General features: G+C 35.2%; 1 protein-coding gene across 3 annotated transcripts; it reads right to left on the bottom strand.

The window, feature by feature from the left end:
• Positions 1-61955: 61955 nt before the first annotated feature.
• Positions 61956-119339, bottom strand: LOC131067706 (cytochrome P450 720B2). 3 transcript variants are annotated; one of them, XM_058002828.1, is made up of 9 exons: positions 119107-119333; positions 118085-118412; positions 117842-117991; positions 117344-117580; positions 117112-117201; positions 116554-116632; positions 116155-116273; positions 115941-116059; positions 61956-62075 (listed from the first exon to the last, which is right to left on the bottom strand). In XM_058002828.1, the coding sequence occupies exons 1-9, from the start codon at positions 119331-119333 to the stop codon at positions 61979-61981; spliced, it is 1446 nt and encodes a 481-aa protein (XP_057858811.1). In that variant the 3' UTR covers positions 61956-61978. The 3 variants fall into 3 exon arrangements, with proteins under 3 accessions (XP_057858811.1, XP_057858812.1, XP_057858810.1); XM_058002829.2 differs by lacking the exon at positions 61956-62075 and adding an exon at positions 110774-111261 and having other exon boundaries at positions 119107-119339; XM_058002827.1 differs by lacking the exon at positions 61956-62075 and adding an exon at positions 115640-115836 and having other exon boundaries at positions 119107-119339.
• Between the last annotated feature and the right edge of the window lie 24840 nt (positions 119340-144179).

Here is a 144179-nt window from a genome sequence, read left to right as displayed (position 1 = left end):
CTCTTCCTCCCTCCCTCTTTCTCTCCCTCCCAACAAAAGATGTTGAGTGTAGATGCTAAATGGCATCAACAAAACTGCCCTCATCATGGCATCTAAAAAAATACTTAAGGAGGCAAACAGTTGGAGTGAGATGATTATAAGTACCATCAATTGTGCATTCAAATTATTCTGAGTGCAGTCAACTTAAGTGAATCAGGCAGATTCATTGAGGACAACTCATTCAGCAGTCAAATTTGCATCTATTGGATTAGGTACTGAACGGAGGGCTTCACATTAGACTTGAATTAGTGACTGTGATTAGTCACCAATTAGATAAGTATATCTGATATCTTCTCATGCAATTCGAATATTATATTGAAAGCTTTGATCTGAACTTAATGTTGGGTTTTTCCTCCAATCTGGATGTTTTCCCAGGGTAATCTATGTGTGTTGTCTTGTGTTTTTGCTTGTATTGTTTAGTTTTGAGTTCTATTATTACTTCTGATCACTAAAATTAACACATTCTATATAAGTGAGAGGGTGCCTTAAGGTGTTCATAGTGATCCTTGAGAATGGAATGAAATCATAATTTTAGTAATTCACTATGTTACAAGTAAACAAAATTACTTGGAGAAGTGAGGACAAGTTTGAACTTTATAAGGTGTCTAGAGTTTCTTCCTAGAGGGGATCTTACTAGTATATTGATGATAATAGATTATTTATTAGATTTTTTTCCTAATTCAATTTTCCACAAGGTAAATCACTTGCATTATGTCCTTCTCATGTGGTGTTTCCTTTATATCTAGTATGTAATTGCTAACTAAATTTTCAATTTGAATAAAGGGCCTTTTCACCTTCCCAATTTATTTGATTCAAGTCCTCCTGAGGTAAATACCATGATATTGGACAAAATGAAAAATAATTAGAACCCAGGTTCCTAGCAAAATGAGTAAACAATTTCATCCCATGACAGGCACAGTCCACTTTTATAAACTACAAGTTTACCAAAAATCAAGGGGGAAAATGCTTCAAATTGTATGATAAACATTTGAAATTATTAAACCAAATTGACGGTTTGTTGACACGGCCAACTCCATGCTAGAAGAATCCATGGTAGTAGGCAATAGATGGTTGAGGAACTCTGGAGAAACCCTACAAATGGTTGATACTCTTCACAGACATATTCAATGCCCAAAACAACACCAAAACACGGGAACAAACAAAAGATGATCTCACGGAAGCAAACTTAAAAAGTGTTACACCACAAATACCCTCTATGTAAAATGTAGAGAGTAGCTACCAAAATCATGCAATGTAGGAATACATATAACCATTAGTAAGTGTAAGATTGCAAACAATGTCACATTCCAAGTTACCATGAAAATCTTAAGTGCCCTGAAAATGCAAACATGAACAACCGACCAGGTTATCACAAAAATATTAAGTGCCCTGAAATTGCGAACATGAACAACTGATGGATAAAAACCTTATACTTAATAATCAATGCCCTAAAAATTCCAATCAAATAGAAACTTGCAAAACCCATAGCCAAATAAAATAAAAGCCCACCTGCAGGAGTTGTGTTAGCTGAGTAACCGCGTGCTGCCAACTGTTGGAATTCACACTCTACCCATGAGTTAGCCAAATTTTGTTCGACACTTCTACATTATTTACTTGTAAGCTTTCTAACATATTGAGTATAGAAGTAGTGGCTTCAAACGAGTTCATAAAAATTGTGCATTCCATGTTCTTAATTGCATTGTGGTTGTGGTTAATTATCCACATGTGTAATGTCATATTTTAAGTATGTATAGCAAAAACTTCATGTTAATGAAGCGTCTAGCAAAATTTTCATGTTGATTATGGATCAACAAATCTATGAGTGAGTTATATATCTCATTTCATTAATCTTGGATATACAAGTATAATTATATCAATTTGGATACACCCTTTTATAATCAAGGTCATAATATGTGAATAAATAGATTATAAGTGAATAAAAAATTCACAAATATAATATGTAGTCCTCATAATGTGTCTCTAATGTCATTCAAGTCTAGTTCTCGAAATTAATTCTCATACTTGTTTGTGGGTTGGATGATCAATATCCAAATGATGATATCTTAACCATTAGTAGCATGGAGTGTTAGAGATATGTTATACGTCACAATATGATAGATTACCATGATCAACATAATTGTCATGATGAAATAAGCGCACATGTGTGGTATCATTTTAAATGAGCTATATCTCATTTCATAATATTATATGAAATAGAGATGGAATGCATCATAATAACAAGTGTCCATGATGGTTGTCATGTTTCCTCTTCTCAACCAAATTCAATTGAAGGTGTGGATGCGAATCTTATTGATTGTCCTTCTTCAACTATTTCTAATGTGTATGGATTTGATTTCTCTCAGAAGCTAGCCTTGGAGAAATCTCCTTCTATTTCCCCCCTATTGTTAAAACTCCTAAGAAGAGGGGTCGAAAACCAAAATTGGCTAAAATCAAGGAGGAGATTGTGGCTGGTATTCAATCCACTATTGTAGAGAAATTTTCTTCCCAAGTCAAAACAAGGAGGGCATGTTTCTCTCCTTGTGATAAGTGAGGATTTTATCTTGGAATGTCAGGGGCTTAAATGCCCATGACAAAAGGGGGAGGATTAAGAAATTTCTTGATTCTTCAAAAGTGGATATCATCTTATTGCAAGAGTCTAAACTTTCTCAGGATTCTTTTGATAACATAATTTCCAAATGGTCCCTCTGGAAAGTTGTTCATGTTCCTTCTTTGGGTGCTTCTGGTGGTCTTATAACTTTATGGAATCCTAAATCAGTCAAAGTTGAGATTGTTGGCATTATGTGAACTGGCATGAAAACATAATGACATTGTATGTTGTCATTGATGTCAATATGTGTTATGAAGTGAACCGGCATATGTGATATGTGAGAAGAGGGAACTGGCATATGTATGAACCAGTTTATATGTCAAAGTGAAGCAGTATATTTGTTCAAGGTGAACCAGCATGTCAAAGTGAACCGGCATGTAGTTATGGGAACCAGCACATGGAAGCATTGTATGACTACCGGTTGGTAGGTAGCTTCCACTTCAGGATTTCCAGTTGGAGTACCTCAAGTCTGTGTGACTCAATCAATGATCTTCGTGTGATGAGTTAGCAGTATAATGGAAAATAGATCATGTTGCCACATAAGTTCTGTGCACGTGAAGGATCTAGCATGAAGAAGACTATTCCTACCTACCTCGGGAATGTGCGAAGTCTGTCAAACGATGATAACGCATGATGGGTTATCAGCCACCATGAAATCGGTGGAAAATGGATGATGGAGAATGTCTTGAGATCGATTCAAGACTATTCCATTTAATGTAGTATGATTCAACGATCAGGATTGAACCGCTTGAATTACTTAACCTAACAGGTTTAGGGTTTAGGGTTTTTGCTACCGACCTGTCTATTTCCTATAAGGTCAATGTTGTGTTTCCTTCTAGGGTTGTTGGAAAAAGTTGTGAATGTGTATCCAAGGGAAGTGATACATGATTCTTGCCAGACCAAAGGAGAGAAGAGATACCTGCAAAGTGAATGTGTAGAAGGAGAAGAGGAGCCTAAACCGATCTACATTAGCATTGAGTGTTGTTAACAGATCATTGTAATTCCTGTTGATCTCTAACCACTTCAACAGTTGTAAAATCCCCTAACAAGGTAGCCTTAACTGGCTTGTTGCAAAATCCCCTAACAGGGTGGTCTTAACAAGCTTGATTCAAATCCCTTAACCGGGTAACTCGAGGTTAATGAGTTCTGAGAAGCTATAGAGCTCTAGAGATCCTTTAGCTATTGAGTTCTTGAAATCCTCTAATAAGGTGACCCTACCGAGTTTAACCCTTAACCAGGTATTATTGCTATCCCTTAACCGGGTGATCCCTAACAGGATCATTTCCTAGCAAAACCTATTGTAATGTCTTTAACTGGACAAGGCTCCTAACAGAGCAGACTTCAAAAGAGTTCAAAAGCAACTTGTGGGTATTCATCCCCACTGTGGTTTTTCCCAGTTGGGTTTCCATGTGAAAAATATGTGTGTCATGTGTGATGCTTTTATCTTGTGATGCTTTGTTACTACCTGTTGAGCATATGATGGTTCTATGTTTTATGTCTATCTATAAAGCATGTTGAACTAACTGTTGTGACGATCAGATAATAGTTTACCTATTCATGTATGAGGGTGAAATGGTAGTGTTGTTTTGAGTTAAATGAAAAGTTAAGTGTTCAATCGGTCAATGCTTGTTTTAGACACTCTTGGCTTTACCAGTTGCAGTCTGTGTTGAAAAGGTATTCCCGTTTGCCGGTCGTTTGGAGTATTTGCTGCCAAACTGGTTTTGGACTGTATTTGTGTTTGTACTGATTCACCCCACCCTCTCAGTACCGGTTTGGTACTAGTGATTCATCATTGAGTTATCAGAGATGTTATCTTTTGCTTCTCATTGGCAGTTGTTAAAGGTTGACTGGTTTGAAATCTCTTTTGTTTTATTTAATATTTATGGTCTGACTTCTCCTTACGATAAAATTGACTTATAGGATTCCTTATCTAAATTGTTTTTACGATATGATGATTTTTTTATTGTACTTGGGGGTGATTTTAATGCTCTCCTTTCCTCAAATGAAAAAAGAGGGGGCAGTCCTACAGCTCAGAAGGTTATTGATGACTTTTCTTCCTTTGTACAAAATAATGTGTTATTCGATATTTTCCCTTCTAATGGTTCTTTCACTTGGACTAATAGGAGATCTAAATGCTAGATTGCCTCTCACCTTGACATATTTCTTATTTCCCTAAACCTACGTTTGAGCAACTTTTCCTTTTCTTCTGAGATTCTTACCTCCTCAGATTCTGACCATTTCCCAATTTTGCTCAATTTTGATAAATTGCATCATGTTCCCTCTATTAGACCTTCTTTTAAGTTTGAGAAAATGTGGTTCAATCATCCTCATTTTCTTTCTTTATTAAAGCAATGGTGGATAAGTGCTCCATTTTGCAAAGGTACTAAGATGTTTCAATTTTATTCCAAACCGAAATTTGTGAAATCTCAAATTATGGGTTAGAATAAATTGGTCTTTAAGAATATTTTTTCATGAAAAAGAGGCAGTTGCCAATGATTTTAAGGTTGTTAATGAGGAGATTATTAGACATGGCACTAATTCCTCCACTAATGATGCTCAAAAGAAATTGCAAGCTTACTGGGAGATCCTTTGCTCTCGGGTTGAAATCTATTGGCAGCAAAAGTCTTGTGAGGTTTGGCTTAAAGAAGGTGATAGAAATATTGCCTTCTTTCAAGTTACAACCAAGCTTAAAAGAGCTACTTCTACAATTTTTATTATTAAGGATTCTAAGTCTAGTTATGTCCTTAATTTAGATCAGTAGATTAGAGAGGAAGGGGTGTCTTTTTTTAAGGAATTGTTATCTCCTTCTTTTTCTTCTTCCTCTATGGATCATCATGTAGATTTTATTTTAGATTCTATCCCCTACCTTGTTTCTCAAGAGGATAATGACTTTCTTATGAGGCCTTTTTCTTTAGATGAGCTTCATTCTGCTGTTTTTTCCATGGCCCTTCACAAAGCTCCGGGTCCTGATGGGTTTACTATCTTGTTCTTTCAGAAATGTTGGGATTTTATTGGTTTTGACTTATTAATGGATTTGGAAGAGTCTAGGAGGGGTGGGTATATCCTTAAAAAATTTAACATCACTTATATTGCCCTTATCCCGAAATCTAAGAATCCCCAAACTTTTGCTGGATTTAGACCCATTTCTTTGTGCAACTCTATTTACAAAATCTTCACCAAGGCTATTTATTTAAGACTTAAAATTCTCCTTCCTCATATCATCTCTCCTCAAGAAGGAGGTTTTGTTTTGAGTCAGGAAACTCATGAGGGAGCATTTGTTGCTCATGAAACTTTACATTCCATAAATTCGTCCAATATCCCAGCTTTTGTGGTCAAACTTGATATGATGAAGGCTTGTGATAAAGTTTGCTAGGGTTTTTTGTTCAAAGTTTTGAGAAAATTTGGTTTCTTTGAAAGCTGGTGTAAATGGTTCAAGAGTTGTATTTCTACTACTTCATTTTCTGTCATCATTAATGGAGCTCCCTCTAGATACTTTTCTTTAACCCAGGGTGTTAGACAAGGAGATCCTTTATCTCCTTTCTTATTTATCATTATGGCAGAAGCTTTTAGTCGATTGGTTATTAAGCAAAGGGATCTGGGCTTTTGTCAAGGGGTATTAATTCCTAGCTCTGATATATCAATCACTCATAACCTTTTTGCCAATGACACACTTTTATTTGGGTCTTCTTCTATTCAAGAGGCTACTCATATTAAATTTATTCTGGATACTTATACTACTAGATCTGGCCAACAGATTAGCCCCCATAAATCCAAGATCTTCATTTTTAATACTCCTTAGTTGGTGGCTAATAGACTTGTGAATATCTTAGGTTTCCCAGTAGACTCTCTTCCTTCTACCTATTTGGGGATTCCTTTCTTTATGGGATCTGCTAAGTCTTCTTTTTGGAATTCGATTATTGAGAGACTTAAATCTTGTATTTCTGCTTGGAAGGCTAGGCAGTTGTCTCTTTCAGGTAGGATACTTCGCATTGAAACAATCCTATCTACCATTCCCAATTACTATATCTCAGTTCTTCAAGCTCCCAGATCAGTCATCTCCCAAATTGAAAATATTATTCGATCTTTTCTTTGAAAAAATAAAATGACAAAAGATAAAAAGATTCCACTAATTTCTTTGACCAAGATGTCTCTTTCCAAGCAAGTTGGTGGTGCTGGGATTCAGGACTTATCTAAAAGAAATAGGGCTTTTGGGGGAAAACTAGTTTTCTCTATGTATACTAAGCCCCAATCTTTGTGGTGCCAAATTATGCATGCTAAGTGTTTGGATTCCCAGAATCTTGCTAGGATCTTCACAATTTCTAATCCCCCACAGGGGTCTGCTATTTGGAACTTTATGATCTCATGTAGGGAAGTGGTCTCTAATTTTCTCTCCTGGTAGGTCCATTCGGGGGAGGATATTCTTTTTTGGAAAGACTCCTGGAATGGATTTCCCTCTCTTTCGTAGCATGATTCTCTTGCTTTTGTTTCAGTTGTTCTTTCTCAATCATGGGGAGTTAAACTAGTTGATTATGTAGATAGTGTTGATTTTTTTTCTCACAAGGTCTTATGGAAGGATCCCTCTACTCTGCCATTGTCCTTGCAGGAAATTCAAAATTTTAAATCTACTTTGCAAGACCGAGTGGCTTTCCTTTCTAACATCAAAGGTCAACTTATTTGGTGCCCTTCTAAATCGAGAAACTACTCTGTTAAAGAAGGATATTTTGTTGTTCAACAAATGGCCAATCAAAATGATCCTCATCGTGCCTTTTTGTTCTATTGGAATAATTCAGTATTACCTAAAGTTGGTGTTTTTTCCTAGCTTGCACTGCAAAATAGAATTTTGACTAGTGATCATTTAGTCAAATTTAATATTGTAGCCTCCTTTTCTTGTGTCTTATGTGGTCAAGCTCTTGAAGATGTCAATCATCTTTTTCTTCATTGTCAGTTTGCGAGTAGTTGTTGGCATTTTGTCCTCCAAAAGTTATCTCTTTCATTCCCTTTACCTTTATCTTTATGGGACATGTTTCATTCTTGGCCAGTTTTGTATTAATCTTCTCTGTTTACTTGTTTGTGGTTTATAATTCCCTCTTCAGTCATATGGGCCATTTGGTGGGAAAGAAACGAGCACATTTTTTGATAACTCATTGGATTTATCAATTGTTCTTGGGATTTTGGAAAGGAGTATTATTGAGCAAATTAATGCTCATGTCCAGAAATATTTTAATATGAATTCAGAGTTCTCTTCTTAGGAAAATTTTATGATCTCTTCTTGGAAAAGTATCATTATTCCTGTATCACCCACCTTTCCAAGGATTCAGAATACACCTGTAGATAGAAATTCCATAAAATGGCATCCTCCTAATGCCCCTTTTTGTAAATTGAATTTTGATGGATCCTCCCATGGAAATCCTGGTGATTCAAGAATAGGGATAGTTTTTCATGATCATTTGGGTTCTTTATTAGCATTAAAAGCTATGCTAGTTTCTCCTGGCACAAATAATATGGCTGAGGCTTGTTCTCTTTTAGAAGGTCTTGTTATGGCTAAGGATTTGAATTTCAAATACCTTCATATTGAAGGTAATTCAGCTATTGTCATTAATGCTTGCAAGGCAAGAAAAGCTGATAATTGGCATTTCTGATATATTCTTGAATAAATATGGACTCTTCTTTATATGTTTGAGCACCTCATTATCTCACATGTTTATTGTGAAGGTAATGCATTGGTTGATTGCCTCGCTAATATGGGTTGTGACAAAACTGTTATTTATTCCTCTCGATTAGGGGGTGATTTTATGAGCTTCCCTCTGAGATTTTGCCAAGATCAAGAGCTCAATGAAATGTACAAAATAGAGACATAATATAGGACAAGAATAAACTGTATTCTCATCAATAGAAAATGATCAATAATATCAATTACATACAATTTAGATGAGCTTGCTTATATAGGCAAGGCTAGGGATATGTGAGCACACAAACATGACATGTGGCCCAATAAGAAACAAGGGTAGGTAGGAAATAGGTGTGGGTAGGTAGGAGAAATAATATAATAGTCCACATGAGGTGGATCACCCACTGAATGTGGAGTGTAACAGCAAAATCAACACCATAAAAGGTGGAATTTCTCCTACACACACTATCCCAATGTGGCACAAACACCCAAGTGTCTCATATCCAAACTCCTATGAAATGCATTTCCTAAGTAAACTTAAGTAAGTGTAATAATATCCAAGATGAATAATTATTTACACCGACATTCCCAAACCTATTAATTATAGCCTGTAGAGAGTTGAGGATTTAATCTTTCTTATTATATGATTGCTCATTTATACAAGTTGATATTCTCTTCTCTTGGTGAGGTATTTCTTTTCATAATCCCATTTGGTTTTGATTTGAGGTACTTTTCTTTACTTGATCATCACTTGGCATTCATTAATGATGAGTTGGTTGTTATTGAGGTTGTTCATGTGTTTGGTACTCTCTTCTGGTGCAAAATCTAGAGATATTTATTTTCACATTGGGAATCCATCCTTCATATGCCATTTAAAGTTTGGTGTAGCATTGTTTTCATGATTATCTTTGTACGTCGTTTCTTTTGGTTTGTCAGTTTTTTTATGATATATCTCCTCTTTCTTTTCATTTACGGCATAAAAAATTTGGGATTCATTTCTCTCTAGCATTTTTGCATTCACCTCTTCTCCTTTGGCATTTGTCTATAATGGTGGACCATAGATCCCATGTCATTGGTATCAGTCATGTTTTGGAACCTTGCGTTTCTTCTAAATTCTCTGTGTTTTGTAGTATATATATATTTTTTGGTTGCAGTTGTTTTTTGGTGTAGGGGCATGTCAATTTTGGTTGCAGGAGTTCTTTGTTGCAAGGCCTTCAAGATATCCCTGGAACTTATTTTGTAAATAAGCTTGCATGCTCCTATTCTATAAAATGATCTTGCATTCTCCTATGTGTAAATGAGCCTGCATGCTCCTTTGTTGATCTCTATTTTGTAACTAACTCCGGCTAGAGGATTCTTCACTACTTCTCTTCTATATTCATGTTGATGAGTAATGACTAGAGTTTTTATTGCTAGTTCTTTTCTCCGAGAGCTTAGTTTGAACTATTTTTTAAATATATTGTAAAAATTATATATTATTAATAAAATATATCAAGTGGCATTGCCACCTTGCCAAAAAAAAAAACAAGTTACAACATAATAAGTGAGATATGAGAGATCCATATAGGTACATAATTATTATTAAATTACTCATCTTGTGCATATTGGCCCAATTAACTTCTACTTTATCAAGTAGGCATAATGACCAAATTTTCTTACTGGTTAACTCTATCATATAATGAATACAAAAGGTTCCAGAGTTCAAATTTAAAATAGTCTATATACAAACTATCAAAACAACTAAGTTTGATATGGTAACTCAACACAATCATTAAAAGTTAATCATCATATATAACAATCAAGAGTAATAATCGTAAGTGAATACTGGGGAATACAACATAGTCAATTTGCAAAAGAATGAACATTCATGAGGTCCAAAGCCATTAAAATCAGATGTATATAAGACTAGCAATTGCACTTTTGGTGTGCAATGGGTATGCCAAAAACGTTTTGAAGGTTAATTAGGAAAAAAATTGATGTATTGTTTTGCATACATGTGTGTAGCACATGAGGTTAATTAGTGGGCCCTTCAACAAATGATGTTGTTTGTGAAACAAAGGTTTCAATGGAGAAGCGATAATTTTAAATCAGCTATGGATCCACTTGTAGGGATCCAAAGATGATTTAAAATGATAATCAGGCTCATGTTATGTTTGCAATAGAGATAGAGAGGGAGAAATAGATTTGGGAAGAGTGAGAGAGAGAGATGGGGTGAGAAGATAAAGGTTGAGATTGAGAAGAGAGGGATAGATAGAAATGGAAGAGATAAATACATATAGATATGGAGAGTTGGGGAGAGATAAAAATAGATGGAGATATAGGGAGAGGTATATGGGGAGATAAATATAGAGAGAGATAGGGAGCTAAAGAGATATAGTGGAAGGGAGAGATATGAAGGAAGTGGGAGAGGGAGAGATAAATAGATATAGATGATGAGATATAAGGAGATAGATAGATAGAGGAGGGGGAGAGAAGGGGAGAAGGGGAAATAGATCAATATATAGAGAGGAAGATGGATAGGGAGAGAGGGGAGATAGATCAATATAGAGAGAGGAAGATGAATAGGGAGAGAGGGAGATATATATATATATATATATAGAGAGAGAGAGAGAGAGATAAATACAAAGAGATATAGAGGAGTGAGAAAGAGATGGAGAGAAAGAGATATAGAGCATGATAGATGGATCAAACAAAAGAGAGAGGTAGAGATAATAAAGATATAGAGTAAGAGGAGAGAGATATAAATAGAGATAAAGATATAGAGTATGAGAGATGGAGGGAGAGATGAAGTTAATTCTATAGAGAGAGGGAGTGATATAAATGAAGATATAGATAGATAGAGAGAGGTAGACAAAGCCAAAGATATATGGATACAAAGAGATAGAAAAGAGAGAAGGAGGCAATAGAGAGAGAGAAATATAGAGAAAGATTCATGGAGTTAATAAGAAAGAGATGTAGAGATGTAGAGATATAGATAGAGAGGAGGAGGTGGAGATAGCGAGTTAGAGATAGAGATAGCGAGTTAGAGATAGAGTGGGCATGAGTGAGAGAAAAAGGTGACATAGAAATGGGAAATAACTCTTGTAAGAACAATGGTCATATGAAATATTCTATGAAAGGTTCTCTTCCCAGGTAAAGTGTAGGATTAAGAGGTGGTTGGTAAGTGGCATATCAATTACAATAGTCCAATTCAAATGAGAGTGCAAGTTTAAAGAGAGCTCTTTTTCTGATACATCAGTTTCTCACATCCCTTCTGTTGTGGATTCTATCAGATCATAGACTATAAACATTGATTAAATACATTAAAAAATAATTTGGTAAGGAAATTTGAAACTTTTGTCTTTCAATTTTTTGGTTATTAAATATCCAAAATGAATTGAATAAAACTTCATGATCTTCTCTAGATGGCAAATAAATCCGGAGATTTACCTGTACCTTTTACCTAAGGCTTTTCTATAGAGAATTTAAAACTTCATGATCTTCTCTAGATGGCAAATAAATCCAAAGATTTAACAAATTACACTTCTTATCACAATCAAACAAGTGTTGGAAATTATGAAATATTTACTTGCATACAACTTCCTTGAAACAGAAATGGCTTTATTGATAAATTTTAATATAAATATTAATTTTGGAAATACTTGATTAACCACTTCAAAATCATAATCAAACCAGTGCCTTCACCCCTTATTGACTTCTTATTGATTCAATCAATTGATTCTATGTATAACCCAAGAGACAGTTTTAACTTGTTGTTGAACAAGACTATCACTTCAAGGGCATCTATATGAATTATAGCCAAAGCAAAAGGTTACAATTAGTCTTGTTGTTTTTAAATTTTCTTTGAAAGACCAACAAGATAGAATGGAAATTGACAACCAATCTTTCACACTGATACTCGAACTGCAATTTACTTCAAATCATAAAAATATAAGAAAGCACATTGAAGCAATCTAAAGAAAATAGATTGATCTCAAGGAACTAATCAAATGATTGAACAAATAGATGTCATCAAAGATAAATAAAACATTTGATCTTTATAAAAAATAGAGAACATGAGAGAATCAACTTATAATATACTTCACCAGTGTAGCATTTTTTAAAAATAAAACTCAAAGTATTGCATTAAAAATGTCTTCAAATATGATAATAACTTTTCTTTTGTCCCTTCTCTCAAGAAATTCTTCATATATATAAATGAGAATTTTGTTTGAAAGTGAAAGGGCATACCCTTTCATTAAGACTCAAACTAACTAAAACTTGATTACAAACTAACTAACTAACCTAACTGACAACTAACATAGAAAATATATTACATAAAGCTCTTAAAGAACCACAGTTTGAATCATTAAACACAAGGGATAACTGTCGAGAACTTCACCGCACTTTTGAATATGCTCCAAATAATTATTTGATTTGATAGTATCTGCATCAAAGATGACATCTTCAACAATTATTTCCAAAGTGACAAGCCACTCCATTTGTGTTGTGGTCTCCTTTAAATCAATCACATCCATCTCGGCAGCATTAAGGCAACATTAAGAAGACTTTGACATTCAGAAATCCATTTATCTTTATCCTTAATTTCCCCTCTCTAATCGACTAATGCAGGAATTCCATGTTGAACCATGTCCTTGCATTCATCAAATTCTGTTTGCAATTGGGTGCCAAATTTGTCATGTTTTGCCAGGAGCCTGTTGATTTTATCAATCTCTTTTGCATCTATTCCTTCCAAAGTTTTCTCATGTAGCTTAATACCCAACCTGTTATTGATTCTATTGTGGGACACAATATTGTCCATGTTCTTTTGGAAAATAGTCCAAAACTCCTCTAGATAACCCTTTAAATTTTCAAATCTTTTATTTAATAACAAGGAAGGAGTATCATATCTAACATTTTCAATTTGCTTGAGAATCCTTTGATTCTCCTATTGTAATTCTTCACATTTCTTCTTCCATCTTGAGCTGTCTGGGGAAAGCAACAAGGGAACAGTTTGACCACCTCTTCTAAGGACTTCTTTGTACATATGTTTGTATTGATCTCTCTTTTGGACCACTCTTGCCACCTGTGCTCTATTAAACTTTGAAATATTCACTCCAATGTCTGTAGAGACGATGGGATCAATCTCACCAACTTTTAACTTCATCATGTGACCGAATGCCTTATCAACGTCAATGATTTTTAGCCTTTTGTTTGGTGTGTACAAAGCCCACAACAAAAAAGCTTCTTCATCTTGGTCAAATCTAGAACTAATGAAAACATCATTCACTCCCTGAATATCCAATTTGAAATCTTTATTTTCATAATGAAGTAAACTATCAAAGATAAATGAGGCACTCATATCCCATCCTGGAAAAATTATTATTCCAGACTCTACTAATAATTGTTTTCCCTTTTGAGGAGTCATTGTTGACAATTCCGCATCAATGTCTTCTCTTAACCTCGTTACCAATTCAACCTCATTTTTTAGGGATCACATTAGGGATTGACTCTCTCAGCCTTTAACCTTTAAAATTATATAGAAATGTTTTAAATTCTTTTGATTTAACAAATACATCATCGGACACAAAAGAACTATGCTCCTCCAGCCTCATATCTTGGTTAATTTTCAATGTGGCCACAATTTGATCATCCTCATTTTGTGTCTATTCTACTTCCTTTTCTTGTGACCTGGAAACAACCTCAACATCCTCAGGCTCAATTTCTGCAGTTTCTTCTTCTTCCTCAAAGTCAATCTCCCTTAGCTTTTGCCTTCTTTCTTCCAATTTCCTATTTAAATCATCGATGGCAGCCTGGGCTTCCACTTCCTCCATGTTTCTAAATACATCCTCTACCTCCAAACCAGTATAAGGATAATTGCCCAGATTTTGCTTCTTTTTGTAGGAACGAATATACCCCTCTGGGTCATAGTTTTTTCTTGAAAAGTGCTCAAACAAATTATATTCTTCTATCAACTTTCTATCAATAATTTCATAGGCTTTTGTAGAAATAATTGTAAAATCCCCAAAACTAAGAGTGCCAAGTAGAAAAGATTGCTTACGCAGATCTCCAAAGTGTTTCACATTGGAAACGCTCAACCACCTTATGATTTCCAAATAGGCAATTCTGTCAGGAACACACTTTGGCGGCATAAATGGGGTTCCTTCGAACCCATAAATTCAAAAGTATGTGAAGTCTTTGTTTACAAACTAATCACCCCAATTATGGTCTACTATCTTTCTACTATCAAATTCTTTTGGTCTCAAAAAAGCTTTGATTTCATCTGAAATAGAACAATCACATAGGACACCGTATATTCTACAAATAGGCTTAACTATCAATTCCTCAAATTTAATATAATTGGACCTCATGAAATGAGAGTCCCAAATGGAAGTCCATAACTGGATTGTTTTCTCTTCACCTTCTTTGTTTCTAGTATGCAAAATTAGTTCTTTGGGCCACATTCCCCGAAATCATCCGTAAAACAACACAATGTGCATCAACAATGAATATAATTTGAAATGAGGGCTTGGATTTGCTTGGAGATCAAGAAAACCCTCATGTAGTTTATTTACCAAGTAGGAAGCATAATCAAAAGGCCTGGGTTCATACATCTAAATATTAGAGGTCAAGACCATAGGTCCAATGTTCATTAAATCAGGAGCCTCCACACCTCCCAATTGCCTACAAGACATGTAAGTATATTGCAAATAGTGTCTAAAGAGGTCAATGTTGAATGGCAGCCCCATCTTGTTCTGTAAGCATCCCTGGCTCTTTCCTATGAATGGCCAACTTCCCTCCCAAATATGTAGTATCCATTCACCTGTATTCTTCTTCCAATTCTCCAAAAGACAATGGCACGTCAAAACCTATCTCTAGTTAGATTGAACACTTCATTAATAGTACCTTCAGAAAACCTTATGAATGCATCCCCACCTGGGGCCCAAATACATCTTCCCACTAAGTCATAATTTCTAACCAAGATCTCCAAAACTTTCAAATTTACAAAAATATTAGGAACAATTAGCTTTCCTAAGTTAGTTGACCATGGGTTGCAGAGGGGTATTTCCTTATTCCTTCTTAAATAATGAAATAGGAATAGCTTATAGCCCCTCACCTTTGTCTAGACATCCCCAACATTCTTGTACTTATCCTCTAATTTGTCCCTTCCTGACAAATGTTGCTTTGACCTCCTGGATTTTGGCCCGGGTGCTTGCATTTGGTCTATCATGTCCTGATTCAATTTTCTAGTATGGACATCCTCCCTCATCTTGGGCCTTTTAGCCTTTGATTTTGTACTCTTCGTCGGCCTCTTTCTTCCTATTGAGCTAGATGCTTCCATCTCTACAATTGAAAACCCTTATCTTCCTAGTCTGAAAGCTCCAATCTCCACTAATTAACTCTACCTACCAAAAGGACTTGAAGCTAAGAAACTTCAATCAATTGCATTCAGTGTTCAATTCAGAATGATTAGCATTCTATTAATTTGCTTTGTGCGAGCCTGTTGTGAGCATTAAATAGGAACACTTTGCTCACTTTTAAAATCTCATATAATAACGACTCATTGGCTTAGGTCTTCCCGATGTAATTTCTCTCTTTGGCGCCATTGGTGTAACTTACTCCTTCATTCCTTGATATAGTGTTTTTTCTGGGTATGTCTCTCTGATGATTTCAACAGGCATCAGGATAACTAGAAAGTTGTTTTGGTGATGTGAATGACTTTCTCATTGGTGTAACTCCCTCTGATACATCAGGTCTGCATAGTTGTATGTCTTATCGATAGCCTCATCGGCTATCGACAAGACCAAATGTTCCCTTCGTCGCTAGTGTAAGTCTTGTCGATGGAATTCATCAGCATGTGCTATCCCAATCACAAGCTTCAAAGCATATGAATAGCTTCAAAAGGTTTCGATGAAGGTTTCTGACAGACAAGGCATATTGTGATCAAATTTGATTTTTTTACAAAAACGAACTCGGGCATTTTTATAAAAAAATCAAATTTGATCACAATATGCCCTGTCTGTTGGAAACCTTTGTTAGAATTTGAAGCCAAATGTATTAGTTTTTTCAATAATGGAGACATTTTCTTATTATTCATGATGTAAAATCAAGAAAACACCCATCTTGGTGACCCCATGAGGAAGCAGAAGAGTCATGCATTCACATGTTTTGGGTGGTTACAAATAAAATGGGAAAGGATGCCTCTTTAGGTGCCCTCCTGGGGAATTCAAAGAGCCATATATTAGCTATCTGTGTGTTGCATTTCTTGATTGCCATGTGTTGCTCTCCAAGAGGGAAAGTTGGGTTTCCAAGAGGCACAATTTATAAAAGAGAGGTTTGAGCTAGTGGTCAATCATTCAGAGTTAAGTTTTTCTCTATAGAGGTAAATAAAAGTAGTAGCCAAGGAGTGTAGAAGAGTATCTTATAGCTTAAACTTGTAGATTTTAAAGGCCATAAGACTAATATTTTGTAATTGATAAATTTTATTCCATTTTATTCAGAAATAAAAGGAAAATTATTTCTTGCAATTTTTTAAGTTATTCTCTTTGTTATGGTATGTATGAATATTGGGTGGAGTAACACTTCACCTAGTGCACCATAGCATGTGTTTGGGTGTGTATGGGGAGTCCCTATCATCGATGGTATCAAAGTAGTGTGGGTGGAGTAGCCCCTCAACTATGGTATTAGAGAAATGTGGAGTGGAGTACCTCAACATCACTACATCATGCCATTCTCTATTTTTCCCATCTCAACATCATCCCCCCTCGTCAAAGGAAGGGTTTATTTTAGTTGTGAGACGTCCAAACTAGCTTTAATATCCTCCACCCCTTGTCATGCCTTTACTTTCAATCTTATTCTTGTATTTTTCGACTCCCTATTTTGCATATCTATTGCAACTTGCAAATTGGTGCAATGTGCTTCTAGATCCTTCGTTTAGGTTTCCTACAATTATTTTTTGCACTCAGATTTGTTAGTTGCTAAGGTTTTTTGCCTTGATTTAATTCCTTTAGTTTTCTACTTAAAATAATTTAATATATTTGAAACAACATAATTGCTTTACTTTATGTATGTAATATATTTTTATGTATGTATTATAATTGCTTTACTTTATGTATGTATTATATTTTTATATAATCTAATATAAAAATACATTATTCTATCATTGAAAACTCCATATCACATATTTTTAAAATGCATGGAAATTGAAAAATAAAAGTCCACAACCTGTACCGTATATTTATATAATTTAACATAAAAAACAATATTCCCGTTGAAAAATTCATATCAATATTTGATAAATACATTGAAATTGGACAAAAGTCTAGAACAAATATGTTACAAAGCGGGACCCACAGCAACCTTCCCCATGATTTTAGTAAAGCGGGACCCACAACAACCTTTTTAGCAGCATTTGTTAGAGTTATAAATCAAGACTCAAAAACACATAGAACAAAATTTAGGTATATTTTTAATGTTTAGGGTATTTTGCTTATCATCAACCCTTATAAATATAAGGTTAGGTTGCTCATTGCTTGTGAGAAGGTGGATAGGTATTACTGTCATTTTAGCTTGGTAGTTGGTGTGCAAAAATGCAAGATTATTTTTATTTATTTTTGGGCAAGAGTGATAGATGACCATTTGAAATGGGTCTTCAAGTACAATGATAATGAATTTTTGTAATGTTGACATCCCTTCTATGTTTGCGGCATGGTGCATGGAATTGTGGTCAAAGGAGGAGGCAATGTGGTTCATGGAGATCTGTGTTAAAGATGAATGGAGTCTTGGTATGGCGACTTTCTTGACTCAAGCCCATCTTGATGAAGGTTTGGTACATGAATATTTAAGCCAATAGGATTTCAATGGGGGCATTTATGTCTGGAAAATTGTTAGTATTCCAGATTTTTTTTAAACGAGAATGAGAAAATTTGTTAATGGTGACCTTTTGGAAATGTGAGTTATGAGGTTCATGAGTAATAAATAAATTATGGTGAAAGCAGGCAAGTAGATACACGGACAAATGTGTTGCCTAAAATGTGGCGAGTTTGATGCATGAGAAGATTGAAATGGTTTTATTGGCATTAATGGTTGCTTTGGGCCTCTTTTGGGGTTTTCAATTTGAAGTATGGCACTCCATCATTGTGGATTCGGCCAACCTCTTTGCCTGGAACAGAGACTACCCAAAATATAGTTGCTTCTTGCTACAACAAACAGGTATATTTCTTTCATTTTATGTGGTATATTTCTTTCATTGAATACATGGATGCTTTGGGCCTCATTTGGGATTTAGCAGCAAACGTGTTGTAGTTTTAATCTCATTTTCAAAAAATATTTTACTCTTTGAGGGTTTTGAAATATTTTTGTTGTGAACTTTGCCCATTTTCTCTTGGTGGTGTATTGAAAGGAAAATCTTGAGGTAAGTTCCTTGCCATGGTTCCAGCGAATTCTTTTTTGGCTCAATCTGCATATGGCTAATTAGGTTTGTTTTTTCTAATGTCCCATGCTATGCATTCACTGTGTATGAGCTCCTTTCTTGTCATTGCCATTACCCTAGATTATCATCAAGATTTTTAAGCCATAATTTTAGCAAAAAAAAGGGGTTGTTTAGATAGAAGCCTCATCCCCAGCTGTATTAATTAATTAAAAACACCCATAAGAGTATTAGCAGATTTTGGCTATGCGAGCTTTTTTTTGAGCTGCACATGGTCGTCCCTGATTTTTTTGTGTGTAGCTCCAGCAAGTTACAGACCTAAAATTTGCATCACCATCATAAATGTGGATTTTTAGTGAATTGAACAACACATGTATTGCAAAAAAAAAAAAAACTATGCATATTACTGAAATTTTCTGTGTACAGTTCTATATAATTGTTATTGACAACACATTTGATGTACAACCGATGATAAGTTGAGAAGCCACAACCAAAACATCGAATTGGCCTTCTATGATTAATATGTTCCAATGGTACATAGAAAGCCGACATGCTTGGTTTTTATAGTCAAAATTACCAAATCATACGTTGTCGGTATTAATTAAGCTAGGGTATGAAATCAAGCACCCATTTGGGGCTTAATGCTCCCAACAAGATTGGGCTTACTTTCCCTTTCTAGTGGATACTAATCTATCCAATGCAGCCTTAACCCTCCAAAATCTTACACAATTTATCTGCAAGTTTATACATTACTCATTGATCTCTCAAGCATCTAAATTTTTTATTACTAAATTTGACCTGATTCATCTGCAAGTTAGCACATACTTAACTGTGATCTTGCAAGCATCTGTATTATCTTGTTTATTGTTTCAACAAAAACCCATTTCATTTAGCAAACAAAGCCTCAATTTTGTTTGCCATAATTCCACATACCCATTTCACCCGCAATTATTTTTTATGGACTCATTCCACAAAAGGACAATTACCCTAATAAAATATTAGTACAAATAAAAGAAAACCTAAAAAAATTCAGATAGTTGATTTAGTAAACAACTAAACAAACTTAATCAAGATGTTTCCATACACTCGTTGAAAAAACCACCCACTGCACTACAATCATGAAAACATCCAAAGTTCCTACCAGATTTCCTTGGATAAAAAGATACACAATGAACTCTGTGATCTTTGTTGCAGTACCATTATGTCTCCAACTGTCATATATATCACAGGATGGTGAAAATTTGATTAAATTATATGCTTTCATTGTGTAATGGGGTGTATTGTATACCTATGTCCTTTTTTGATTGGTTGGTTCTTTGGTGGTCATTGTATTCTCAGTTTTTGGTCCCATAGATTACTTGGTCATGTGGACATAATTGAACCACGTTACATTCCTTTAATTGGTTTTCGATATAGTTTATCTTTTTTTCCAAATTGGAAGAGTTTGGGTCCTCCTTCACCATTTTGGCTCTCATAGATTGCTTGGTCTTGTGGACATAATTGAACCACATTCCATTCCTTTAATAGGTTTTTGATATAGTTTATCTTTTTACCAAATTGGAAGAGTTTGTGTCCTCCTTTCAGTGGTTCATTTCATGGCATTTGACCATCACTGAGCCACCCTTATCTCTCAAGCCTGCATCCCTGAGCCACATTCTTGAAGGAAAACCTTATAGGTACCTTGTCAAGAGATAATTGCAGTTGGACATAAAAGTGGTCAAAACCTCTCTAGGGTAGAATGGTTTCTTCATATATTTTTGCCAAGGAGTCCCAATCCCCGACCAGAAGAAACTTGTACTATGTTTGTGAAACCTTTCCTCCTATTTGTTCACATAAGAATAAATACCATTTATTGTTATCGCATCCCTCAAAGAGTTTAGCTCCAAAAAAAATTTGAAGATGTTCATCACACACACCTCTACATTGTCACACAAATAAATTTGAGAAACACTTAGAACTTAGCACTTAGAAAAAGCACTTAGAAATAAATTTCATCACTTGTAAAAGCACTTAAAAATAATCAGCAGCACTCTGGTTATAAATTTCACAAGCACTTAGAACTCAACAGTGCATAAAAGAGCGATTGCAGGTCTGCAATATTGGACTTTTCACAAATATAAAAGGTCAACAGGTCTGAATCATAGCCAAAAGCACTCAGAAATATGAATAATAGCTTGGTATAGAATTCCACAAATAGCCAAAACTTTGTAGTGCATAAATAAGCGATTGTAGGTCATTATAAAAATGGAAGATTATCAAACTATCCTCCAACCAGAAAGAAACAATGAACTACATGCAAACAAGTGTTGGCATATTGGTAATGTATTTTCAATTATGAATGCATATTGAATATTGACAATGAATTCTAAATTATGAATGTATGTTGAGTATTGACAATGAATTTTGAACACAAATGTGGTATGTTAAGGTTCTATATTGTACATATACTTGCTTTATCCATGTTTTCATAAGCATATAATGTATATATACATGCTTTAACTAATTTTCATATGAACATTTAACACTTCCCTATATATTTTAAAGTTTCCCTATATTTAATATAGTTGTTCCCTTTGTCGTCCCCTTCTTGTATCCAAAATTGGCAAAAAAAATAGCCATCCCAGAAACTCGTTTCGTCATCCTCTATTGTCCCTATCCCGAAAACTCGGGATAACATAGCATAAAAGATATCTGAAAGCACCGCTAAAATAATAAAACAAGGATTGCATAATCCTAAACAAAATTCCAATCAAAGACTCAAAAGATTATATAAAAACCCTAGCCAAAAATCAAAGATTCAATCATCCAAAACAAAACAATGGACAAAATACGTCATAACGAAAAAATGTTGAACCAACCAATAATAAGTCTTAAAGACATTATACACAATAACCAGAGAGTTAATTGTAACTCTAGGAAAGCAATTTAGAGGCATAGTCTGAAATCAAGGTGTCATGGTCCTAAACAAAATAGGATTACAAACTATTATCAAAATAATGGTCTTAACTTGCATTTGGAGCATCTCTATTTTACATTTCAGCCTTGTAGTAACCTTGACCATTCTATTTGAACTTATAATTTCAAAATTATTGTGGTTAGCTAGTTGTAATTGTATTAAGAATGTTTTATGGCATTATGTGGACTACAAAAGTTCGTGTGTGCCTACCACTAATGTGTAAATGTTGAAAAGATAAACGTGCATACTTTTAACTGAAATTCCGTTTATGGACAATTTCTCAATACTATTTAAGGTTTCAATTTTGCAACCTTTCAAAATAAGAAATTTAAAATCCAAAAGACTAACCAAACTAGATAGCCATTTTGCTACAATAGATAGTCTTTTGTGGTTAAGACAAATGTGGTCTGTTGTGAGACTAAATTTTTTTCTTCCAATAGAAAACGTAATATTTGGCATGCTTGATATTTGATCAGAGTCAACATTTGATTCTCCATAAGGGCTCGACAATCATTCAAAGAGTTGAACATGACAAATTCAATAGTCTTGAGCATCATAGAAAATGCTCACTATCCATGTTATATCAACTACCAAACCATTCCTATGTAACCTACAAAATAAAATAGGTTTTATTTTAAAAAAGATTATGATAGGAAAATTACTCACTTCAAATTTTTTTTGACCGTTCTAGGCTATGTCGCAATTGCTAGGGCACACTGTTACCTGCTTCATCCCCACAAAGTAACTATAATTCCTTGTCGTTCATTCCCTTTATACTTTAGGACCTAATTAATGGTCACATTGCTAAAATTGTTATTTGGAAAATTCCATCCAAAATTGCACACTATTGTTACTAGTAGTTGGGCAATGATGATTTCACATAAGCCAACCCATTTGACACCTAGAGCTCTGGACCTGCCAAATGCCCTGGATGAATCTTTGAATATGCAACCTGAACTTACTTTGGATTTTTTTGAAGATGACAACACTGCATTTGCTTAGACTATATTTTCCTGCATCCAGTAGTTAATTTGAATTGTTGGCATGTTACACCTCATTTCAACAAGACAAACAAAACACTAACCCATAAGAAAATTAGAAAAATGGAAAAATAGGAAACAAATCTTTGAATTTGTTGGGCAGTAAAAGTTTGCATGTATATTAATCTTGATATTTATGAATGTTTGTTTTTTAAGTTCCACTTTCCTTTGGAGGATTTATTTGAATATGCTATTCAACCTTTCTTTATGTTGCTTATTGTTCTATAGACGTTGTCTTCTCTCACATAAGATCCCTTCCTCCAATTGTGAAGAGCGTTAAGCACTATGTCATCTTCAGCTAGCTCTCCTGCTCCATCACAGTAGCCTCCCCCAGATACTTCAATAAGATCATGTATTGTATGTTGTTACAAAATTTCAAGATATGAGCATTATTTTGGGTGTTTCAGCAACACAAAAAAGGTCAGTTGTATACATGTTTGGCTGCATCCAAATAGTTGTCATCATTCCCGTGTTTCATAGTGTGGACATATATTCTGTCCATTCATTGGCAAAAAAAATATTTTCCCTGTAAACACATTGACTTTCAGAAATATACAAGGATACATTCTTCAATTCAAAATTGCTCCACCATCTTCTAATATGAGTGGCATTCTTTTATCTCGTTGCATAAATAGATATATAGAATAGCACCAGTTTGGATACACACACACAAATATATATATATATATATACATATATATATATACATACATATATATATATACATATACATATATATATACATATATACATATATACATACATATATACATATGTATATATATATATATATGTATATATATATGTATATATATATATATGTATGTATATATATATATATATGTATATATATATATATGTATATATATATATATATGTATATATATATATATATGTATATATATATATATTTGTGTGTGTGTGTGTGTGTATCCAAACTGGTGCTATTCTATATATCTATTTATGCAACGAGATAAAAGAATGCCACTCATATTAGAAGATGGTGGAGCAATTTTGAATTGAAGAATGTATCCTTATATATATGTATGTACATATATATATATATGTATGTACATATGTATATATATGTATATATATGTATATATATCTATATATCTATATATATATATACATATATATGTATGTATGTGTATATATATGTGTGTGTGTGTGTATGTATATATATATATAGATATATACATACATATATATGTATATATATATATATAGATACACACACACACACACACACACACACATATATATATATCGCCAAACATAGTTTTCTTTTTACATATCTGTATTGCTGCTATGAAACTTCCCTCGTGTATACATTCAGCCTTGTTGTCCTGTCCTTCTAGGGACTTAATGACCACCTCGAGCTTACCCCATATGCAATCCGATCTATCAATGTTGGAGATGATATCCCTTTACCATTGTTGCAGCTTTTGTTGTTTGAAAAAATGCTCGGTGATCCAAATGACAATGATAGATACAAAATAGTCTTGTCTGATGGCACGTATATGCAGTTGGCCATTTTGCTGCCCATGTATTCTGACTTATTGCATGCGGAGACGTTGAAGATAGGTTATGTTCTTTTGTTGACAAACTATGCTTGTAGATATGTTTCGAACACAAGGTAGCTTCTATAGTCTGTTTTCCTCATTTGTGTGAAGTTGTTTGTATGCTAATTGCAAACATATTTTCTACAATTGAGAAATCCTCCTTCTTCCTTTTATAGAACCATCATTCTATTCACTCTAGATATGAAAAAAATGAATTGTGATTTGGTTGGAAAACCTAGGTAGCTCTTTAAAGAACAAGAAGAGCAAATGTTGGGATGAGAAACACCACCCTCCAGTAAATGTGCTCTTAAATTTGGTGCATATTTACCTTCTCCATAGAACAATCCCTCTAAAAATATCAGCCCTATTAAAAGCTTGAACCCTTACCAAAACAATTGGACAATAAAAGGTCGAGTAACAAATAAGAGAAAAATGCACCAATATAATATGACAAAACGCAATGGCCAAGTCTTTAGTTTCGATATTATAGACGAAGAGGGTTGTGAAGTTAGAATTACTTGCTTTGAATTACTCTTGGCTCTGTCTGCAAAGGAATTGTGCATGTTGCAATATGATTTAACAACAAAAAAAACACCTCGCAGCATTCTTAATAAAGCTATGTTCACCCACTATAGCTTTACAGTTTTGGTGTCTACTGACATAAACAACTCTAAGCGTAGATTAAAAGTAACAATCAACAAAGTGCAAAGGCTTGATTTTGAAGCTGAGTGCAGCTATCTATTTGCAGGGATTGTTCGAATGGGTGCAACCACATGATTCTATACTATAGAGAAAAAAAAAGAAGGATTTCCCTTTATCTACGTACACTATATGAAGCTCATATTTATGGATTTTGAAACAATTTGACAATATTTTGTTCCTCCAAACTCGGTTGCAGTTATTTCAAACATTAAACTACTAAATATAACCATAGATTACTATTGTGTTGTTTTGTATTTTTAGATGACTTGCTCAAACCTTTGACTGATATGTGTTTCTGCCAATGGAGGCTGGCGGTTGTTGTGTCTGCTTTTGTTCACGGCCTCTTTTTCTATGCATGCTTTTATTGTGAGAATCCTCCACTTCAAAAAATTACTTTATGTCAATATTAATAACATTCCATTTTGGCATCCACATATACACACAATCTTTGTTGATATGTGCATCTTCACAAAATTACATTTCAAACAATACCTCAAGCTATCTACATTATTTTAAGACTCTTTTTGAATACATATATATGTGCATCTCATTTTTATACTATTAGAAGTGCAATTCTGACTACAGTTTTATGCCTCGTATTTGATTTTTACATAATAAAATTGAACTTGAGGTCAGCACTGTGCAAGTTTATTCAAATATTTGTCTTTATATATATATATATAAATGTATTTGTGTGCATGTATATGTATCTCAGATTGTGTGTGCCTAAGTATATGTGCATATGTGTATACACAGATTAATATGTGTTCCTATATATATATATATATATATATATATATATATATATATATATATATATATATATATATATATATATATATATATACACATATGTAACTTCATATTATATCATTCTACACATATATGTATATACATATATATGTATGCATGTATCTATGTGTATATATATAAACACCCACAATTTTAAAGTCTTCGCCCTCCAATCTGTTCACTTTTTGGTTGCAAAAAAAAAACATTTACCAGTTTTCTTTGAAGATGATTAAAAATAGAATCACTTAAGCTCATTTTCCAAGAACTAACTTTTACTTCTCTTCATATACATGTGTAGTCCAGTCCACTGTTATACCTAAATAAACATTATTCTATCCAATTATGGTATGGCTTCATTTATATGCCTTGTTTAAAATTTCAATCAATAAGCACTGCAAACATATGACACCTTTATATTTGCCCATTTGTATACATAAACATATGTCCACAATTTTAATCATATGTACATGTCTATGGTTTTTCTTTTCTATTCAAACTACAATTCTATGTGCGCTTTGTTGCCACCTCTTCTATATTTACATAGCAAAATTAAAGTTCAAGTCATGGCAATGCTAACTTCTTCAAATTAATCTTTGTACATATACATTTATCTATTTGCGTACACACACACACACATATATAGATGGATGTGAGTATATATGCATATGTGTATATACATATACATATATGTGTTTTTGTATATATGTATCTGCATATACACATATGTAAATATATAATGTTCTAAACTACATATATATATATATAGGTATATATACATGTGTGTATATGCATATACATATACATGCTCCTCTATCTATGTATTTCTATATGCACATATGTAACTATATACTATTTTGAACTACATATATATCTATATACATATATATGTATGTCCATATGTCCCTGCATTTATCTGAACAACCACATTTATATGTACCCTTGCATGAATGCACTAGGCCAAGGTGTGCACCTTCTCAAGATATATATGTATGTCTATACGTTTCTACTTTTATATAAACAACTAGACTAAAATATGCCCTCACACAAACGCACTTACCCGAGGTGCGCCCCTTCTGTAGATTTCAAAGTCTTGGCCCTCCAGTCTGTTCACTTTCTGTAAACTTTACTAATTTTCTCTTGTTGGCATATTGAAAGAAAAATCTTAAAGTAAGTTGCTTTCCTTGGTTTCAGTGAACTTTTTTGGGCAAAATCTACATACGGTCTATAGTATTTTTTGTTCTCTTTTATTTCATTCTGTTTTTTAATTTCCGGTCATCTCCTTAAATTGTTATCTTCAACGCTTGCACTTTGATGTTATCTTCATTGCTTTATATCTACTGCTTGCAATTTGATCTTATAATTTCTAGCCAACGAGATTTATCTTTACTTCATTCTGTATCATTTTAACCAGATTTGGTTCACCCATCTTATTTTAACAAAATTTCTACCATTGTACAGTTTTGTTATATTGTTCCTTACCAACATGGTTGACAAGACTTCTTCATTGTAGAGTTTTGTTATATTGTTTGTTACCAACATGGTTGACAAGACTTTTGAATGGAAGAGAGCGTGATAGGATCAACTACCATTAATCCAGTTTTTCCATTATCTGAAATGCTTGCTAGAATTACTGTTTTTTCTTCAACTTTGTTTTTCTTGGACGATCATAACGGTAGGTATTATTTTCATGTAGCTTTGATCTCACAGGGGTTTTTTAATCTATAAGAAGTGTTCTACTAGAGTGTTATTACATGAATTTCAGAGACCCAAACTCACCCTTTGTCTTATGGTCCAACAAGTTTATCTTTGCCCTAATTGTTCATGCCCATTTACATTCTACTTGCATTTTTTCATCTGGGTTCTGAAATTCCATTTGGGTTCTTTCAAATTGGGCTAGAATTTGGAACAACTTGTGAACTACAACTTTATTGCATTGTGATTGAATCTTGGCAAATAAAAATAAGGATGGTTGCAAATTAGTGAATTATAACTTTATTGTATTGTAAGTAGTTCTTGGAAAATAAACTTGGCTATGAAATAGTGAATTACTAATTTAGTGCAGACATATGGGATTTTGGAAAAAAATGGTGATTAAAAACATTGTTGCCCACATCTGTGTTTACTTCCATTTCTTTTGAACTTATTAGTTCTGAGAAGACTTCAGGCCCTACCATAGGTTGTTGGTGTTCTTTAAGGGCCCGACAAATTTTGTACTTCATATTTACATTTGCTTAAGGAATCCACATCTAATCTATGTGTTTTGACAAAAAAAGATTTATTTTGTTGTTATTTAACTTTGTTAATCTATATCTTAGATTGGTTACTCTTTTCAAACATTTGTTAATCTATATCTTGGTTTGCCACCATGATGTAATTTTTTCAATTATTTTTTAATCTCACCATCCACTGTTCACATAGGCATTAATTTAATTGTCTTGTGTGCATATTGATAACTCTGTTGTATGTATTGTACAACGTGCTTTGTTAAATTAATGTTGTTCCTTAATAATGGTTGTTCTCATAATCTTCTCGTCAAATGGCATGAGATTGGCATTCTGAACTACATATATGCTAACTTCTTCAAATAAATCTTTGTACATATACATGTATCTCTTTGCATACACACACACACACACACACATACATATATGCATGTCAGTATATATGCATATGCACATATGTAAGTATATATTATTCTGAACTACATATATGTATCTATTTACCTATATATATATATATATATATATATATATATATATATATATATATATATATATATAGGTATATATGCATGTGTGTATATGCATATACATATATATGCTCCTCTATCTATGCATTTCCATATGCACATATGTAACTATATACTATTTTGAACTACATATATATCTATATACATATATGTGTATGTCCATGTGTCCCTGCATTTATCTGAACAACCACATTTATATGTACCCTTGCATAAATGCACTAGGCCATTTATATGTACCCTTGTATACCATTTGTATACATATAAGTATACAACCACATCCATATACACCCTTGCACAAATGCACTTGACCGAGTTGCACCCCTTCTCATTAGGCCATGAATACAATAGATTTCCCTTCATCTTCAATCGGCAGAGGAGGGTGGAGAACCATTGGAAGGGAATTGGGGTTCTACCGATTGAAGACTCTTCACTGCATTTCACATTGTTGCATCACAAATACGCTTCCAAACAAATGTGCCACACACTCAATACCCCTCCATTAGTTTATTTTCCCTTTATTGCTTCTCATTCTAACACACCGTCGTTCTTGTATATCTCTCAAATCTACAAAGAGCCTACTACGCAAATATTTGATTTGAAAAAAGTTAGAAGGAAAGAACAAAATAGGCTTTACTATGCAAAACATAGAGAAGAAATTTCTATAAAGCAGTGATACAAACTCCTTAATCAAAACATGGATTCCAATAGTTTGCAGCCATTACAAAATCTGGTTGCAACCCAGTCTATAGGTGTTGCCATACCTCAAATATTATGCAGCTCATCTGCAACCCATCCTTCAAATGTGCTCCAGCCACATACAACTGTGCTCCCCCAATCAGTCGCACAATACAAGAAATATTGCAAGCAACCTTTGCCAATTGATCAACAGACAAATGCAACTTTCATTGGCACAGCACCACCAATCTCAGACCATTTCAGATCTTTTGAATTTACACATGCATTGGCTTCTTTCTGAACAAGAATAGATATCTTGTCACACCTACACATATGTGCAATCTGCAAAGAAAATTATGTCGGTATGCATGTCAAATTGACTCGACCTGACGTCATTTTCTCAAGATGTTATAATGAAAAGGGTGCTCACCGCTTCTCTATTGCAAACAATATGGATCGTAGTGAATAACCCATGGTTTTAAAATGACTTTCAAAGGTAGAATAAATTCTTATCACAAGGATTGCTCTTGTTTTGCAAGTTAGCCATGTCAGGGGTGGTCAATACAAATATATAGGACACACCATTAATTTCCCACAAGACATTTTAGAATTAGCAACTGCTTTGCCATGCAAATTCCAACATTTGGAGATTGTTATTATTCGAAGGACAAATCTCGAAGGAAAAAAATATGACTGTTATGTAAATAGGTTCCGTGTTATACATGCATTTAATTACAAAATTCAACATGACCATTACCACAGTGATGTTATCATTGACTTTGCAGCTGCTAATTTATTGCTAGAAACATCTACCGATATATCTGATTTTTTGCATACCCTTCCAAATTGAATTGATCTACAGCATGCTTCACCAACTCAAGAGGCACTCTGTAATGATGATGGAGTTGAATTACATACCACATCAACATTTATTCCAAAGTTGCCATATTCAACCCCTAAACTAGATGCCATTAAAAAGATATTGCACCTAGATAAGGATGATCAAAATGTTATAGCTTGGCCTGAAATAAGTTGCTCACCCATTAATGAATACAACACTGAAGGGTTGTTCGCTATGGCTTTCCCAACATTGTTCCCAAATGGATCTGCACTACCATTCCAACCAAGGACAAAACATGTTCACTTGCATGAATATGCTTTGCACTTGATAAGATATCATGACCAGAGATTTGGACAGCATGTTAGATTCAGATATTATCTTTATAATCTAATAATGAGACACCCTTCCCAACAATCAGCTTCAGTTTTCCTAAGGACCAATTTACAAGACTCCTTCCCAACTATGTTGCAAGCTTTGTGTGAACAGTTACAAGCTACACCTTCCGATCAATTACCAAACCAATTAATGTGTTTTGCAGCTTCATTGTGAGGCGCTAGAGCTTATTGGAATAGATCACACAAAGACCTCACTATAATGGTACACCAATTGGGAGCACCTACATTGTTCTTCACACTGAGTGCAGTTGATACAAAATGGCCAGAACTGCAGTTGATATAATTTATAGAAAACATTGTCCACAATCAACACGTTACAACATTGTTCTTGCATTTTAGATTCACAATATTCCTTGAGGAGATTATTGATAAAGTTTTGAATCAAAAGACCATTGGTACAGGTACGAATGGCAACATTGTGGCTCTGCACATATACATGGCTTTTTGTGGTTGTCGAATGCACCTGATATGGACAGTATAGACTGGTCTAACTAGGATGATGTGCAATCAGCTGAGTGCTTTTTTGATAGGTATGTGACAACGTGGAATCCTCACAACCAACTTGCCCGAGACAATAGACTACACACTAGTTCATTGTTTGATCCATGCATGGCTGATACAAACCAAATTCTATCTACTGACCCTTTTTCTGATTATGAAGAATTGGTCAATGTTGTGCAGTAGCATACAAAATGTTCTACTTATACTTGCTTGAAAAAAAATGCCCAACACTCCATTGTCGATATAGAGCTCCTTGGCCTGGGCAGGATTTTTCAACACTAGTTATTGATATTAACCGCAAGCCATGTTATCAACCAACAAGAAATGACAGTCACTTAAATATTCATAGCCCAATTATGCTAGAAATATGACGTGCAAATGTTGATTGGCAGTCTATTTGTTCCAAAATGGTTGTTCTGCAATATATCTCCAAATATGCTTCAAAAATAGAACAGAAATCAGAAAGCTATGTTGACATGCTAAAAAAAATAGTTGCTGCAACTAATACTGAAGATAACATCTTGCTAGCATACCAAAAATTCATGATGGGGATAGTTGTTGATCGAGACATCAGTACAATGGAAACTTGCCATATGTTGAAAAAGCTACCATTGATCAGTTGTAGCCATCACTTTGTCTCCCTTAATGTTAGTAGGAAGGTCCTCCACCGTGTTACTGATCAAAATGACAATGCCAAACTTTCCAAATCTTATATTTCTTCTTATATGGAAAGGCATGTTGAATTGGAAAAAGTCTCGCTAATACAATCATCGCAATAATTTTCATACAATAGCCAACGTAAGAAGCATAAATGGCAAAAACTACAAAAACAAGCAATTGTCAATGTTTACCCACAATTTAAATCCTTTCCAAATGAGGATGATGACAACTTTGAATCCTATTGTTGGAGTGAGTTGCTCTTGTACAAACCCTTTCATCATATTCCTACAAATATAGGTACATCAACAGACCAAATCATTGCAAATTAGAAGCTATTATACATGGATGGTAACTCATGTTGGCATATTTATGGAATAGAACAAGAATGCACAATAGAGAATGATGTAGACTCTAATGATAATGATTTCTTACATTCACACAATGAAGACTAGTATGAATGGGAGTACCTTTCACAAATGGGTGCTTCTAACAAAATCAACATCAATGATCTCTAGATGCTGGGCAGACGTGATTATGCTATTAACTTTGATTGGAATGAACCTCATCCCACTGATGCACTTCATCATACTATTGTTAACTTCATTTCCATAAATAAAATAAATTTCCACCCTGCCCTTCACTAACCAGCTTCTTCTACCAATGATACTTTCCCTTTGGCAGCAAAACAAAAACTTGCACTTGAGCTTATTCTTACCCATTATGCATCTCATCAAACCATACCACCTCTCTGTATGATTATACAAGGGATTGTAGGCATTGGAAAATCCTATTTGATATAATGCATTAGAAAAAAACTTAACCTTTCCACTAATCTAGAGTGCAATACTTTGCTTGTGGTTGCCCCAACAGGCATTTTTGCATATAATATTCAAGCAACAACAATCCATGCTACCCTGCGCATCCCTCTTAGAGATATGCAACCTTTGACATGCCAATCTTTAATGTTCTTCCAAGAACAATACAAACAATTACAATATATTCTAATTGATGAAATGAGCTTTTTGGGTCCTAAATTGCTTTTGAAAATTGACAATAGATTACGTCAAGCATTTCCTCATAAACAACACAAACCATTTGGAGGTATCTCAATAATCCTTGTATGTGACCTTGGTCAATTGCCTCCTGTAATGAACAAGCCTTTGTATGCATCACATTCTACAACACTTGCATTATGGTGGTCTTTCCAAACTGTGGTTACCTTGGATACAAGTTTCTGATAGCAAGGTACATCAGATATCCAACAACAATTTCATGCAATCTTGCAGAACATTAGAAATGCCAATGTGCTCCAAACAGATTGGGAAGCTCTTATGTCTCGATCCTCCACTAAACTAGTTGTTGATGATAACAAACACTTTGACAATTCAATTCATTTATTTGTGACAAATGCATCAGCCAAACACCATAATACTAAAATGTTAAAACAATTGTACTTGCCTATTGCATGATGTGTTGCTCAAGTTCCAAGGCAAACTAACATTGGATATGATAATTATGAACAACTCCCTTCTAAAATACTCCTCTCCCTCAATGAACAAGTAATGTTAATTTCTAATCTATGGATACAAGCTGGCTTGGTCAATGGCTCATTAGGACAAATCAAATCCATTGTCTATGATACAAATTCTAATCCTAAATACGTCGTTGTTGAGTTCGAACATTATACTAGACCTCGTTGGGATAGTACAAATCCTAAATGTGTACCTATACCTCCTATTACTTGAGGTAGTCACACTGAGCTCCCCCTTGCAATGGCTTGGGCTATCACTATTCACAAATCCCAAGGTCTCACTTTGGACAAAGCAATAGTAGATATTGGAAAGACTGAAAAATAAGGGCTCTCCTTCACTGCAATCTCACGAGTGAAATCACTTCAAGATCTAAGAATAGACCCACCTTTCACTTTTGAAAGGTACTCAAAATTACAAAGCAATGCTTATACAACTATCAGGAAGAAAGAAGAAAACAAATTGGTGGCTCTCCCCAATCAGATTTCTGCATCGCCTCCCAATCATCCACTCTAATCAGCAACAACATCAAGTATGTCACTCCACACTTTCACTTCCACTTCTCCCTTTTCCTTTTAAATTTTTGCACTCTCTTCATTTTTACTAAGCATGTGACAAATGACGTCAATTCTTTTCTTGCAGGGTCCATTTAACTATTGTTCCATTGCTTGTTGTTTATACATACACCAACATTAAAGGCTTTTCTTCCTCCACTTGCCCTTTCTACACACAACATTCAACATTTGCCTCCCATTATCAGGTATGCCATCAATTTTTTATGTTTCCATCTCTTCGTATGCTCATTTCACATTTAACAATTCCACTACCCAGTTTCCCCATACATTTTCTAGCTCCTATCTTTCAAACCATTTTCTCTATCAAAAAAAAAAATTCTTCATGCTTTTACTCCTTCAATACATTCTAAATTTCAATTAACTAGTACAATCATCTATTTTCTACTTACTTTAATGATTAAATTATATTTTCTCTGAGTTAATAGGTTTATATTCATCTCTTTGCTTTGATTTTGATCTAGATTCTACAAAAGCAATTGGTAGAAGCAACTTTCACTACATGGTGCTATTTTTCACTTATTTCAAGTCATTTCATTGTTTTGATGCCAAATATGAACACATTTAACATCAAGGGACCTAGCTTTGTAGTTTATACACATTCTCCTTGGTGACATTGCAGGAATGTTACATCCATCACATGAATGGATGTAGGCATGACACTTCAAGTAATAAATAACAGCAATTCAAATGCTTAAACATTGTAACTCAAAGAAAAGTATCATAGGTGAGTGTAAGTCAATATATTTTATTTTCTTAGGCCCATTTTGTTTTACCTTTTCTTTTTTGTAATTTTATTTTTCAACTATACTGTATAATACCTATCGCAAAACTATGGTGTTTCTGTAAAGAGCAAAAAGTTTAATAAAGCATGACTAGTTCACCATACATGTGTGGCAGGTAAGCATTTTTACAAATCCTTTTTGCAGTTATGTCACCTTCCAAGGTATTTTCTAACAATCCTACTTTTTTATAATTTTATTTTTGAAATATAATGACTATCACGGAGCTATGGTATTTCTGTAAAGATCAGAAAGTCTAGTAAACCATGATTAGTTCAGCATATGAGTAACAGGTAATGATTTTTATAGATCCTTATGTAGGTTATAAAGCTTGTCAGTGTCTTAACAAATTCGTTTTCTATTTCGTTCATCATTCATGTTGTGTGTATCATTACATATATTCTCAATACATCTCATGATTGAGAGGAATGCATTCTGTTTATACTTTTGATTTCAAAATAAGCTATGGCACATTAATGTCTGAAGTATCCCATAAATTATATATGTCACCAACCCTCGCAATATATTTACAGCCATAAAAAGTATGTACAACCAATATATATACTCATTAAATACGTTAGGTCCCAGAGACAACTGAGAGGTGGGGGGGGTGTGAATCAGTTGTCAAATAAATTCAAACCAAAAACTTATTAACCATCTTACTGCTTAATACTGGTAAACCAGTTAAGTATGCCAGTAGATAGTGTTAACAGTAAATTGCCATACCAATAAGAATTAATACATGAAACATAAACACAAAGTCATCCACAACACATGACACCAATATTTGTACGTGGAAACCCTGTAAGGGGAAAAACCACGGTGGGAAACCTTACCCACAATCAGATGATACTACTACAGATAGTAAGTGTACAAAGAGGGGTCTGCACATGCAGAAAGGCCAACAGCCTAGAGCTCACTGCTCAATCACAAACAGGAGTCACACTGACTACAGTTGGATGGTTAAATCCAATAAGAATGTACTGTACAAAATCACATCTTCATATGTTGAATTCAATACTGGTGTAATGCTGATATGCTTCTACAAAAGCCTAACTTCACCTTCAGATGATGTCTTCATGTATGCCTCTGCTTGATCTCACATATACCTTCACTCAAATCTTTTTCGCATTCCACACTTGATCTTACAAATAAGATCTTACATTTATACCATACCCTAAGACAAATTTTAGTAGGTCGGCTCTACAAGATATTACAATAAAACATTTTACAAATAATATAATATCTGATGCAATAACTAATAAAACATGTTGGCTTAGTGCATTTATAACAATAATAAATCATCTCCATAGCGTGCCATGTTGATCTGGAAAAGATAAACCTGTCGATGTAACCCTAGATAACCTGGACCTATTTGTCAGTAAAGGCAAATATGCAAATAAGAATATATCAATGATTAGTACTTCAAAATAAAGTGTCCACATGATGTCTTCAACATTACCAAGTGTCTTCCATGTCATTCTAGGTACTGGTGAACATTATATCCTGCCGATTGATCATATACCAGTAACTGTTTCACAGATTACTGCTTGCCGATGAATGTTGCTGGATCTCCAAAGTAGGTGTATTTAGTAGGTGTTGACATCAATGACAAAACCATACCAAAATACTAACAATCTCCCCCTTTGGCATTGATGTCAACACAAGATGGAAAAACCATCAAAGTGCCAAAACAGAAATGCCAAATACAAAAACCAACAATCTTCATTTCTCCCCCTGGGAGTAACAATACCAATCTTTAAAAAACTTTCCCTTAAAATCTCTTTTTCTTGCCAAAAGGACAATGTGTTTTTCCATAGATATCTCTCCCCCTTTGACATCAAATGCCAAAGTCACAAAAGGTCAAGTTAATACAAAATACCAACCAATTTAAAAATTCCAACTACTCCCCCTGAGAAGTAGCTTCCTCATCAAATACCAGAATAAAAGATTTGTCCATTTAATTTTGCTGGTTGATGACAATCATCAACTGTCTAAGTCACTACCGGTGGTGGTATGACTCTGAGCTGATATCTGAGATACTCAAAAGTTTCCTTAGGCAAGGGTTTTGTGAAAATATCTGCAAGTTGTTCTTTAGTATTCACATAAACCAGTTTTATCTCTTTTTCTTCAACTTTTTCCCTTAGAAAATTCAGTTTGATAGAAACATGTTTTGTTTTAGAATGTAATACCGGATTTTTAGATATATCAATTGCTACAGTGTTATCACAGTATATAGTAATAGGTTCCTTGCATTTTACCTTTATGTCTTTCAACATTTGCTTAAGCCAAAGTACCTATGTACAGTTTATTGCTGCTGCAACATATTCTAATTCTACTGTTGATAAAGATGTACAACTTTGTTTCTTACTCAACCAAGAAACTAATATTTTTCCAAGAAAGAATGCTCCTCCAGTGGTTCTTGTTCTATCATCCACATCTCCTGCCCAATTTGCATCTATATATGCACATAGATCAAAATTTTCATCTTTAGGATACCATAATCCAAGATTTGTTGTGCCTTGTAAGTACCGAAAAATCCTTTTCACGGTTGATTCATGATTTTCCTTAGGATTACTCTAAAATCTAGAAACTATACATACTGTATTCATAATATCAGGTCTAGTTTGTGTCAAATACAGTAAACCTCCTATCATAGATTTGTATCTAGTTGGATTAATAGGTGTAGATTCATCCCTTTGAGATAATTTGTCATTTGTAGTCATAGGTGTGCTTACCAGTTTAGAGTTCTCCATCCCAAATTTCTTAAGTAGTTCTTTCAAGTACTTAGAATGACTCAAAAATATACCTTTATCAGTCTGTAAAATCTGCAATCCTAAAAAGAATTTTATTTCTCCAATCATAGACATTTCAAATTCTTGCTGCATTTCAAGAGAAAATTCTTTGCATAATTCATCTTCTCCTCGAAAGATTATATCATCAACAAATACTTCAATAATCAAGATGTCATCATTAGTTACTTTGTAATATAAATTGCTATCTGCATTTCCTTTAGTAAAACCAATCTTTAAAAGATACTTATCCAATCTTGCATACCAAGCTCTTGGGGCTTGTTTTAATCCATACAAAGCTTTTCTTAATTTGCAAACCATATCATTGTCATCTGTTAAAGAAAATCCATCTGGTTGTTCAATATAGACTTCCTCTTCAAGATCTCCATTCAAAAATGCACATTTAATATCCATTTGATAAACTTTGTAATCCTTGTGAGCTACAAAAGCCAAGAATAATCTAACTGCCTCAATTCTGGCTACCGGTGCAAAGGTTTCATTGTAATCAACTCCTTCTTTCTGAGAATATCCCTTACACGCTAGTCTTCCTTTATTTCTGACAACCTTACCATCTTCATTAAGTTTGTTTCTAAATACCCATTTAGTTCCAATTACATTTTTATTTTTAGGCCGGGGAACTAATGTCCAAGTATTATTTTTCTCAATTTGTCCTAATTCTTCTTCCATAGCTTTGATCCAAAATTTATCTTCACATGCCTCATTGATAGTTAATGGTTCAATTTGAGAAATAAGACATACCTCTTCATTTTCCAATCTTCCTCTTGTCATAACTCCTTTAAATTTGCTTCCAATTATCTGATCTTCAGAATGATTCAGTCTTACATACCGAGGTGTCTTAGTCTATTGTTCTTCTTCAATTACTGTGGAATCCTCTAATGATACCGGAGTGACTGGAACATCATTATGTACTGGTGGATTTATTGTAGGTTCATTTGTCATAATTTATGTTTCCAATTCAGAGTCTATATATCTTGAAGTTCCTCTGAATTGTTCATCAATCTTTACATTTGTACTCTCAACAATTTTATGTAATCTTTTATTAAAATATCTATATGCCTTGCTCTTAGATGAATAACCAAGAAATATCCCTTCATCACTTCTAGGATCAAACTTGCCAATATACTCATCTCTTCTAATATAACATTTACTTCCAAAAATTCTGAAGTACTTAAGAGTAGGAATATTACCAAACCATAGTTCATGAGGGGTCTTACCGGTTTCACCTTTGATGTGAACTTTGTTGAATGTATAGACAGTAGTGCGTACTGCCTCTCTCCATTACACATGTGGTAGATTTGCTTCTGATAACATACTTCTTACTACATCCAAGATAGTTCTATTTTTCCTTTCAACAACTCCATTCTGTTGTGGTGTCTGAGGTGCTGATAACTGTCTTTTGATTCCATTCACTTCACAGAATGTATTAAAATATTTAGATGTGAATTCTCCTCCTTGATCTGATCTTAAACATTTGATTTTCTTACCGGTTTCATTTTCAACCATTGCTTTGAATAGTTTGAACTTTCCAAGTGCTTCTAATTTTTCTTTGAGAAAAGTAACCCAACACATTCTAGAATAATCATCAATAATTAGCATGAAATATCTATCACCTTGTAAGCTTTTAGTTCTAGCTAGACCACATAAATCAGTGTGAATTAAATCAAGAGCATTATTGGATTTTTCTGAAATACTTTTGAAACTAGCTCTAACTTGTTTTCCAAATTGACATTCCTTGCAAATTGTATTTTGAGGTTTCACAATTTTAGGTAAATCTCTAACTGCCTTAGAAGTACTAATTTTTACCATGCAATCAAAATTTACATGACATAGTCTTTTATGCCATAACCAAATTTCATCTATATGTGCAATTAAGCATGCCTTTTCATTGTTATTCAAATGAAAGATATTACCTCTAGTCTGATTATCGGTTGCAATTTCCAAACCAGTTCTATTCATGATTTTGCATTTTCCATTTTTAAATTGTAACTGAAAACCTTTCTCAACTAATTGACCAACACTTAAAAGATTATGTTTTAATCCTTCAACATAGTAGACATTGTCAGTGTTATGTTTACCATCAAGAGATATTGAACCCTTACCTTTGATTGAATAGGATTTGTCATCTCCAAATCTTACTAAACCTCCATTGTATTCTTGAAAGTTCAAGAATTTACCTTTGTCTCTAGTCATGTGATGTGAGCATCCTAAGTCAATAATCCATTCATCCTTTGATTCAACTTTAGCTGCTAGGGCTTGTTCTATCGGTTGAGTAATAGGTGCCGATTGATCTTCTATTATAGAAACAAAGACCCATCCATTGTCTGTTGGATCCTCATCAGAATCATTAGTCACACCTTCATCAGCAATGTAGCAAGATTTATCTTTGTTCTTCTTAAATCTATATCTCTGATATTCAAGATTAGGCTTGTATGTTCTTCTAGCTTCTTCTCTTAGTCTAGCATGTCTATCAAGGCATCTTGAAGCCATATGACCAATCTTATTGTAGTTAAAACATTTAAAGGGTGCTTTACCTTCATACTTACTTCCAATTGGACCTTTTGGCATTTTTCTTGCAAATAGTGCTTCAAGTTCTTCAAGCTCTTCATTCTCCTTCCTGGTTTCTTCAAGTTCTTTTGCATAAAAGGCTCTCCAATCTAATTTGTCAAAAGATGGAGCAGATGATGTTGATGCTTTGAAGGCCAAATCAGTCTTTATAGTAGCAACATGACCAAATTCCTCAATTTCAAAAGGTGAAAGTTTTCCAATCAATGTATCCCTAGTTACTGATGTATTAGGCATTGTTCTCAACTCATTTATAATAGTAACCTTCATTTTATATGTCGGTGGCAAACCTCTTAAGATTTTTGAAACAATCTCATCCTCACTCAGGGTTCCTCCACAACATTTGATACCCAAAACAATTTCATTTACTCTTTCCATGAAAGCAGAAATCCTTTCATCTTCTTCCATTTACAGATGTTCATACCTGACTTGGAAGCTTTCAAGTTTTGCAATTTTGACTGTGGAGTCTCCTTCATTCAGTGTTTCCAAATGATCCCAAATAGCTTTAGCAATAGACCTATCTAATAATCTCATGATTTGTTGATCTGATAATGCACTCAAGAGTGCTTCTCTTGCTTTGCAATCATTTTCTTCATCTTTAGCTAAAGTAGTTGGAGCAGTCTGACCAGCTCCAGCAGTAGTATAACCATTCTTAGTAACTTCCTAGATGTCTTTACTGATGCAATTCAGATGTGTCTCCATTCTGATCTTCCATATCCCATAGTTGGTTCCATCAAGTTTAGGACTATCCTTTCTGAAATAATTAGTAGACATTGGATCTCCTTAAGTTGTTAAACTTCTACAAAAAGAGGACTAGGCTCTGATACCAATTGTTAGGTCCTATGGAGACAACTGAGAGGGGGGAGGGGGGGGGGGAGGGGGGGGGGGAGGAATCAGTTGTCAAATAAATTCAAACCAAAAACTTATTAACCAACTTACTGCTTAATACCGGTAAACCAATTAAGTATGTCAGTAGACAGTGTTAACAGTAAATTGCCATACCGATAAGAATTAATGCATGAAACATAAACACAAAGTCATCCACAACACATGACACCAATATTTGTACGTGGAAACCCTGTAAGGGGAAAAACCACGGTGGGAAACCTTACCCACAATCAGATGATACTATTACAGATAGTAAGTGTACAAAGGGGGGTCTGCACATGCAGAAAGGCCAACAGCCTAGAGCTCACTACTCAATCACAAATGGGAGTCACACTGACTACAGTTGGATGGTTAAATCCAATAAGAATGTACTGTACAAAATTGTATCTTCATTTGCTAAATTCAGTACCAGTGTAGTGCTGATATGCTTCTACAAAAACCTAACTTCACCTTCAGATGATGTCTTCATGTATGCCTTTGCTTGATCTCGCATATACCTTCACTCAAATCTTTTTCGCATTCCACACTTGATCTTACAAATAAGATCTTACATTTATACCATACCCTAAGACCAATTTTAGTAGGTCGGCTCTACAAGATATTACAATAAAACATTTTACAAATAATATAATATCGGATGTAATAACTGATAAAACATGTCGGCTTAGTGCATTTATAAAAATAATAAATCATCTCCATAGCTTGCCATGCTGATCTGGAAAAGATAAATCTGCCGGTGTAACCCTAGATAACCTAGACCTATTTGTTGGTAAAGGCAAATATGCAAATAAGAATATCTCAATGATTAGTACTTAAAAATAAAGTGTCCACATGATGTCTTTGACATTACCAAGTGTCTTCCATGTCATTCCAGGTACCGGTGAACATTATATCCTGTCAGTTGATCATATACCAGTAACTGTTGCACAGATTACTACTTGCCGGTGAATGTTGTTGGATTTCCAAAGTAGGTGTATTTAGTAGGTGTTGACATCAATGAAAAAACCATACCAAAATACCAACAAAATATATATGATAGATCAATCTATATGCTATCCTATGTTTGCAACCCTCTCTATCAATCTTTACACTGTCCTATGCATCAAGGAATTTAATTTGAGCTACTTTAATATATGTCATATATGTATCAAACAATTTGACCAACCTTCTCATTTATACCATATGTATCAAGAATTTGAGCGACTTTAATAAACTCCATAGAAAATTCCAATTAATATACATATGTACATATAACTTGACAGAATTGTTGGTGACTGTATGTAGTTGTATATGTATATTTTTTATTGGCTATTAACACAATCTATATGGCTATCCACTAAATTGACACATGCTACATATTAATAAGTTTGTTCTGGCAAACAGGTTGGAATTACAGCCATCGGTGGACTAGGAAAATCTAGACTTGCATCGACCATTTCTCATCGCATAAAAATGAAAGGTAACAACAACCTATCCTCTCTCTTTACAATTCAAATTTCATAAATTTACCCCATATATTATTTATCTTGATGCTTCCACAAATTCTTCTACCTTTAACTTCTCTATTTTTGCACCAATTTTTAATTTAAATAGAAATAAACATTACATTAAAGTATGGGTATAGGATTTTTGTTCTAGATTCAATTTATCCTTTCTCTACATCAATATTTTATTTAAACACAAATAACCATCACATTAAAGTATAAGTCTAAGATTTTTTAATGTGCAATAATATATTTGATATTTTTTAAGGGTTTCAACTTATATTGTAAGTTTTTACTAAAATATTGTGTAACAAGATTCATAATATTATATTTTTGAGATCTGGTTTAATTTTATATTGGATGTGTTTTGTTCAGCTCTAAATAATTACTTCTGATTTTGGATTATCTCTTCAACAATCTATAAAGCTTTTAAGATTTATTAATGTTTCTAAGTTATGTTCTTGCTTCGATTTCCAGAGTTTCATAAATGACTTGTACATCAGTTTGGTTCTATAATTCTAGACTCATTTCCTCTACAAAATAAAGTCATTTTAGCCAAGGTAAGGAAGATTAAACTAAGGTTGTTCTCTAAAAGTTAAAATATTCATTCTCTTTCTATCTATCATCTACAATTTTTATATACAATTTATTGCACACTTTTCCTCACTTCGTTTGGTTTCTTCCCACCGCAGGATTGATTCTTTGGATCTCTTTGACTGTCTATAAGGCTTTTAAGGTTTATTATATGGTTTCTTATTAAGGATTATACATCAGATGGTTCACTCTTAATAAGAGTTTCAAGATATATTCGAGGACTTTTTGATTTATACAATATAATTCAAACCATCACCTATATTAATGTTTCTAAATTATGTTCTTGCTTCCCTTTGACTAGCTTTAATGTTGGATGTTTTATCTACTTCTACGTGTTGTTGCAACATTTTAACTATTTGCTACTCTTTCAGTCATTCCACTATAAAAATTCTTCCCCTGAATTTAGCCTTGCCTATCGGCGACCTGTTGCAGGCACTTCTCTTGCAACTACTAGTTATTTATTTTATAAATAAGTTGGTATACATGTGATTAGAAATATTCTTATTATGCATCTGCGAAATGTTGGGATTTCAAATATTCTTATTATGCGTCTGCTAAATATTGTGATTAAATAGTTGTTGTTTTGTGCTTGGGATATTTTTTTTTCTTTGTTATTTTACTAAGATTGAAAAATCCAAAATAAGTTAGTATACATGTCATTAGAAAAAAATTTATTATGCCTCCACAAAATGTTGGGATTTCAAATACTTCCTGATGCCCTCCTAAATGGCACAATTGTTAGTTCAAGATCAAACAACACAAAACACACAAGATGTTAGAGTTAGTCAATCAAAAACTAAAACAAATGAAGGCATTCCAAGAGAGATACTAAAAACACATGCTAATGAATCTAACTAAAGAAGTAAGACAATGAGATATCTCCAACTATCCCATAGCATGATATTAGCTCCTTCTCCCTTGTTCCTCTCCTCTCCAAGTTCCAAAATAGTGTAGCTCTCAGCAGCTTTTTGCACTATGGATGCTTATGGAGGATTGAGATTGTAGAATAGCTCTAAACATGAAATAAAAAGCTATTTTAATGCTAAAATGATGTGTTTTAACCAAAAAAGACAATATTTAGTTATGCTATGCTAAATGCTCTCTAAAATGGCTATAGTCTAAATGCATACAAGTTTTCAGGATCTGGATTATGAAGGAATGGGCTCTATTTATAGGAAAAATGGAGCAATGGATGGTTGAGATTGAGCAATCTCAACAAGGGTCAGGATTGAATGATTTCAAATCCATGTGAGGGCTTTCAACCCAATCCCAGGATGACAAGTGTCAATGTGAGATAGGTTGAGAGGAGAGGGAATAAGCATTAAATGCCTGATATGACTTTGGGATTTTGAGTCAAGGTTTGGTTGAATGAATAAACTCTTTATTCAAAGAATAAAGCTTTTATCCAATGGATAAATTCTTGTGCAAATGTGAAATGGATGAATATGGTCAAAACAATAAATGTTTGGGGAGACAAGATTGAAATAACCATAAATGGTTATGTAAGAGACATAAATGGTCATGTAAGAGCCATTAGTGGTCTTGGAAGACTTTGGGGGTTAATTTGTTGAACACACAAAGCATTAAATGCTTTTCAAAGACTTTGGAGTCTTTGAGAAGTGACTCCATTTTGCTTAGGAATGTGACAATAATTAGGGGATGGATTAGGCTAATTAGGAAGGGGTTAGAAGAATCTAGAAGGGGATTAGATTTTTGCAAGTGGATTTGGTGGGTGAGGGAAAATAGGATTTTATTTAAAATAAAAATTCATTTATTTCAATAATATGTGCAAGTTGACCTTGTAGGAAAATGCAAGTGGGGTGGGGATAATGATTTAAATAAATGTTTTATTTAATTTATTTAAAAGAGGAATAGGGGGATTTAATTAAATAAATAGATTTTATTTATTTAATTGAATGGAATTGGATTTAACGAATTAATTAAAATAAATTGAATAATTTATTTAATTAATAGAAGAATGTTTGGAGATGAATTAATTAAATATTAATTTAATTAACTGGTGGCTAGTGGATTTTTAATCAAATAAATACGAAATATTCATTTAATTAAACTGGACAGATTTATGTGACTACACTTCCAATCAAAATGGAAGAAAATTTGATTTTTATTTACTTGACATAAAAAATGTTCATATACATAAAGCTAAAACATTAAAGTTAATTATATATAAAAAAAGAAAAGTTTTCATTGGTTTAGATAAAATTATTTAAGTAGTAGTTAATCACTAGTTCAATATTTAATTTTATGTTTTGAATTCTATAGATAATTAATTATTGAATTTTTATATTTTATTAATAAAATTAATTAATTTATAATTTAATTTATGTATTTTTTAAAATTGAAGTTTAATTTTTATGTATTTTTTACTTTGACTATATTTTTTATATTTTAACTTTTACATCTCCAAGTTCAGCACATTTTTTTTCAATGTATTTTTGTTTTTAGTCAAACCACTAAAATAAATTTATTTACATATGGATAATGATAGTAATACTCGGTAATTCTTTTGAACTGAGATTTTGAAATGGAAAAATTGATATAAATGAAAACCATGACTCCTTCCAACTTTTAGTAATTATGAACATTCTTTATGTAATATTTTAACATCTTAACTTTTCTAAAAAGAACATCTTCACTTTTCTAAAAAGAACATTGTAGCATCTTCACTTTTCTAAAAAGAACATTGTCGCAAGGTATAAATCAACAAGTCATTGTGTTCATTGTCAACTGGGTTTAAATCAATGTGAACACTTTTACATACTCATTGGGTTTCAATTACAATTCTTCACTGTTAATGTATATATGGCTTCAACTTCTCACTTTTAATTTACAAAATGTTTTATGGGTTTCAAAGTTGACTTGATTTTGGGATTTGCTTCATTTAGAGTTGCAATTTCACTTTTACTATTAAAGGGTTTAGATTCTAATTTGTTGCAATCACTTTACATGTATCATAATTTTACAAATGTTTGCCAAATTTCATTTATAGTTGTAAAGTTCATTGAATACATTATGTATGTCCATGTACACAATTAATTATTAGGAATCCTTGAACCCTTAAACATTAACAGTGAAATTGAATCAATTATAAATGTGTCAGTATAAATCAAGTATCTACCTAGAAGTATGTACATGTACATGCATATATATATATATATATATATATATATATATGTACATGGATGTGCATATATGTATGTGCTTGTACATGAAAATTGAATCCCTTGTACTTTAACAATTAAATTGAATCCCTTATACATGTGTTAGTATAAATAAAGTATCTACCTAGAAGTATGTACATGTACATGCATATATATGTACATACATGTACATGCATATATGTGTGTACATGGATGTGCATATATGTATGTGCTTGTACATAGAAATTGATTCCCTTATACATTAACAATGAAATTGAATCCCTTATACATGTGTCAATATAAATCAAGTATCTACCTGTGTTGTATGTACATGTACATGCATATATGTACATACATGTACATGCATATATGTACATACATGTACATGTATATATGTATGTACATGGATGTGCATATATGTATGTGCTTGTACATGGAAATATGTGCATGCACATATGTGCATAGATGTGCATTCACATATGTAAATCCAGGGCAACTACATATGCACATGGATGTGCATGCACATATTTACTTTTAGGTGCATGCACATATGTACATGTATATATGTAGATGTTTTCGGAGGTGAGTATGGGAGAGGATCTAGGACATGCACACCCTAACTTTGGGGGTCCACATGGCATGCAAAGTGGACCCAGAGATCAAATTTTCAACATGCCCACATAGACTGCTGAGTTGGCTGCCCCAATTCAAAACCATTTTACAGCAAAACTGAAAATTTGAAATATGGAACATTAACCACTCGTGCAAATAAATCAAGATGCCATAATATTCTAGTAGATGTATATGCATACATGTTTGTATGTTTGTACATGTATATGCATATATGTATGTACATGTATATGCATATATGTATATACATGTATGTATGTACATATTTTTGGTCCATATTGTTCTGGAGGGCAGAAGTAGCGGTAATCAAAACATATTTATAAGTAGCACAACCAAACTTGAAAGGTCCACAAAATAGATTTTTAGAGGAGTCTTCTATTACATTCAATCCAATTCACATGTAATGTGATGATTGGGCCAAGGTCTCAACAATTGGAACAACTACATTAAGTCACTGGATGAGGACATGCCATCCTCGTAATTGTAAACAACGAGGACATGCTGTCATTTGAAATCTTTGTACCTATGATTTATGTTGAACTTTCATATTGAATGGTCTATGCAACACAATTCTCAAGTATAATGGTTTTCAAATGATTGTGTGTCCTCGTTGTAGTTGATTATGGAGGTACAAGTAAGGAGAGGTGATGCATAGTTTATGCCTCTGTAGTTAGAATTTGAATGTGGGGGCATGAGTATTGGGTAGAGTAGATGGTCAGTAAGGTGTGAAAGTGATTGATCGCCACAAGGCCACCTTGTTCAATGCAGATCAAAAGTGTGGTAGGTTTCGAGGGTGGGCACACTCTCATTCCGGTCGAGGGTCCGAAGTGGCATTTTTTGGTGACTTGGATGAGAACTCAGCATTGACATGGCAAAAATCATCGGTGGCATGCCAACTTTTGATTTTGGGTTGCCAACTCAACAATACTTATCAATATTTGCTCCTCATCCCATAACATTTTCACAATTGCATTGACATATAAAAAATTTCATCTTTGCTTGTTCATCTTTCATGTACATAACTGGAAACATAAAACATGTAGTTGTTGACATCTATGCTCAATCATCCCATTACTTGTACTAAATTGCAATGACATCTACTTAAAAGAGGTATGCACATAATTGGAAACTACGAGCATGATCATGTTCACAACATCCTAATCATCTTTGGTCATTCATCCCATTACATGTTCTGAATTGCATGTACATATAAAATAAATGAAATGCACGTAAATGGATACATAAAACAAGAAGTTATTGATGAGTTGATCACTCATCCCATTACATGTAGACAATTGCATCAACATCTATATAAAATAAGTATGCACATAATTGGAAACTGCAATCACGTACTAGTTCATGACATCCTCAATCATCTTTTCTCATTCATCCCATTACATGTTTTGAATTGCATGCACATATAAAACAAACAAAATGCACCTAAATGGATATATAAAACAAGTAGTTATTAACGAGTGATTTCTGATCCCATTACATGTAGAGACATGCATAACATCTATATAAAATAAGTATTCACATAATTGGAGACTACAGTCATGTACTACTGCACAACTTCCTCAATCATCCCATTACTATTTTTTATTGCCATCGACATACCCAAAAAATACCATATGAGCATAATTTGAAACAAAAATCATGTCAAATCCCTGTCTTGAAAGAAATTTTCGCAGTTCTGGTCTAACTTGATAAATCAGAAAAGTCACAAAAAAAGAACATATTTTCATGTCAATGTCACTTCATCCAAGGGGGAAATGAAATTCTTCTAACACTAGGTGGTACCCCTGAGCCTACGACAGGTGCCATGTTCTCATCACCTTGTATTGGGTTGTCGGCAAGCACTGCCATATGTGTTGAAGGAATAGAAAAGGTCACGGTTGGGGAAGTTCGTTGACAAATTGAAGGTGGTAGAAAATACCCAGAGTTGTCGGCAACCCCTAGCATGTGAGTTGAAGGTACAAAGGTCACGAGGGAAAGGGGGGTGATAACTCAATGATGAATGGATAGTAACAAATAGGTACTGAGAGGGGGGGGGGTGAATTAGTATAGACAAAAACCTCAATCTTAAACCAATTTGTCAATAGACACTGTGCTTAGGTAGACAAATAGTAATACCGATTCTCAAACAAAGTACAACTGGAAAAATCTACAATAACTGAGACAAGCATAAACCGGTTGACACTTATCTTTTCATATAATCTAATACTTCATTCCATTTCACCCTAGTGCATGAGCAGGTAATCTATTATAAAAGATATATATATATATATATATATATATATATATATATATATATATATATATATATATATATATATATAATATAAACAGCTAGATCAACATAATTCACCGCTTAACAAAAAACAACATAGCATCACATGAAAAAGACATCACATATGACACACATATTTTTCACGTGGAAACCCAACTGGGAAAAACCATAGTGGGGATGAATACCCACAAGCTATTTTCAACTCTTTAGAAGTCCACTCTGTTAGGAGCCTTGTCTATTTAAGGACTAATACAATAGGTTCTTTTAGGAACCGATCCTGTTAGGAATCACCTGGTTAAGGGTTAAACCCTGTTAAAGGTTACCTTGTTAGAGGATTTCAAGAACTCAATGGTTTTGAGTCATCCTGTTAAAGGATTTATAGTAAGCCTGTTAAAGCTACCCTGTTAAGGGATTTCCCAACTGTTGAAGTGGTTAGAGATCAACAGGTATTACAATGATCTGGTAGCAGCACTCAATGCTAATGCAGATCCGCTTTAGCTCCTCTTCACCTTCTGCACTTACACACTGCAAGTATCACTTCTCTCTTCTGGTCTGGCAAGAATCATGTATCTCTTCTCTTGGATACACAAACATAACTTTTGCCAACAACCTCAGAAAAAACACAACATTGACCTTATAGGAAATAGATAGGTCGGTAGCTTAAACCCTAAACCCTAAACCCTAAACCTGTTAGGTTAAGTAATTCAAACGGTTCAATCCTGATGGTTGAGCACATTGCATTAAATGCAACAGTCTTAAACCAATCTCAAGGCATTCTCCATCATTTGTTTTCCACCGATTTCATGGCGACTAATAACCCATCACACGTTATCACCATTTATAGACTTTGCACATTCTCGAGGTAGATAGAGACAATCTCCTTCATGCAATATCCTTCACACGCACAAGGCTGACATGGCAACATGATCTGTTCTTCGTTACAATACTAACTCATCACACAAAGTCACTGATTGAGTCACACAGCCTTGAGGCACTTCAACCGAAAACCTTGAAGTTGAGACTACCAACCGGTAGTCATACAAAGCTTCCATGTGCTGGTTCCCATAACCACATGTCGGTTCACCTTAAGCAAACACACCGCTTCACTTTGGCACAAATACCAGTTCACAGTGTTATATCGGTTCTCACATATATCGGTTCTCTCCTCTTCAGCATATTGACATCAATGACAACATATAATGTCATCATGTCTTCATACCAGTTCACATAATGCCAACAATCTCCCCCTTTGGCATTGATAGCAATATACAAAGATATCTCTCCGCTTCACATCTTCTCTCTTAATTTTTGCAGATATCTTCTCCACTTCTCTTCTTCTCCCCCTTTAACAACAATGCCAAAGTGGAGGCACAAGCTTCCTTGTTCCATTATGTTGCTCCCCCTGAGGAGTAGCATCCTTCAACACATCAATCCAAACAAAAATTGACTATGCAATACCTAAATGATGTGGAGCCTATACCTTTAGTTTACTTCCTGAAGGGGTAGCACCCCTAATTCACCTCTTAAGTACATAGATGTAGCCTTTGGGAGAGGCTTGGTGAATATGTTTGCTAACTGCTCCTTACTAGAAACATGTTCCAATGTAATCTCTTTGTTCTGAACCTTTTCCCTCAAGAAATGGTACTTAACCTCAAAGTGCTTGGTTCTAGAATGCAAAACCGGATTCTTGGAGATATTAATTGCACTAGTATTGTCACAAAATATACTTACCAGTTCAGATACAAGAACTTTGAAGCCATTTAATACATGCTTCATCCAAATTGTCTAAGTGTAGTTCATGAAAGCTGCAACATACTCTGCTTCCATTGTAGACTGAGAGATACAACTTTGCTTCTTACTCATCCATGAGACCAGTCTACCACTAAGAAATAATGCACCACCGGTTGTGCTCTTCCAGTCATCTACATTACTAGCCCAATCAGCATTTGTGAACACTTTTAGGTTAAAACCATTATTATATGGATACCATAACCCATAATCAATAGTTCCCTTTAGATATCTAAGAATCTTCTTAACTGCTACCAAGTGGGATTCTCATGGACTTTTCTAGAACCTTGCAATAATGCCAACTGCATGCATAATATTTGGTCTACTATACACTACATAATGCAACTTACCAATCATTGATTGGTATTCCTTCTCATCAACCAATGCTAAGTCATCCTCTTTGGATAGTTTACAACTGGTCGCCATCTCATTTGCAAACTCATGACTCATCTTTTCATCTCCACCAAAGATAATGTCATCAACAAATACCTCATAGATTAGGATCTTATCTCCTTCAGACTTCAAGTAGATATTGCTATCTTCACTTGTTCTCTCAAATCCAATCTTCACAAGATGGGAGTGCAGGCATTCATACCATTCTCCAGGTGCTTGCTTTAGACCATATAAGGATTTATGTAGCCTACACACCATTTCATTGTCTTCAGATAGGGAAAACCCATCTGGTTTCTCTATATACACTTCCTCTTCAAGTACACCATTTAGGAATGCAGATTTTACATCCATTTGATATACTTTTAATCCCTTAAAATTTGCATATGCAATAAGCATACGAACTCCTTCCAATCTGGCTACAGGAGCAAAGGTTTGTCCATAGTCTTCTCCTTCTTCTTGGGCATATCCTTTGCACACCAGTCTAGCTTAGTTTCTAATCACTATGCCATCCTCATTCAGCTTATTTCTGAAAACCCATTTGGTACCAATGACATTTTTATGCTCTGGTCTAGGTACCAAAGACCATGTACCATTTTTCTCTATCTGGTAAAGTTCCTCTTCCATTGCCTTGATCCAGTCTTCATCTTTATGTTCCTCTTTGATTGATTTAGGATCAAATTCAGAGATCATACATGAGTTTTCTCTGATCTTCCTTCTTGTAAGAATTCATGCATCCTTATCTCCTATGATCTGCTTAGGATCATGATTCATCTTGACATACTGAGGAATGGTCTTGATAGATTCCTCTTGCTTTTCTTCTTCATCCTCATCTCCATCAATATTAGCATCTACATCTATTGGTGTAGGAACACTGTTACTAGTACTTGGTTGACTGACAACTAGTTCCCAGAAGGTTACAACTGGTTCATTTACCACTTACTCACTGTCGGTTTCCTCATTTTCTCAGAGGTTTCATCAACTCTTACATTGATGCTTTCCATAATTCTCTAAGTCCTATTGTTGAAACACTTGAGAGCTTGGCTCTTGGTGGAATACCCTAGGAATATTCCCTCATCACATTTCGCATCAAATTTGCTCCAGTGTTCACTCCTCTTAATGTAACATTTGCTACCAAACACTCTAAAGTAGCTAACCGCAGGTGTCTTACCGATCCAATACTCATAAGGAGTTTTATCCTTACCTTTCTTAATGAGTACCAGGTTCATTGTGTAGACTGTAGTGCTCACCACTTCTCTCCAAAAGGTGTGAGCTACCTTTCCTTGAATCAATATAGTTCTAGCCACTTCAACCATAGTCTGGTTATTCCTCTCTGCTAGGCCATTCTACTATGGAGTCTGGGGGGCAGACAGTTGCCTCTTGATGCCATTTTCTTCACAGTACTTGTTGAATTTACCAGAAGTGAATTCCCCTCCTTGATAAGTTCTCAGGCACTTGATCCTTTTACCGCTTTCCTTCTCCACTAATGCTCTGAAGACTTTGAACTTTACAAAAGCTTCAGACTTATCTTTCAAGAATGTGACCCACATCATTCTTGAGCAATCATCAGTGAGAATCATGAAGTACCTATCCCCCTGCACACTCCTAGTTTTCATAGGACCACACAAATCAGTATGCACAAGATCAAGCAAATTGTCATCAGTGAAACGTTTACCTTTAAAGGTTGAGGAAGACATTTTCCCCAATTAACACTCTCTGCACAAGGTATTATCCAATTTTCTTAGCATCAGCAACCCTCTAACTACCTTGATCTTACTGGCCTTCACAATATTATCAAAGTTTACATGGTAGAGTCTCCTATGTCATATCCAGCTATCATCAAATTTAGCCATAAGACATGTACTTATATTTGCATTCAACTCAAATAGATTACCTTTGGTCTGCATGTCGATGGCCACCAATTCACCACTCTTTCCTTTGATTCTACAAACTCCATTCTTGAATTCCAGAGTGAGACCACTATCATTCAGCTGGGCAACACTTAGAAGGTTGTGTCTGAGACCATCAACTGAATACATATTGTCAGCACTACTCTTTCCATTCAGAGAGATGGACCCTTTGCCTTTGACCATACATGGTGCATCATTACCAAAGCGAACCACACCACCATCATACTCTTCCAAGGATAGAAACTTTCTCCGTTCACTAGTCATGTGGTGAGAACAACCACTATCAATAATCCACTCATTGGAATTATCAAACCAGGAGAGAAGACCCTTCTTGTCTGACACATCTTCCTTGACAACAACAAACACAATATCTTCATTTTCTTCATCTTTTGATTCCTCATCTATGACACCTTCATCAACTGCCACAAAATAGTTTCTCCGGTTTCCTCCTTTGAATTTCTTGAACCTTCCCGGTTTGTCCTTGTTGTCGCCATTAGGACAGTTTATAGCTATATGTCCTATCCAATTGCAAGAAAAGCATTTCAAATGGAGCTTACCTCTGTATTTGTCGGTTCCTTTAGGAAGTTTCCTGGCAAGTAGAGCTTCAAATTCCATCAAAATTTCCTCATCATCCATTTCTCTGCTCTGTCTTGGTTCACCACTGGTGCTAGCTTCTTTTCCTTTTCTGGATGGTACAATGGAAGCTTTAAAAGCTGATTCAGTCTTTTGAACACTGCCATCAAAACTATTTAGCTCATAGGTTGTCAACTTTGCAATGATGGAGTCTAGGGATACCTTAGTCTTGTCTATTGATCTCAACTCCTGGATAACAGCAACCCTTATTGCATAGACCGGTAATAAGGATCTGAGGACTTTTCTTACCACAATGGAATCTTCCATTTTACCACCTGCACTCTTGATATCTCCCACAATAGTTTTGATTCTTATTCCATACTGTTGAATGGTCTCACCTTCAACCATCTGCATGTCTTCAAACTTCCCTCTAAGGCTTTTTCCCTTAGCTTGTTTTACATGCTCATCACCACCATAGATATTTTCAAGAGTATCCCATACCTCTTTAGGATTTTCCTTATCTTCAACATCAATGAACTCAATGTTAAATAAGCTACTAATTAGGGCTTCCATGACTTGCCCATTCTCCTGCATCTCTCTCTTTTGATCATCGGTGAGAGTATCGGTAGGGGCAACATAGGCATTCTCAACATAGCTCCAGTGTTGAGCACCCATGCTTCTGATATATATACCTTCATTCTGTCTTTTCATATACTGAAATTTTCTTTGTTGAACTTTGGACCTTCCCTCTTCATCATTAGATTGGGATCTTTACCTCAAGCGGTTAAGCTTATAACACACAGGACCCGGAGGATGCTCTGATACCAATTGATAACTCAATGATGAACGGATAGTACCAAACAGGTACTGAGAGGGGGGGTGAATCAGTACAGAAAAAAACCTCAATCTTAAACGGGTTTGTCAGCAGACACTGTGCTTAGGTAGACAAACAGTAATATCGGTTCTCAAACAAAGTACAACAAAACCCAGAATAACTAAGACAAGCATAAACCAGTTGACACTTATCTTTTCATACAATCATACTTCATTCCATTTCACCCTAGTGCATGAGTAGGTAATCTATTATAAAAGATATATATATATATATATATATATATAGCTAGATCAACACAATTCACCGCTTGACAAAAAAAACATAGCATCACATGAAAAAAACATCACATATGACACACATATTTTTCACGTGGAAACCCAACTGAGAAAAACCACAATGGGGATGAATACCCACAATCCATTTTGAACTCTTTAGAAGTCCGCTCTATTAGGAGCCTTGTCCAGTTAAGGACTAATACAATAGGTTCTGTTAGGAACCAATCCTGTTAGGGATCACCTGGTTAAGGGATGGCTAGAATACCTAGTTAAGGGTTAAACCCTGTTAAAGGTTACCTTGTTAGAGGATTTCAAGAACTCAATGGTTTTGAATCACCCTGTTAAAGGATTTATAGTAAACCAGTTAAAGCTACCCTGTTAAGGGATTTCCCAACTGTTGAAGTGGTTAGCAATCAACAGTATTACAATGATCTTGTAGCAGCACTCAATGCTAATGCAGATCCACTTTAGCTCCTCTTCACCTTGTGCACTTACACTCTATAGGTATCACTTCTCTCTTCTGGTCTAGCAAGAATCACACATCTCTTCTCTTGGATACACACACACAACTTTTGCCAACAACCTCAAAAAAAACACAACATTGACCTTATAGGAAACAGATAGGTCGCTAACTTAAATCCTAAACCCTAAACCTGTTAGGTTAAGCAATTCAAACGGTTCAATCCTGACCATTAGGCACATTGCATTAAATGCAACAATCTTGAACCAATCTCAAGATGTTCTCCTTCGTTCATTTTCCACTGATTTCATGGCGGGTGATAACCCATCACACATTATCACTGTTTACAGACTTCACACATTTCCAAGGTAGATAGGGACAATCTCCTTCATGCAACATCCTTCATGCGCACAAGGCTGACATGGCAACATGGTCTGTTCTTCGTTACAATACTAACTCATCACACAAAGTCATCGATTGAGTCACACAGGCTTGAGGCACTTCAACTAGAAACCCTAAAGTTGAGACTACCAACCAGTAATCATACAAAGCTTCCATGTGCCAGTTCTCATAACCACATGCCGGTTCACCTTAAGTAAACACACCGCTTCACATTGGCACAAATACCAATTCACAGTGTTATACCAGTTCTCTACTCTTCAGCATATTAACATCAATGACAACATACAATGTCATCATGTCTTCATATTTATTATGTTCAAATTTGATCCGCCTCAAAAGATTTTGTGGGAAAAGATTGCACAGGTTATTGGTTTATGATTGCATGCCCAACTGTTGTTTGAAATCCTTCCTCTCTAGTCATAATTCTGAAAGCCAATACCAGACACTCTATTGGAAAAAAGTTGATTTAGTACTGTCATAGGCATCACAAGAGCCTTTATTCATGGTGATGTCAAGCCTGAGAACGTTCTTCTAGATGCCGATTTGTTCTCCAAAATTGGGGGATTTTGGATTGGCAAATCTTTTGGGTAGGGATTTTAGTCATATGCTAACAACAACAAGAGGAACAAGAGAGGATCTCTGCTCATCCAATCACTCCCAAGGTTGGCGTCTACAGTTTTGAAAATAATATTAGAATGAAGAAATCTAGACCTTAGCATGTAAGAATCACTTGAGTACTACTTTCCCGCCTAGGCTACAACAAAGATTCGACAAGGGAGAATGATGAAGTAGGTACAGTTTAACTATCAATTTCAATGCTTTCAAGAAGAGAAACAATGCAAGTTACACTTTTTTCCCCTTTTGTATTCCTCTCCTACTCAACCTCTAGGTCTACTTCTTAGTTTTTTAATTTCAATGTTTGCTTCACTCAATGGGTTTACTCGAGATTCATTCATTTGATGTTTGAAGTTTTTGTGTGTGTCTCTCCCAGTTATGCTCTCAAAGAAGGAATAGTACTGAGAATATAGTTGATCTTTTGTGCTCCTTTCAACATCAACTATGGATTAAAATTCAATACCCATGAATTTCCACTTCAATATAACATTTTCTCATTAAGTCCAAGCCCTTGTGACCAATAAACCGAAATGAGACAATTTTGTGCTGCTCACAATCCAAATAATAAAATGGTTTGTTTTTGAAGAAACTTATATATTTTTATTAATAATCTTCAATCCCAATGTTTCACATTATTATTTAGAAGATAATGTTGGGTTTGTTATTTTTTTAAATCTCCCACTTAAAGGTTTTGAGTTTCTAACAATGATTAGAATATTCTTGTGTTTCTGAGGTTGTGTAGCTCTTTAGCAAGGTTTTTGGCTTTTGGTTTAGTTTTATAAATGGTTCATATTTCATAGTCAGAAGATTCACAATTGGCTAAGGATTGAAAAATATGCATACTTTTCCTCTTAGTGCATGTTCGAGTTTGGTTTTTTTAAGTATAATGTATTAAGGTATAATCAAATTAGGTGTTCACTAATAATTGATATCATCAAAGAAAGACAAAGATTGATCTAAAAAAAATGTTCTTGTAGGGCTTCATATATTTTTTTACTTTTGGAAACAATTGTATTAAGATAAATTAATTTTTCTTTATTAGTGTGTCAGTTGTTCACAGTTACCATGTTAATTACAAACCTACTATTTTGTGTAGGTTTTGTCAGCTAAAAGGTACTGAGGAATTCTCATCTTGTACAGTAGACAAAGTTAAAGATAATCAGGTAGAAGAATTTAATCTTGACAATAAATTCATTCTATAATTGAGAAGGTTTACTAAATTCAACAAGAGCTTGATAATGTAGGTGAAACATATTTTTTGGGGGTTTTTATTTTTATTTGAGCATCTCTTTTTAATTATAAGGTAAAATTGAATTATCAAGTAAAGTATTTCCATTTAAATTGTACAACTATTCGGTAAATCTGCATTGCTTTATCAATTGGACATATCCAATTCTACGTGCAATGCAAGTAAGCTTTGTGCTACTATGATCTATGGTTATGTAAATTGTATGATTTTATGACAAAGTTTCACAATGATGGAGGTGGAGAAAAACTATAAAGAGATACAAAGATGTATGTTTTTTTAGTGTGCATCTCTAATTTGTTATTCACTTTAATACACTATAAAATACATTTATTCTCATTTAAATTTGTATTTTTTAAAAGTCGATAAAAATGAGCCATAAATTCTTCTTTTTAAATATTTCTATTTTGTCATCTAATTAGAAGATTATTTTGTGGTCTAATATAGACAAAGAGCCACTCATTATAGAAACATAAATTCTTTATCAATATTTTTTTTAACTCTTCAATCACATGAGTGCTTTATAGAAAATATAAACTCTTCAACCACATTAGTGGTTTTAATGCTTGCTTCCTTTCATTGATTTTTAATTTTTAATTTTTTATTAAATGACTTCAAGTCATGGGATGGATTTCTTAATTTATGTGGTAAAGATGTAGAAGAAAACTCATGCTTGGATAACCTTCAAATAGTAAGAAATGATTCCTATATGTTCCACACTAGATTGTCCTCTCGAGATTGTAATTTCAAAGTTCTCATTCATTGCTTGGGTTACATGTTCCATTCTCATCAAGTTCTTTCATGTTGCTCTTTACAATTAACTGATTTATATGTGAACATCTACTTAATCTCTTCACCAAATTTGTGTCCCTTTTTGTCACCACTTGCTTACTCACTTTGCTTTATTTTAGAAGCAACCTCCTTGGACTTTATTGAGTAGTAAAATATGTTGTGCTCAAACAAGTTGTTTTCAACATGTGAATAAAGCTAAAAAACAATTACCACTATAACTCAAAGAATTTATAGAATGTATTGTGCCCAAAGAAGTCATTTTCATCATAATGATAGCTAATGTTTGTTTATTTCTTCCTCTAACTCTTCTACCCTACTAAAGGAACTTGTGACTCTTATCATAGAATAAAAATTGAGATGAAGATATACTTATGTCCTTAGATTCAATTACACTATGTGTCACCTAATAAGCATTTTTCTCTCCATTAGGAAAATAACCACTCAAGATATGAGTGAAGTGAAAATACCAAATTAAAAAACAAAAATTGACATAACCATTGCAAATCCATGCCCCCCTAAATTTGTATTATTTTAAAAAAATAATTAAATAATTGTTGGAATTCTGATGCCCCCCTAAATTTGCACCGACGACTATATCGTCGGACATACAACATCCTCATCAGTACATAGTTCCTGGTTGTCGTCGGATGACGTCAACATTCTGACAGAAATCAATGAAACATCTGATGAGGATGTTGTGTGCCCAATGATATTCTCTCGGTGGACCGGCGTCAAAATTCTAACGTTCATCCAAAAAACATCTGACGAGGATGTTGTATACCTCATGACACTCTCTCAGTGGATGAGCGATAGGGGTAGCACATACTGATAAAATCCATCGACATGACTTACACTAGTGGCGAAGGGAACATTTTGTCTTGCTGATAGCAAATGAGGCTATCGGTAAGACATACACCAATGGAGACCTGATGTCTCGGGTGCCATTAGGGTAGCACATGCCACTGAAATCAATCGGCAAGACTTACACTAGGGATGAAGAGAACATTTGGTCTTTTCGATAGCCGATGAAGCTATCAAGATGACATACATCGATGGAGACCTGATGTCCCAGGTGTCGTCGAAATTCTGACATTGGGGTTCACCTTCAGAATATCCGAAAACAAGTTTTTGACGGCTGCGTTTGTCGGTAGGGAAATAAAAAAATAATTGGAATTTCGAGGAGCAACTGTCGGATTTGAGCCCCAAATGTACTAGTGAAATGATAATTGTCTTTAAACTTAAGCGACAAATATTAAATAACTTCAAACGCTTATGTCCCCTTGGACACTTTCCTAGGTACACGAAGACCTACATATGCTTGCATTCATTTTTATTCAACCTACTTGATAGAAAATTAGAACACTACTATTTTTTGATAATGTAGGATTTCCCTACACCGCTAGATGCTCCTACATCAAACATCCAAGGTAGGTTTTTTTTTTGATCTTGGTCTCACAAAACAAATTTGGATTGTAGAGACAACCTTTTAGGTTGTAAACAAACTTCAACAAAATATGTCTTTGTAATAGATACCTCCAATTGGTTCTTTCTCCTCTTCTAGAACCTAGCCAAAACAAGCACCCTTCTCCTTTAACAATTATGCTCCAAAATCTTCTTTTTTGATGTGGATTTAGCTCCACCATATCTAGTCTACACTCTTCTTCCTTAATATGGAATATGTTCCACCATAATCTGACCCCATACTCCAAATGTTAGTCCCTTCAACATTCCTTCGCATCTCACCGCTCGACATTCCTCTTCTCTTCCTCTTCTTCATGGATTTAAACCTACCTACGTCTGGCCACCTCCACCAAATGCATTTTGCAACCTCCTGTTTACTCACTACCTCAATATAGATCTCTTTAGCATCCTCTGCAACATCTACAATATTTTCTTCCTTTCCTATCTCTAATATCTCTATATTTCTTTGCTCCATCATCATCATGCCCTCTAAAGGACATTTCACATCTTCATCTTTATTTTTCTCTATTTTGGTTGCATCAATACCCATAGTTGAAATCTATTTTCTTCTTTCATTCCTTCCCAACAACATGCTTCTTTATCTTCAATCAAGGTGATCCATTCTGCTTCTACTGCTACAACAACTCTTTCTTCACCTTCCTCTTCTATTGTCAACATTTTGAAGCCTTCACAAACACTTACCTCTACTGCAATCTCCTCGTTCTTCTAAGGTTTAGCTTCCAAGAATCTATTGATTATTTTAATCTCATATTTCAAGATGACACCCTCATCTTTTCTAATCTACTTATCATAAAAAGGATCCTCAATGTCTATCATCTTCATCTCTATTACAACATCATCTATCTTGTTCTCTAAACATGTCTCTGTCATAAAATCTTCTTCTTCTCCATCAAATTTTAAACCTTCCAAGTCCACTACTATAGCCTCTTCTCTTATGTAACATGCAAGGCACTCTATTGCATCTTGTATATTTCTTACAATAAAAAAATCATTAGAAATAAAATTACTTACACCTCTTTTATTCTCTAGTTTTCTCTTTTGTGGTATGTTTTTGATCTCTACTCTTATATCATCCAATTGTCAATGCATCTTTATCATTCTCTCTCTTAATCTTCTCCCTCTCTTCTCTCAAGAACAAGAATCCCTAGAATCCATCCAATAACAAATGAAATTTTTTCTTCCTCTTTTCCATCTTCAACCTCTTGAATCCTTTACACAAATCCTCTTACCAACACTCTCAAGCCCCAGTATAAACTACCTCATGCTTGGTGATACATTTACACACTTAAGAAAACTTACTCCACAATTTTTTTACATAGTTCCTATTGAAACTTACTTATATACACACTCTGTGATAGATCTTGGTACAAGAATGCCTCACATTCGATACTCTATCTACACACTTAGGAAAAATATTCTACAACAACTCACACAAACCACCCATAGATCTTGGTGTAAGATTGCCTCATGTTGAAGGTGATTTGTCACAACACTCGGGAACACTAGTCACATACCCCACCCATAGATCCTAGTGCCAAACTACCTCGCATTCGGTGCTCTATCTGCACACTAAAAAAATTTGGCTCTAATACCACTGATGAAGGGCCACTCCACTCCACACCACTCTAATACCACTAATGAGGGGCTACTCTAGCCCACATTTTTCTAATACCACTGATGATGGGAACTCCCCATACACACCCAAACACATGCTTTGTTACACTAGATGAAGGGTTGCTACACCAATATTTATAGATAGCATAACAAAGAGAATAACTCAAAAAATTACAAGAAATAACTTGCCTTCTATTTCTCAATAAGTAATTAAGTGAATTTAATTTTCTTTATAATTAATTGAAATATATCAAATATATCAAATATAAATATATTGTCTTATTATAATTAGATTGTTTAAATTATTTGTTTTATAATGATAAAATATTAAAGAAAATAAAATAGTTTAAGTTGATATATATTATCTTAAAATAATTTAATCATACATATTTTAAATCCTAAAAATTAAAAATATTTGAATATATTTATTAAAATTAGCAATAAAAGAGCAAACTAAAATGTCAATCATAATGAAATAGAATGCATGTGACATCACTAACACAATTAAATTAATTATTTTAAGGACAACTATTAGTAATCTTTTATTCTTAATTATCTATTTATAACATATAAAAATCAATTTAAAAAACAACATTAACTGATATTGTCTTATTTATGTAATTATTGTAGTTTTAAAAAATTCAACATATTACAAGATAATAAAAAATGTGGAGAACTATATTGAGCTCTCCTCATTCTTGTGATCGAGAATGTAGACGAATTGGATATCCCTTTTCCATACTAGGAAAAGGAAAGTATATGGCACTAGAAGCTTCTAGCGGCTCCCACCTATTCATTATAGTAGGTCTATTAGTTAGATGAGAGGGGGGGGGGGTGAATCAAATAAACTTACAATTCAATATATTCTTCAGATTCAACCTCGATAGAGCTTACTTGATATGCAATTATGACTGTAAATCATTCAAACTCATAAATTGATAAACTTGAAACATCAAAACACATTTAACACTAGATTTAACGTGGAAACCCAAATAGGGAAAAACCACTGTGGGATTTCAAACCCATAAAGAAAATATACTCTTCTAGAGTATGCTCGGTTAAAAGCCAATCCTGTTAAAGATTACATAAACACATTGCTAGATGTGACCCGGTCAAGGGATTTCCCTCAGATTTATCAGAATCTTGTGTAGTACCCCTACTCGTTTAAACTGATATTTTGTTCTTGTTATTCTCAGTGGATACATTATCATTTGTTATTCAGAATTATATAACATTGTTCCATGTTTTATCTAATTATGAGATATATGATTTATTTGCAGTAATTATGTACTTATGTTTTATGGCATTATATGGTTCATTGCTACGTACTGACGCTTTACTTCATCTATGCACTGTGTGTTGTGTATCTATGAGTGTATGGGATGCAAGGGGATGATTTTCCTTCACTCATCTCGGTGAGATAGGGAACGTCGCGATTCTCCTTCATCGGTGTGTATGTTGAAATTTCTATATATATATATGCATGTGTGGTCGGTGATGCAAGATGTTGCAGGTACAAGTACCAGGTAGGTACGGAGTATCGTCTCCACCTGGCTACACAGGTCTATAAGGCACTATATATATGCATGTGTGGTCGGTGATGCAAGATGTTGCAGGTACAAGTACCAGGTAGGTACGGAGTATCGTCTCCACCTGGCTACACAGGTCTGAGCGTGCCTTATATTTTCTGATGGAAGTGAAGGAGATAGTAGTTGACCCTATTTTTAGTCAGTTACACTCGGGTGAGTGCCTTCAGTTAGTCGTTTGTCAATTGGTTTTGTCTTCATATTTTAATGTTTGATCTTTATAAAAGTCGCATGATGCTTGCTCAGTTTGTGTGTCTAGTGTTCCCAATTTTTGTATGTCATTGGTAATTGTTACATTTATTACATCTGTAAGAGTACAGAGTAGTTTTGGTAATTGGAGGAAAAAGAACCAAGTGATCTAGTGACTTAATATTGTTTATAAAGGATGAGTTAATATCTTGGTATGAGTTGATATGAATTTTATCAACTTGTTAGCTTGATATTTGCAATTCGATCATTTGAATATATGTAAGGACATAATATACTCGGAGGGCAATAGTCACTTATAAGTAGTTATTGGAGTTAAGATAAGGTGATTGTATTATCAGTAGTTGATATCGCCCATTGGATTATTGTGTATTTGGATTATGCATGTATAAAGTTAGAATTATAAAGAGATATTATATTTAATAAGCCTTTCAAACAAGTTATATATATATATATATATATATATATATATATATATATATATATATATATATATAATTCGATTGTTCGAATATAAATCTATATAAAAAAAGGGTCATTAGTTATAAGCATTTGAAAACAAAGTATATATTTATATATTTAAACGTAAAATTGCTAGGAAGATTAATGTTTAAATATTAAAATGAAAGTTATTAATTAATTATTAAAATATAATAATGAAATTATATTAAACAAATAAAACAAATTAGATTATATATGAGGTGGCAGGGGTTATAGTAAGAATTAGGTAAACGGTGATCGATGGTAATATCGACCACCCCCCTTAATAGAGGGAGGGGTCGGTATTACCACCGACTACCCTCCTCCTTCATATACCACGTACTCCATCAACACTGCAGTCAGCGGGTAATGAGAGGTTTCCTCCATTAACACTGCAGTCAACAATGACACCTCTCGCCCTCTCGCTGTTTCAAAGCGATAAACAACCACTTTTCCACATCCAGTTTTTCCACGAGCTGCAGTTCGTTTGCATCTAGCTACAGATTGGCCGATTTAGGAGGGAAATAGACTGGCACGTAAGGTGAAGACTAAAACATAAACCTTAGTTGACTCAAGACCTGGCAGATTAAACACACATTTCGCTGAATGCAAACACATAAGTGTTTGAATCAATATATCGATCTCTCCACCCAACTGATAATTGCTATAACCTCGATCAAGGAGCGCAAAGAGCTATAGTTAACTGGAGATGGACTCATTACGTGGAGGAACAAGAAGAGCTGGAGGTAAAAGACTTTTAGTTGATAACTAATAATAAGCCCCAGATTTAGGAGAAGCGATGGATGATTTTTAGTATAAATAGGGATGAGAGTAGAGAGGAAAGGGAGACAAGTCATTTTTAGCATCCAAGGAAGGACGGTGGATTGTAGAAAGAAGAATAGAGTTAGAGAATTGTTTTTTTTAGTAGAGAGGATATTGTTCTGATAGTATCAAGAGAGTTGTTTTTTTTTATAGAGTTGGAAAGTATTGGTGAAAAGGATCGCAAGCAAGGTGCATTTATCAGCAAAAGGGCATTAAGGTCTTGCACATTGATCAACATTTCAATAGGTCAGGAATTTCTTAGTTTACGATCATCAATATTTACAATCTCTGTTATATGTCATGTTTATTGTCTTGCTTATGAAATAGTTATGGTTATGTTTTAGTTATCATTAGGGATTGTTAAATAAAATCATATAGTAGAAGTTGTGATTACGTTAGGACTATAGAAACGGAATAGTGTTTAAGTTCAAATTGCACACTTGTTATTATATGGAAGAAAATTATGGTTGCGTTCAAAACCTAGTTATTAAGATTTATTAGACGTAGCTCTAGGGAAGTCTGGGAAGTAATAGTTTACTATTGATACGTTACAGAGATGGTACGAGTTAAACAAACAACACGCAAATCTATGGCAGGTTATGCTCACTACTTGAAAGTCAAGAAAGATTCTTTGACACCTGTCAAGCCCGTTGTGGATGACAACCCTGCTGAAGAGAACCCAGCTCCTGAAGAGAGCAAAGAGATAGAAAAAGTTCCTATTCAGAGTCCAACTAAAGAAGCTACCATTGAGAAAGGAAAAGAACCCAAGCTAGAGTGCTCGCCAGAAAAGCCGATAGTTATAAGTTCTGACTCGTCAGAGGGGTATACCCCCTTAAGTGATAATGAGTCTGTGGGGTACTTTCCCCTGAGTGAAAGCAAGACTGAAGGATATACTCCTTTAGATCATGTAGAGTTTGATGAGTGCACTTCTCTATTTTTTTCCGGAAGAATGATGTAACACTCTAGTGTAAATAAAAATAAAAATAAAGACATTATTCTATGAAGAAATGTATTATGTCTTATTGTAAGGCTTCCTTGATGAAATAAATATATCTATTTTAATCTTAGTCTATAGTATAAGTGGAAATTATTGAGGTTGCATACCTATAGTAGTTAACATGAGTAATTGAACTTTAAAAAAATGTTAATAAGTGTAAAATTTTGTGTTATACCGACCAAATTGTTCTTCATGTCTTGACAACGTATATTCGTATTGCAAGTTAATTTTGTGATAAGTGTTGGTACGTAAGATTACCTTGTTTATATGGTGGTCGTAACTAAGTACATTGATTCATGTTGTCAGTATGTCTTGTGTACTGTGTTTTGGCCAGTTATTTAGATGTATAACCTTAAGGAAATGAGCCACTGTGAGTTGTTCGTAATGGTCAACCTTAGGTTAGTAATTATGTATCTTTCATCCGAGGAAGGTCAAAATTGGGTATGGCTGTCTATGTCGCCACAGAGTTCTGTAGATAGAACTAACCCATAGTGTCCTAAGAGAGAGAGTAGCTTTCGAGCGAGGGTCGTGCCCGAAGTGGTGATAGGATAACCCGTTGGAAGTTGGTTAAGAAAGTGAAAATCTAATAAATGATTAGGGAAGGGTAGAATAAAAATTAAATAAAATAATGTGCCTCGCACATAGGTGAGTGCTAGTACAGGGCTCATAATGTAGCGAGAAGGCCTGGAATGGCAAACTTACCACCTTGTCTTCGTGAGAGGATTGGTAAGGTCCGCATGAGTCTTAGTTGGAATCGGAGGTTTGGGAGAGGTTACCAGGATAACCCAGGGTGGGGGCTGGGACCTATGGAGGTTGTACCATGGTATCCACCGTAAGACATGCGATGACACTTTCTCCTTAGAGTCACTAGTGTTTTTTGAGTTGGGTCACATGAATGTAAGTGGAGTCTTGTAGTCCTTTCGTTCTTGTTTCATTTTGCTTGCTTGAGGGTTATCTACTATCTCCAGCACAGTGGGGTGGTTCCTTTTGGAATCACATGGTCGGGTGGTAGTTTCACTTCCCATCAGATGTACTGGTACGTATCTTCAGGCAAGGAAGGACTTCGCTAATGTTCTTGGTTCGTGATTCATGTACCAGCTCTTTCTCCTAACCATTATTCAGTTGAAAACTAGAGGTTTTGAAAAGAAACTTTATGTAACTTTCATTTTGTAAAATCTTAGCTCATGATGTAATTTTCTTTTTTGAAAACATGTATTTTTGAATATTGTAAGCAAAGAAACATTGTAATGTATGCTATTTCAATTACTTAATTCTTTTATAATATATGATTGCTTGAAGTATTTTAAATTCTATCATTGTGGAAATTTTATCTTAAATATTTAATTTACAAAGTAATATTCATTGGTAACCCTTAGGAAATTCAGGTGTTATACTTCCGCTATGATATTAGATGTGCTAAGGTTTAATTCATGCACTTAATAAGAATAAATAAAAATTATTTCACCCTTAGTTGCATAGGTTATGATGTTTTCCTTTAGGGTTCCTGACGGGGCATTACATCTTGCACTTTGTTAGAAGTGACCTTGTCAAAGGATTTCAAACACTCATTACCTTGCTAGAGGATTTACAAATAAGCCTATTAGGTCCACTCGGTTAAGAGATTTCCTATCACTTACAAAAATAAATAACAGTAATAAAATATATCTATAACTTCACATCTGAAATGTTAAAGCAGACTCTATGTGCTCAAAATAATCTTGTCATAAGACTTATCTTCCTCCTTGTTGGGCTTCTCAATCCATTCTTCAATCAAATCTTCAATCTTCTGTACTCGGTAATCACCTCTGCAGTATCACTACTCTTCTATTTTCCCGCATACATTGTTCATCAACTTTTCTTTATTTATAAGCAATTCCTAACTGCTTAATCTCCTTAATCACATTTCCCATGATTAATCTTAGCCATCAGATGTTCAAACTTGACTAGGTTCATTGAATCCTTCGAACTAAAAAACATTTTATCTTGCCTTGAAACTTGTATTCCTTCCTTGGTACTTGTGCTTGGTTATGACCGTTCAATCTGTGCTGTAGATCTAACTCTTGAATTTTCATTTCCATTGATCCTTAACAAAATTCTTGCATGACATTCCAATCTTCTATAAATCTCCAGCTCATTGGCATCCTTCATTTAATAATGTATTTATTCATCCAATGCATTCTGTTACTACTTAGTTGATACTCGGTAAATACTAAACTTTACTTGGTAGACATTCTGCATTTGTCTCGGTTACTATCTTGGTAGCTTTGCTTGCTGAAGACACTCGGTAACTTCTTTCTTCTTTAACTAACACTGATAACCTTGGTGTTTACCGACTAGCTCCTTGCTTGATGAAATAGAACAGTATCAAACCTTTACTCATTCTGTTGCATGAAATCTTTTCTCCTTCTTATTCAATCTTCGAATACACATATATATGATATCAAAACAATAAAAATATCATAATCTCATCACTGTCTAACTTGGTAATAGTTTCCGATTGAATAACTTATTACTCCCCTTCATTTTCATATTCTTTTTGTGTCACTTACCGACATATTTATACTCATCAAAACATACTCTTTAAGATATGGCAACATCATACTGAATCAGAAAATCAATTGCTTGACATCAATGACAAAATAATATTATTAAGATAGTAATCATCCTTTATCAATTATATCATTAGTCTCCAACAACCTTCTCAATATCATCATACCAACAAACTTATTGTAATGCCAACAATCTCCCCCTTTGGCATTGATGGCAATACCAACTTGATTTATTCCAATTGATTCGAACTGCGTGTAATTATTCTCCTGTCATCCTTGAGCTATATTCTTCTCCTGTAATCTTCTCCCCCTGTCATTAGTCTTCCCCCCCTTTGGCAACAATGCCAAAAGTAAAACTAATTCATGATTACTTCCCCTGTGAAATAATTTCCTTACTGTTAAAACATATACAAATGTATCATCTTAGTCTCGGTCAGAGCAACTTGTCTTCATTCACTATTTCCTGCACAACTTTAGACAATCTTCTAAAGTGTGTAAATCAACATCAACTCACAAATAGTATTTTGTAGAGTCATAGATTTGATGCTTTCACTGAACTCTATCAGTGAGTACTAGATAGGGGTAGGACCCCTAACTTACTTCTGAGATACTCAAAAGTGTCCCTTGGCAGTGGCTTTGTAAAGACGTATGCAATTTGTTCCTTTGTGCTAACATATTCCGACACAACTTTCTTTTCTTGAACTTCTTCTCTTAGATAATGATACTTTATAGAAATATGCTTTGTCTTAGAGTGCATTACCAGATTCTTTGAAATGTTAATAGCACTTGTATTATCACAAAATATAGTTACTGGCTCGATTACTGTCTCATTCATACCTTCCAACAATTGTTTGATCCATGCTATATTGGTACAATTCAACAACCTGCTCTACTGTAGGACAATACTGCAAATCAATGACCTGCTCCTGGATGAGCTCTTGGATATAGTGCATATGAATCTCGATGTGTTTGGTCCGCTGGTGCTGGACCGGGTTCTTCGAGATTGCAATAGCACTCTGATTGTCGCAATGTAGAACTGTCGGTCGTGGAGTAGTGAATCCAAACTCTGTGAGGATTTGCTAGAGCCAAATGGTCTCAGTCTCTGCGTTAACAGCGCCTCGATACTCAACCTCAATCGAAGAGAGAGCAATAGCATGTTGCTTCTTGCTCTACCAACAAATGGGTCCCGAACCAAGGTGAAAACTGTAACCAGAAGTAGACTTACGATTAACTAGATCGCCAACCCAATCAGAGTCTGTGTAACCAACCAAGCGAAGTCCTGTGCCTGCTGCATAGTGAATCCCATAGTGATGTGTACCCTGGATGTAATGAAGGATGCGTTTGGCGGCTTTCCAATGAAGCTCATGTGGATCCTACATGAAGCGGGAAACCATGCCAACTGCAAATGAAATATCAGGGCATGTATGAGTTAAGTAGATGAGACTATCCACAAGCTGACGATACAAAGTGGCATCAACTAGTGGAGAAGAACACTGAGCCTCAAGCTTGACTCCTGAAAGAAAGGGAGTCAGGGAAGGCTTACAATCAACCATATGAAAGCGTGCAAGTAGATCAAGAGCATACTTGGGTTGCGATAGTGTAATCCCAGAAGGTGACTGTGAAATCTCTATCCCGAGAAAGTAGTGCAAAAGACCCAAGTCAGTCATAGAAAATCTGTCATGCAAAGCAGATTTGACCCTGCTAATGATGGATGAAGTACTCCCTGTAATGATCAAGTCATCAACATAGAGCACAAGTATCAAGTGAGAGTCATCCTGTCGCAAAATGTAGACATTTGGATCAGAATGACACCTGGTGAACCCTACAGAGAGAAGAAAGGAATCCATCTTGGCATACCAAGCCCTGGGGGCTTGCTTAAGGCCATAGAGAGATTTCCTTAGTCTGCAAACCAAGGAAGTGTCCTAGATGAAACCCTGTGGCCGCTCCATATAAATATCCTCATCAAGATCACCATGAAGAAAAGCACTCTTCACATCCATCTGATGTACAGCCCAACCATGAGCTGCAGCAATAGCAAGTGTCAAATGAATGGAGTTCATCTTGGCTACGGGTGCAAAGGTCTCAGTATAGTCAACACCTGCAACCTGTGAGAAACCTTTTGCAACAAGCCGAGCCTTATACTTATCCACACTACCATCCACTGCAAACTTGGTTTGATAGATCCACTTACATCAAACCATCTTTCTCCCCTTAGGGAGATGGACTAGATCCCATGTGTTATTCCTCATCAAGGAACTATACTGTTCCTCCATAGCTTGGTCCCACTCAGGAACCCCTGATGCTTCCTTAAATGCCTGTGGATCAGAAGCGGTAGCAATGAATGCATGTGGAAGATCCTGATGTTGTGATCGAGTTCTCCGTGTATCTGAAGGATCCCCAACAAGAGAACCCGCAGACTCAAGTGTCTGTCGAGCCCAATGAGGTCTAGGTGGAGGTGGAGAATGAAGCTTCTCAACTGCAAGTGGACCTTGTGGAGGTGTTACCTTGCGAGTCGGAGTTGTAGGAGTCTCATCAGTCACTAACATCACTATCCACAATGGAGGAAGGTGGAGGAGGTAAAGAGGCTAAGCTAGGAGAGCTTTCCTCAAAGTGAACACTCCTCTCAATGAATACCTCATGTTTCTCTGGATCCATCAATCTGTATGCCTTAACACCCTCAAGATATCCAACAAATATGCAAGGCCGACTCTGTGGTTCCAATGCCTTGCGTTTCTGCGGAGGTATGTGAGCCCATGCTAGACACCCAAAGACTCTGAAATGTCTCACAATCAGTTTCCTACCAGCCCAAGCTTCAAAAGGAGTAATACCTTGCAAAGCTTTGTGAGGAACCCGATTCTGGATGTGTGTGGCACAACTGATAGCCTCTGCCCAAAAGGCAGGATCAAGAGAACATGCATGTATCATATAGCTAGCCATTTCTTTGAGAGTTCTATTCTTGCATTCTACAACCCCGTTCTGCTGTGGAGTGTATGCAACAGAATGTTGAAGATCAATCCCCTCAAATGTACAAAAATCCTCAAGTCTCTTGTTCACATATTCCCTGCCATTATCTGTGCGAAGAATCTTGACCACTTTCCATGATTGCTTTTCCACATGAGTCTTGAAGTCCTGAAATCTATCAAATACTTCACTCTTATGAATGAGAAAGTAGACCCAAGTGAAGCGGGAGTAGTCATCAATGAAGGTAAGAACATAGCGGGCCTTACTAAATGAAGGTGTTGGAAATGGACCTGCTACATCACTGTGAACAAGTTGAAGAACTTCCAAAGCTCTCCAAGTTTTCCCTTTATCAAACTTCTCTTCGAGATGCTTGCCCATGGAACAACCTGAACATACACCCTCTGAAAAACTGATTCGAGGTAGACCTGTGACCATGTCTTTAGTGCTTAGCTACTGAAGATAGCGATAGTTGAGGTGACCAAACCGCTCATGCCAAAGCTTACTTTCTGAATTTGAATGAGTAAGCAAGGCCCTAGAAGGTGAACTTGGCACAAAGTGGGAAAATGAATAAAGCCTTGAGTTGTCATTGACTTGTCCCACTGCTACCAAGGCATCATCATCAAGTTCCTTTACCACAACTGAATCTGGTGTAAACTCAACCTTTTTCCCATTCCCATAGTGAGTGATTTGGTAGATGGAGAGAAGGTTGGTAGACAAGTTAGGAACATAGAGAACATTCTCAAATGTTCCATCATCCATGTCAACTGAACCTTTCCCTTCAACCTCTACTTGTGTGTCATCACCAATGTAAATGTGAGGTACCTTAGATGGTTCCAATGAAGAAAACTGCTCCTTTGTAGAACCCATGTGATATGAGGCACCCGAGTCAAGTATCCATTGCTGTGAAGAACCTGTTTTAGCCACAAATGCTTACCCTTTTCCCTTAGACTGTGAGGAAGAGGAAGGAGATGAATCCATCTTTGTGTAGGCAGATGGCAAGTTGATGTTGTTTTTCTTGAGAAGATTGGTTAACTCATCAACTTGTTTTGCGTGGCATCGATGCTCATCATGACCATACTTTTTGCAATATGCACAAGTTGGTTTATCCTTCTTAGGTGGTGTCCCATTCTTGGAAGAGGATGTAAAATTGTCTTGTGATGGAGAGGATGATTGTCCTTTTTCCCGGTGTGGCTTAGACTTGGATTGCTTCTTCTTCTTGTTGGAATCTTTGCCTTGACTTCCTTGATTTCCTTGATTTGCTACCAAAGCCTTGGACTTTGAAGACTTGAGAAACCCCATGTTCAACAACTTAGTTTGTTCCAATATCAACATTTCTATGAAAGCATCAAATGAAGGCATAACATAAGAACTCCCCACTGTCAAACGATGAGTTTGGAAGCTAGACACAAATGCTGCATATTCTAGTGCAAGCTTATCCAACAAGTTGAATATCAATTGAGCATCCTTTTTGTCAATTCCACAATCCTTAAGCTTTGCTCTTAGCTCATTTGCTTTGGTGACATAATCTTGGATTGTATCAAAACTCTTGGGATCTAAGTTGGTGAGCTCATTGTCAATCTAATAGCCTCTTATTTCATCAATTTGTCCATACAATTTCTGAAACATATCCCAAGCCTCCTTGATTGTTTACACTTCTCAATGTGAAAAATGAGGTCATCTAATACATACTTGCGTAAGGTTCCAAGAGCCATGCAATTTTTTGTGAGCCATTCTAATTGAGCATTTGGATCAGCCTTAGGATCAGGTGCTGCTGCTATTGTTCCATCTATGTAGTGTGTGAGACCCTTTTCCATTAATTTACTCCATACTTTAATTTTCCATGATGCATAATTATGTGGAGTTAAAGGTGGAAATTTGTTAGGACTCATTGCAACAAGAATGGAAAGAGCACAAAGAGAGGCACAATCACACAAGACAACCCCCCAAATGTGATGATTTTGGCACTTTATAAGTAGTGCGTATACAATGGGCCACTTGCAAAAAATGGCAAAGTGGACTTCTGATTTACAATTTTACAACTGCCTCAATAAGTCCAAAAGAGTCTCAAACTGATAATGCAAGAGATCTAACTAAGATCCAAGCAATTTACAAGTACCTAATAGGCCAAATAAGACCAATATCTAAAAGTACAATTTCCACTCAAAATCTCTAAAATCTTATCATAGATTCTGAAAGTAGACAAAAAAATAAGCACTTTCAAAAAAAACCATGCCTGAAAAGGAGGTCGTATGAGCTCAAACAAGGCCTTTGAAGTTACAGAATTACGGATTGGACAGGTACAACTAAGAGAATCCAAAAATTCTAAAAAACCTGTGCACCAAAATTAGAAAATAACCACACCACTATGAAGATCATGAAATTTTAGCCCATTTCAAAAAAAATTGCACAAAAAAGGAGCAAAAATGAGCAAGATATGGCCTTTCAAAGTTGGACTGCAAAACTGAAAAGCCCAATGGAGAGGGGTCAAAAAAATTTCAAAAAGTGTTGATGTGGCACTGACGTTAGCAAGTCACTATGTTAAATTTGACAGTCGTATGACCATCGCAAAAACTTCACCTCCCTGTTGACTGGGCGTCCGTACTGTACAGACTGCTAACTGTGTAGATGACTGTACATTATAGATGATGACGTGGCACTATACAGACGGACTGTGTGGCGCGTTGGCTATGCTATCGTACGGTCGACATGGTGTGATGATGTGACATACAAAGGACTATTTGAGAGCCACGTTGCGGGGTCGATATGCTAACTGGGTGTCAGTGTGACGGTCGCCGGAGGTGACTGGACAATCGCCAGAGGCGGTGGCTGGTCTGGTTTCGTCGGCGGTCGGAGGTGTCTGGGCGGTCGTCGGAGGTCTCTGGCCGGCGGCGGCGCTGGGTAGATGGGCACGACGGGCCGGGGCATTCTGCAGCGGCGGCGCGGCGTTTAGAGCGATCGGCGGGAGGGAGCACGGTGGCGGCAGCGGGACCTATAGAAAGGGTACAGGCGGCACCTGCAACACCTGCGCGACAAGCAGGTACAGTGTAGGGGGGGTCTGCAGACCCCCAAACGAAAAAAAACAAAAAAAAAATTGATTTTTTTAATTTTTCGAAAAAAAAATTTGAAAAATAAATTTATTTAAAAAAAAAAAAAATTGAAATCTATACGATAATAGCCAAAATGGGGAAAAAAAAAAATTATCACCAAAATAGGTCGACTTTATAGTCAAAATTTATGGAAACGGCCTCCCGGATTCAACGGTGATGTCCAAATCGCTGTATGACGCCCCCAAAAAATGAAGATCCCCAAAGTAGAAGCCTTCCACAATGTCTCCAAAAACTGATCAATGAAGCCCCAATAGCTCTGATACCATGTAGGATTTTGCCAAGATCAAGGGCACAATGAAAAGCATAAAAGAGACAATAGAATGACAAGAACAAACTGTATTCTCATCAATATGCAAAAATGATCAACTGGATTAACCAATACAATGAATAGAGGCCTGCTTATATAGGCAAGGCCATATGGATGTATGAGCACACAAATATGACATGTGGCTCAATGAGAAACAAGGGTAGGTAAGAAATACTAAGGGTAGGTAGGAGAAATAATATAATATTCCACAAGAGGTGGATGACCCATCGAATGTGGAGTGTAACAGCAAAATAAGACCACAAAAGGTGGAATTTCTCCTACAAGCTCTATCCCTAAGGGCACACTTCCCTAAGTGTCTCAAATCCAAACTACGAAAAGATGCATTATCCTAAGTTAACTTAAGTAAGTGTAATAATATCCAAAATGAATATTTATTTACACCAACAAATTAAAAATTAAAAATTAAAAATCAATGAAAAGAAGCAAGCATTAAAAGCACTAATGTGGTTGAAGAGTTTATATTTTCTATAAAGCACTCATGTGGTTGAAGAGTTAAAAAATATTGATAAAGAATTTATGTTTTCTATAATGAGTGGATCTTTGTCTATATTAGATGACAAAATAGAAACATTTAAAAACAAGAACTTCTGACTCATTTTTATCGACTTTTAAAAAACACAAATTTAAACGAGAATAAATGTTTTTTATAGTGTATTAAAGTGAATAACAAATTAGAGATGCACACTAAAAAAACATATATCTTTGTATCTCATTATTGTTTTTCTCCACCTCCATCATTGTGAAACTTAGTTTGTCATAAAACTATACAATTTACATAACCATAGATCATAGTAGCACAAAGCTTACTTGCATTGCACATAGAATTGGATATGTCTAATTGATAAAGCAATGAAGATTTACCGAACAGTTGTACCATCTAAATGGAAATACTTCAATTCATAATTCAATTTTACCTTATAATTAAAAAGAGATGCTCAAATAAAAATAAAAGCCCCGAAAAAATATGTTTCACCTACATTATCAAGCTCTTGTTGAATTTAGTAAACCTTCTCAATTATAGAATGAATTTGTTGTCAAGATTAAATTCTTCTACCTTATTATCTTTAACTTTGTCTACCATACAAGATGAGAATTCCTCAGTACCTTTTAGCTGACAAAACCTACACAAAATAATAGGTTTGTAATTAACATGGTAACTGTGAATAGCTGACACACTAATAAAGAACAATTAATTTCTCTTAATACAATTGTTTCCAAAAGTAAAAAAATATATGAAGCCCTACGAGAAAAATTATTTTAGATCAATATTTGTCATTCTTTGATGATATCAATTATTAGTGAACACCTAATTTGATTATACCTTAATACATTATATACTTAAAAATGCCAAACTTGAACATGCACTAAGAGGAAAAGTATGCATATTTTTCAATCCTTGGCCAATTGTGAATCTTCTGACTATGAAATATGAACCATTTACAAAACTAAACCAAAAGCCAAAAACCTTGCTAAAGAGCTACACAACCTCAAAAACACAAGAATATTCTAATCATTGTTAGAAACTCAGAACCTTTAGGTGGGACATTTTAAAAAATAACAAACCCAACATTGCCTTCTAACTATTAATGTGAAACATTGGGATTGAAGATTATTAATAAAAATATATTACTTCCTTCAAAAATAAACCATTTTGTTACTTGGATTGTGAGCAACACAAAATTGTCTCATTTCGGTTTATTGGTCACAAGGGCTTGGGCTTAACGAGAAAATGTTATATTGAAGTGGAAATGCGTGGATATTGAATTTTAATCCATACTTGATGCTGAAAGGAGAACAAAAGATCAACTATATTCTCGGTACTATTCCTTCTTTGAGAGCATAACTAGGAGAGACACACACAAAAACTTCAAACATCAAATGAATGAATCCCGAGTAAACCCATTGAGTGAAGCAAACATTGAAAATTAAAAAAATTAAGAAGTAGACCTAGAGGTCGAGTAGGAGAGGAATGTGAAAGGGGAAAAAAGTGCAACTTGCATTGTTTCTCTTCTTGAAAGCATTGAAATTGATAGTTAAACGGTGCCTACTTCATCATGCTCCCTTGTCGAATCTTCATTGCAACCTAGGCAGGAAAGTAGTACTCAAATGATTCTTGCATGCTAAGGTCGAGATTTCTTCATCCTAATATTATTTTCAAAATTGTAGATGCCAACCTTGGGAGTGATTGGATGAGAAGAGATCCCCTCTTGTTCCTCTTGTTCTTGTTAGCATATGACTAAAATCCCTACCCAAAAGTTTTGCCAATCCAAAATCTCCCAATTTTGGAGAGAAAATCGACATCTAGAAGAATGTTATTAGGCTTGACATCACCATAAATAAAGGCTCTTGCAATGTCTATGACAGTACCAAATCGGCTTTTTTCCAGTGGAGTGTCTAGTCTTGGTTTTCAAAATTACGGCTAGAGAGGAAGGAGTTCAAACAACCATTGGGCATGCAATCATAAACCAATAACCTGTGCAATCTTTGCCCACAAAATCTTTTGAGGCTGATCAAATTTGAACATATTAAATATTTCTGACAAGGCTTATTTTCACCCTTGAAACTATTTTTTGGTGATTCTTAAATTGTCCAGCTACTTTACAACCACAAGAAAGGTTATAGCCTAGTTGCAATTTATCACCACAGGGACAACAGCCTTCAGAAATCAAAACACTGTGCACATCTATTTTTCTGGCCAAGTTCTTTATTTACTCCAAGCATAGCAACCAAATTCAAACACAATTATTTTTTTGGACAAATTCTATGCAAAGCGAACCCAAAATCAATTTAAAATATGTTTTCAAGCATGAGGTGAGGAAATCAGATCCAATTCGGAGATCTAATGATTCAAAAATTTGATTTTGTTATTTCCAGGCATGAGGTGAGGAAATCAGATCCAATTTGGAGATCTGAATGATTCAAAGATTTAATTTTGTTTGAAGATTTGGTCTCATCTGACAACTATTCAAAAACACTAGTTTTGTGACAACCCACTAATTTTATGTGATGACTATGAAAACCGGCCCCATTAATTTCATTTGATGACTCGACCTTTTCTAATGACTACTAAAAACCCCATACAAAATGTAGCCTATCGGCTAATAATGCAACTATATTTTGATCAATTCAAGCAAATCATTAGAACTTGTTAGAGCACTATCCTTCTTAACTATGACTGATATAGGGATTTGTCTCTAGGTTTCTATCATGGCTTGTGCTCTATCAAATCTCCTCTATTTGAGCTACCTTGAATGCATGCCTACCACTGTTTGAAACTTTGATAGTCTATATCCTCTATGTTGCTAACGTTAAAAGGATTCTTTATCACTATGAATATTGGGTTAGGTGTATGACTTCTGCACTAAGAATAAGAGTATTTATATTGATTTGATACAAAAATTCTTACTCACAATTGTCTTTGCAATAGTGAATGTCCTTATTGTCACATACAATGAGTCTGATGGCATCCTTGTCATCTTTTAAAAATGATCTCTTATCTAAGTGTTTTCTCATATTGTTTTGATTATCTCACCACTAAAAAAACCTTCATCACTGTGATTTGCTAACTATCTACACTTGTGAAGAGTTATTTGACCGCTCTTTGTATCATCTATGGATCTAGGGCTTTTGGTTTGACTGACAACTCTTGGTCTCTAACTTTGTATGACTTCTACTGTCACTACTCATTCTCTTCAAGTTGACATCTACATTACTCTCTTTCTTTATGTTTTTATTTCTCTTGAAGCGTTATTTCTTGGGGGCATTTCACAGTGGATTGATTTTTTGTAGCAGGAGATGCACATGAGGATGCGCCAGAGGCGACTGCTATTGATAACATACCATTATTTTCTGGATCTTTCCGTATTGCTAGTAGGAGAATGTTGCAGGCCACATTGGTGGTGAGCGACGAAGAATTGACTCTCTTAAATATACAGAAGGTTCCAGATACTTTAAAATTATTATTATATATAGTCTAATTGTAATTTACTTACTAATCACTCATTTTGGGCTAATGATCCCATGATTTTTTTGCAGGAAATGATATTTTTTATAAAAATCTTAATGACATTGCATTGCAGATATTTGGGCCCACTATACGTAAAAGGTGGAACATCATATGTGACCTAACCCTAATCCACTATTTTGATTTCATATCATTGCTATAATAGTTTTCCTTTGATCCTTTTCTTGAACTATATCAAATGTGGCTTCAGTTTATTTGTGAATCTAACAGGTTTGTTTTTGCTTTAAAGGTGGAATGACCAAGAAAAAAAGTTAAGAGATGAACTCACAAACCATATGGTTGGGTTGTTTGAAAATGACACATTCGACAAAACCAAGCTCCTTGAAAAAGCTAGCACATATGTAAAGTATGTGAGGGACCAATACAAGACACATTTAGAGAAGAACGTAAAGTATGAGCGTCCCCCCATTATTCCAGAGAGGGAGTGGAAGGACCTGATTTTGGATGCGAAGGAGAGAATTGAAAGGAAAAAAGGAAATGAACCACCAGATGCTAAGAAGAAGGTATGTGATACTATTAAGAATGTAATTATGTACTAATTACTCTTTATATTTATATAATCTAACATATTTCAAAATTTTCATAGACTAAATGACACATCAAAGGCAACCAAGGCAAGACAAGAAAAGCACGGACAACACAAACTTGGGTCTGGTGGTTTTATGAAACTTGTCGCACGAATTGTAAGAATCAATAAATGAAATATCGCATCAAAATATTTATAAATTGCAAACAATTTTTTTTTATCAAACAATACAAGAAAAATTCACGATACTAAACAAAAATGCAGAGCTCTGAATTGAATAGAGCGCCCACAGAAGATGACAAGAGAATTACCTACAGGCAAGGCTATAAATCCGTGGTTGAATGGCTACGAGAATTGAGTGGGCAAACACGAGATTTTGATGCATCCGTCACAAAGATAAATAAGCGAAATGAAAATGATTTCAAATTGAATACTTTACCAATAATCTATTTGATGTTAAGTTCCAACATAAAGTAACTATATTCTTTTTAAATAAGCAAGCAATGATAACAATGTGCATGATATTGGAATGCAGCCTGTTAATCATGGAACACAACCTAGACATGAAGGTCCGGATGTGCATTCTAGTAGTGGAGGTATTCATTTTCTATTCAATTTTTTTTTATGTAATTATTACTACAATTAAACATCTTAATTAAAGTGTAATTAGTGTAGTAATTAATGTAACATTTTTTGTTAATATTTTAGAGCATGTAGTCGATGGTAACCAAGTGGAGCATGATCCAAGTAGACAACATCAGGAACGTGATGTTCCCCAATCAGGTAAAGATGACCATTTTTATTCCTTTAAACAAATTTAATTGCAATTGGTGTATTGATTAATGTAACCTTTCGTATTTCAACTCTAGAGGATCTAGAGAGTGTTTAACATGTTGAGGTTGAGGCTAGACAAAATGATGTGGAAGATGATGTCACCCCATCAGGTAAAGAGTTCCACAGTAATGTTCTTTAAATTAAGGAAATACTTGGAACAATAATAAAAAATGTTTTAAATTTAACCCATTTCTTTGTTATTGCAAAGGACCCCCCTTTGGTTCAGTGTCCTCATCCTCTGTAGAGGACTAGGAATACATCGAGATCAAGAGTAGAGGGTAGAACAACTGAAGATGGGAGAAATGATGAATAAAACGATACTCCACTTAGTTTTTACATAGCTTAAAAAAAATGATTGTAATCTACCTTATTTGATAATGACTAATTTTTATGTGTTAATGAATGTAATTATGTGCTAATGAATGTTCATGAATGATACGTGAACTAATGAATATTGATCAACGTTGTGTGTTAATGAATGTTAATGAATGTTATGTGTTAATGAACGTTATGTGATAATGAATGAATTCTATATTTTAATAATGGATGAACTCCCATATTGTCTTGTATGTACACTAACACTATGAGTTGCTTCTAGTGCTGATATCCATGGTGCAACTGCAAAAGTTGTGAATATGCCTCATCCTTGCAAGTTTTTTTATTAGTTGACATTTTCTTTAGCATTTTTTAATTTTCCTTATCATTTTAAGTCTAACCACTTTTATATGGAATTTATAGTTCTAGTTTTTTACTATCTACCAGACATTATTGGTACAAGGACTTGCATTGCGTCCCTTTTCTCAATTAGGTATTATAAAGGGTAGGTTGTATTTGTAAATGTCTCTTTGAGTTCATCCAAATTTTATAATTGTTACCTCACATCTCATTATTGCTACAACAGGGATTATGGCCAACATAGGCTACGGTTGCAACCTCTCGGTGCCATAGAGTCTCTTTGTTCTTAAAATTGTAGTGGACTGTCAGGTACATTCCCTCTTTTGCACTCCAAATTATAGCAGTCAATGCACATGACCAAATTTCCTTTGACATCTAGAGGACAGTATTAACTTTTAAGTAATTAGAGGCTTCTAAGGTGTATTTGGCCAGTATTTATTTTTATGGGATATGATGGTTGTGTTTTAAGTCATCTTAAGATTATCTCAATGAGTAATCATTTCACTAATGACATTTTTTCATTTTTCTTCATGAATGTTGGCAATTTTTACAAGTTAAGAGACCCATTGAGCACATAGGCACCTTTCAACATTTGTTAAAAGGGGGAGGAACAACTCTTTCTAATGCTAAAGAGGATACAGTGAAATGCACAATGACCCATTTGTACGTCTCAACCTCCAAGAGACATAATTAAGATGCTTGAGTCATTTATGTGCATGTTAGATAACCTCAATCTATTAGAATCTTGAATTAACATATAATTAGAAGAGTGCACATCAAAAAGTTTCTACCTCCTAGAGGTAGGAATAAAATGCATCAAAGTAGCCTTGCAAATTCATTACTTTGTTAATATAATACTTGATCTCTCTAACAAAAACTCATTATGCATAGTGTAATACCCTAAAAATAGTCATCTAAACCATAGGCCCCCTAATCACGATTCTATCACCAAGGTCCTAACCAAAGGCAATTAATTTAATCTTGAGCACACAATTAATTTCTTAAATCATCAAATTTCACATGGCAAATTAATCACTTTGAATTAATTAAATATTTAATTAATTAATTGATCATTCCAAGTAAATCATTTTTAACAATTATCCCATTTGTTTTATTAAATATCCTAGCATATTTAAATAAATCAATCAATTTGCCATTAAATCATCAAAAAAGGAATTAATTGACCAAAAAAGAATTAAAATTTGAGAAAAGAAATCAATTGGAGATAATCTTGAAAAACAAATTAAAAATTGATTAATAATCTCAGAGAAAGCAATTAAAATATTAAAATTGAATGAAATAGAGAATAAATCAGTTTTTTCTAATTTTATCTTAATTTTAGTTCAATTTCTTTTAAAACTGAGAAAAGCAGCTAATCACATCAATTCACTTGAATTGTGCTTCCTCTTGGAAAATCTTGACCACTCACCATCATTTGATCTCAGCCATAATTGGTTTCTTTCTTAATTTTCTATAAATTTGGGCTCTCATCTCTCATTCAAAGATCCTCGAGAATATATTGTTATTATGTTGTTTTTACTCTAGGTTCATTAAGAATTTACATTGAGATATTGCATATTAGTTATTTCATCTTCATTAAATCATCTAGCTTAAATATTCATATATTGCTTAAATCATGTTAGATTAAATCTTGCATAGCTAGCTTAAATCTTGCATTCATTTAGCTCATATTCATGCGCATATAGATTAAAAATCCTTCATTTAGGTGTCATCTAGTCACTAGATAGCTTAGCAATCTGAGAGCAATCTAAACTCGGATCTACTAGAAGGCAATAGGTCTCTTTGTAATGGTTTATTATTCATTGATTATTGATTTACTAACCATGCATCTAATGACTTAATTGAAGTGTTGTGTATTCAGATACAGATACCAATCCACTTTTCACACACATTTTTGGCAGCCACCATGGGGCACGAATTTCAATACTTCGGCCTCAAAATTACTTTTTTTCTATCCTACATGTCTCTGCTAAATATCGTTTGAGTTCAATTCCTTCATCGTACGACATTCTGTCAAGGCCTCTGTTTTATCATACGGATCAAAAAAGGAGCTCGTACGAGTTTCTACTCTGATAATTCGACTTTGTGTTTTGTTGTTCGGGTCTGTGAGAATACTCGTGGGATAAGGTATAATCTGTCGTACGAATTTCTATTTTATCATTTCAAAAATAGTTTACTTGCCAAGGTTTTTCGTGAATTAAAATTTGATTATACTAATGTTGATGCTAACCATGGTTTGTCTTCTGTTTACCTGAGATTTTTATAGCCTAACCAACTTCTTGCAGGATGCTTGACAAAGAATCTATCAATCAAACATACGCCTATCAAAGAATCAAAAAACAACATGACTTTTGATGCGTTGTTTTTGTAGGTTGCCTAAAAGAAAATCAACCAAACTTCGTGTTTTCTTTAAAGTTTATTTTTTTATAGGCACTTAAATTGCTATCTGGTTAAAGAAAAAATCTATCTTTCATGTTTTTAGAAAAATCGGAGAGGTAGGAGAGTATGCTCTTGTCTTTTACAGACAATCAGAAATCTAGACCCTCAAAGCTTTTTCTAAATTTTGAGATTTGTATACCTTTAGCAAGCCTATCACAGTGGGAAAAAGTAATCACCCTGTGAGAATGACCCAAGTGAGTACAGATGGACCCGAGCATTCCAACTCACTATAATAAATAGGCCTCTTGTGATTAAAGTCTCAGAGGATGGGATTATTTGAGTTTTCTCTTTGAGATCTCTCGTATCGAGCATTTTGTAGGGCCTGACGATCTCAATCACGTTTACGTGACTACAACTTGTTTCGGTACCTTGTCAGGCTATAGGCCTCAATCATGCTTGCATGACTTCAAGGGGTAATTTCAAACGGAATTCTTGACTAAGAAATATAAGATAGAAGCTACCTGGTTCACCTCTGAAAGGGGGATAATCTTTGTGCAAGAGAGATAGTAACTCTCCCAAGACACTTGCCATATCGAGCTCCCATTAGCACTTGGAGTCAGCTAATACAGCATTGATAATCCATTGCTCGAGACTCGGTGACTGTATTCTGATTAGCTATTGGGTGTGTACCTAAGTCAGCAAGCAAAGGTTTTCTTCTATAAGCCAACTTTTGTAGGGTTAGCATGTTGTGATTGGAATTATTATACATCTTGCATGTTTTTGGTGTTTTCACCCCAGAAACTAAAACTGAAATACTAAAACTAGACAAAACTAATCAAACAATTCAGTGATAAACTTTGTCTATGTCCAAACTGGTCTCTGTCAGCCATCAAAACATCAGTCCTTATCAAAAACTGGTAGTCGTCAGTTGTTCACAAACTCTACCTCTCAGAATTTTGTTTTTGTCCAATTCTCCGTCGTACGAGTCTGTTTAATTCTCGTCCTGCTAGATACATCTTGTCATACAAGCTTTCATTGATCCTAATAGTTTGTCGTCTAGCTTTACAAACTATGTTGTACGAGTCTGATAAACTGTCGTCTAGTCTCTTACAGTTTGTCATGCAAAAATACATAACATTCAACATATTATTGTCTGGAGTCTGCCCAATTGTCATATGAAATCAAGCAGCAACCCATATGAAATATTGTCTTTATCATTTGATAATTGTTAAACTACCATCTGTACCTACAAACTATGTCATACGAATTCCTGTTCTTTTCGTCAAAATAGTCAAACCTACTCAAATCAGTCTACAATGAGCATAAAACTAGACATCGTAATTCTAAGCATAAACAATCTTGATAGTGTACCCCTGTTGTGGTGTTGCACGATTTTGTCAATCATCTCTCAGCTAGTTCAAACAACATCTTATCAAACCTAAGATAACTTAGATAACATCTTACAAAGGATAGATTGTTCCTAAAACCAGACCAGATCTTAGTTACTTCTCTCAATCAATGCGTTAAACGAACAACTAGCTTTAATTTGATCTTGACTTCTGCATCACATCTAGCTCTTGGTCTCATCGGTTGTAAATGCCTATTCAAACCAGAAGTTCTCACAACAAAACTGACAAAGGTAAAGGGGCATCCTTTTCATCACAAGACAATCCATTCTTTGTAGAAGAACTCATTCCAAATAAACCTTCATCATCACAAATACTAGTTTTTAATCTACCATTTTTTTATCAACCCCTATCTTCTACCATGTCTGGAGAGAGGAAAGAAAGACAAGCTACTAAACAAGATACTTATGACAACCTTAGCAATCATGCCACTGACAGTGATTCTTCATCAGATGAATCCGTAGCTTTTGAACATTCCGAAACTAGTATAAATAAATGTCTAAACTATAAGCATTTCCGAAAGATGATGAAAGTCATCATGGCTAGAGAAAAAGAAGACTATTTTCAAGAGCTAGCAAAGCAAGGCACCAAACTTCCTATCAATTATAACATCAAAACCCTCATCACTAAAGAGGAAGAGACACCTTTAGGCCTGGTAAACAAACGATTGCAAGTGTTACAGACTAAATTCGTAGAACTAAAAAACAAAGATAAATCATCAAAGCAATATTCTCTGGACACAATATGCCCGTTTTTATTTGACAAAATCCTTTACATGCCTCCATTTCCCTCAAAAGTAGAGATGCCTAAGTTTGACAGATATGACAGGAATGCAGATCCTCGAGACCATGTCAGAGAATTTTGTGCTTTATATATGGAATTTATGCATGAACAAACATACCTCATGCGCCATTTCCTGAGAAGTTTAGGAGGGAAAGCTATGAAATGGTTTTCAAGCCTACCTATGGGAATCAAAACTTTTGAGGAGTTAATCCAACTGTTTCTACAACAGTACTCCTATAACATTTGTCATCCAGTCACTATGATCGATCTTTGCAACACTAAACTGAAAACATGAGAACCTTTTCTTACTTTTCTTCAACGTTGGAGAAATATCTTCTCTAGATATTCATGGCCTATTCCAGATTTTGAGAAGATGGATATCTTCATCAATAACCTAATCCCTGAATTGAAATATAGTATCCAAATGCAAGTGTACCCTTAATTCAACAAAATGGTATATAGTGCCCTCATAATGGAATATGTGCTCATAAAGAAAGGAGATATATCACTTTAGAAAGAAACATCGCAAGGTTCTAGTTCTAAAGAAAAGAACAAATACTGAAAATACGGCAAAGATAACAATAGAAATGTTGTTAATGATGGAGTGGTAGATATTGTTCAATCAAAATCAAAATCCACAATATTTAACCTGGCTAGCAGCACACAAGCACTCAAAGCAACTGAAACTGCAGCGGAAAATTCTCCAAAAAAATCAAAAGAATGGTTTAAAGAGAAACCTTGGCTTTCAAAGCCTAAACGTGATTTTACTCCTCTAGATGAATCATATGAATTAGCTTTTAAAAAAAAATTGGTAAATGATCTGATAACATTGCCAGATAATTCTAGACCATATGATCCCTAAATTAAACCAAAATGGTGGAGAGAAAACGAATACTGTGAATACCATCGAAACAAGGGTCATACCACAAACAACTACATGAAGCTCAGACATGAAATTCAAGATCTCATCGATGTTGGAAAAATCATTGTTGGAAATCACACAACTAATGTTGATCACAAGGCTTTGAAAGATCCCCTACCTGCTTATGAATAAGGTGATTCCTTGGAATCCAAGGGAGGTGCTAAAGTCAATTATACCTACACTAACAATGACAACATGATCAACATGATTGAATCTTCCCAACCTGAATATTGCAATGTGATCATAATCACAAATAAACAAAATCAAGCACAAACTGCCAATGTTTTGACCTGCACTCAAAAGAAGGTTACTCTCCAAGGAGATAGTTTTTCAACTCCTTCTCAAACAAAATCAAATCTACCAACTTCTTTAAACAAACAAACGGATACATTCACAACTAAATCTAAGCAACTGGCTTCATCATCCTCTCCTGGTTATAGCATCATTGAACAATTAAAAAGAACTAACACTCAAATCTCCATTGTTAGAACCGCTTAAGATCTCTTCTACTCATAGAAAGATCCTGGAAAAAGCTTTGCTCACTACTAATATTCCTAAAGATTTAGATGTAGATAGATTTCAATCTATGGTGGGTCACCTAACTTCACCTCATTACCTCACATTCTCTGAAGAAGATGACAACTCACTGAATCACCCGCATGATCAACCATTACACATCAAATCTATGATCCATAAACACTGAGTTAAATGTGTTTTGATAGATGGAGGCATTGGGTTGAATATATGTACCTACAATCTACTGACACAGCTGGGATTTTCTGAAAATGTGATTGATCCAACAAAGAAAATAATGATCAAAGCTTATGATGAAGAAGAAAGAACCTCTAAAGGTTTGGTACTATTACCAATCAGGGTAGGACCTGTAGAAAGAGATGTTATCTTTTAGGTCCTTGACCTTCCTCTTTCATACAACATCTTACTAGGCAGGCCATGGATTCACGAAATGAAAGCAGTACCATCTACATATCATCAGTGCTTGAAATTTCCTTATAATGGAGTTGAAGTTAGTATTCCTACTGATACAAGCTATACTTGTAATGCATTAACATAGAGTGTTGATGCTTTTGTTCCTCATAATAGAGCAGCCTCTACAGCTAAAAGTTCAGAAACTTTGCTGAAAGATTTAGAGAAGAAATTGAAAATCACAAATACTGGCATGGATGGGTACAAAATAGAACTTGTGCTCTCACTAATGTCTCTTCCTCCATCACCAAGATAGTCAGGAAAACCATTAGAGTTTATGAAGCCACAAACTTCAACTCCAAATGTCATTTATGATGGTCTCTTTATACAGTCCTCTACTTCCCTTGCAGATGAAATAGAAGAGGATGTTTTTCTCAAATGGCTTTTCAAAGAAGATAGTACAAACAAAGAAATATGACATTATGAGATTTCCTCGACACAATATGGTCCAGGCTATAAGATGCTTCAACCAATGGGATATTCAGGTACCGGTCCTCTAGGCAAGCGACAAGAAGGTATTGTTGAACCTATTCAATTACAAACTAAGTCTACAAATGATAAAGCTGGACTCGGATACAATCCAAGAAAGTCCTCAGATCAGAAGCATACTTCTCACCATCAACCAAAGTGGAGGAAAAAGATACTACCTTCAACATCACAGGAAATCAATACTCAACAAACTCAGGAAGAGTATGATGATGAACAAGAAGAATCGGCAACTCAGAGAGATGAAGCAGATGGTAATGAAGTTCCGATTGTATCAGCTATAACACTACAAGAAGTAGAAGTCCCAGAGGATATGAGAGAAGAGGTAGAAAGAATCAGAGAATTGTTTGTACCACTGAACATTTCGGTCACATATACTAGTAGACAACAAGTAGATGATTCAGAAACCAATCCAAATGAGTATGAATGGGGTCCAAATCATCTCTTAGATACATCTACTACAGAAACCCCTAAAGAATCCAGTGATATCACAGATGACACACAAGAGCTGATACGCTTAAAACTACAAAAGGAAATAGAATAAATCAGACTAAAAAGACAAGAAGACTATGAAGAACAACTGAAGGAAGAAAGGACACAAGAAAATTCTTCACTTACTAACTCTCCCTCTAATGAGATAGGACAAATCAGATATGGAACTACAAAAGAAGAATTAGAAGCTATAGAAGCAAGACCAGTTGTCAGTCCAAAGGAAGCTGAATGGAAAAGATGACAGGCACTAACACAACCATCAAGATTATGTCAACGGGTGTGTCTAATACAAGTGATCAATGAACCAAATCATGAAGGAACTTGCAGCATCAAAGATGTAGGTATTGATACTATACATACTTTTACTAAATCACTTGAAGATGGGTTAGAAACTTCATCTTATGACTCTGATAACTCAGACAGAAGCTCTATTTATAACAACAACTATTCAACAACATATTATAACTACTCCATCATGAATGTTGAGATGCTAACTGTTGACCCTGTTACTATCACACCATGATATGTAGTCCAGTCTGAAGTAGGGGATGATGCTAGGAGTAGGTCAGTTGGGTTAGGTCCACTAAATATTAACATGAACTTTGATAAGCATGTTGTAACTCTCTCTGGTCTCGAGACACCTACACAAGGTAATCTTCTAGAACTTGACATGTCGGTCTGAAGTTATGATGATAATACCATGAACTCCCTTGAACCTGTTCAAACTTTATCCTTGATACATCCTGAACTGATTGACTATACTCTTTAAAACCAACCTTTGAATATACCCACCTTCACCAATGACTACACATTAGCCTACTATATTAATGCAGTTGAACCAATGAACTCTTCCACCAGTGAGCCAAGTGAGAACATGACTAAAATAGACATCAAGTTTCTCAGTCGCAAAAATAAAAAAGAAAAAAGAAAAATAAAAGTTGTGATGACAAAAACCACACTATGGCGGTGTCAGAACAAAGAAAAGTAAAAATAAAGGACGTACCTAAGGGTGAAAACATCTCTAAGGCACTTGAGGGTGAGATACTTGATATGTTGCCAAGTCACTTCCAAGAAAGGACTTCAATATTGATTGAACCAACTCAACTAGTCAATATTGGAAGTCAAGAGATGCCACATATCATTCATTTAGCTCAATCACTATCCACCGAAGAGAAAAGATTTCAGCAACCTCTTTTTCAGAAAAGAAGATTAACTTTGCATGGACATACTTAGATATGCCAGGACTAGATCCTAATCTCATCATGCATCATCTCTATTACACCAGGAGTTAAACCAATCAAGAAAAAACTCTGTAAGATGCATCCTCGTGTGGCACTGCTAGTCAAAGTTGAGCTAGAAAAATTACTAAAGTTGGATTTATCATAGCTATAGACTATGCAGAATGGATATCAAACATAGTACCTGTATCAAAGGCAGACAAATCTATTAGGGTTTGCACAGACTTCAAGGATCTCAACAAAGCATGTCCAAAAGATGATTTTCCATTGCCCAACATTGATATGATAGTAGATATGATTGTTGGATATGAGATGTACTCATTAATGGATAGATTCTCTAGTTATAATCAGATCAAGAGAGCTCCTGAGGATCAAGAAAAGACAGCCTTCACATGTGTATGAGGAAACTTTTGCTGGAATGTCATGTCATTTGGACTAAAAAATGCAGGAGCCACTTACCAAAGAGCAGTAACCACTATCTTCCACGATATGATGCACAAAAACATGGAAGATTGTGTTGATGACACCCTAGTAAAACCTATGAAGAGATCCACACATATCCAAGAACTAGGTCTCATACTGGATAGAATGGAAAGATTCAAGCTCTGGCTAAATCCTAAAAAGTGTACTTTGGAGTAACATTAGGGAAATTGCTTGGTTACATAATTTCAAAGAAGTGAATTGAGGTTGATCCTGAAAAGGTCCAAGCCATAATGGAAATGCCTCCGCCCAATAATATCAATCAAATGAGAAGTTTACAAGGACATCTCTAATCAATAAGGTGCTTTATATCTCAGCTAGCAAACAAAGTTTAACCCTTCACAAAGGTATTAAGGAAAGGAGTAAAATAAAACTAGGATGAAGATTGTGAACAACATCTAAAACAAATCAAAGATTATCTTTCTAATCCACCCATATTAATGCCACCAATTCAAGGTAAACCATTGATTCTATACATATCAGCTACTGATACATCACTGGAGGCACTTCTAGCACAACAGAATGAGAATAAAAAGGAAAGACCCATATATTATATCAATAGAACATTCGTGTCTTATGAAATGAACTATACTATCATAGTAAAAGCTTGTTTGGCATTAGTCTTTGCATCACAAAAATTAAGGCACTATATGTTAGCACACTCTATTAAGCTAGTGGCTAAGATTGATCCACTCAAATATCTTCTCAGCAAAGCAACACTTATAAGAAGATTGGCTAAATGCGTCATGGTTCTTACAGAATTTGATATTGAATATGTAGAATGTAAAGCCATCAAAGGACAGGTTATAGTAGATCAACTTGTTGATACTCCACTTGAAGATAGTCAACATATGCATATAGAATTTTTGAATGAATCAATCACGCACCTTACTCAATGATCATGGAAGATGTTCTTTGATGGGTCTTTCACTCAATATGGTTCTGGTGTCACAATACTTTTTATTACTCCTCAAAAATATTCAATCCCAAAAGCTTACAAGATTCTCTTCCCTTGCACAAACAACATTGCAGAATATGAAGCTTTGGTAAATGGGATCAAGTTGGTCATCGAATGGAATATTGTTAAATTACACATCTATGGAGATTCTCAACTCATCATCAACCAAATTAATGATATATCAGACTATAGATGAGAAATCAATGCCTTATAAGAGAATGGTGGATGATCTCAAGAAATACTTTACCTTTGTATCATTTCAGCAGATCCCCAGATCAACAAATAGAGCAGCGGATGCAATGGCCACCTTGGCGTCTATACCACAGCTACAGGAATCTAATTTTCGCTTTGAATTATTGGTGGAAGAGTTAAATTATCCTACCTATGATTCTCCTAAGTCCCAAATGGTCTGTTCTATTATTGGACATGACTCATCTTGCTACAACCACATTTACTCTTACCTACGTGACCAAGTTATCCCTGCCAATCTTTCTCATAATGAGAAAAGGAACCTAATCTAAAATGCTTCATAGTACATTATCATTGCTAACAACCTATTTAGGCTAGGTTTGGATAGTACTTTTATTAGGTGTCTAGAAACTCAAGAGTCCCAATGCGCATTATCTAAGGTTCATCAAGGTGTTTGTGGATCTCATTCGAACGGTCTAACTTTAGCATGGAAACTACTAAGGGCTAGCTACTATTGGCCAGACATGGAGAAAGAGGCTATAAAATTTGTTAAAACTTGTGAGAAGTGTCAGTTATATGGGAACCTTATACACACTCTAGCAAGGGATCTCATACTCTTTGTTACACATTGGCCCTTTCAACAATGGGTGTTTGATCTCATTGGCCAAATATATCCTGCATCATTGAACAGACACAAGTTTATTATAACTACCATTGAGTACTTCACTAAGTGGGTAGAATTGGTTCCGCTTATTAAAGCGGTCGGTAAACAAGTAGCTCTATTCATCCTTAACTATATCATCTACAGGTATGGTATACCTTCATCCATTGTGACTAACAATGGAGGGTAGTTCAAGAACAAAGATCTAGATGAACTCTATAAAAAATTCAAAATAAAAGAGCACTAGTCATCCATATAGTACCCTCAAGGTAATGGACAAGCTGAAGCATCTAACAAGAATCTGTTGACTATCTTACACAAAATAGTAAATAAATCTGGAAATGATTGGCATCTGCAGCTCAATCCTACCCTGTAGGCTTATAGGACAAGTATTAGAACACCTATTAGGGCTAGACCTTTTTCTTTGGTGTATGGGTCCGAAGCAATCTTACCTATTTAGGTAGAAATGCCATCTTTAAGAGTTTTTTTGCAAGGTCTTGTTACTGATGAAGACTACAAAATATCTAGATTGCAGGAACTTGAGTTGTTGGATGAACGTTGGCAAGTGGCATTTGATCATCTGAGAGCATATCAAAAGAGAATATCTAAAGGTTATAATAAAAAGGTTCGACAATGAGAATTTTAGGTTGGTGACCTTGTTCTGAGAGAAAATCCTAAAAATCAATAGTTTCGAGACAACAAAGGGAAGTTTGAATCCAATTGGTTGGGTCCCTACATCGTTACTGCAATATTTGGCTCTGGTGCCTATCAACTCTCAACATCGGAAGGAGAACAACTCCATGAACTGATCAACACCATCCACTTGAAGAAATTCTTCACCTAAATATTATCTGCTCCAGCAGCCTATACAGCTAAAAAGTCTTGAAGAAATCCTAAAAGTTAGAAAATGTCCTAAAGAAATCCTAAAAATTAGAAAAAAGTCCTAAAGAAATCATAAAAATCATAAAAAGTCCTAAAGAAATCCTAAAAATCAGAAAAGTCCTGAAGAAAAAAAAAATCTTTGCCAAGCAGGGGAAAACCTGGTACACAAGCATCTCTTGTACTTCAACACTCCATCTATCAATGCAACGTTTTCATTTCTTGTTTTCATTCTCGCTCTCCTACATCTTTGCTTTCACTTGTACATATCTTTTAGTCACTTTTGTGACATCCTGGTTCTTTTGGAACCCTTGTGGCTTGAAACCGATCAATGTCCTAGTCTTAGGGTAATTGACCGAGCAATTTACATGTCCTAAGCAGTATCAACCAAGTCATCTTTCAGTTAGTGGTACCTGGTCATCCACTCTAAGTCAGTCACCTGTCTCCTAACTACTACAGAGTTTTATCACTGAGTACACAAGCAAAACAAGACTACTGAAAACAATCATTATATTGTTTGAGATATGCATGAAATTTTCTTTGTGTGTTGTCTTTTACATTGGTTTTCGATTATTATTCCCTCTGAGTAACTTGAGGAAGTCTATCTTGACTAAGAGGAGCAAGGATTGGGGGCATAATACTTTTCTTTATTTTCTGCTTGTAGGAATGAATCCGATGATTTGGAAACATCTAATTAGCTGGGTGTCTGTGATATGTGCCTTCACATCAAAGTAAAATCACCACACATACCTTGACTCCACTTATTTGTATGCTACAGGGAGGTTGGAGTCATTATCTGTTTGATGGAATTTCTTTAATGTGCAATTTGGATGCATGTGTGATCTGTCTAAGGATATGAACGAAAAAAGGGTCATTGTGGACAAGATAATTAATATTGCATATGAAAAGGAAGGAACTCTATTTTTCCTGCTATGTTTGTAAAATGCTCAGTGATGAAAATTAATCACTACAAATCTAGTGACTAGGTTTAGGTTGCATTCATTCTAAAATTTTATGCATTTCGAGTGATTTCGGCATAATAACAATGATCTCTTTATCTTCTGAATGAGGGTTTGCAGCGATCATCATTTTCTCTGCTAAGTGGTCTCTATTTCATCATCATTTCTCTGATCAAGTACTTGTGTATTGAGATGTTAGTTGCATACATAAGAATCTTATATAAATCCATACATTTCATTTTATACTTATTTGCATTCATATTATTGCATGAAGAAAAATAAACATTTTCATTACTAGTTACTCATTCTCCTCATTTATTTGCATCATCATTTATTTGCATAAAAAGAAACAAAAATAAACATCCATATTCCATTTGCATTCATTCATCTATACTGAAAAGATATGCATACATATAGAATAAAGCACATAGAACAACATCCCATAATCAATCAACACAAGTACGATGAAATCAAATCAAGAGCTCGTAAATTGGCAGTGCTAATTCCATTTTTGAGATCGAAATCGAAATCCGAGATCATCCTCCTAGTCAATATTGCACTTGACTAAGACCACTTAGCGCTTTCATCAACTACTCATTATTTATTCAATTTGCGCTCAATTTCTCGTTAATCAATGCTAAATATCAATTTAATTCTCAAATCAATTCTCATTTTAATCTTCAACATTAATCTTTGTGCTCAAATAACTTATCATCGCTCAAAAAAATTGCTTAAAATCATTGTGCAACCCTCGCTATCTTTCGATTTCGCTCCCAAGGGGGCATAGTCATGACCTCAAAGTCAAGAATTTCTTTCAAACTATTCGTTACAAGTCGAGCAACTAAGCTTCATCAAATCAATCTCTAGGGGCATTTTAGTTTCGTCAATCAAATCAAGCTAATATTGTTTTCATCTAAATCAGTCTCTTAACGTTAATCAATTTCATCGCTTTTTCATCAAGTTGATTATTCGTTTAAACTCAATCAAGGGTTTAAAGAGTTTCTTTGATCACACTCAATCTAAGAAGGTGTTCAGTTTCATCACATCGAATCAAGCTGGATAGTTTATCTTCGGTCATCGTATCTTGATCCATCAAGTTCAAGATCGGTTTTCTCTTCGCTTACTGTGTCTAGTTCAATCAAGTTCTAGATTAGTAAGATCCACTTCTTGATCAATCCAGTTCAAGTTTGGTATCTTTGCTCTTCATCGGTCCTAGCTCAATTAAGTTTGGGATTGGTTTCGCTTTAATCAACTGTATTCAGTTTCATCACTTCAAAACAAACTAAATACCTCGCTCTTCATCTGGTTCGTGATCAATCAAGTTCAAAACTGGTATCTCCTAGACATCAAATTTTCTTTGAATCAACGCGTTGCTCACACATTATTTCAAAAAGGGGCAAACTTAATACCCTAAAAATGGTCATCTAAACCATAGGCCCCCTAATCTCGATTCCATCACCAAGGTCCTAACCAAAGGCAATTAATTTAATCTTTAGCACACAATTAATTTCTTAAATCATCAAATGTCACATGGCAAATTAATCACTTTGAATTAATTAAATATATTTAATTAATTGATCATTCCAAGTAAATCATTTTTAACAATTATCCTATTTGTTTTATTAAATATCCTAGCATATTTAATTAAATAAATCAATTTGCCATTAAATCATCAAAAAAGGAATTAATTGACCAAAAAAGAATTAAAATTTGAGAAAAGAAATCAATTGGAGATAATCTTGAAAAACAAATTAAAATTTGATAAATAATCTCAGAGAAAGCAATTAAAACATTTAAATATTAAAATTGAATGAAATAGAGAATAAATGAGTTTTTTCTAATTTTATCTTAATTTTAGTTCAATTTCCTTTAAAACTGAGAAAAGAAGCCAATCACATCAATTCACCTGAATTGTGCTTCCTCTTGGAAAATCTTGACCGCTCAGCATCATTTGATCTTAGCCATTGGTTTCTTTCTTAATTTTCTATAAATCCAGGCTCTCATCTCTCATTCAAGGATCCTCGAGAATATATTGTTATTATGTTGCTTTTGCACTAGGTTCATTAAGAATTTGCATTGAGATATTGCATATTAGTTATTTCATCTTCATTAAATCATCTAGCTTAAATATTCATATATTGCTTAAATCATTTTAGATTAAATCTTGCATATGTAGCTTAAATCTTGCATTCATTTAGTTCATATTCATGCTCATATAGATTAAAAATCTTTCGTTTAGGTGTCATCTAGTCACTAGATAGCTTAGCTATCTGAGAGCAATCTAAACTCGCATCTACTAGAAGGCAATAGGTCACTTTGTAATGGTTTATTATTCATTGATTATTGATTTACTAACCTTGCATCTAATGAATTAATTGAAGTGTTGTGTATTCAGATACAGATACAGATACCGATCCACTTTTCACACACACACATAGTGATTATGATAGCCAATAGTTCTCATTTGATGATCATCTAGGTCAACTTTTGATCTAAAAGAAACTTATCACAAAAGAGGTCGTAAACTATCCTCATTCACAATCAAACCTCACTATAGTTGAGATATCAAAGCTTTCAATCACAGGAAAGAGGCAACACAAGCATTTACAATAAGGCTTGAGACAGAAAATAGAAAGAGTAAACAAAAGGCAACCAAAAGTATGGCAATATTTATCATGGCATATGTCCAAGAAGTGGTAGGCACAATGCCTTATGAGATCTCAATGATAAGTTTACTATCAAAAGAAGCTTATCAATTCCAAAATATAGTCAACAATGATATAGCAATAGTAATGTAGATGTCAACTTGAAGAGAATGAGTAGTGACAATAGAAGTCATACAAAGTTAGAGACCAAGAGTTGCCAGTCAAACCAAAAGCCCTAGATCTATAGATGATACAAAGAGCGGTCAAATAACTCTCCACAAGTGTAGATAGTTAGCAAATCATAGTGAAGAAGGTTTTTTAGTGGTGAGATAATCAAAACAATATGAGAAAACACTTATTTAAGAGATCATTTTTAAAAGATGACAAGGATGCCATTATACTCATTGTATGTGACAATAAGGACATTCACTATTGCAAAGACAGTTGTGAGTACAAATTTTTGTATCAAATCAATATAAATACAATTCTATTCTTATTGCAAAAGCCATACACCTGAGCCAATATTCTTAGTGATAAAGGAGTCTTTCAACGTTAACAACATAGAGGATATAGACTATCAAAGTTGCAAGCAGTGGTAGGAATGCATTCAAGGTAGCTCAAATAGAGAAGATTTGATAGAGCACAAGCCATAATAGAAACCTAGAGACAAATCCTTGTATCGAGCATAGTTAAGAAGGATAGTGCCCTAACAAGTTCTAATGATTTTCTTAAATTGATCAAAATATTGTTGGATTATTAGCCGATAGGCTACATTTTATGTGGGGTTTTGACCTGAAACATGTCTCATGCCGTAAAACAATTAACGAGTTGACATGAAACTATCGGCTTTCAGTAGTCATTAGAAATGATCAAGTCATCAAATGAAATTAATGGGGCCGGTTTTCATAGTCATCACATGAAAGTAGTGGGTTGTCACAAAACTAGTGTTTTTGAATAGTTATCAGATGAGATCAAATCTTCAAACAAAATCAAATCTTTGAATCATTTAGATCTCCAAATTGGATTTGATTTCCTCACCTCATGCCTAAAAAATAATAAAATCAAATTTTTGAATCATTAGATCTCCGAATTGGATCTGATTTCCTCACCTCATTCCTAAAAACATATTTTAAATTGATTTTGGGTTCGCTTTGCATAGAATTTGGCCAGAAAAATAATTGTGTTTGAATTTTGTTGCTATGCTTGGAGTAAATAATGAATTTGGCTAGAAAAATAGATGTGCACAATGTTTTGATTTCTGAAGGCTATTGTCCCTGTGGTGATAACCTGCAACTAGGCTAATATAACCTTGCTTGTGGTTGTAAAGTAGCTGGACAGTTTAAGAATCACTGAAAAATAGTTTCAAGGGTGAAAATCAACCCTATCAAAAATATTTATTATGTTCAAATTTGATCAGCCTCAAAAGATTTTGTGGGCAAATATTGCACAGGTTACTGGTTTATGATTACATGCCCAACGGTTGTTTGAACTCCTTCCTCTCTAGCCGTAATTCTGAAAACCAAGACCAGACATTCCAGTGGAAAAAAGTCAATTTGGTATTGTCATAGGCATCGAAAGAGCCTTTATTCATGGTGATATCAAGCCTTAGAACGTTCTTCTAGATGCCAATTTGTTCTCCAAAATTGGGGGATTTTGGATCGGCAAAGCATTTGGGTAGGGATTTTAGCCATATGCTAACAACAACAAGAGGAACAAGAGGGGATCTCTTCTTATCCAATCACTCCCAAGGTTGGTGTCTACAGCTTTGAAAATAATATTAGGATGAATAAATCTGAACCTTAGCATGACAGAATCATTTGATTACTACTTTTCCGCTTGGGCTGCAACAGAGATTTGACAAGGGAGAATGATGAAGTAGGCACCATTTAACTATCACTTTCAATGCTTTCAAGAAGAGCAACAATGCAAGTTGCACTTTTTTCCCCTTTCGCATTCCTCTCCTACTCGACCTCTAGATCTACTTCTTAATTTTTTAATTTTCATTGTTTGCTTCACTCAATGGGTTTACTCGGGATTCATTCATTTGATGTTTGAATTTTTTGTGTGTCTCTCTCTCAGTTATGCTCTCAAAGAAGGAATAGTATTGAGAATATAGTTCATCTTTTGTTCTCCTTTCAGCATCAACTATGGATTAAAATTTAATAGCCACACATTTCCACCTCAATATAACATTTTCTCGTTAAGCCCAAGCCCTTGTGACCAATAAACCAAAATGAGAAAATTTTGTGCTACTCATAATCTAAATAACAAAATGGTTTATTTTTTAAGCAACTTATATATTTTTATTAATAATCTTCAATCCCAATGTTTCACATTATTAGTTAGAAGCCAATGTTGGCTTTGTTATTTTTTTAAATGTCCCACCTAAAGGTTCCGAGTTTCTAACAATGATTAGAATATTCTTGTGTTTCTGAGGTTGTGTAGCTCTTTAGCAAGGATTTTGGCTTTTGGTTTAGTTTTATAAATGGTTCATATTTCATAGTCAGAAGATTCACAATTGGCCAAGGATTGAAAAATATGCATACTTTTCCTCTTAGTGCATGTTCAAGTTTGGCATTTTTAAGTATAATGTATTAAGGTATAATCAAATTAGGTGTTCACTAATAATTGATATCATCAAAGAATGACAAATGTTGATCTAAAATAATTGTTCTCATAGTGCTTCATATATTTTTTTACTTTTGGAAACAGTTGTATTGAGAGAAATTAATTGTTCTTTATTAGTGTGTCAGCTATTCACAGTTACCAAGTTAATTACAAACCTATTATTTTGTGTAGGTTTTGTCAGCTAAAAGGTATTGAGGAAATCTCATCTTGTATGGTAGACAAAGTTCTGATTAATTAGAAAAATAGGTTTTCAAGACCCAAAATGTTTAACAAAGGAGATTAAAATAAGACACCAAAAAGTCCAGTGCTTAAGAACTGCATACAAAATGACTGGCAAAAAAGCTAGCAAACCAAAAAGACAACAAAGAAAAACAACAGCAAAGAAACAAGGAAGGTGCTACACAGCTATAGTCTTCAACAGGTCCTCCACCTTTTTCACCAGCTGGTCATAGGTGGCCCCAACAGCTTTGAGATCTTCCAGGTCCTTGTTAAGTTTCTTTTCTTTCTTTTTACCTCTGGTACGGGTTTTGGGACCTTGAGCTTCCCCTGTTCCTTAAGTATCCAAGTCAATATCCAGGATTTCCTTTTCTTCATCCAATTTGCTGATGAGAGTGTTAGTGTTGCTAGCAAAAATCTTCAGGATGCTTAAACTCTTCTCAGTAATTCTCTTCAGACACTCCTCAATTTTGCCGACTTTACTGACAGTATCCGAGATAGTTTGGTCATTAGCGTCAGCAAGATTTTTCCTTTCTAGCAAATCTTTCTTTATTTTCTCAAACCTGGGGTTGAAGGCATCTCTTATGTTTTTGGCTTTAGCAATGGTATTTTTCAATTCCTCTATGTAATTAGCCATGGTCTTCCCTTTCCCAGTGTTGATGGTTTCCAAAATCAGAATTTTGTTGCAGAGTTATTTATTGTCATCCACGGCTTATTTTCTAACCAGTTATAAGCCACTCCATAGTATCCATGAAACCTTGCATACCCTCTAGAGGAGGGTTAGGGGGGGGATCAGCCTTATCAGGGATATCCTGTTCCTTTTTTGGGTTGTCCTGAAAAGTAGTTGTGTCTTCAACCCTAAGAGCCTCATCCATGGTCACCTTCTCTAGATTATGTTTGGCTTCCAAGGTCCTTTCCTTCTTATAGACCTCCAACTCCTTAACATTCTCCTCCTTCCGTTTGTGCTTATTTCTGGTCTGGGTGTGGACTTTTGTCTTCTTTTTTAGTAACCCTTGACGGTTCTCCTCCTCTGAGTCTTCCGAGACCTCCTCCGATGAGGAAAGGCTAATCTGGGGGATTCTGCCTTTGGACTTTTTACCCTTAGAGGAAGAAGGTCTTGTTTTGATGTGTTTCCTCTTCTTTCCAGTTTCATAATCTGAAACATCCATGCTCTCCTCAGAATCACTCGAGGGGTCACTGTCAGACTCCTCCTCCAGTGAGAAAGCAGAGTCAAACCCCTCCTCCTCAAACTCTACAGAGGGTTGCATACGGGCTATTTGATTGGCCTTGAGATGGTCATAAATCAGGACCATTAGGCCTTGATGCATGGCAATATCCCCCATTGGGTTATCTTTGTAGGCTGGTAGACAAAGTTAAAGATAATAAGGTAGAAGAATTTAATCTTGACGGGAAATTCATTCTATAATTGAGAAGGTTTACTAAATTCAACAAGAGCTTGATAATGTAGGTGAAACATATTTTTTGGGGGCTTTTATTTTTATTTGAGTGTCTCTTTTTAATTATAAGGTAAACTTGAATTATGAACTGAACTATTTCCATTTAAATGGTACAACTATTCGGTAAATCTCCATTGCTTTATCAATTGGACATATCCAATTCTATGTGCAATGCAAGTAAGCTTTGTGCTACTATGATCTATGGTTATGTAAATTGTATAGTTTTATGGCAAAGTAAGTTTCACAATGATGGAGGTGGAGAAAAACTATAATGAGATACAAAGATATATGTTTTTTTAGTGTGCATCTTGTTCAACCCAACAATAAGAATAATAACTCTAGTTGAAGTCTCAACCCGAAGTTTGGACATTCACTTGGTAAAGGCACTATTTATATGGCTAGTGTTCATTTGATTGTCAAACCAGGGATGTAATACTTGAAATGGATCTACTCTATATATGCACTAAGTTCCTACAATAGCTACTCTGCATTACTACAACAACTAACATTATGCAGAAAAGATAAGCAAGAATTGAAACTATTGAAAGGCTACAGGAGAACTTCTGCATTAACATAAATTCATTCAAGCAATACTGGCTAAGTTCAATGTTGATAAACAGAAATTACTCTATTTTGGTTTGGCTGCAAGATCAATCAGTGGATCTATTTCCAATGGCTGCAGGAACAGTCAATGCAAGAACGTCTACTATAGCTAAAGAAGAAAATTAATCTTAACAAAGGCATAGGAACACTCACCAAATGGGCCCCCTTTGATGAGGGATTCCAAGCTTCCCAAAAACAACACTAAGTGCTCATAATAACATATTTTTATTCATTGTTCTCCAGAAGTCATTACATGATTCAGCATAAAAAGAAACTCAAAAACACTTGCAACTTTATTTTCAAAATCCTCTTCTCTGCTTTCTCTCTTTTCTATCTAACCTCTGAGAAGAGATGAAGAGCATATTTTAAAAGAAAACATCTACTTTAATCAACACAGATCACATCAAAGAGAAGAGGCAAATAACTAATCAAGAAAGGAGATAGTTGGAGTTAATCTATAGAAAATGTGGATCTAAACTGAACCATAGTCATAACATACTGTGGTGGTATTTACAACACCAATTGTCCACTGGAGTTAGACATCAGTAGTATCGCATGATTGCTTCTCCTATATCATTCCTTATGCTCTTCAGCATCTCTATTGTTCGATCTTTCAATCATCTCCTTAAATATCTCTTCCTGCAACTGGCGTGATAGGTGAGCTTCCATCGCAACATCATTTATTCCCTGCACTTCAAAAGAAATAACATACAAGAACATACATACATATTTTAATTAATTAAGACATCTATTAATTTCACACATGATATTGCCTTAAACAATCTGCATGGCAACAAGAATGAATCACATGGCTGCAGAAATAAACTGGCAAAGACAAAACATGTTTTAATAGGTTCAGGCTAACATCTGAAATACATATAGTAAACTTTTGATACATCATTACTATTATGTAAATCAAAATATGACAAAAGCTTAAGAGTTCTAAGGATAAAAATATGCCAATGTCTCAACTCATCATGCCCCCCAACTTTAAGGTCTTGTTGATCCTCCAGCAAGAGGAAAATTTCTGATTCTTGTACTAACTCTTAGGTCACCAATGGTTCCTTGACCAGTTCCTCTTGAAGCTAAATTCCAGTAAAACCCTTTCATCTTTTCCAACCTAGACCATCTGGCCTCTTCTGTAACTGCGTCATAGGGCTTATCTGTAGTCTTGCATCCCAATAATGGCCACATAAGAATAGGAGGCTGAAAGATCAAAGGTACCCAGCTATTGGTTTTCACTCTGCCCAGTTGTATTTTTTTAGGGGCTCTTTGCATAGTTGCATGGAAATTTAGCAGTGAATGAGGTTCTCCCTATTTCAATTCTTCTGGCAAGTTATTCCAGCACTGAGTTAAGCCATCAATTGTAGTTGCACTTTCAGTTTGAACTAAATGCTCATATGCTTGGAATATTTCTTCCCTCATCGACAGCACTAGATTCCTAACATCTTGCCTTACAAGTAGCTTCTATCATTCATAATACAGAACTCTTGGCTCTTTTGCTTCCTTCCTCAATGGCAATGGACAATCAAATTCAAAATCCTTGTGTGCTCTGGCTTTTGCCCCCATGTTGATCTCATTTTGAATCCATGATATTAAAGCTTTTATATGGATATCACCAATGTATAACAAAGGATTCCACTCACTATCAGAAGCTACGGCATAGTTATGCAAATAAAGTTCACACAACAAATTTTTCATAGCTACTGGGGAAGTTTGGTAAGCATCATAAAATTCCTCAGGGGTTTCTAAAGAGGGGCTAAGGTCCCTAACAATGCGGTTCAATTTGAAATTTAAATATCACTCCCTTAAATGTAGAGCATAAACCCTTGGCGGTGCCCTACATTGCATCAATTCGGGGACCATACTAGTGATTGTATCAACTTTAGCCTCTAATTCTTCAATTTCATTATCCCTCTTTTCAATTTCTCTTTATTGTTTGTCAATAATCCCCTGCAATCTAGCCCTCTCTATTTCCCATTGCCTATAAAATGTTAACGCAATAGATAAACTGCTTAGGGATGATGGAGGTCTAATATTTGTTACCTTAGGTCATGGAATCTCTTCAACAGGTTCCTCAAGCTGCTTTGCCACATATGCCAGATTTCAAAGTCTATCAACATCATCTTCCTTCTGAGTTTCAACATCTGTAGGTCTCCCTTCTTCTGATGTTTCCACTAAAATATCCTCTATCGGATCACCTGCTGGACAAGCCTTCTGGGTTTTACTTTGAGTCCTTCTCACATAAACCTTTGGAGTGGCTGCAGGAATGGTTTCTACCTATGGCTTTGCTATAGGAGTATTTCTTTTTGACATACGCCTCTTGGCTGGAGGAGAAACTCGAGTTGCCTGCAACTGAACCATAGGTTTATCATTTGCATCAATTATTTCCAATTCTTTTCCTTTTCTTTTAGAAGATGGTGATTCTCTTTGAAAAGAAGTGGAGGGCTGCTCCACATTTGTCTCAACCATCTCTTCCTCCATAATAGTTATAGCTCCTTTAGTGATGAGCAATTCATTCTCTACAGAAACTATAGGAGAAGAGGGTTCTTCAATATATTTTTTTCAACTATTGGCTCATCTACAACAAGAGCATCTTCAACCCTAAACTACAATATGTCTTCAAATACCCCCCATTCCATCTGTGAAACATCCCTACGAGAATGTTCTACTAGCAATTTAATCAGACCATGATGGCTGACAGAACGATTTTCATTCTTCTATGTTTCTTTGGCACTTATGGAAATCAGGTGGTATAGAAAATTAGGAACATTCACTCTTCGGCCATGATGTAAATGACTAAGCAATTTGAAATGGGGTGAATGTAAATTTGAATACATCCCTTCACAAGTAATGTACTTCATTACATATAAAGCAACCTGGGGCCACTCTACTGCTAGGGAAACTATCCTAGTTCCTTGCTTGTCCATTGTTAGAGGTCAATCTGTGGGAAGTGTGAACTCTGCTCTGGCGCTTCTGGCATCTTTTGATTCTGGAAACAATTCTCCTTCCTACGGCAACCCTGTAACTTCAGCTATCCACTGCTCTGTAGCAATGACCCTTAATCCTTTAACAGTAGCCTTTCCTTCGTTGAATGAATGCATAAACTTTGAGGCAATTTCTTCATTATAATCCCTTATTTTCAAAAAGTAGACAATCCAACCATGCTGCCTGAAATAATGCTCACAAAGAGCATCCTGTAGCAATGCATCATGGATTGTTGGTTCATGGCGGATTGGATCTCCACCCATTTGTTTGTTAATGTAGCAAACTCTGCAACTAAGAAACGAAGAACCAAAATATTCTACAGACTGAAAATTGAAACTTCCTTACCTATTTCCAAATTTGGCGGCAAAGTTCATTACTTTCTTATGCAAAAGAATACCTTGTTAAAGAAATGATGGAAAGCAATCAAATCAAGGTACCGAAAAGGATGAGTAATTACTAATTTTGGAAACCGAACCATAAAACACCCCCCCCCCCCAACTTACTTTGGCATGTATCCACACAGGCTGAAAGGATTTAGGGAAGTGTGCGTGGATTTAGCAAGGGCAATAATCATAATGAAATCATACATGCTTAATTAAAATAAAATAAAATATGTACATACCTATAGTCATGCAGAAAGAAAGGCAAAATGAAATGAAATAAAAGATAAGGAGATGAGATGGGATGACGTGGATGGAAAATTTTATTTATGGAGAATAATATTTCCATAAGACATGGAAATATCTTTGTGAAATGACGCGAGGAGAATTATGAAGTGGCAAGCATGTACACTGCAGTGGCTGCAGGAACCTTACCTCCATTACTTTGCTCAATTGTAGAAGGACCTTGATCCGTGGCTGCATGAACTTGATCAATTGCTGTAGGAACTTGTGTTTGATCCTTTTTAGCAAATTGTTGTAGGAACTCCTCTTTGCTAGCCGTCTTATGATAAAGATGCAATTGGTGACCATTTACCATAAGTTTAAACCAAACCGAGTCAATTATGGTCAAACGAATAGCTCCATTGTTGAAAACTTCCTCTATCTCATATGGACCTAACCATCTGGTTTGCAGCTTTCCCATAGTATCTTTATATCTAGAGTCATACAATATTGCCTAGACACCCGCTTTGAACTTTTTCTCTTTGATATATTTATCATGCCACTTTGCCCTCTGATTTTGTATCAGTTTTGTCTGTTGGATAGTCATTTTTCTCCATTCATCCAAAGAATTCAATTGTTGAATACGTTCCTTTTGTGCTTCAGAAAGTGTCATATTTAATTGCAAAGTTGTCCTCAAATTTTCATGCTCAAACTCAATAGGCATCATTGTTGTTTTTCCATACACCATCTCAAAAGGTGTAAAACCAATTGGTGTCTTCCAAGTTGTTCTGTATGCCCAAATTGCTTCTGAGAGCCTATGAGACCAATCTTTTTTATGAACAGCTACTGTCTTAGTAAGAATAGCCTCAAGCTCCCTATTTGTAACCTCTACCTGTCCATTAGCTTGTGGATGATATGGGGTAGATTTTTTGTGCCTCATATTGTATTCATTGACCAAGGTTGCAATCAATGTTGAAGTAAATTGTGGGCCTTGGTCTGATACAATTTCCCTTGGTACTCCATATCTTGTAAATATCTCCTCATAAAAGAACTCAGCGACCTTATTATCTCTTGCATGTGTCATGGCGCGAGCCTCCACCCATTTGGTTACATAATCTATACATACTAAAATATAGGATTTTCCATTAGAAGGTGGATCAATTTGGCCAACAAAATCTAATCCCCATTTATCAAAAGGTGCAACCAATATTTGTGGATACAATGGCATCTCATCAGATTCAGTAGGTATCCCCATGCGCTGGCATCTATCACATTTTATTGTATACTGTGATGCATCCTTATATAATGTGGGCCAATAGTATCTTGTATTCAGTATTTTGAGTGTTGTTCTTTTAGTAGCAAAATGTTCTCCACATGGCTCATCATGACATGCATGCAGGATATCATATGTTTCATCTTCTCTTACACATCTTCAAATGACTTGGTTAGGTCCAGTATATTACAAACAATCAGCAATCCATGAGAAGTTAAAGCTTTTCTCCACTAACAATCTTCTTTCCTTAGGAGAGAAATGAAGTGGCATTTTAGCAGCAACTAAATAGTTGGCAATATCAACATACCAGGGAGTGTGGGCTTGTATAAGGAATAGATGTTCATCCAGAAAAGCATCATCTATGGTTGTAGAATCTTCCTGTAACTGAAGTCTTGAAAGATAATCTGCAACCATATTGGACTTTCCTAGTTTATCAATAACTGTGATATCAAATATCTACATCAACAATAACCAGTGAGCTAATCTACCAGTAATTGAAGGATTGTTCATGAGATATCTGATTGCAGTATGATCAGTATGCACAAATATGGGATACCCTGTTATATAGTGCCTGAATTTGTTGAGTGCATATATAATTGGTAACATTTCCTTTTCAATGATTGTGTAACTTAACTCAAGCCCTTGCAAGTTCTTGCTAATATAATATATTACACTTTCCAAGTTATCAATCTTCTATCCTAAGACTGCTCCTATTGCATAATCAGATGCATTTGTATGAATTTGAAAAGGTAAAGACCAATTCAGACCTTTAAGAACTGGTGCTTGGGTCAAAGCGTGCTTAAGCTTCAAGAAAGCTTCATTGCATGAAGAAGTCCATTTAAATTCCATATCCTTGGTAAGTAGAGAATATAAGGGACTTGAAATTTTGCTAAAATCTTTGATAAACCTTCTATAGTATCCAGCATGACCAAAGAAACTTCTAACATCTTTTTGCTTTACCGGTGCATTGATATTCTGAATGACTTCAATCTTTGTTGGGTCAACCTGTATTCCTTTTATAGAGATATGATGACCAAGGACTATTCCTTCATGCATCATTATGAAGCACTTCTCACTGTTTAATGACAAACTATAGTCTTCACACCATTGCAAAACTTTCTCCAAGTTCCCTAATGCTTCTTCAAATTCAAAACCATAAGTTGTAAAGTCATCCATATAAATTTCCATGATGTCTTGAGAAATATCTGAAAATATATTGATCACTACTCTTTGAAAAGTGGCTAGAGCATTACACAATCCAAAAGGAAGAACAGAATATGCATATGTTCCTTGGGGACAAGTAAATGTGGTCTTTTCTTGGTCCTCTGGGGCTATCTAAATCTGATTGTAACCACTGAATCCATCGAGAAATGAAAAGTATCTCTTCCCAGCCAAAGAGTCTAATACTTGATCCACAAATGGCAATGGAAAATGATAGTTTCTTGTTGCTAAGTTCAAAGCTCTATAATCAACACATACCCTCCATTTTCCTCCTTTCTTAGGAACTATTACCAAAGATGATACCCATTGGCTATCAAAGATAGGATAGATAAACCCAGCCTTTAACAACTTTTGCAATTCCTCTTTAACTATTTCTTTTAATGCAGGATTGATTCTTCTTTGTGGCTGTCTAAGTGGGCAACATTCTTCTTTTATATAGATACGGTGGGTACAAATTGTTGGATCTATTCCATGCATGTCCTTGTAATCCCATGTAAAGGCATGTTTATGACATTTAAGCAAGTCCACGAGTGCTACTTTTTGAGTATCTGCAAGATCACTATTGATATTCAAATATTTATTCAAATCAACTTCTATTTTGATAGTAAGATCAATATGGGATATATCATAAAAATGAGAAGTACAGACTTCCTACGGCAACAGAGTATGCAATATATCAGTGGCTACAGGAAAGTCTAAATCTGCAATGTTTGGTACCAACTCCTACAATTACTATTCTTGTTTTAACTCATTTGTCAAAATTTTATAAAGAATTGAGTCTTAATCATGTAATTGCATGAATGACCCTCGATTAATCATCATAAGGTGTTAATAGAGTCAACTCCCTCGGATTCTTCTCCCAAAGTAGGCCAAATGGCTTGTTGATCAAAATGGGGCTGAGCAGGAGAATACAAAGCTAATGTTTTTGTAGAGTTCCCATCTAAAATAGTCATATCCCCTAATCTATATCTAATATATGCATCAATCGTACCAAGCCAAGGTCTCTCCAAAATCACCAAATATCCTCCCAGTGTCGCCATTGGAGATAAAATCATAAAGTCTACAGGGTATTCCCAAGATTCCAAAATAACAACATCTTCAATCATACCATCAGGTCGCACTGTAGAGTTGTCAGCAAGTTGTAGGACTGTAGGTGTAGGCCTGAGACTATTTATTTCAAGCTGTTGCATTACTTCTCTTGTCATCACATTAATGGTTGCCCCTAAATCAACTAAAATATTCCTTATATGGCTACCATTAATGACTATACTCAGAACAAGACTACCGGGATCAGAATATTTAGGAATAAAAACCTTTCCTAGCATAATATCTGCCAGTTGACCCATCACATGCAATGCTTGCAAATCATTCTTCTTCCTGCTAGGTTTTTTTAGACATGCCTCCCTAAGTGCTTTACTATATATAGGAACATCTTTTATTGCTTGCAACAATAGAATTTTAACACAGACATGTTTCAGTTGATCTATGATATCAAAACCTTGCTCTTGTTCTGTAAGAACTTCCTTTTCTTGCAATCTCTGGGGAAATGGTGATGATCTCTACTTTTGAGGTATTGTAGTTGTTGGATTAGAGATTTCTTGTTCGTCTTGTACCTCAGTGATAACTAGAGGAGATGGATTAGGCAAAGTTGTCCCGGATCGGAGGTGAATGTCACTTATAGATAGAGAATAGGTTGGGTGTTGGTTAGGGTCAACTGAATAATCTTATTGTTGCTGCTGAGATTTAATATTAGGATTTGGCATTGGATGAGTGGACAATTGCATTGGTTTAGGTGGGACAAAAGTGGCTACAGGGGGAGGCATTATTGCAGGTGGTTGTGGCTGTTGAATAGGCTATTGATATCCAGAATATTGGGTAGTCCATGGTTGACTCCCCCTCCATTGAGGAGTAGGTTGCCAATTTGCTTGAAACTGGCTCCCTTGGCCCTGAGGTGGATACCAATTTCCCTGTGGCTACTACCACTGTGGCATTTGATTAACAAAATTCTGCCCTTGGCCTTGAGAACCATACCAGTTTGGATAATTACCAAAATTTTGAGTATATGGTGATTGCCATTGATTATTTGGTACATAAGAATTTCCACTATAACCAGAAAAAGAAAGTGGATTCAAAGGCATACCTTGTCTTTGGAAATTTGGCCTTCTTTAAGAAAGATAGAAAACTTGTTCATCCTCACCTTGTATTGGCTTGAAGTTGGGAACCTCACGATTTACAACCATTTTACATCTGTAGTCCTTTTTTCGTTGTCTACAATGAGGGAAAATTTCTGCAAGAAATGCATCAGCTTCGTCATGCTTCTTCTTAGCTGAGAGTGTATCTAACTGAGTAGCCATATTGTTTATGATGTCCTCCTTAAATTCCTTCAACAAATGGCTAAGTTCCATTCTAGAAACTCCAGTACTAGATGTTGATGAAGGCACTCCTGGCTTGAAACGCCTGTTCTTTTTAGAAGTAGATCTGGAATACTTCCTACAAATTTGTCCTATTGCATTCCGCATAGACTGTGTAATGTCACCTCCTCCCATAAGATCCAAAGCATTAGTGTATTCATCACTGATTCTCCTCAAAAATATCAACTTGAGGGAATCTTCATTCAGAGTACTATGCTTGGACTTTTTGGTCTACTAAACGGAAACCTTTCCAGATAATCTTCAAGACTCTCATCTTCTTTCTGTGTCATTCTAAAGATATCATCCCCATGACAATCAGTGCCTCTACAATAATATTTATACTTTGCAAGAAACAATTGTTTCATCTCATCCCATGTATTGATTATGCTACTACCCAAGCTCATAAACCATCTTAAAGATGATTCCTTCAAAGTGGCAGGAAATATTTTGAGTCTATGGGCATCTGTAGTATAATCAAAACTCCTACAGAGAACATCAAACTCAAACAGAAATGTGTATGGATCCTCTGTCACTAATCCATAGAATTTAGGGAGGGAAGAAGCTGGAATATTCTTGAGATTAGCATTATCATGCTAATCAGATATGGGGAACTCAAACGTTGGGTCCAAAGGTGGTGGTGGTGAATTATTTCCACCAGGAGGTGGGTTTCCTTGCATTGAACTTGTGGGGGGAGTTACTATATGAAATTCTTCTTCTGGGGGTCCAAAAAGGAACTGAAGACTACCTTCTGGAAATTCAAATTCAAAGTGGTTCAAATTCTCTGGGGTTTGATAAAGTTCAGCAAAAGGATTTATATCTGGGGAATTAATTTCTGCATGATTAGGATGGCTAGGTAGAAATATACCTAGAACATCTCTTCTTCGCCTATGCATGCAGGCTCATAATTTTTTTTCGAACAATCAGCTATGCCAGAAAAATAATTAATTGAAAACTGAAAAGACAATAACCATAACACGTTCTTAGTTTGACACCATCCCCGGCAACGGCACCAAAAATGTTCAACCCAACAATAAGAATAATAACTCTAGTTGAAGTCTCAACCCAAAGTTTGGACATTCACTTGGTAAAGTCACTATTTCTATGGCTAGTGTTCATTTGATTGTCAACCTAGGGACGTAATACTTGACATGGGTTTGCACTATATATGCACTAATTTCCTGCAACAACTACTCTGCGTTACTGCAGCAACTAACATTATGCGGAAAAGATAAGCAATAATTAAAACTATTGAAAGGCTACGGGAGAACTTTTGTATTAACATAAATTCATTCAAGCAATTTACTGGTTAAGTTCAATGTTGATAAATAGAAATTACTTTGTTTTGGTTTGGCTGCAGAAACAGTCAGTGGATCTGTTTCCAATGGCTGCAGGTACAGTCAACGCAAGAACGTCTACTGCAGCTAAAGAAGAAAACTAATCTTAACAAAGGCACAGGAACACTCACCAAGTGGGCCCCCTTCGATGAGTGATTACAGGCTTCCCAAAAACAACTTTAAGTGCTCAGAATAGCATATTTTTATTCATTGTTCTCCGGAAGTCATTACATGATTCAACATAAAAAGAAACTCAAAAACACTTGTAACTTTATTTTCAAAATCCTCTTCTCTACTTTCTCTTTTTTCTATCTAACCTCTGAGAAGAGATGAAGAGATTATTTTAAAAGAAAACATCTCCTATAATCAACACAGATCACAATGAAGAGAAGAGGCGGATAACTAATCGAGAAAGGAGATAGATGGAGTTAAGCTATAGAAAATGCGGATCTAAACTGAACCACAGTCATATCATATTGTGGCAGTATTTACAACACCAATTTCCACTTGAGTTAGACATGAGTAGTATCGCGTGATTGCTTCTCCTATGTCGTTCCTTACACTCTTCAGCATCTCTGTTGTTTGATCTTTCAGTTATCTCCTTGAATATCTCTTCCTGCAACTGGCGTGATAGGTGAGATTCCACTACAACATCATTTATTCCCTGCAGTTCAAAAGAAATAACATACAATAACATACATACATATTTTAATTAATCAGGACATCTATTAATTTCACACACGATATTGCCTTAAACAATCCGCATGGCAACCAGAATGAATCACATGGCTGCAAGAATAAACTGGCATATTAATTTCACACATGATATTGCCTTAAACAATCTGCATGGCAACAAGAATGAATCACATGGCTGCAGGAATAAACTGGGAAAGACAAAACATGTTTTAATAGGTTCAGGCTAACATCTGAAATACATATAGTAAACTTCCAATACATCATTACTATTATGTAAATCAAAATATGACAAAAGCTTAAGAGTTCTAAGGATAAAAATATGCCAATGTCTCAACTCATCACATCTCTAATTTGTTATTCACTTTAATACACTATAAAATACATTTATTCTCGTTTAAATTTGTGTTTTTTAAAAGGATAAAAATGAGTCATAAATTCTTCTTTTTAAATGTTTCTATTTTGTCATCTAATTAGAAGATTCTTTTGTTGTCTAATATAGACAAAGATCCACTCATTATAGAAAACATAAATTCTTTATCAATATTTTTTTTAACTCTTCAACCACATGACTACTTTATAGAAAATATAAACTCTTCAACCACATTGGTGCTTTTAATGCTTGCTTCCTTTCATTGATTTTTAATTTTTAATTTTTTTATTAAATGATTCAAGTCATGGGATGGATTTCTTAATTTATGCGGTAAAGATGTAACAAAAAACTCATGCTTGGATAACCTTCAAATAGTAAGAAATGATTCCTATATGTTCCACACTAGATTGTCCTCTTGGGATCGTAATTTCAAAGTTCTCATTCATTGCTTGGGTTACATGTTCCATTCTCATCAAGTTCTTTCATGCTGCTCTTTCACATTAAATGATTTATATGTGGACATCTACTTAATCTCTTCACCAAATTTGTGTTCCTTTTTGTCACCAGTTGCTTACTTTCACTTTACTTTATTTTAGAAGCAACCTCCTTGGATTTTATTGAGTAGTAAAATATGGTGTGCTCAAACAAGTTGTTTTCAACATGTGAATAAAGCTCAAAAACAATTACCACTATAACTCAAAGAATTGATAGTATGTATTGTGCCAAAAGAAGTCATTTTCATCATAATGATAGCTAGTGTCTATTTATCTCTTCCTCTAACTCTTCTACCCTACTAAAGGAACTTGTGACTCTTATCATAGAATAAAAATTGAGATGAAGATATACTTATGTCCTTAGATTCAATTATGCTATGTGTCACCTAATAAGCATTTTTCTCTCTATTAGGAAAATAACCACTCAAGATATGAGTGAAGTAAAAATACCAAATTAATAAACTAAAATTGACATGACCATTGTAAATCCCTTATAATATTCGTGTAAAATACAAAATTGTTAATTGAAGCAAATAATATATAGTTTATGATATTTAATATAATATATTATATGATTTTTTATATTATTTAAAAAAAAAATTAAATAATCATCAGAATTCCGATGCCCCCCTAATTTTGCACCGACGACTATATCATCAGACATACAACATCCTCGTCGATACATAGTTCCTGGTTGTCGTCAAATGACATCGGCATTCTGACGGAAATCAATGAAACATCCGACAAGGATGTTGTATGCCCGACGACATTCTCTCGACGGACTGGCATCAGAATTTTGATGTTCATCCAAAAAAACATCTGATGAGGATGTTGTATGCCCAACGAGAATCTCTAGGCGAATGAGCGGTCGAGGTAGCACATGCCGATAAAATCCATCAGCAAGACTTACACTAGTGGCGAATGGAACATTTGGTCTTTCTGATAGCCAATGAGGCTATCGATAAGACATACATCGATGGAGACCTGATATCTCGGGTGTCGTCGGGGTAGCACATGTCGATGAAATCCATCGGCATGACTTACACTAGTAGTGAAGGGAAAATTTGGTCTTGTCGATAGCCGATGAGGTTATCGATAAGACATACATCGATGGAGACCTGATGTCCCGGGTGTCGTCGAAATTATTACGTTGGGGAGCACCATCGGAATATCTGACAACAAGTTTTCGACAACTGCATTTGTTGGAAGGCCAACGAAAAATAGTCAAAATTCTTAGGGGCGGTCGTCGGATTTGAGCCCCAATTGTACTAGTGAAATGATAATTGTCTTTAAACTTAGGTCACAAATATTAAATAATTTCAAACTCTTATGTCCCCTTGGACACTTTCCTAGGTGCACGAAGACCTACATATGCTTGCATTCATTTTTAGTCAACTTGCTTGATAGAAAATTAGAACACTACTATTTGTTTATAATGTAGGATTGCCCTACACCCCTAGATGCTCCTACATCAAACATCCAAGGTAGGAATTTTTTTTTATCTTGATCTCACAAAATGAATTTGGATTGTAGAGACAACCTTTCAGGTTGTAAACAAACTTCAACAAAAATTTTCATTGTAATAGATACCTCCAATTGGTTCTTTCTCCTCTTCTAGAACCTAGTCAAAACAAGCATCCTTCTCCTCTAGCAATTATGCTCCACACTTTTCTTCTTTGATGTGGAATTAGCTCCACCATATCTAGTCTACACTCCTCTTCCTTAATATGGAATATGTTCCACCATAATCCGAACCCCTCCTCCAAATGTCACTCCCTTCAACATTCCTTCTCATCTCACTACTCGACAGTCCTCTTCTCTTCCTCTTCTTCATGGATTTAAACCTACCTAAGTCTAGCCACCTCCACCAAATGCATTTTGCAACCTCCTTTGTACTCACTACCTCAACATAGATCTCTCTAGCATCCTCTGCAACATCTACAATATTTTCTTCCTTTCCTATCTCTAATATCTCTATATTTCTTTGCTCCATCATCATCATGCCCTCTAAAGGACATTTCACATCTTAATCTTTATTTTTCTCTATTTTGGTTGCAACAACACCCATAGTTGCAATCTATTTTCTTCTTTCATTCCTTCCCAACAGCATGCTCCTTTATCTTCAATCAAGGTGATCCATTCTGCTACAACAACTCTTTCTTCACCTTCCTCTTCTATTGTCAACATTTTGAAGCCTTCACAAACACTTACCTCTACTACAATCTCATCGTTCTTCTAAGGTTTAGCTTCCAAGAATCTATTGATTCCTTTAATCTCTTCTTTCAAGATGACACCCTCATCTTTTCTAATCTACTCATCAAATAAAGGATCCTCGTTGTCTATCATCTTCATCTCTACTACAACCTCATCTATCTTGTTCTCTAAACATGTCTCTTTCATAAAATCTTCTTCTTCTCCATCAAAATTTAAACCTTCCAAATCCACTACTATAGCCTCTTCTTCTTTTCCATCTTCAACCTCTTGAATCCTTTACACAAATCCTCTTACCAACACTCTCAAGCCCCAGTATGAACTACCTCATGCTTGGTGATACGTTTACACACTTAGAAAAACATACTCCACATTTTTTTTACATAGTTCCTATTGAAACTTACTTATATACACACTCCACCATAGATATTGGTACAAGAATGCCTCACATTCGATACTCTATCTACACACTTAGGAAAAATATTCTACAACAACTCACACAAACCACCCACAGATCTTGGTGTAAGATTGCCTCATGTTCAAGGTGATTTGTCACAACACTCGGGAACACTAGTCACATACCCCACCCATATATCCTAGTGCCAAACTACCTCACATTCGGTGCTCTATCTGCACACTCAAAAAATTGGCTCTAATACCACTGATGAAGGGCCACACCACTCTAATACCACTAATGAGGGGCTACTCTATCCCACATTGTTCTAATACCACTGATGATGGGAATTCCCCATACACACCCAAACACATGCTTTGTTACACTAGATGAAAGGTTGCTCCATCAATATTTATACATAGCATAACAAAGAGAATAACTCAAAAAATTACAAGAAATAACTTGCCTTCTATTTATCAATAAATAATTAAGTGAATTTAATTAAATTCTTTATAATTAATTGAAATATATCAAATTATTCGAATATAAATATATTGTCTTATTATAATTAGATTTTTTAAATTATTTGTTTTATAATGATAAAATATTAAAGAAAATAAAATAGTTTAAGTTTATATATATTATCTTACAATAATTTAATCATACATATTTTAAATCCTAAAAATTAAAAATATTTGAATATATTTATTAAAATTAACAATAAAAGAGCAAACTAAAATGTCAATCATAATGAAATAGAATGCATGTGACATTAATAACACAATTAAATTAATTATTTTAAGGACAAATATTAGTAATCTTTTATTCTTAATTATCTATTTATAACATATAAATATCAATTTAAAAAACAACAACATTAACTAATATTGTCTTATTTATGTAATTATTGTGGTTTAAAAAAATTCAACATTAAATACAAGATAATAAAAATTGTGGAGAGCTATATTGAGCTCTCCTCATTCTTGTGATCGAGCATGTAGACGAATTGGATATCCCTTTGCCATACTAGGAAGAGGAAAGTATATGGCACTAGAAGCTTCTAGCAGCTCCCACCTATTCATTGTAGTACAACACATTTAAATAAAAAATAATTAGAAAAAAATAAATTTAGAAGGGTTATATGTTCATTAAAAACAAAAAAAGTATATGAAGCTAACCTGAACTTAGTGACTAAGTTGTGAAGGAAGAGAGCAATTTCAAATCGAGCCAAATGATATCCTGGGCAAAGTCTAGCACCTTTACCGAATGGCATATACCAAGGATTCTGAGAAATCTCCTACAATCAATTAATGATGAATAATAATTAGTTATGTACCAAAATACATCATTAACTTATTATATATAAAATAGCATTTCACCCGCATTACATACATGGCCCTCATTTTGCCAACGCCATGGGTTGAACTTCTGAGCTTCAAAATGATACTTCTCATCCAAATGTTGGCCGCTTAAGAACACAAACACTGTCCATCCTTTTGGAATAAGAAAATCTGGATTAACATAAAATCATTAAATTATATTTAAAGATACATGCACACAAAATATATATGTAGGACCAATTATTAAAAATGAAATCATCACAAACCACCCAAAATATAAATATCCGATTAACTATCATTACTTAAGAAATTTTGTAATTTTTTTTATAAAATCAACTATTATTTAGATCATTCATAAAAGCACATTAATCCAATAATACAGAGATGTTGATATCTATGTAATCCAATTATGACATGAATTTGAAAGTTATAAAAGAACTCTCAATTAAACCTTTGTATTCAATGTCTTCTTTTGGTTCTCTGAAAAGACACGGAGCAGCACTAACCATACGAAGTGTTTCCTTTATAACCTACAATGATTATAAAAACACAAATTAAAAAAACTAAAAATACATTTAAAGTTGTTTAATATTATTTTTAGATTTGATTATGTTAGATGGTTTTATCACACCTCATCCATCATCATAATAATAGAAAACTAAAGGATAAGAAAATCATTGATGTAAGAACTTCAATATAATCGAATCCAAAATAATGAAAAACAATTTGAATTGTAGAAACTTCATGTCATTAATATTTAAAATTAGTGACAAATATTGCAATTGTTTATGGATTAGATTGTGTAGAGATTTTTTTCATCAACTTTTCGAATCACACTCTGTGATCCATCATCACTATGAAAATAGAGTCCAAAGAAGAAAAAAAATAATTACACAATCTAATCGCAAAACAATTGCAATGTTTACTATGAATTATGAAAACTTGATATCATTAATTAATGATAAATTTAAAATAATGAAATAAATCGAAATATATTGTATATACTCACGCATTGAGTGAATTTCATTGACATATAATCATCCCACGTTAGCGTTTGGTCAGCTTTACCTTTAGACTTTAAGATAGCATCATGTTCTTCCTGATCATTACGAAATCAAAAAATCATTATTTATACACAATTTAATCGAAAAGTTTTCATACTAGAGATCATTATTTTCAACATTAGCCGTCTTTTTGGACTGCTGACTACTTTAATTTTTGACCAGTGAAAACGGACTGACCGTAATCTCCTTCAATGCCTGCGGATTCTCAGTGAGAAACTTCACAGCAAATGCCATGGTAGTCGACGAAGTTTCGAACCCCGCAAAGAGCAAAAACAATATAAGATCTGCAATGATCTCGTCTGAATAGATGCCTTCTCTCAAAAGCTTCGTCAAGAGATCGTTATGGTCCACTTCTGGATGTTCTCTTCTGTCCTCTATACACTCATAAATCTTTTTTATCAAAGTTTTCCTTGCCTGCAATGCAAAATGGAATCCATTATCACTATAACTTTGCAGCAAAATATTACTTAATTTCTCACACAATCAAATTCAAAAACTGCAAACAATATTACTTAATTTCATTTATATGTTACATATTAGATTTCACAACAAGCATGTCATCAATATATAATAACACAGAAGAATAATATAACAAACATCATCCAAACTCAAAAGAAAGAATTTTACATTGAGAAATGAGAGGGGAAGGCTGAATTCAAGCTTTACAGAACATACCTTAAATCCCCTGGCAAAAGCAGTTCCAGGAATATTGAGGGGCAAGCAGAGGACAGCTCCAATGTATTCATCAAAAGCTTTATATATATCTTCCAATTCCTCAGCAGGGGGTAAATCCAGCAACTTTTTCCCCATTAAGTTCAGAACAAGCTGAAAGACAAAAAGATTCAAAGGAAAACAGAAATGAGATGATTAAAAGAAGTAAACAGCCATTTTAAAATTTCAAGGTTGCATTTTGCTTGCCTGATGGCACTTGTGCTGAAGAGGGATGTCTCTCTGTTTTTCCCATTTTTTCATGCCAGTGATAAACACATGCTGTATGTCTTCCATGAAATCAGACTCCAGATTCTCGGACTTCAACAAATTTACAGCAGTTCCATGGAGTTTTCTCTGTAGCTCTCCATGAACATCCAGTAGACCATATTTGCCTATAAGTTTTACTGTAGAGCTCGGGTATTTGGCCTGAAACAATCTTCCCTCATTTTGCAGAACGTATTTACTGAACTCTGGATCGACTGATACAATTGTCCTTGCTCTTCCAAACAAACTGCATCTGAATATCGGTCCATACCTGTATGTATTTCAATTTCACAAGTTAGATCTGATTGTCTTCTTTTTTCCCCCACAGTTTTCAGTTAGAATCAAAAATAAGATAGCTACCCACTATACTTTCACTAGTTAGGATTTCTGGATTTTAATTGGAAGAGTCGTGCATATTTTATTGATATTCTTACACAAAAACTTGGACATTTGTACATTAGTATTGGTCATTTTTTAGGTGGTTCTAGTGAGGCATCTTTAAGTAGGTATTGGATGATACTTTGAAATGACAAGTGCATCTTCACCATCCAAAAGCAAAACGATAGCTATAAACAATTACTCGCATATAGAAACAACAACAACAACAACAACAACAAAAATCATCAAAATTTGATATACATTTAAGATCTATGATTGCCTGAACTATAATGATTACTGATATGCTTTTTCTATAAAACATCCAAAACCACCCACATTGAATATTTTCATGAACTATAAAATAGAACTGCAATGATAACTATACTGTAGAAATGTAATATATTTACCTGTGTTCCATAATATATTCCATAAAAGAGAATAAAACTGACAAAAATGATGGCAAAACAACATTGAATGAATGAACTAGTTTTAATGACATCTGCGAGACCATCAATTTATAAGACCAAGAAACATTGGCGAAACAACATCGATACAAATGTTTTTCAATAGAAAAAATCATTATTAACCTGCTTTCATGTTCATCAATGAACTTTCGACGATGTTCTTGATATGGAGAATTGATAGATCTAAAAAAACTGATACTCTCACCGATTATGGGCCATCCAAATGAGCCTGGTGGTAGCCGTTTCTTTCTGTTATCCTTTCTCCAAATTACTTGTCTTCCTAATACAAACAAAATTGTTACTGATAAAATGCAAGTGAGAATAACTGGAAACACCATTTTTTCCTCCATTTCCTTGTGTTTGGCATTTCCTCGCCTAACGTTATATTTATAAGCACACAAAATATAAAAGAGATTCCCAAATTTTGTCCCATGTTGCTGTGGGTCTCACTTTACTAATATCCGGACACGAATTTCGTTGTATTTTATCAGCATGTGGATTTCTTTTCGATTTAAATGAATTTTTCGATGAGAATATTGTATTTTATATTAAATTATATAAAAATATGGTACAGTTTGTGAACCTTTTTTTCAATTGTTTTCTTTTTTTTGGCAATATGGGATATGATTTTTTCACTGATATGTAGAAGAGGTGTGGAAGTTGAAAAGGAAAATACAAGAATAATGACAAAAACAAGTGGCATATTGTATAATGTGTTTGTTTTTATAAGTTAGGTAAGTTTAAAAAATCACTTGTTTTTATTTAATTAAATTCACCTAAACCTTTTCTAGCCATTAATTAAATAAATCACTTTATTTAATTAATGTCTCTTTCTTCTTTTTTATTTAAATTTACATTTAATTAAATTGATCCTTGCAAATAAATAAATCTAATTTATTTATTAAAATCCTCTCATTTGTATTTATGCAAGTTGCATCTATTTTAGTTGAAATAAAGTTATTTTATTTTAATTAAAATCTTTTTCCCCCACTTGCATTTTCCATCTTCCACTTGCCTCCTAAACTCCTTCTAGATTCTTCTAATCACTTCCACTTTAGCCTAATTCATCTCCTAATTATTGTCACATTCCTAAGCAAAGAGAAGTCACTTCTCAAAGCCTCCAAAGTCTTCAAAAACCATTAAAGGCTTTATGTCTTCAAATGGTTAACCTCTAAAGTCTTCCAAACCATTAAAGGCTCTTACATAACCATTTATGGTTAACTTATCTTGGACCTTTGGTTAGAGACTTTCCTCTAACTTAACCATTCTTTTGACTCAAGGGTCTCATCAAGCATTCATGGCTTTAACCTTGGTTATCCTATTAACCCTTGCACAAGAGTTTACCCCTTGGGTAAAAGCTTTATCCATTGGATAACCTAAACTTAACCTTAACCTTTACCTCCTAAGGTAACCCTCATGTCTTCTCAGACATTTAATGTTTCTTTCATCTCCTCTCAAGCAACCCTTTGTTGACAATTGTCACCATTTCATTGGTGAGAATTGTAAACATGGATTGATTAACTTTCAATCTTAACCATCCATTGCCCTATTTTCCCTATAAATAGAGCTCTCATTCTTCATTTTTCATATATCCAAGTTTCATGCATCTACATTGTAGTTTAATTTACTAAACACTTTAGCCTCTCTTTGTTAGAATATCATCATAGCATTTAGGAATATTTTTAATATCATAAGATATTCATGCTAGGATAATTCGCTAATCTTTTATCATATCATTATCTTCATACTACCTTAATCATCATAGTTTTAACATCATATATATCTTAGAGTGCATTCTTGCATATAAATTAAATGTCACTCGTTCTTGGAGTTGTCATTCCTAAGTCATTTGCTCAATGATCTAAGAGAAAAACATTGACTTTAGGGATCCTATGAGATATGGAATAATGGGAAACCCCTTGGGAGGTTGAACTAATCGAATTAGTTCATATACTTGCACCAAGAGTCACATTGGTGTGTGGGTCTTTTGGATTCGGTTTATTTATTTTTGTCACCACATTTTCCCACATACATTTCTGGCGCCCATCGTGGGGCACGTCCCCATAAATAACATCATTTTTTGTGTAGGCTAAGGATTGCAAGCACGTTGGAATGCCCTTTTAGTGCATTTGGGGTATACTTTAGTGCATCTATGGCAAACAATAGCACATTCATCGCATGATTTAGCACATAGGACCCATCTTCTAGCGCTTCTAAACTTCCTTTTAGCGCATAACCATCTCTGCTTTTTTTTTAGCACATAGAAGTATCAGCATAGCGCATTCGGGCATCAGAGTAGCACGTAGGAGTCATCTTTTAGCACTTTTATACTATTATGTAGTGCATCTGTGCAAAAGTTTAGTGCATAGCTCTGACAGAGAAAAATAAAGTTTGTACAAAGTTAGAAAAATTAGGCTTGTGTAAGCCCACCTAAAGTTTTGATTTTTCACTAACTTCCTTTTATTGCAAGTTACTAATCATTTCTTGCAGGTTGGAGGAGTTAGATTTAGGAATTTTGATTTCTTTCTAGCTTTTCAGGTTGGTTTAAAAAGAATCTCACTTTATTTTGGGCTTAAAACAAATCAAATTTTCTTTTGGACTTAAAAAGGAATCTCATTGCAAGGTAAAAAGAATAACAAATTTTCATTTTCTTGCTGAGGTAAAAAGTAATCAATCTCCCCATTTATTTTGTAAAGCAATTTCCATTTCAAGTAAACGTGTTTTACTTTTTATTGACCACGATTTTAATTTCCTAGTTAGACAACAAATCGCTTTGTGGGGTAAAAAGAACACCATGCTTGTTGGAGCAACATCTCCAAATATATCTTAGCTAATCATTGCCTTGAAATTTAAAAAGAACATTGTTTGTCTTGTCTCGAAAGTGGAAGGTATATGCTCTCCTCTTAATTGGGTGACCAAAAAAACCAAACCACTCTTTCCTGCTTTCTTTTACTTCAAGTACTTAAATCCTTTAGAAGGCCTGCCCTCCCGAGTTGCCCTTAGGGCACCATTAATGGTTGATGAGAGGGGACCGACCTAAGTGCAAAATGACTTTATCGCCAAGTGTTCCAACCCACTATAATCAAATGTGGAGGCTGACGAAATTCTCCTTCAATGATTTTGATCAACGATTAGTCTTCCCCTAGTATCTTTAAGATACATAAAGACTTTGTTCTAAAGGTTGGGAAGCCTCTTGAGGGAGTTTATCACTGAACATTGAATGGAAGTCTGATTAAAAACCATAGAAGTAGAAGCTTTGAGTCGAGTCAGTTACCAAACATTTGCAATATCATAGTGTAAGGGTGGGGAAGAATCCGCCCCCAAGATCACTCACCATATATCTCCCAAGATAACTACTCAATTGTGAAGCAATTCACTTTGGGTTAATTTCTGGCAAAAGGCAAAAAAATGACGGCCCCATAGGGGGTGACAAGGTTGTTTGAGCTGACGGAGTATCGAGACTAGTGGGCTATGATATTGTTGATGACCTTTGAATAAAGAGTCTGCTTGATATGTCTTATTTGTAATCCAAACCAGTGAAAACATCGGGGATTTGAAAACATCCTCAAAAGAACACACACTATTTGTTTAGCATAGACAAGATGTTATATCTTCTATCTGTTGGGTTTTCAAGTCATTTTCATAAAATCATCTATCAAACCATAAGTTTTATTCTCAACATCACAACAAAAGCATCAAAAACAGAGAAATCAGGACAGTTAGCGCATAGGAGCAACAACCTAGTGCATCTCAAATATTCAGTAGCGCATTCCAACCAACACTTAGCGTTTTCATCACACACATTAGTGCATAATCATTATCACAATGGTAAGAATTTAGATAATGCTTGTTAACATCACTATAGTGCATACAAGCATCAGCCTAGCGCATTCAAAGCATATTATAGTGCTTTCATATCAAACATCAGTAGGTAAAAGGGACATATTAGCGCATAACCTATACATCAATATTATTATCCAATAGTCTAAAATAGCGCGTTGGAAAGGCAACATAGCGCGTAGTGAACATTCTGTACTGCTTTAAGAACATCCTTTAGCGCATCAGGTCTCTGTCTTAGCACATGGTCAAAATTAGTGAAAAACAAAGAGCAAACCAGTCACTTTGGAAAAAATTTGTCAATAGTTTCAGATACCCTTTTGGGTCCTCTGACAAATCCAACAGCAAAACTTCAAAAAAGGATCATAAGTGAGAAAATTCCAAACCCAACAAAGAACTCTTAGAAAAAAATTTCAAATCTTCAAACTATCTTGAGATCAGATTTCATCCAACAAAATTAAAGAGTATCAGAACAAGTGATCAAAGTTCCACCATCCAACGAATCCTATCAAAACAATACCTAGTTAGGTCCTCAAGTTGTCAAATTAAGTTTCTATAATTTGAATCATATCATTTTTTGACACACTTTGTCATGGAGGTGAATCAAACTAAACCTCTACTCAATAAAGTAAACTTGAGTTTTCAAACGAAGTATCCATATCCAACATCAACATCATATCAACATTTGATCATTTGTGTATGACCACTCCTCATATTTTGAGAAGAAGAAGTCTTCATCAAAAGACTAAGTTGAAGAAGAGACAACCTAGTTCTAAGGCACTTATCAAAAGGAATAAATTTCTCTATATCAACCATCAACTCTTTGCATCACATTGCGCATTCTTGCATCTTATGCGGTTGTATATCAAAGGAAAAATAAATGAATTTGACAGAGAGCCCTTGAGAAGTAGGGCTTACATTCAGAAAGAAGCATTCAACCAACACCTTAATAGTGGAGGAAGGATTAACCCTGCCTTGTTTCCAAAATTTCTTATCACTTGCATCGAAGCTCAACCTGAGACACCAAATCCACCAAGAACCCCAACAGAAGAAGAATAATTCATCACGGTAGATATATATTAAATGTCTGTTGTCACTTAATCTCAGAGAAACAAAAAGAAGGAATCACAACCAGAATCAAGTATGGGTCGTAGACTATCCAATCCTTTTGATGGATATACAAATATGGGAGAAATAGAAATCACCAAAGAACTTCTCCAAGAATGTCAAAAGAATGCGTATTTTCAAAAACTCGTAAAAAGACTTATAGAAGCAGATAAGAAAAAATATCTACTCATACTAACTAGCAAATGAGTCAACATTCCTAAGGATTTCGACACACAAAACTTAAGGAATATAGATGAGAGGATTTCAAGAACAAGAGCAAGAAACTATGCCTATCAAGAACAATGAAGAGAAGAAGAGACACGTGATCAAGAAAACATATGCAACCAAGGCCACACCCGTGAACAAGAAAACACCCACGAACAAGACCATGCCCACAATTGGGACAAACTTAATGAACGAGGGGAAGATCCCCATCGAAGGACAAATGCACCCATGGCTACTCTTACACAACAACTCCAAACACTTCAAAGACAAATGCAGGACATGCAATAAGGAACCACGGTATGATACTCTTTGGATGAAATATGTCCTTATCCTTTTGATAGGAGATTGAACATGGTACGTTTTCCCCTAAATTTAGATATACCAAAGTATGACAAATACGATGGTAAGAGTGATCCCTGTGATCATGTTCGAGAATTTTGTACCATGATCTTAGAGTTTGCTCACGACGACACATACTTAATGAGATTATTCCTAAGAAGTTTGGGAGGGCAAACAATGGAGTGGTTGTCAAAGCTTACACCTCCCATCAGTCATTTGATGAGTTGGTAAACAAATTCATAACACAATACTCCTATAACATCCAACATGCAATCACCATGCTGGATGTGTGTAACGCAAAACAAAAGAGAAATGAAACATTCATGGTGTTTATGTAATGATGGAGGTGCATGGTCTCGAGATATCCCCAAAATGCACCTAAAAAGGAAAAGATGGAAATCTTCATCGATGATCTAAATAGTGAGATGAGTTATTAACTCAAACTCCAATGCATACCATCTTTTTCAAAATTGAGAGAAAATGGTATCCAAGTGGAAGCTTCCATCAAGAAAGGAACATTGAAGTTCTTTAAGGAAGGTGTTAATTCGTCAAACACTAACACCTTTAACAATCAAAACAATAAAAATAATTGAGACAAATCCAAATTTTGGACAAAGAACAAAAACATTGTTGATGATGGGGTAATCGATGCCAACAATGTGAAGTCTAAACAACCAGTGTTGACTTTATCAGGCAACTCACCATCCAATAATGATAAAAAAAAGTGCTAATCAAGGCACTAACACTTATCAGCGAAATACCAACCACGGAGCTTCAACTTCAAACACCAGCAAAAATCATCAAGGCAACAACAACAACACCAACCAAGATAACAACACAAACCAAAGAGGCAACACTAATACTTTGTCGTATCAATGCATATACACACCATTAGGAAAAACCTTAGAATCAGCGTTTCAAGAGCTATTGGCAAATAAAATCATCACATTGCCAGCCACAAGCAACTTTGAACCCCAAGTCAAACCACCCTGGTGGAATGACACATTATTGTGATTTTCATCGAAACAAAGGGCATAACACAAATGATTGCATGAGGCTGAAGAACATAGTTCAGGACATGATAGACAAGGGTGATTTAACAGTTGATGCTCATAAAACAAATGGTGACCATGAAGCCTTCAAAAATCCTCTTCCAACTTACGACAAAGGAGGAGCATCAACATCAAACAATACCAAGGGAGCTCGTATTAATCACATATATGAAAACACCATCAATCACATAATGACATATGACAATTAAGTAAATGTCATAAAAATCAAAGACAAGCAAGAACATGCATCGATAAAAGTGATAAAAAGAGCACATAAATATGTCTTAAAAGGGAACACATCAACATCAACAAATCTCCCCAAAACTCACTATAACCTGGTCGACCAACTATGGAGAACACCTGCTTAGATATCTATACTTGATTTACTCAAACTTTCACCAAAACATAAGGATATCTTGGAGCAAGCACTTATCGAAACAACTGTTCCAAATAATCTGGATATTGATCAATTCCAATCCATGGTGGCCCATATGACGGTGCCACACAACGTATCTTTTTCTGAACATGATGATGTCTCCTTGAATCATACGCATAACACCCCGCTACATATCGAATTCTTAGTCTATAAACATTGAGTAAAAAGAGTGTTAATAGATGGAGGAGTTTGTCTCAATATTTGTACTCTAAAGCTTATCCGTGCATTGGGCTTCTCTGAGCAGTCTATTGATCCAAAAAAGAAAATCACCATCAAAGCCTATGATGATGAAGAGAGATCATCTGAAGAAACTATAATATTACCCATTCAGGTTGATCCTGCACAAAGAGACACCATGTGACAAGTCTTGGACATAGACTTGAAATATAATATACTATTGGGTCGTCCATGGATCCATGAAATGCAAGCGGTGCCTTCCACGTACCATCAATGTATCAAGTTTACCTACAACGGACATGAAATTTCAATATCTACATATAATAACCCTTTTTAGTATTGCAATGCTATGGGGACAGCTCAACATAGCCTAGTTCCACACAACAAGGAGGCTCAAGCTTCCTTAGCATCCAATCATCAAGAATAACTCAAGTCTCTATCCATAGACTTCAAGCAAAAGATGAAAATCAAGGACCGAGGCATGGGGGAGTACTCTTTTGAACCCTTATGTCTATCTAAATTACCAACGTCACCAAAATCTTATGGACAACCTTCCACATCAAGACATCAGGCAACACAACCCATCACCAAGTTTGATGGTAAATTTATCCAACTGGGCACACTGGATGATGAATCAGAAGAGAAAGACATCCTTAGTTGGCTATACAAAGATGAAGAAGTCAGAGTTGCTACCATAGAAGTGGTCGTACCAACAAAATAATATGGAAATGGGTTTTGGATCATGCAATGAATGGGATACAAAGGAAAAGGACCTATTGTCAAGCGCCAAGAATACATTATAGAACCCCTACATCTTCCTTCATAATTTGCAAGAGACAAGGAGGGACAAGGCTTAAGATCTCGATCATTTGAATTCGGACCACGACATATCTACGAGGCTGGTGAGAATGAGCAGCAACAATACGAACAAGGCAATGTCAAAGAAAATACCATCGAAGACCTCGAAAATATCATAGACCTCACCAGTATCCCAAACGACTATAATGATGACTCTATCATGAAACTTACAACAGCTAATCTTAACCCACCAAATGACTCCTTACCACTCATATATCCTGATCTTATAGACTGGGAAGAACCTGAACATCACGATATACCAATATTCCCAAACGATGAATCAATTGTCAAATACCTATGCTCAGTCAACCCAAATATGTGCTCCACCAGTGAACAAAGTAACGATAGTTATAATTAGGGGAGTGCCAAGTCTCTCAGTTGCAAAAATAAAATAAACAATGGATCTGATGGTGAAAACCAGTCAATGGCAGTATTAGATCATAAAAAAGTAAAAATAAAGAACACATCTGAACATGAAAACCTTTTTGAGGCATGTAAAGATGGGAGACTTGACACTCTTCCTGAACATTATTAAGAAAGGTCACCAATATTGATTGAGCCAACTCAATCAATAAACATCAACACTAAAGCAACAATTAAAACCATACATCTAGCAGATTCTCTCACAAAAGAAGAACAACCAAATTTTATCAAATTCTTCAAGGAAAAGCAAATCAATTTTGCTTGGTCTTATGCTGACATGAAAGGGGTAGATCCGAATCTAATAATGCATCACCTATCCATCGCTCTTGGAGCTAAACTTGTCAAGCATAAATTAAGAAAGATGAATCCACATGTGGCATTGTTGGTCAAAGCAAAACTAAAGAAGTTATTAGATTTTTGGATTCATCCGACCTATAGACTATGATGAATGGATCTCAAACATTGTACCAATTTCAAAACCCGACAAAAGCATCAAAATATGCAAAAACTTTAGGGATGTCAACAAAGAATGTCTGAAGGATGACTTTCCTTTGCCAAGCATTGACATTATTGTGGATCTAACAGTGGGCCATGCAATGTTATCATTAATGGATGGCTTCTCTGGCTATAATCAAATCAAGATAGCCCCAAAGGATCAAGATAAAACTGCATTCACCTGTCCATGGGGAAAATATTGTTGGAACATCATGTCTTTTGGCTTGAAAAATGCTAGTGCAACTTATCAAAGAGCCATGACAACAATATTCCATGAAAAGATGCATACTTTCATGTAGGATTATGTGGATGATTTACTAGCTAAATCATTCACCCGAGCAAAACACCTGAGCATACTAGATAAAATCTTTCAACAATCGGAGCAATTCAAGGTCAGACTAAACCCTAAGAAGTGTGTCTTCCGGGTCACATCCGACAAACTGTTGGGCTACATTGTATCATAAAAGTGCATCGAAGTAGATCCAACAAAGGTCCAGGCTATCATGGAGATGCCACCTCCTAAATACATTAACCAACTCAGATCTTTGCAGGGATGACTGCAATTCATCAGACGGTTCATTGCTTAGCTAGCAGATAAATGTCTCCCATTCAATCATCTACTTCATAAGAATATACCTTTCAAATGGGAAGATAAGTGTGCGGAATCATTCCACCAGCTCAAACAATATATGATGAATCCACCAGTTTTGGTACCTCTGATAGCAAGCAAGCCACTCATTCTCTATATATCAACAACATAAGTATCATTGGGGGCATTGCTAGCCCAAGAAGATCTAGCAAGCAAAGAACTGGCTATCTATTACATCAGCGGGACTTTGAATGGATATGAACTCAATTATACATTTATTGAGAAAGCTTTCTTTCCAATGGTGTTTGCTTCTCAAAATTTTTGCCACTATATGCTAGCTAACACAATCAAACTGGTAGCAAAGATCGATCCTCTCAAGTATCTACTCATCAAGGGAGCTCTCACAGGATGATTAGCTAAATGGGTCACGATTCTGAGTGAGTTTGATATTCAATACACAAAATGACGAGCTATCAAAGGACAGGTAATCGCAAATCAATTGGCAGAAGCATCACTACCAGACCAACAACCACTACAGGTGGAATTTCCAAACATGGATGTACTCACTATCACACCCAAGCAATTGACCATGTACTTTGATGGATCCTATACATAACATGGATCGGGTGTCGGTATCCTATTCGTCACTCCAGAGGGGCACACAATTCCAAGATCTTATAGACTGATATTTCCATGCACCAACAACATTATTGAATATGAAGCCCTAGTAATAGGAATCAAGGTGGTTGTAGAATGGAGAATCATAGAATTGAAAGTCTATGGGCATTCTCAATTAGTTATCAACTAGACCAATGATGACTATCAGACAAAGGATGATAAGCTAATGCCTTACAAGAGAATGGTGGATTATTTCAAAAAATACTTTGTGCACATCACCTTTGAGAAAATTCCAAGATTGGACAACAAAGTTGTTGATGCAATGGCCACTATCGCTTCACTACTGAAAATTCTAGATAAACAAAGTCATTACGAGTTCTTGGTAGAGCAATTATTTTCTTCAGCCTATGACAATTACGCATCCCAAGTCATCTATGTCCTGACCGGTTTGGATTCCCCTCTATACGGGAAGATCTATGATTATCTCAAAAACAATACTCTCACTTCTGACCTATCTCACAACCAAAAACATAGCTTCATCCGGCAAGTCGCCCGCTATACCTTAACCACTGACACACTTTACCACTGAGGTCTAGATGGTACTCTTCTTTGATGCCTTGATTGTAACGAATCTGACTCAGCCTTACACGAGCTTCACGAAGGTATCTGTGGTACACATTCAAGTGGTCCTACTCTTGCCAAAAAACTTCTGAGAATGGGATATTACTGGCCAACAATGGAAAGAGAGTCCTATCAATTTGCTAAGAAATGTCCTAAATGTCAAATTCACGGCAACCTTATCCATGCACCATTACATGAGTTGCAGTCATTCACCACATCTTGGCCTTTCGATCAATGGAGACTTGATTTAGTAGGGAAAATTCATCCTTCCTCTTAAAATGGGCATAAGTTCATTATCATCGCAATAGAGTATTTCACCAAGTGGATTGAAGCAGTCTTGATGACCACTGTAACTAGAAAATAGATCTCATCATTCATCCTCAACTATCTCATTTGTAGATATGGCATTCCTAGTTCCATCATCACAGACAATGGACATCCTTTCAAGAATCAAGATGTGCGAGAGCTATGCGAATGATTCAAAATCCAACATCGCTTCTCCACACCACACTACCCTTAGAGGAATCGCCAAGCGGAAGCATCAAATAAAACAATCCTGAAAAATCCTCAAGAAAACAGTAAATGATGATGGTAAGGATTGGCAAGTAAACCTTAATCCGACACTTTGAGCCTATGGAACAAGTATAAGGACACCTACAGGGGCTATGCCATATTCATTGGTGTATGGTTCATAAGTAATTCTACCTCTTGAGGTAGAAATCCCATCCCTCTGAGTATCTTTGAAGGGCCTCATACCAGATGAGGAATATCGAGTGCACAAGTTGCAGGAACTAGAGCTTCTTGATGAAAAATGACAATGTGCCTATGACCATCTCAAGGCATATCGTCGACGAATGTGCAGAAGCTATAATCACAAAGTCATCCCAAGGGCTTTCAAAGTTTGTGATCTTGTCCTAAAAGAAAATCCCAGAAATCAGCAAGATCGAGAAAAGAAGGGGAGTTTGAACCTAACTAGTTGGGACTCTCTGTAATCATATCAGCCTATGGATCAAGAGCATATCAGCTGTCAACATCAAAAAGGGATGTGCTTAACGAACCAACTAACAACATCCATTAGAAGAAGTTCTACACTTGAGTCGTCCAATGCACGGATCAAGCAAAAAAATAAATTTTAAAGCAAGTAAAATACAAAAACAAATCAAAAACAAATCACACAGTGCAATAAAAATAAGTGGTGAAAACCTAGCAATAGGTGTTATTTGTGAGAGAACAATCCCTCTATCTATCAGTACTCATATCTTTGATCCATCTAGTCTCAGCTAATAACCATCGCCAAACACTTATACACGCAGTATTATCCCGAACATATTTAGCGTAGTCACTATCCTTGATTATCTAAAAATAGTTATTTGTATCATATCCCACCATGGCTTGGTGATCAATGCATATATCCACATCAACTAATATCCATAACTGGGGGCAACATTCCTCTCACTTTAGCATTTAGACAACAAACAAGGATTGCAACATACTAGGGAATCGATGTCAAAACTGCTCATCGGGATAGAAAACAGGATCATTTTCCAACTGCAAATTCAACACACACACGATGGATAATTTTTCTGAATTATGATTTGATTACATTTAGCATGAAGTTTTGACTATTTGTATCTTGATTTTTGAATCATTAGATCTCCTAAGCTACTTAAGGGTGCATTGAGCTAGAGAAGCAATGAGGGAATCCGACATTTTCTTTGGTTTTCTGTATGTGAGGCGATCATTCGTATGGTGCAAATTTATCTCGAGACATGATTGGAAACATATCATTGAAGACATTTTCCACTTTTCACATGCAAATGGTTAACTCTTGTCTATTTTATGCAAGCAACACTCAGGCCGTCTTGGTTCAATTATACCTCGACACTTGTTACATCTTTCAATATCAAAAATTCATGTAAGTTTTACTTAGGTCATTATGGTTCAATTATATCATGATGCTTGTATTAAACTTTCAACATATCAAAATCTCAATGATGACAAAAAGAGAAAAAATGAGTGACGAAGTGGGAATGACAAAGACGGAATTAAAGTGATCATTTAGTTACATACAATTGCTTTTTTAGTTGCATATCATCTTAATCTTGCATTAATCTCACATTATTATCACTATCATACATCTCATTTTCAAGATACATCTCACATCATTATCATTATCATACATCTCATTTTCAAGATACATCATACATCATTACCATTATCATATATCTAATTTTCAAGATACATCTCACAAATCATAACATTCAAATAACATTACATCTCATATCAAAGTAATCACGACAATACATCATCAGGTTATCACTCATTCCATCATGAATCATGCATTCACATAATAATCAAATTAAAAAAAGATAAAGAGCATCATTATCTAAGCATCTAATCATCCTCATAGTATCATCATATCAAAACATAATGCACATCATAAATCAATCATCATCAATAACACATCCCATGTGGATCAGAGAAAATCAGTGCCATATATATATATATATATATATATATATATATATATATATATATATATATATATATATATATATATATATATATATATATATATATATATATATATATATATATATATATATATATGTCGAAATGTACAAGGGATATCATGTCTACCAAAATACAACAAAAGTGATTAAAAAACAACAGAGACGGGCCTCTCAAGTATGACTATCTCCTGAGGTAGATGGTCTAACAGTGGATGTCCCAGCTCTCGGATCTCCACTAGGTGGATCATGTCGGACGGGCCCCGTAACACCTCTGCTCTCTATCCTCATATGTCTACGACCAAATCGACTAGACACCACTACAACATAGCTAGGAGCTCTGTGATCTCGATGGACCACCTCCTCATATAAACGCCTATAATACTCAACCTCCTTGACCGAGTACTATATTTCTCTCAGTGTGTCCCAAACTAGGGCACCAGTCATGGCTCTCTCTAACTTGTCAGCAAGGGCCTCTTCCCAACCTTGACGCTCTATCTTTGTATCTCGCTTTGCGATAACCTGCATAATTTGTCATTGTTGCGATAGCACCTGTGCCTACAGCTCTTGAATCGAGACCTGTAGCGTTCTGATCTTAGAATCTTGTCGATGGGTGGGCACCCTGATCTGAACGGGTACTTGTGTCATGGTCCCACCCACACCTATCCCTATCTAAGGTGTTGGTGGAGGTAGAACATCAGATCTCCTCCTCTGGGCAAGTCACCTATCATCCTCTATCCCTCCCACAACAACTAGCATCGCACCTACCCTACCACCCCCACTTGCACCAAGAATGAGACCTCTATCTCCTCCACCCCCTCTACCTTTGTCTCCACCTCTACCTCCTTCTCCACCTCTACCTCCTCCATCTCCTCTACCTCCTCCTCCACCATCTCTACCTCCATCTCCCCCACCACCACCTCCACCTCCCTCTCCTACCTCCTCTCCCTCATCCAAATATCTTCTTCTATCTCCCCCTCACCTTTGTGGCTACTCCTCCTCATCATCGTCAAAAGATGGCAACAAATTTACTGGATCAAATATGCATACCACTGCATGTGCCATGAAGTAGGTGGAAAACTCCTCTATCATCCCAGCATCCACTACCTTGGCCCCATAATCCCATATGTATCTTGCCAGGGACATGTACTCATCTACAATTGCTCTGCTATCTAGGGTAGGTCCCCACTCAAGCACATCCTGTCGTCGACAAGCATACAAACAGGCTCCTTGGGGCATCCCATGTTGTCTACCATACTGTCGATGAACGTGACTGTGCAAGAATCTCTCAATAATAAAGATTGTCCCCCCAATCAGGTACCTCGACATATGTACATAGGGCATCTCTAGCCCATCTTCTGCCCACACCTCACAATCCATATATGGTATCTAGATGACCATATCAATATCATCCACCGCCCTCCACCAATGCTCTAGTTTTCCCAACTTACCTTGGACAACTACACCTGTATACCCATAAATATAGGCCCAACCAACTGGCCTATCCCTATCTGCAAGTGGTCTTGACATTGGTATATGCTCCCAGGCCCACACCTATAACAATGTCACCCTAGGTGATAAATTAGTATATCCTAGATATACTACCTAGTGAAGCTCTCTATATAGATGGGGCAACATATAGGACCCCCATGCAAACATGTGTCCACGGGCTAGTCCCTTTAACCTACAATCGGGACATAGGAACCCACCAATGAAACCTGCTAATACTAATGGCAGCGGAGCGTAACCTAAATCCAAAAACTCCTGCCATGGGATCTCGTAGCCACTAATCTCATCATCCTAAAAGATACGGCGGAAAGCCTCTATGCCACCCTCCTTGATCTGCTCATAAGGTAACAAAGCCCCAACCACAGGAATCTGCAGAATCCGATAACAGTCCTCTGGTGTGACTGTCATCTCACCAGCCACCAAGGGAAAGGTGTTTGTATCACTGTGCCACCTCTCGGCTAAAGTTGTCAGTAACCCTCAGTTAATGATATACCAGGGCATGTCTAACAAAGAGGATAACCCACATCTCTCAATCACATCTCTACCAGCCTATGACAAATATGGGATAAGTGTCCATGGCCTCAGAAATCGCTCTCGAGACTGGAGCACGCCAAGCTCTGCCTACAAATCGACAAGTATCCATCATCATTCTCTATTCCATCCAATCTATCAGTAATCAAAACACATCAACTTGAAACAACGAAGCATATCAAGAACACATCTGAAACATATTCACACCAATCAATGAATCAATAAGAACTCATATCAAAATCAAAGATCTGTATCAAAAATGAAGGACCCATATCAAAAATCAATCAGGACCCATATCAAAAATCAAGGACCCATATAGAAATTGGAATCAAGACCCATTACTCATAGTGAAGTCAATAGATTAATTGAAGAAGCAAACAAAAAGGAATTCAAAAGTAAGAACATAATCAATAGATTAATGATTGGGAATGTTGAGAAGGTAAGGAAAGAGACATAGGAAATATGGAAAAATATTATTTAGAATGACCCTCTGTACAAAGATGCATTTAGATCATATTTGTCAGAAGATAACCAGGGTGATTCTAGAAGTTAGAAGGTTGAGACTCGATCTGAAGATCAACTGGAAGACTAAGGAAATACCACAATTGATGCTGAGATCCGTGACAGATAGCTCTACAGCCTCTGTGATTCAGCAGACTAATATTGGGGACAAGGGAGAGAATAAGGATTCCATTTCAGGAGAAGATGAGGTAATTAAGATGGACAAGGGTAAAGGTATAGCTGATCCAGCAATTGCCACTCCTCCGGTTATAGGGATCCCACCTCAAATTCTAATCAATCTTGATGGCTCAGTTGATCTTGGGAAAATGTCTCCTGTAGAGAAGCTTATGCTTGTTGCTGCAATGCAATCTTAGGCCAGTCAAGATCTGGTGAAATCTGAAAATGAAGACAAAAAGCTAATTTTGATGTCCATGGATGTTTTGCAGAAGGTGACTTTGAATGTACAGTTAGATTCAAATATCATCCCCTCCGATAAATTATTACAATTGATTAACAATGTAAATAACAATTTTGATTCCTTGGAAAAGACTGCTACTTAGAAAGTTTTGGACAGGTTTAAGGAAGTTAGAAAACAGAACTTCCTGAAAATGATTGAAGATGATAGGGTAACGTTGAATAAGAGATTGCAGACTATTTCTGACACATTGTCAGAAGCCAGTAAATTGTATAAACCTTGTCTAATTTTTCCTAAGTTCACTATTGATATTGATAAACAAATAAGTGGCTACCAGGGCAAGCTTGCTAGCATTTCTCAATCTTTTGACCCTAATGTAACATTAACTAGAAGTATTGAAGGACACATTATAACCTTAAATGAGTAGATCTCAAGCCTTCAAGTAGATAAGGAGAAAGTTTTGAGGAAAATGGGTGAACTCTGGAACCTGATTGTCATCCAGTTAGATACCATGCTAAGTAATAAGGCAGACTGTATGAAAGAAATGACCCGGCCTGTACCATCAGATTTGAGAGAATTAGAAATTCATGCTACAGTATTTAATGCATTTATCACAATTTTGGATAACCTAAAGAGTGGGTGGGATACTTATGCTGACCTCTTCAAGTATTTATAAAATGTTTGTAATCTATATATCAATTTTGGGCAGCACCCCATCTTTGGCATTGTTGTCAAAGGGGGAGAGATGAGGTGAAAAATGTATAGACTAATTGTGTATAGAGTGTACAATTTAGTGATGCGGATTCTTGATTTAAGGGGGAGCTTCAAAATTCTTTTATTCCTTAGAATTATATTATTCTTTCATCCGGTGTACAGGTTTCACAGGTTTCAACACTTAGCCATTTTTCACAGGTGTTGCCATCAATGCCAAAGGGGGATATTGTTGGCAATTGACACTCATCCGATGATTTCAGATGATTTATGGTAGTTGCATATTTGTTTAGGGTTGTCATTGATGGAAAATCTTCTTGGTGATTTGATCCGATAGTCGTGATTCATCTCCAGAAGCTGGAGTTAACTGACAAATAATTAATTGGTAAAACATGGTATTTCAGTATTGTTTTGATCTGGAATGATTTTTGATGATTGTGGTGTGTTTGGTGATTGTTTTTGTAATCTCGTTGATTCAAAAGACCCTTAAGAAGCATGTGATTATAATCTTTTGGTCTGGTGCTATGTTTTGTTCAAGATTGAAGCCGACTTGGAGCTACACATTACACTTCTTGAAGCCGACTTGAAGGAGATTGCTTTTGTGGTAAGATTGGATATATAATATTGATTTGGCAATTGATTTTTGGTGTGTTAGTAGTGTGGTGATCTATTTTGGTGTGATTAAGTGCAGTTTCATGTGCACGCTTTTCTTTCAAACCAATTGGTCGCTGACTGAGATAGAAATCGAGTATTTAGCAAAGTGAAGACAGACGGAGATTCAGTGCTTAACTGAAACTCATTCTTGCATAATTAGGTGCTAATTGAGAGTTCATTTCATTGTATTTCCTCATTATAATCAAATTGTAAGTCAATGAGACTTTCTTGAAGGTTGTAGCCTTCTGGACAATTGTAATTGAGTAGTGAGCTCCACGCAATGAGCCTAAATGCAAGTGCATTCCCCATCTATGTAATATTTATGTACTACTGGCCATAATATATGAATATTGTGGGTTCCAACCCCGCCATGGTTTTTCCCTTTCTGGGTTTCCACGTAAAAATTCTAGTGCCGTGGATTTGTGTGTTCTTTATTGCATGTTTATGTTATTTTCTATTATGCATTGCTAACCAGTGGATAAACAATAAGTTTGAGGATTTGACTTTCAATAGATCACTTATTCACCCCCCCTCTCAGTGATCTCTGATTCTAACAATGATCCCAATCCATATCACAATCCTAATATTCCTTATAATCCTAATATTCCTTATAATCCCCCACATGATCCTAATCCTCCACAAGATCCCATCCCCCATATGCAAGTTGTCCATGAATCCCATACCGGTCAAGTTCGCTCTTCCACCTTCATCCACTATGGTTTCCTCTAAGAGATTACATTTCCTTCCACCTCATATTCACCTCAAAATGGAATCAAATATTGTTTAAAAAATAATAAGTATCCTATTGGAAAAAGAATTTGACAAAAAATGCATTATCAAGCAAAAAGGTTAGGCCTATATGAACAAGGCACGTTGGAACCCCTATAAATCAAAGAAAATACAAGTTCATATGGCCTTGTATACAAAGCTTGTGCTCAAGATGTGGGTATACCTTCCATCCACTCTAAATCCCAAATAACTCCATATAAATCCAAATATTCCCATCCCCCATCTCCCAAATCCATGTTAGGCCCTTATGTCCAAAATTCTATTCCTTCCTCATCCACATCCGTTTTGGACCCTTATATCCCTAAAGAAAATTTGTCCTCTCTTCCATCCATCTCGGGTACTTTTATCCATCCATCCACAACCTCCATTAACATTATTCCAAAATCAGGCATTCCATCACCTCAAATCCCTAATCAGGGTCAACAAAGGCACACACCCTTGAATCCCTTCCTACACAATCCTTCCATCACCCCAACCATAATATATCCAAGTCATCCATCCTTATGCACCTATCCATTGCTATTAGAAGAAATTCAAATGCCAAATCTAAAATGCATAAATCCTAAAATCCACAAAAAACCAAAGATTAACATGTCCCATGAAAAAGACATGCTCAAGAAAATAAATATGTGATTCAAAATCCAAAAAACTTCAAAAGGCCACAAAGGCCCAAAAAGCAAAAATTAAAAACCATGTGGATTCCCAAACTACTCATAGAAGAATTGCATCTCAAAGTGAAATCCAAATTGCTATCCAAACTTGCTAATCTAAAAGCTCCTTTCCCTCATCGGTCCTCTAATAATCCATCTGAAAATCCCTCATCTTAAAAAACTATTTTGGTTTCTTATGTCCCAAAATCTACTATCCTAATTCAATCATCTCCTATCTTGGGTACTTATGACCTAAAATCAACATTTGATCCTCCATCTAATTCAAAATCCTCTCCCCATAGCTCCACCACCATTCAAGGTGTTCCAATGTTGATCTTCCCAACACCCCAATCTAATCATCCACACATCTTTCAACACAACATCCCTTATCCAAAATCCATTCTCCATAATTTTATCGCTTTAATCCAAACATTTTCATAATTCCTTGCCCTCCTCCATCTCCCCATCCCTTTTTACCAACATATATGAGCATTCCTCTAATTATCTTGGTCTACTACAACATATCTTCAAGGGATACTATCCATGGAATTAGATGTTTGATTCCTTCCTCCATCCCCTATCACCTATATACTATATTCCAAATCTTCTTGTCCATATCCTTATCTAATCACTATCCATCCAAACTATTCCAAAAATTATAAGAAAATGAAGAAAAAGAAAACAAAGTAAAGAGAAAAAAATCTATCTGTAGCGTCCTAAAATTGCGAAATTTGCAATTTCGACTGCATTTGGGTCTTCACGATGGCGACGCAACACTAAACCTGAATGGAGACCCCGAAACCTATTTACGACATCAAAACTGCATCTTTTCTGCACCTGGGCCTGATTCTCCTTGCACCCTGCTGTCCCGGGAGGTGGGACCATGGCGCCCAGCGCCCTGGTCCCTGGCCCTATTTTGGGCTTGGTCTCTTATGGGGCATCGGGTCTTCAAGTTTGCAATTTGGAAAATAATGTTCTTGGGTCGGCCTAAGGTCGGAAAAATCAGTCTCCTAACCCTAATTGACAAGTATATAAACTACATTTCCCCTCTCAGAAAGGGTAGATGAAAAAAAAGGAAAAAACATACGTAGCGGAAGCGATATTCAAACATTCAAGCATTCAAGCATTCCTTCAAGAAATTGAGAATTCTAAGTCTCCATTCAAGGCTAGGTGTTGCATTCAAGACAAGGATTCAACCATTGAAGAGGAGATCACTTACAACATACAACATACAACAACATTACACCTTCGCATGTAAGAATACAAACATTCTTACAACAAGGTATCAGTACTTGATTACATTACAAACATTTACATTTACAGCATTCTCATTTCTTGGTTAATTCCAAAACTGGGGTTTGACCTAAAGGCAAACCCCTAATCCCTAACCCCCCAATCATCCTCTCTTTTTTGTGTGTAGGTTGCAGGTACGCAGCTGTAATTGAAGATCTGGAACCCTTGTGCAGAGACGAACAGATCCCCCTTCGTTTCACGGATTTTTCGGAGGACCGTGTGCACTCTAGACACCATCGTCCCGTCAACTTTCGTTCAAACTTGCAGGACAGCATCGTCTCGACATTTTACTGCTAATTCCAGGTCCGCAGCTTCATCCCGTGTCTCTATCTCTGTCTACAAACGAATCTTTCTTACTTTCACTCCTAGATTCAACCCTTCTATCTACATTCTTTACAAAAGAGGGCAGCCTTGTTGTCTCAACCCTTGAAACTCATTTAGAATTCAATCTTGCATTGTGTGGGATTGGATCTTGTGAGTTTCAACCCCTCTTTTGAATGTAAAGTCTCTCCTAAGTGAAAACCATCAATCCTAGTGACCTCCTTTCTCCTTGGAGTGGGGGGGGACACCTAGGGTTCGATTTTCCACTTTACATTTTGGTGAACCCGATGTGAACATCCTAATTCTAATTATTCATGGTTAGATCTAAAAAATTGGCTTCCTTGATTACATTTCCATGTTTGATCTTTTGCAAATTTTTGAGGTTAATTGCATGAAAACCCTAAATTTTCTTTTTAGTAATTGAGCTTGTGAGATGTTTAATTGTTAATGCTTGTTTCAGATCTACCCTTCTATTGCAAATTATCAATTCATATTTGTGCTTTAATTCTGAAAATTAAGTGGTTAAGTGTCAAAACCCTAATTTTTAAACCCTCTTGATTCAACCTTTGACCGGTGATTTCACTGATCAAAACACCTCCAAATCGGCTATAACTTTGGATTCTGCAACAAAATCATAATATCTTTCATCCTTGAAAATTTTGAAAAAAGTTGCGAGGACTATGTGCACCCCGAGCGCCATTTTCCCCGACGTTTTTTCTGAAATTTCGGGAGCTAGATCTTACTGTATTTTTCTGCTAGAATCCAGAATCTTGGCTGATTTCATCAATTCTAACACTTTCAAAATTAAAGTCAAAGTTGGTCTAGTGATTGCTTGGATTAAGGCTCCTAATCATTCAAAAATTGTTGAAATTGAAATTTTGTGTCAAAATTGTGTTTCTTATTGTCCTAAATCTGAAAAGTGTGTTGGCATTCAGTGCTTTATTCAAATTTTTGCAATTTGTGACTTTCGAAATTAAGTGTTTAATTGCAACAACTTTGATTTCCGCTTTCAAAATTGAATTTTGCATGAAATTGAGTCAACTTTTAAATTTCAAAACTGGCATTACTTTTAGTATTCCCTCTAAAATCATAAAATTCAAAATTTCAGTTTCCCTCTCTTTTTCAAAATTCAAATTTTGCATTTTTCAACAATCTTGGTAGGGTTCAATTTTGAGATTGCAACTTTAATTTGGCCTACCTACAGATCATAAAATCACTCAATTTTTTCAGATTAGCTTTAAAATCATCATAACTTTCATCCCTGAAAATTTCAAAAAAAGTTGCGAGGACCGTGTGCACTCCGTTCGCCACGGTCCCTGACATTTTTTCTGAAATTTCAGGAGATTGTTATGATTGCATTGAACAGCTTAAATCCAGGAGATTGGCTGATTTTATTGAAATTTGCTACCTCTAAATTCAAAATCTTCTCTCTCTCTTTAGTGCATGAGTTTTATAGCAATAAGCCCTACTTACACTATTCCCGTTAGACGAAGCCTTAGAATTAAGTCTTTCCAAGGTTTAATTACCGAGGAGATGGAACCTAATTTGAATGGCCTTTTTAATGAGGACACGGGTAATTCCTCTAATCCTCTTAATGATGAAGAAGCTCTCCATGAGGTTTCTGTAGAACAACTTTTGAAATTGGATAACCAATTTGATGATTTTCAGCAATGGATGTCTCAAGAATACCCCGGTAGTCAAGCTCTTTCCTTAATTGAGGGTCTAAAACGTATGGTTCAAAGTGATAAGAATGGAATTGATATTTTGTGTGGTATTGCACACATTGTGGATTCGAATGTGATGCCTATGAAGAGTTGTGCCGAAACTTTAGGTTATACACAACCTCCTACTCAAGTCAATCATTCTATTCCTTTGACAACTTCTATTGCTAGTATACCTACTTTTACATCAAACATAATGACTACTTCAATACAAAACATTCCACCTATGATCACCAGTCATGGGGGCAATCCTTCTTCTTCAATCAACCCTCTTCCTTCATTTAATCTGACTTCTTCATTCATTCCTTCAATGAGTGTCCCTATTACATCTCCACAAATGAACATGACGCAAGGGGGCAATTCATTCAACCATTCCATTCCTCCTTGTAGTGCTCCTTTTTTCCAATCATCTCCTATGACTAACTATCATAGTGTCCCACCACCTTACTCTCAATCAATACCTTCTTTCAATAACATAATACCTCCATCACAATCTAACATGTCTAATATGAACTCTTCGACTGAAGCGACCATTAACAATCTTGCATAAACTGTCTCTTCTTTACAGCAACAAATTGCCTCTATGAATCAATCTAAGTTTAGTGTGCCCACATTTGATGTTGCGAGCCCACTTTCTCTTGACATTGTTCGAGCTATCCCCCCTAAGCATGTTGAAATCCCGCAGTTGGAGCTTTATAATGGTAAAGGTGATCCTCTAACACATGTTAAGACTTTTCAAACAATATGTACCGATTTTGCTCATGACCAAAGGTTGCTTGCAAAACTGTTTACTAGAACATTAAGAGATAAGGCTCTACAATGGTATTGCTCGTTGCCTTCCTATTCTATTACTTCTTTCCAACAACTTGCAAATGCTTTTATTCAACAATTTCAAAACAATATAAGTCCTAAAGTTACTTTGATTGATTTAATGCATTGTAAACAAGGTGTTAAAGAAAAAGTGACTGATTTCATTGGTAGATATAAGCATTTGTATGCTCAAATTTCTTTTCCAGTGCCTGACAATGATATTCAAAGAATCTTTATTTCTAATTTACAAAAAGATATTAGAGAAAAACTTATGTTTTCTGAGTTTACTTCTTTCCAACAATTGTGTGCAACTCTTCACAATTATTAACTGACAGTGAGTCAAATGGAACAAGCAAATCCTATGGCTCCGAGTGATAAGGGTGATAGTAGTCAACAACCATTTGGGAAGTTTAAACCGAACAGAGAGTCTGTTAAGTTCAATGAAAACATCATCAACAACAATGTGAATGCAGCATCAGGTGTGCCTCCTATTTCTAAGTTTTTCAAGAAAGAAAGAAAGTTTACTCCTTTGAATGAATCAATGCATAGTATTATGAATAAGTTATTGGAACAAAATGTGCTTACTCTCCCTCCTATAAAGCAAATAGATCCTGCAAAGATTAATTCACCCTATTTTGATAACAAATCTTCTTGTCAATTTCATCGTCAACCTGGGCATGATAATGAAAAATGTTTTGCTTTAAAGGGTAAAATTCAAGATCTGATTGATAATAATACTATCTTTGTTTCAAGCGTGAATGATAAAGGCAACACATCTGTAGCTCTTCCTAACCAAAATCTTAAAAATTTTACTGATCCATTACCTTCTCATACCTCTAATGTGATTGAGACTAATGATTCCTCTTTCTCACCTGATGGTCTTGTGTCTATGACTCCGAATGTGATTAACTTTGTAGAGCAGCAGAAAATCCCTAAAGAACCTTCCATCACATTTGATTCTAGTGAAACTATTAGGGCACCTGATGGTCCTTTATATATAGTTGCAAAAGTCAAGAATACACCTTGCCGTGGAGTGCTTATTGATCCTTCTTGCATGGTTAATGTTATTACTGAAGAATTTCTTTTTACTTTGCAATTGAATCAAGTGATCTATGACAAAACAAATGTGGTTGTGAAATCATTTGATGCATTTTCTTCTCCTGCAATTGGTTCTATTACATTACCTATTGAGGTCCATAACAAATCCCTTGATGTGAGCTTTGCTATTATTCCATCATCCAAACAATTTCGTGTGAAGCTAGGTTATCCTTGGCTATCTTCCATGAAAGATATTGCTTCTCCTATTCACAAGTGTTTGAAATTTCCCCATAATGGTGAAGTTGTTACTGTCAATCATAGTCTCTTTAAACCAGCTGAAAGAACTTCTAGCGTTCCTATTGATTATTTTTGGCCTAAACAATTCCAATCTCTTCCACCGCGAAGTGATCATCTTTTCAAATCTTATCAAAAGTGGAAAAAAGATATGATCCTATCTCTAAGTGAACCTAGAACACCCAAACTTGATATTCCTATCATTCTTGAGAAGGAAGTTCTTCCTTTGAAAGATAAAACTAATGTCTTTCCTCAAGAAGATTCCCAACCCATTCCTATGGATATGACTATGTCTATGTCTAATAAACTTTCTAAAAGTAGACCTATACCTCCTCGTCATGATGGACTTGGTCTCCTTCCTAAACCAAATATTCCTCCTTTATATGGAGCAGTTCCTCCTCCTTCCTCTCATAAAGAGAAGAGACCTTCCTCTTCTCCTATTATCCAACCTAAGAGACCACAACCTAAACACCCAAGTGATAAGGATGAGAACATTCCTCCTCCTCAATCTTCTCAACTTCCTACTAAGACTAGACGAAATCGTTCTGCGCGTGAACGCCAACGAAAGCGTCGTCTTAGAGCTCAGGCAGCTGCTTCTCAAACTTTGCAATCCCCAAAAACACCTTTAGCTAGTATTATTCCATTTTCTCCTCAGCCGAAAATTGAGCCCAA

The sequence above is a fragment of the Cryptomeria japonica genome, chromosome 2 (genome assembly GCF_030272615.1).
Source record: "Cryptomeria japonica chromosome 2, Sugi_1.0, whole genome shotgun sequence".
Lineage (NCBI taxonomy): Eukaryota > Viridiplantae > Streptophyta > Pinopsida > Cupressales > Cupressaceae > Cryptomeria > Cryptomeria japonica.
The sequence above is the reverse complement of the archived record's forward strand: the minus strand, read 5'-3'. Positions and strand labels throughout refer to the sequence as shown.

Bases quoted from the DNA above. Each gene is read 5' to 3' on its own strand.
- LOC131067706 (XM_058002827.1), bottom strand. From the start codon at position 119,333: ATGGAGGAAAAAATGGTGTTTCCAGTTATTCTCACTTGCATTTTATCA. The intron at 117,992-118,084 runs GCAAGCAAAATG...TTTGTCTTTCAG, and splicing joins TTCAGCACAAGTGCCATCAG to CTTGTTCTGAACTTAATGGG. The intron at 117,581-117,841 runs GTATGTTCTGTA...TTTGCATTGCAG, and splicing joins CTTTTGCCAGGGGATTTAAG to GCAAGGAAAACTTTGATAAA.